General features: G+C 37.7%; 5 protein-coding genes and 1 long non-coding RNA gene across 9 annotated transcripts; 4 read left to right on the forward strand and 2 right to left on the reverse strand.

Annotated features, from left to right (window-relative positions):
• The first annotated feature begins 7,306 nt into the window (after positions 1-7,306).
• Positions 7,307-42,653, forward strand: LOC5567255 (probable multidrug resistance-associated protein lethal(2)03659). Of its 3 annotated transcripts, none has more exons than XM_021851090.1 (11): positions 7,307-7,547; positions 14,283-14,692; positions 36,501-36,632; positions 36,697-36,953; positions 37,084-37,460; positions 37,525-38,721; positions 40,060-40,284; positions 40,343-40,982; positions 41,048-41,278; positions 41,380-42,073; positions 42,140-42,653. In XM_021851090.1, exons 2-11 carry the CDS (start codon positions 14,508-14,510, stop codon positions 42,459-42,461), a joined length of 4,260 nt encoding a protein of 1,419 aa, XP_021706782.1. In that variant the 5' UTR covers positions 7,307-7,547; positions 14,283-14,507; the 3' UTR covers positions 42,462-42,653. The 3 variants fall into 3 exon arrangements, with proteins under 3 accessions (XP_021706782.1, XP_021706781.1, XP_021706784.1); XM_021851089.1 differs by having other exon boundaries at positions 14,301-14,692; XM_021851092.1 differs by having other exon boundaries at positions 14,301-14,692; positions 40,090-40,284.
• An 11,199-nt stretch (positions 42,654-53,852) lies between these two features.
• Positions 53,853-69,191, reverse strand: LOC5567256 (mediator of RNA polymerase II transcription subunit 22). Of its 2 annotated transcripts, XM_001651649.2 has the most exons (6): positions 68,915-69,172; positions 57,870-57,971; positions 57,270-57,793; positions 57,059-57,199; positions 54,797-54,849; positions 53,853-54,738 (listed from the first exon to the last, which is right to left on the reverse strand). In XM_001651649.2, the coding sequence occupies exons 3-6, from the start codon at positions 57,413-57,415 to the stop codon at positions 53,891-53,893; spliced, it is 1,188 nt and encodes a 395-aa protein (XP_001651699.2). In that variant the 5' UTR covers positions 57,416-57,793; positions 57,870-57,971; positions 68,915-69,172; the 3' UTR covers positions 53,853-53,890. The 2 variants fall into 2 exon arrangements, with proteins under 2 accessions (XP_001651699.2, XP_001651700.1); XM_001651650.2 differs by lacking the exons at positions 53,853-54,738; positions 54,797-54,849; positions 57,059-57,199 and having other exon boundaries at positions 57,559-57,793; positions 68,915-69,191.
• A 578-nt stretch (positions 69,192-69,769) lies between these two features.
• LOC5568750 (WD repeat-containing protein 46) lies at positions 69,770-71,813 on the forward strand. The gene is made up of 2 exons (XM_001658080.2): positions 69,770-69,896; positions 69,951-71,813. Exons 1-2 carry the CDS (start codon positions 69,894-69,896, stop codon positions 71,763-71,765), a joined length of 1,818 nt encoding a protein of 605 aa, XP_001658130.2. The 5' UTR covers positions 69,770-69,893; the 3' UTR covers positions 71,766-71,813.
• A 1,479-nt stretch (positions 71,814-73,292) lies between these two features.
• Positions 73,293-73,987, forward strand: LOC110678286. The gene is made up of 2 exons (XR_002501481.1): positions 73,293-73,632; positions 73,706-73,987. It is a non-coding gene; the product is annotated as an uncharacterized LOC110678286 (long non-coding RNA).
• Positions 73,988-81,182: 7,195 nt separating this feature from the next.
• Positions 81,183-92,386, forward strand: LOC110678287 (DNA-binding protein K10). The gene is made up of 2 exons (XM_021850936.1): positions 81,183-82,401; positions 90,295-92,386. Exons 1-2 carry the CDS (start codon positions 81,421-81,423, stop codon positions 90,490-90,492), a joined length of 1,179 nt encoding a protein of 392 aa, XP_021706628.1. The 5' UTR covers positions 81,183-81,420; the 3' UTR covers positions 90,493-92,386.
• A 6,615-nt stretch (positions 92,387-99,001) lies between these two features.
• On the reverse strand, positions 99,002-112,629 carry LOC5567259 (6-phosphogluconate dehydrogenase, decarboxylating). Its single transcript, XM_021850937.1, has 5 exons — positions 112,386-112,629; positions 104,081-104,189; positions 103,818-103,932; positions 100,226-100,470; positions 99,002-100,159 (listed from the first exon to the last, which is right to left on the reverse strand). Exons 1-5 carry the CDS (start codon positions 112,394-112,396, stop codon positions 99,191-99,193), a joined length of 1,449 nt encoding a protein of 482 aa, XP_021706629.1. The 5' UTR covers positions 112,397-112,629; the 3' UTR covers positions 99,002-99,190.
• Positions 112,630-117,195: the final 4,566 nt, after the last annotated feature.

Genomic DNA, 117,195 nt, shown 5'->3' on the forward strand with positions numbered 1-117,195 from the left:
CCTTTTTTCCCGCTTATTTACCATCGAGGTAGGTGTTTTACTTAACATGTTGATAAACAATCCCCGAACATCCTACAGCAATAGTGCCTCCAGATTAGGAGCTTGTTCAGATAGGTTTAATTTTGCACTGTTATTTTTCGATATAATCAGAGCTGTAACAGTAGACGATAAACAAACTATCATGCTGTACAGCGGACATGATTGTTATAGAGAGCAAATTACGTAACGCTATAGGGGAAGGGGGAGTAGGCTCAAGCGCTACGGCTCATACAAAAAATTGAAATTTTTCATACAAAAAGCATTACGAACGGAGGGATGGAGGTCGGAAATTTCCAATGATAGCGTTACGTAATAAATGGACGCTGTCTTAGTGAGAAATACTTTCAATTCTCAGAATCCAACCCCTGAGCTATCGAACTATCGAAGCACAAACAATAACATTTGCAAAATATGAAAAAATGATTTTTTTTTTTCGACATGTGGCATATTTCATGGATTTTATGTGCTTTTTGACAAGAGCTGTGTATTATTTTCAATTAGATTTTGAAGCTTTTTTGTGAGATTATCGTTGGTCATTTTTTCTTGTTATTAACTAGGAAGAATTCCGACTGTATCGTTAACAGGCGACTTTGTGGATTTCACAGAAAATCTAGGGTTTCCAAACCCGGGAAAAGCGACTTCCTGTGAAATAAATTTCCAGGTTTCTCGAGCAGTTCGGTTAGAGTAAGTGAAAAGTGTCGCGATCGGTTAGTTCTGTTTCATCTATCGACCTTGACGCTTGCTCCTACGGGGGCGAGCGACGCAGGCAGGATCAAACTTGTCGCGCGTCGGTCTAGTAAGTGAAAAAGTGGCGTGATCGGTTAGTTCTGTTTGATCCTTTGACCTTGACGCTTGCTGCTGGGCAGTGCGTCAAGAAAGCCAAGTTTTTTTTTTCCTTTTCGGGTTGCGCGCCTTTTTTTTCTGAGTGCTTTTATATAGCCAAGCAAACGAGTGAAGCTGAGAGTGGATTGTGGCTGCACAGTGAAGGATAAAGGATCAATTGGTGAGATCGTTTCATGCTACTATTTCTAATCTATAAAATATCCCGAGTAACACATGTGTTGTGATTGATGCGTGTTGACTCTTATATGACAAAATATAGTCTTATAGGGGTTAACAGGCGTCAATTATGGCATGTGTGTTCTTTGGGATGTATGACTGCACATTTAATCGTTACAATTGTGGGACGTAAATATGAATTTTCAACAAACTATGAATTGTTCGTCACTGTGAGTATCGACACAAACTCTGATTCATGAATTATTTATGTTTCACATTTTTTTATTTTCAGAACACCCCTTTTTACCTTTATTTTTGTAATTAAAAAAAAAACTTTGAATGGTTCGACACTACAAGTGTAGACTTGCGAAAAGTTCACTTTATTCAACAAACTTTGGATGGTTCGCCACTGTAAGTGTCGGCATAAGAATAAGAGTGTTCTATGATGTTCCAACCAATCAAGTTTTTTGTTTCTTTTCAAATAAGTAAAATATAATAACACATGCTTTCGTCCTGACAGCTGTAGGAATGTTACATTTAGGTATTTGTTCAACAATCTTTGAATGGTTCGTCACCTCAAGTGTCGGCATAATTTTCCACTACATTGAAATTGTTCATATCAAATGAAAATATTATATTTGCAAATAAGCATGTATATATCTCACAAATCATTATTTATCATGGTCTAATCGCTTATCAAAGCGAATCCTGTGACCCAACGAACCTTCCCATTAACAAACATCCCTCCCAGTAACCTTTGTGGAGATGCAGAGGCAAACACGGTCTCCAAATAGCAAAGGTTACACACTAACATTCCTTCCCCCAATCCCACCTGACTGCAAGGACGTGGCCGGCGCCGTTATTGACCCTGTATAAATAGAGGCACTGAATTATGCACACTGAAGAAGATTATGGCCAATCCCAGCCGAACTTCTAGTTGATTCTTTGTGCATTTTCACTGACTTCGGTCAATCACGGAATAGCAACCATTGATATGTGTAGTCAGTCTAAGCTAAGCTAGCTAAGCTAAGCTAAATTTCCAGGTTTCTCGAGCAGTTTTGTTGTCAAAAAAGATTTGAATGGGGGGATTTTTTTTTTCTTTGAAAAAAGATTTTAGGCCTTTTGTCTCTCGACCTTTTGTTATACACTGGGGCAAAAAATACTTAGGTTTTTCATAAATCATGGCTAATGCAAAATTATGATTTCATTGAGCGCTTAACAATTTCTCATATAGGATCATAAGTTTCATAAGAGCGATCTTTGAGTTCTTTATGAATCATATTTTTAAATAATTGTCATAGCCAGGGTTCTGAATTTTCGTATCAACGATGCGAAATCTACGATCTACGCACAAAAGGAGTATGCTTTTTCGATTTCTCAGGGGAACATATTTTTTTCGTTCACACTTATTTTCCCTGGAGTTGCGATGGAGGACAGCTAAAAATCATTCCACTCAGGGGATAATTTCTTTTTCACCCGATCATATTTTCACTCACCCACTTTTCCCGAAAATTATCACCATGTGGATAAACAAAAACTGGTGCCAGCGACGGGATTCGAACCCAGAACATTTATAAAAACAACCGCAATGCGTGCACGCTAACCATGCTACCACATCGACTTGACGAAAGAGGTTGATAATTTGGTGCATAAAAGCAACTGCTGCTTGTGGCGATGGACACAGGAAAAGTTCTCCATGGATAGGAGAAAGAGAAAATAAGCTTCTCACAGCTGTGGAAATGTGAGATTATCTAAGTTCGCTTTGTTTTGTTGCCGGATAATTTCACAAGGCAGGTTTTCGCTGAAAATTGTTTAGAAGGAGAAATCCATTATCGTGAGAGTGAGTGAGAATTAGGAACCTTGGTCATAGCAATCGCTAGAATGACTGCACAACTTTAGAAGTTGGGTACAAGACTGCCAGTATACCAGGGATCGAATCCCACCAAAACAATTCCATTGATTTTTACAAGTTTACTTCTCAATTTGTCCAAATTGACTCTTTTGTCTACGAACCCTAGTTGTTTCTAATTTTCAGGTAATAGCACTAAGGAAACACTAACAACTTCAAGAGTTCAATATATCACTTTTAAACAAACATAGCTGGATGAAAAGCGTAGAACGAAAACAGTTAAAGTCTCAATTACTACAGTATAGCTTCACAAAAAAAAACCCAAAAGTGTAAAATTAGACCAACAACTAATTAAGGGATGAAATATGTTTCATAACAACGATATTTCTCATGGCCGTATGTTCAAAAGGGGGTTTCCTATAAGTGTTAACAATCTGAAAAGCGCTGAAAAGGACGTTTTACCCTTGTTTTCAGGTCCAAGTCTGCTATTCTTTGCCATAAGATGTGAAGCTATGTTAACTTTCACAAAATCACTGCAATACAGATGCATTAGTTTGTTTTTTTTTTATTTGGCACACCGTTCCATAATATGTCCCAATTTGATCCATAATGTGAAAAATTATCCATGATAGTGTTTTCAGCAACCGATAGAATTTATAATTTATATGAAGTCCTGAGTAAATATTAAATACAAATATGTTTACTAACCAAAGCACTAATTAAAAAACGGTACGATTCCTGCTTTTATATTAAAATTATATGTCTTATGTGCTGTTTTATTGAATTGAATATGTTGAATTTGACACTAAATGATCCATATCTGTGGGGTGCTGGTATTTCAAACTGAATTGTTTTGTTTTAGACGCTCGGGCACCTCTGATTTGGGGCCCGGTTCAATCGTACCATTTGTCCCCCCTAAATCCGGACCTGTGGATTCCTAATGAGTCCGTTAGCAATAATCTATACTTTTGGAGGATTCCCAGTATTTTTGAAGAAGTTTCTAATGAAGCGATTATTTAATTAAAATAATGTGCTTGCTTTGTTTTGCATATTATAATCAGAGCTGTTAAATGTCGTTAATATCACGTGACTGATAATTGACTGACAGTGACCGTTTCCGAATTATTATCGGCTGACAGTGGCGTAGCTAGGGTTTTCGGAGCCCGATGCGGAGCCATATTAGGAGGCAAAAAATAAGGGTCTGCCGCTAAGCTAACGTGCATACCATTAATTGAAATCATAATATCCTTTCAATTAACATTAAAATTTGTGATGGAAAAAATGAACTTGAGTTCATATATGTATGTATTTAATAATTTTGTTTCATAAATTTCCTAAGCATGCAATTCAAGTGTTTACTTCAGTTATACATTCGTTCTGTTTTTTTTCAAGGATATTCTCCAGGGACTTGTACAAAGGTTCTTAAGGAAAAATTTTTTAACCTTCGGGCTGTCGCGCTGTTGTGCTTAGTTCAACAGTTGTGATTTATTTGCTATCATTTTGCAACAAAGATATCTATCGACATCAAACCAAAATGTATTCCTCAAGCATCTTCTTAAGAACAATACTCGACAGTTTTTATTTACAGTACGACCGTTTATAATACTGTAAAATCAACAAATGTACATGGAAGTCGCATAATAATGAACGCACTATACACGGTTCGGCGCTATCTGATGGTATCTCATTTAATTCGGAATTTAACCGCTAGGTGGCACTAGTGGGCATGGAAGTTTTCCTTTTGTTTTGCAGATATTTCAGGATCCTGATCATTTAGAAGGATGGCGTCTTCGCCAAAGTTGTTTAGTATGTTGAGGATTATCATTGTTCGAGCTAGTTGATTCAAAATTTTGCCACTAGGCTGCGCTAGTGAGCATGAAACTTTTGTTTGCAGATATCTCAGGGGCCTGACCACTTATAAAGATGGTGTCCTCGGCAAAGTAGTTCAAACTCGAACTTCATACACACTCAAACAGCCTCTTAGTATTCGGTATATAAAATTACCGTACTCAATTAGTAATTTACAGAACTACTGATGTTTCGGTAATCAGCTAGCTTTTGACAGAATATCACAGTTAAAACTACTGAACTTCGGTGAACTGGCGTGGGACTGTTAAAAAATAACCAAAACTTCTGTAAATTTTTAATCTTACCAACATTTGTGAAATATTTTACAGAAATTCCGGTAATCTTTATGTCACATCACCGAGATCGGTAATTTGGCTAGATAACAGAGCTTTGTTTTCACTTACTTTTCCTTTTCTCTGATATTGCTGTATAACTGTTGGCGGAGGCCTTCCTTAGCCGAGTGGTTAGAGTCCACGGCTACAAAGCAAAGCCATGCTGAAGGTGTCGATCCAGGATCTTTTCTTAATGGAAATTTCCTTGACTTCCCTGGGCATTGAGTATAATCGTATCTGCTCGTATGTGGCAGAAATGGCAACTTTGACAAAAAACTGTGGAAGTGCTCATAAGAACACTAACCTGAGAAGCAGACTCTGTCCCAGTGAGGACGTTCAGATCAGGTATCAGAAGGCCGGCTCTAAAGGCACGTTCCCCACCAGTTGGGAGATTTGTGACTGGCTTAAAAAAAGTGACCAAGTTACTAAAAAGTGACTCGCTACCAGCCTTGCTAATGGACCAGCGAAATTATGATTTCATTGAGCGCTTAACAATTTCTCATAAGTTTCATAAGAGCGATCTTTAAGTTCTTTATGAATAATATTTTTAAATAATTGTCATAGCCAGGGTTCTGAATTTTCGTATCAACGATGCGAAATCTACGTTCTACGCACAATAGGAGAATGCTTTTTCGATTTCTCACGGGAACATATTTTTTTCGTTCACACTTATTTTCCCTAAGAACACTAACCTGAGAAGCAGACTCTGTCCCAGTGAGGACGTTAATGCCAAGAAAAAAAAAGAAGAAAAAGAAGGAGAAGAAGAAAAACTATTGGCGCATAAATATTCATTCTTGGATTTTAAAGTGTTGCAAATGTGTTAATAATAACTGTTATGATGAGGGTAAGTAAATATGTATCTCGGATGTTTAACGTACTGACCGGCAAGCCTCGTAGGATAAATGTACGACTCGTGCTGTAAAAATCATCATTCTACTACTACTATTTTTATTCTCGGAGCCCAGTTCAATCGCACCCTGGATCGCACCGCCCCCATCTTCATCTCAAATCCGAACCTGTGCGAATTCCTAATTAAAATTAATGTTTTTTTATGAATTCGTTTGCAACAATTTATTCTTTTGGAAAATTTCCTGGATTTTTTAAGAAGTTTCAAATGGAGCATTTTTTTTTATTAAAACCAATGCACTACGTGCTTTTAATGTTGTACAACAATGTCGTTGAGAACGTGGTAGACAATTGAATATTGCTAATATCATCCTTCCTAATAGATTAAGCCATCGTAAAACGTTTTTCCCGGTGACCTTTTCAAAATAACAATCGGTTAGCAATATTTGCTGTATTATTTCGCGTGGAAGGATGATATAAGCATTTATTTTTTTTTATTTTTTCAAAAATTTGACATTTTACTGCACTGACTGTATACATTTATGCACAACAGAAATTATAAATAATAATTTCTCTTTATTTGAATTTGTACAGTATAACAGACCATAGACCAATAGGGACATAGTAGTCGGGTTCAGAATGGGTACCATGCATTCTAGTACTGCATTTGGTCCTGCTAAAGGTACCCAAGTCTGACAGATCGCAATACACTTCTCACAGCGTTCTACATTTTGCTTTATTACCTTATGTGCCATAAAACTGTGGGCAACTGCAAGGAACATGGAGGTCTTTATTTCGTCTTTGTTACAGTCATTCATACATTTCATTGTTAGTGATTCTGTAGGGGTATCAAACCTTATCTAAACCTAAGTAATTAATATTAAAAATTTGAGATGCATCCGTGAAGTTTTGAGAAAAAAAAATACCAAGTAAATTATTACCTTACATCTTTTGAAAAAAAGAATACTAGATTTTTGTCGACGTTATAAATTTTATTAAAAATTACAACAATATGCGAAAGTTTCAGATGTATATTAACATAATCACGCATGGAGCTTTGTGAAACACCCTCTAAAACCACGCAACAAATCGCGTTTTTGCGTGTAACATCCTCCTGTCACACAAGTTACAAAAACCATCTTAAAGATGACCAATATTTCTACAACTCTCGGTACCAAGTAAGCAAACCCACCACTATTTTAGCCGGCTTTCGCACACCAAACAAAACGTTTCTACTACCCACGGTTAGCGGTGCAGTGTGTATTGCGTGCCATACATCGACGCCGAGAAATACGATCCCAAGAGCAACACATCCCATGCCGCATGCTATTTTCAATTTTGCTATGGATGGGTGTGTAAAATACCGCAAGTAAAGACCAAGACTTCAGTCTCAGTCCGACCGCGAACAACTGCAAACGCGCCACTACTTCTGCCGCGATATTCTAGCTTGTAGTGTGATCGACCGACCGCCAGGCGCCGCGCCGGTTGACCTATTTATTGGAAATCTACGGATTGATTTTTAGCAGGGAATTTCGCGAACTCATCGTTATTATCTATTCTACCGAGTAGTGAAAGTGAAAAGGTGTAATTCGTGCATGGAAGATGAAACGATGAATCATTTGAATACGGATGAAGTAAGAATGGTTCAGAGAGACGACCCGTCAAGTGTTCACTGATAGTGATAGAGAAGAGGAATGCGTGGCATTGACGAATTCAATCTATTAATGCTGTTCGAACCGCTGCTACACAGAGGGCCATAGATTCAAGTCCAAAGACCATTCCAATTTCGTTCTAGTGAATGATTGGAGATTCAAACGTGCTCGTTTTCAAGGTTGAGGAAAAAAATGTTCCTCGCCTTTTTCTCGAGAAGGTAACGAATACCGAGGGGAAGCAGAATTCGTTGTCCTCACTCTTGGATTATTCGACTTCGTCTTCCTTATGCGGATCTGTGTACTATCTACGAGGCAACAAGTGGGTACTTCTCGGACGGCATGTTCCATTGACCGAGCTTTGGTGTGTCTTCTTCGGGGTGGTGACTTGGATGCATCTCGGTTCGTTAACGCCAAACATGCGGTACCGGCGTGTTATGTAATGGGAGAAGAAGCAAGACGGGAATGTTTAGAGTCTGAAGAATCTACGCACAACGCCGCCGCCGGTTGCATACGTAATTACTCTGTGTCGTTTGTTATTCGCATTTGTTGGAAAAATGCATTCGGGGGGATTCTCTACCGTGTTCTGCAATAGGCGGACAGAGTTTGATTTTAAATCCACAGAAATCGCACCACGAGAATAAAATCAAAGACATATGAATGAACCCAAAGACTACCTTACAACAAAGACAAAAAGACCAAACAGAAAATAAAAACAAAATCAAATTAAACAAGAACTAGAAGATGAAATTTTTAATAAGGATTTTTCAGATAATCTGATCAGACATTCCTTTAAGGATGTATCTATTTGTTTCTTTTTTAATTGATGGAATTACTACATTACTCGTAGTTGCTACTCCGTGATTGACCAGAATAATCGAAAATGCACAGGGAACCAACAGATGAAGATTGGGAGTAGCATACCATAATCAATGTACATTTTCGAGGACTCTGAAATTAGTAATGTCAATAACGGCGCCGGCCACATCCCCACGGTCATCGGGGAAGGGAAGGAATGTTAGTGTGACATCCATTGTTACTAAAGACCGAGTATACCTCTGCATCTTCATGATTGTCACGGAAAGGAGTTTTGTTAGTGGGAGGCAGTGTCGTAAAAATTCAGCCGAATGATACCCGATCAGTGCGAAAACGAACAAAAGCAAACTCCGCTGGCATGAAGCCAATCTGACTTCGAGTGCGAATGCGACGAGAAAGAGAGTGGGTGCAGCACACGCACACATTTAGTTTCACCCACTATTGGTGTCATTTCAAAATTCAATTTCACCTAGAGGCACTGAAATTGAAAATTAAATATAAAAAAAATACAAATGAATTTTATATTACTGGTGCAAGAAAACGGCAATGTGATGCCTCCAGTTGATGAATCATGATTGTCTTTTAATAAAAAAAACACAACTTTTGCAATTTGCGGATGTTTTTGTGGGGTATTCTGACGGAAATGATTTGTTTCACTAACGAAATTGAATTTGCTGCCACCGAATGTCAATAGGTGGATGAGAATCAGTGCAGAAATAGTAATTGGAAAACTGAATGCACGTTCCATCAGATTCGTGCATGTATTGTCAAAAAAAACATTCACACACAGAAGAATTCAACGATGTCGGATCCTACTGAGAATCGGCGTTGTTGACTGTATATTGAAATATGCAGACACTGGTGGGAGGGTTTAAAAACTACATGATCAGGATTCACCTTGGTAAGTGATGCGATTCATAATACCTCTGTTTAAAAAGTTATCTATCAATACGTCGACTTCTTAAACATAGAACCAGGTCCGTCCCACTCGGGCTCAGATTGGGTACCACTTCTAGTACTGCATTTGGTCCCTCAGTAGTGCAAAAGGTACCCAAGTTTGACAGATCGCAGTACACTTTTCACGGCATTCTAGATTACCTTATGAGCCATACAATTTTGGGCTACTGCAAGGGACATGGAGGTCTTTAATTTGTCTTTGGTAGTAGGCTTGAATTTCGCGAAAATCACTTGGCTCTCCCAGTACAGTAGTTCAAAAACGTGAATCTCATCAAGTAGCCTACGTTGGGTACATGAATTTCTCTAAATCATTAGTGTCATTGAAGGCTCTAAATGCGGGAAATGCAGCGGGAAATAGAACATTTTTCTACAGTAATTTTGGGTTGCCCTTAGCAACGGGTGTTTTGCTATTTTCAAGGCGATGGGCGTGAGTTTCACTGGCTCCGTTAACTGTCGCTGACTGTGATTGGCTTTGTTTGGCTACTGTAGAGTGAATTTCAGATTTTTCCCAACCCTGATTCAAAGGTTTGAATCTCGAAATTTTACAAAACATGAATAACCGCTTATGTCAACACTTTAAGTGTCGAACCATCCATTGTTAAAAAAATACATAAAAACATACATGTTATGGTACAAATGTGTTATTGCAAGCATGAAACGAGCTCACCAGTTGGTATTCCATCCTCGACTGAACAGTCACAATCTCAGCGACAACACGCTTAAGCAGGGATACAAAATCACTCCAATGGCACGCGAATCGGACAGCTTGGGCCTTTGCAAAGCACTACCCAAGCGAACGAAGCGAACCGAAAAAAAAACACTCCGAGCGTGCGAAAACTGAATCGGACAGTTTGGGCCTTCACAAAGCACTTTTTTTGTTTCAAAAAATGCTCATTTTCTGTCGAAGACACGATTAATATTTTTAGTCGGCTCAGTGGTTTCGAACGAAGATAGTTTCATCGCCGATTTTTCCCATTTGAAGGCGACAATTGTCTACCCTGCCTAGGATAGTGAGTCGATTTTTTTTAGAGTAATCCCTAAGGAAATTACTTCAAGAAGCAGCGCTGAATTCCCTAGTTTAGATAAATTCCTCTAAACATCCCCTAGAAAAAGTATCAACACATTCCTGGGAGAATTGGTGGGGAATCTGTATAGAAATTTCTGTATGCTTAAAGGAGTCTCTGAAAATATTCCAGAAGAGAGCTCTGGAGAAAAAAACGTTTCTCTAGAGCCTCTAGAACTTTACACCAGGATTTACTGCAACCAGTATAAGGAACAAGTAACTTCAGAGACTAGGCTTTAAGAAAAAGAGGCTTTAGAGACCTACAATTAAAAATAGAAACATCACACTTAAATTATTTTACGGATTCCTGTGAAATCTCAGCAGCTGAACAGTTCGGTGAAATAAATTAAAGGAGTACGGTAAATTTTTACAGTATTCGGTAAAAAATCACCGTAATCCGTTAAATTCCGACGAAATACGGTGTTTTATTTCACCGAACTGTTCAGCTGTTGAGATTACGGTGAAATTCACCGTAGTGTGTTTAGTGTGATTGAAATATTGACCAAATCTTCAAAAAGAGACCTAATACCAGCCTCTTAGGGAATTTCTGAAATATTTGGTAGAAAATTAATAATATTGGAGATACCTTAGGAGAAACGTCAGAATGTATCCCAAAAATGCAGGTGAAATTTGTGAAGCAATCATACAGTGGAGGATTTCCTTGTGGAATTGCTGGGAAATTCATAAAGCTCAAAAGTAACTACAGTACTGACCCGATTTTGTCAGCCCCCGATTTTGTCTGCCCCCGATTTTGTCTACCCCCGATTTTGTCAGCTTTTTGACCCGATTTTGTCAGCCTATTTTGAATTTGTCAAAAAATTGTTATGGTCATGTTTTACCACGTTTATATCCAGATAGCCCTAGCGGTAAACGCGCAGCTATTCAGCATGACCATGCTGAGGGTCGTGGGTTCGAATCCCGCTGGTCGAGGATCTTTTCGTAAAAGGAAATTTTCTCGATTCCCAGGGCATAGAGTATCTTCGTACCTGCCACACGATATACGCATGCAAAAAATGGTCAAATGGCAAAGAAAGCTCTCAGTTAATAACTGTGGAAGTGCTCATAAGAATACTAATCTGAGAAGCAGGCTTTGTCCCAGTTGGGACGTAACGCCAGAAAGAAGAAGAAGATATCCAAATTGATGATGATGTTTGATATCATGCACGCATGGGCATATCCAGAGGGGCAATGACAATGCGTTTTATTAAGTGTTAAAAATCGATATTACCAATATAAGGGAGGGGGAGCCCCTGATACAAAAAACTGGCTACGTCCATGTCCATCGCCCTCTTAACAGTCCATGTAACCATGTAACACGTCAAAATTTGAAAAACAGGAACAAAATAAACTGACCCGATTTTGTCAGGTTCCCCATTTTGTCAGCCTAAAACTCATCGGGGGGCTGACAAAATCGGGTCCTTACTGTACAAATTTCCAAAGGACTTTCGCAACGTACTCATTGTGAAGTCCTTGATTTTTGAGTGAATCACTGTTGAAACTTCAAGGATTCAAAGAGAAGCGCTATTAGAGAACTATGGAAACATCCAGAGTTCTTTTTAGCCTCGATGTAAAATCCGCGACTACGAAGCGGTGAAGGTACCTCTCTCCAACTCCCGGATGGTTTAGAATCTTTACGCAATAGAAATTTCCATGAATTCCTTTGACATAAATTACCAGGTAGGGGGATTAGCGGCATAATGAACACACGGGCGAAATGAACACCCCCTTTTTCTCTGAGAATATGCATATTTCATTAAAATGTTATACACTGTATGAATTATGTATTTTATATGACCTGTTTAACTGTATAAAAGTTTATGGTTTGCTTAAATTATCCTCTGAAATTTGAATTTATTTTTTCTCTCAGCTTCAAATTGGTTTATAAGCAAGGTGGAAGAAGAACTCAGTTTTTGAGCAACGTAACTAACCTAGAGAAGTATTTTCTTCCTAATGTAATAGAGGGAGATACATTTTAGTTATCAGAACGTTTAACACCCAGTAATAATAAAGATTTAACTAAATTCGACGGAAGTGTTCCTTTTTCCTCGATACCTATTTACCAGCCTTGTTTTCGACCAAATTTTCAATCTCGTTTTTCTGACATTTGATATGATGTTTCTCACCATGAGTGAATGCAGCACGTCGTACTGATTACGAACTTGGAAACCAGCCGAGGGTAACTGGAAAATATTGCCAATTCATGGTCTTTAAATGAGTATTTGCTTTGTGTGTCCATTATGCCCCTAATCCCCCTACGTCACACAATATTTGAATACCAAAATGACAACTTTGGCAAAGAAAGCTTGCCGTTGATGACTGTGACTGTGTTCAAAACACTAAGCTGAGAAGCAAGCTTTGTCCCATTGGAGACTGAATTTCGAGCATTTTTTTTCAGGATTATGATCCCTTTTCTAAATGAATTGTTTAGGAAATCGCTCTAGGATAGTTTCTTGGAGAGATTCGGAAAAAAAAACAAACAAATTCAATAGTTTCTACGAATTTTCTCGAGATTTGTCTAAATACTTTTAGGGATAATCTCTAGAGAAATCCTCTTGTAAATTCCAAGATGTAGCTCCAGAATAATGTAGAATGAAGTAGAGACCCTAAAAGCCGTAGCAAGACCATGCAGTGGTCAACGGGTTCGATTTCAGGTTCGGTGGATGATCTTTTCGCGTTGGAAATTTTTGCGACTTCCCAGGTCAAAGAGTAATTTTGTGCTTGTGAAACGATATAACAATGCAAAACTGTTCTATTGTTGAAAAAAATCTCTCAGCTAATAATTCTGAAAATTTTAGAAAGAACAGTAAGAGCTCCTTCTATAACGATAAATCAAACGGGTACTATATGCATAAAGGATTAGGTACTATTACTCACTTATGCTCTAAGTTGAACCTTCGTACAAATTTGGTGCAGATTTTCGGGGGTCGAAGTTTGTTACCTCTACCCTTTCTATTTGCATATCCCACTTTAGAACAGTGCATCCTTTATGTGTAATATATTATTGGCTCTCGTATCAGTGTCTCAATTTGTTTTACAGCCGCTCAACTGATAAGCAAAGACCTTCCCACCATCAGGCAAAGAACAAATATTCCGAAACAGGCTATCAGTCTTACGTCAGCCATTCTGTGATTTGGAACTTTTGAAGATCTAGTGACATTGTGTGTGAAGCAGTTGACCTGAGTGATGCAAACAACGAGTTCATGGCATCTAAAACAAGGAGCATTTCGTCATTCATATCAAAAATATTTAGCGGTACAACGTGTTATTTTCATCTCAATGCAAACCAATCTATATAGCAATTCTGAAGTACTAATATGGGTTTATGAATTTTAACTGAAATTAAACTTTAATTTGTTAGGTTCATATAAAGTATTTGAACCATAATAATGACTTAAGTCTACCATACTCAATATTAGATGAATTATAACATAAAAATATACATGGAGCTCATCACGCACGTATAAAAGTTTTTCTTTTAATAAATCATCAGTGTAGCCAGCAAGGTATAAGTAAAACAATTCTATCAGCTTCAAGGCCGTCGAGTTTATGATAACACTGTTTGCGTTGGCCTGTGGCGTTGCGAATTATTCTGGCGTGAAACAGATGCAGGAAACGTGTGGATCATCGTTATCACAAAACTGACCAGCGCACCCTATGAATGATGATTTTTACTGCCAAAATTCAGCAGTCGCTTGCTAATCATATATTTAATGGGTCGAACAGCTTATAGTTGTCTACAATGTTGTCTGAAACTTGACATTGAATACATTTGGCAAAAAATGGCATTTTATGATGTCGGCAGAGGTTATCAACGGCGGCTACCGATTGAATTTTTCAATGTCAAACTGAAGAACTGGAGCGACAAGGCTCGTGTACTAATAAAGTAAAACTCGTAATTGCAGCGGTATAAAATGTGTTTGTGACAAAAGAACAATCGTGAACTTCCGAATGATGATCAATGGAAAAAAGTTCAATCAAAAGCGGTGGTAAAATTTATCCGCTCAGTGACTATTTGTTAATTCGCGCCAACGGCCAAAAATAGTGATAAAATCCCACCGAAAAAAGAGGAATCCGCCGTTCCGGTTTGGTGTATGTTATCCGCGTTCTGAATGGATAGCTCGCGGAAGCCGGAAAAGAAGAATCCCCGCAAGGGGGCATTCTTCTTGTCGCAGCTGCTGTACGGCTGGCTTTTGCCGCTGTTCTTCAAAGGATGCCGCCGAGGACTCAGCAAAGACGATCTCACCAAGTGCCTTAAGGAAGACAAATCGGAGGATCTGGGCGACAGATTGGAAGAGTGAGTTGGTTTTATTTTTATTGTATTTTTTTCAACAAAAATGTTTGCCGTATCTCACGCGAAAAGTTGCAAAATTTTCAATTGATGCAATTCTTTATTTACCTTCAATTATTCAAAAAACGTTGTCTAAAATCTTAATAGTTAACGTTCTAATGTGCCTGAATTTCAAAGTGTGGTCTGCTAAGTTTCATGAGAATTTTGCATACATAAATTATTTAAACAAATAAAAATCATTCTTTATTTTTAAATACAACAAAAAAATTAAATTGGACATCAAAGTATATCGAAACTTTTGCACGACCGTGTATGCAGAAATATGGGGACATTGGAATATCACCAATTTTGCTCCGATACGGAACGTAATGCAATGCCATTTCGATAGATGATGCTTCTAACAGTTACCATAGAAGGTGTTGATTGCAATAGACATCGGCGCGATAGACTTGGATTGTCTACTAAGGAATGTGAAAATAAATCATCTGCTAAAACTGTTCACTCTTTAGTTAGTGGCGTAATATTACGATATGCATATGTTTGATTAGGAGCCTTTTTTGCCTAGTGATATCGTTCACAACGCGACTATAAAGTAAAGCCATGCTGAAGGTGTCGAAGTTGTCTGTATTAAATTCCTCGGTCGGACGGTCCGAGATCTTTTCTTAATGGACATTATTTTAACTTCAATTGTTTAGCGCCTATCAATAAAGCCAGTTTGATAGCTTCATATGAACTGATTTTTCTGAGTGTTAAAAAACTAAAAAACTAATTTGGCGTCCCAGACTTTGACTATCGACCGGTGCAGACAAATAGGCAGGTTTCCCGGTCCTATGCGATTAGCTCACGTAATGCTTAACTTTCCTTAGTCGGTTGATTCGGTGTTCTATGGTCCATGCGGAACCGAACCTGGGGCCCAGTAAGGTGGCCAATCGGAATAATTCAATCTGCCGTAACCCGTATAGGCCTGAGTCAAAGAAAAAATTCTAAAACTCTCAGTTCACGAATTTCAACTATTTTTTGTCAGTATACTCGTACACACCTATCTTGTGTCTAAAAGTGACCAAAGGATCTCGGGAATGCTCCTTTAGTCGAAGTTATTCCGATGAGTCACTGGGTCAGATCTGATACATTCTAAATGGTGCAAGCCTCTTCATTTATTATGTTGAATATCAGATCTTTATGATTTATGTATATTAAATTAATTGTCATTGCATGTCACAAAAAATAGCCCTTTTTATCCGACTTGACCCAGTGACAGTTTTAGGATTATTTCAGTGGCCAAAAAAAACCTATGTCATACAACAATGAATCATTTACTTATTGTTGTGTGAGAAAGGTCATATTTGCGAAACACCCATTTTTAATACAACTCAACTGTTTCGCCATACAGATTTCTCCAGTGACCATTCCTGGGTTATTTCTGAGGAAAAAAAGACCAAAGTACATCTACACTCATTATTGTATGACTAGGATTACATGCACCAGGCAGATTGAGCCGTACTATTGAGGAAAAAACCTAAAAAACCCTGGAGGAATTTACATAGGATGGATTAATTGGAGGAATTGATCAAGTAACATTGGTAGTTGAATAACAGCTTATTTAGCTCATTTTAGCTGAATAAAGTGTTATTCATCTACCAATGTTACTGGAATAATTGCTGCTGTATTTAATAAACATTAAATGGACGGTTTATAAGTATGGAATAAATATTTAATGAATCTGTGTAAAAGTTTGTTGGAGTAATCCTTGATTGAAATTCAGGGAAATCTTGGAGAAATTGCCAGATAGATTCTCCTACGATTTCCAACAGAAGTCCTTTTTTGATTACCAAAAGGAACTTACCAATAATTTGCATGGAAATCTTTTAGAAGTTTACCAAGCTTGCAATAATTTCTTTAGTGATACCTAAAAATCTACATGGTTAAATTTATTCCTTTCCTATAAATTAGGAAAGTAATTCCTTCAGGCAGTATTTTTTTATTTTATTTCTCCAAAGGCGTGAGCATTTCGTCTTAAATAGCAACAGTAAGTTTCCCAGTACTTTTTTTTGGAATACGTACATTTGATGATACCTTTACCAGTGATTTCTTTAACAACCACTGCTAACAGTTCTGGTCAAAGTTATTCGTCTAAGTCAGTGTTTTCTAATGTGTTTGGACTATCGTCTCATGTAAGTTCCACTATTGTTGAAAGCACAGATGATCTTTCAAGAATCAAATGGTTTCTTCTGGAGTCTACCATGGCATTAAAGTAAGCCATCAATACCCATTTAAATTATTTCACCGACCTCAGCAAAACGAATCGCCGAGAGCCCAACAGCTGAGAATTCGGTACCGTAATTCGGGGTGTAGTTGATCAGTGGGGAGAAGTTGATCATTCATGTACCCACATGTATAAACTGTCAATAGAGCTATGATTTCTCGCATAACTTCTGATCTCGCCCTAAAAGCCATTGGTAACTATGTGTGTAGCTCGTTGTTTCTGAGCATTTGAATGGATTTTCATGTTATTTAACAACGCTATGGGGAAGAAAGGATCATTATCTACCAGCCCGTGATGTTGGTTTGGATGCTTATTCTTTCATTTGCTCAGAAACAACGAGCTACACACGTGGCTACCAATGGCTATTAGGGCGTTATCTCAGAGTATGCGAGATTTGATTTCAATGAGCACAATTTTTGTGACGTCGTATTACCTGATGGCTGCTGTTGATGTTCCTAAGTTCGGTTTGACATTCAAGAACAGAAAAACAGATTGGAAAAACAGATTTTTTATGAAATGTTTGATGAACTGTTGAAGGGTTCTTCTCAAAACAATCGGCTATTGACAAGGCTATATAAAGACACCATTTAAATAAACTATTTCTTACATTGCAGATATGTTCTGTTAATACAATTTTAAATTTGCATTGTAAATAAACAATCATTTTCTGAGTGAAAATGTATTTTTTGTGCGCGAGTTGCTAATTTCAAGGAAAATTGCATACCTTTAGGCGTTTAATGTGGTGTGTTCTGAAATTTCCAACATTAAAATTCAAAATTAATCGATATATCATTAAGTTGTAATATTTTTGGGACTTGTTCCAGATTTAGTGACCCCAAATTTAGTGAATAGCATATCTCTTTATTTCAGGAAACTTATCGCAATAATTGATCAACTTCACCCCGGAATCAAAAACTTCACTTTTTGATTTAAAATAAATGATTTGGTAATTAAGTGAACATTTCGTCAAAATTTCGTTTGTATAATTCGATAGATATCCAACCAGTACATGTTTTAAAAATATTTGGATAATAATACATGAATTCTACTAGGAGTTATAGAACAGAATCGCTCGAAAGTGATCAACTTCATCCCATTTTACGGTACTTATTTTATCGAGATTTCGGTAATCTAAATTTTTTATCGAGATTCGGCAAATAATTACCGAGAACTCAGCTGTTGGGTTCTCGGCGAATCCGTTTACCAGGGTAGATGACCGAAATTGAGTGTGTGCAAAAGAAATTTATCGAGATTTCTTTTAAAATCTGAGTGGAATACAGAAAACACTTAGAAAAGAACCTATTCCAAAAGAAATATACAGTCGAGTCTCCACATCTCGATGTCACGTACGATTTCGCTTCTAAATTTCGACAATTTTGCTCATCTCTACTCTGTATGTCGATATGCCCATTATCAAAGGTTACTGAACTAGATTTTAGAGATTCAAATCAATTTGCGAAGACGAAATTACGTCTATTTGTTTTCGATTTTCGTGGTAACGGATGATTTTCAATTTAGTATTCATTGAATATTTCTCGCATACTCTGAGATAACGCCCTAAAAGCCATTGGTAGCCACGTGTGTAGCTTGTTGTTTCTGAACAAAAGAAATAATAAGCATCCAAACCAACATCACGGGCAGGTAGATAATAATCCTTTCTTACCCATAGCGTTGTTAAATAGCATGAAAATCCATTCAAATGCTCAGAAACAACGAGCTACACACATGGTTACCAATGGGTTTTAGGGCGAGATCAGAAGTTATGCGAGATTTGTTCTTTGTCTCGATCTCTCCCTATCTCGATGGTACCTTAGATATCAAGATATGTAGAATCAACTGTATTCAGGGGTAACGAATGTACCTAAAATTCTATAAAACTCTTGAAATGAGTTCATCATGAATCTAAGCAAGAATCGTATGAAAATGTGTATGTGAAAACATCAGGAATCTCATCTTAAATCTGCCACGGAATGCATCTAGAATCCATCTAGATTTGACAAGCTACACTCAAAGGCAGAAATTATCGTATGATCTCACAGATAATATCGCCAATGATCTCACAAATAATTCATCAAAATCTCGCCAGGAATCCGTCAAAAATATATTACTTATATTACACCACGAGTATCGATTATAGGCTTTTATACAGAATTCGATAATCCCTAGAAGAATGGACAAATGAATTCACCATGAAACTGCCAACAATCATACCAACAATTAATGAAAGATATTATCTGATATCACTCTAGTAATTCTTCGAACGAGATCTTCGAAAGTTCAAAGATTTTACAATGATTCCGTTACGATATCATCGGGTCGGAATACTGTCATCATCAAGGATTTTTCAAGTAATCCGCTAAAGATTGAGATGAATAAGAACAACATTTTCTAGAAATCCATCGAAAATTTACCCACGGTTCAAAAATGACAACCCAAGTATGGTACATGAACAATAGGGTGCCAATGAAAATCGATTTTTCGAATTTCAAAAAAAGGTAGTGCTCAAAAGTTTTGTCTCCTCGAAAAAAGTCCCCATGCAAAATTTGAGCTCAATCGGACTTCATTAAGTGGACCCCCAAAGCGGTCAAAGTTTGGCTTTTTTGACCCATGAAAAATCTCCAAAGGGGGGGGTACATGAAATTTCCGAAATCGAAATTTTTTTTTCGATGCCAGATGTCTTAGAAATGCATGAAACGTCGAGATCTGGTGTTATTTGGAAATTTTTTTTTTTTTTTTTGAAAAAATCGACCTTTTGGGACTTTTTTGAGTTGGGGGAGTGAATTGAATTTGAAATGAACGATTTGAATTCAATTGCTTAGGAATTCAAGGCAATAGTATTGAAACATATCCTATATCATTGTTGGCCACTGAAAGCATATTATATGTGATATTTCATTAGGGTGGTTCATTTACTTTCCATTAGGGTGATCCTTTTTGTTAAAAAAAAAATAAAAGTTAGAATTTTAATTGAATATTGAAGACAATAGTATTGGAACATCTCTCACATTATCGTAAGCCATTTTCTACATTCTAATTGTGGTATTTTATTAGGGTGGTTCACTTATTTTCCATTAGGGTGGGCCTTTCTGTCGAAAAATCATAATTTGAATGGGATATTAAAAACAATAGTATTTTATCACCTCTCTCATCATTGTAGGGCATTTCCTTCATTACTTTCGTGATATTTTATTAGGGTGGCTCACTTTTTTCCATTGGTGTTTGCCGAAAATTAAAAAAAAATCAAGAAATTTTGAATTTGATCCGTTTTTTAGCACAATAGTATTATAACACCTCTTTTATAATCGTAGGCCATTGTCTTCATTTTTGTTTTGAGAGGCTTTAAATTCCTCTGAATTCATGCGCCTCTAGTTCCATTTGGACACTGTTAACATATTTCATTAGGGAGTTTCTCTCATTTTCCAATAGGGTGCCTCATTTTTCGAATAGTTTGAAACTATGATTTCTCGCAAAAGTCTCGTTCACTTTCCTTAATTATGGTGTCATTGTAAAAATTTCAACCTTAATATCTACAGACCGAAAGATTATGGTGTGGACTACTATATAATATTTGCGTAATGTTCGACGAAAAATGTAAAGGTAACTTAGTTAACAACAAAAGAGTTTTCTAGAAAGCCTCTCATTGTTAGAAAGGTCCTTTTGAAAAGTTTTGAGTGACTTTCATTCGGAATGCAACACAGAGGAAATTTCGCAGGAAATTCTAAAGGAAATTCCGAAGGAAATTCCAGAGGAAATTCTAGAGAAAATTCTGAAGGAAATTCCAGAGAAAATTCGGAAGGAAATTCCCGAGAAAATCCCGAAAGAAATTCCAGAGGAAATTCCAAAGGAAATTTCAGAGATAATTTCGAAGAAAATTCTAGGGGAAATACGGAAGGAAATTCCAAAGGAAATTCCGAATGAAATTCCAGAGGAAGTTCCGAAGGAAATTCCAGAGGAAATTCAGAAGGAAATTCCAGAGGATATTCCGAAGGAAATTCCAGAGAAAATTCCGAAGGAAATTCCAGAGAAAATTCCAGAGAAAATTCCGAAGGAAATACCGAAGGGAATTCCAGAGGAAACGAAAATTGTAGAGGTACTTCCGAAGAAAATTCCGAAATAATTTCAAAGCTTCAAAAGAAATTCCAAATGAAATTCCGAATCAAATTTAGCATGAAGCTCCAAAAGGAATTCCGAAAGAAACTCCAGAAGAAATTCCGAAGCAAATGGCATAGTAAATTTCGATGAAAATAACTAAGGAATTTTCTATGGAATATCCAAAGCAAATTTGTAAGGAAATTCTCAAGAAAACTCTGTAGAAATTCCAAAGAAAATTGTAAAGGAAATTTCTAAGAATATTCCGCACTAAATTTCGAAGGTCCAAAAGAAATCCCAAATGAAATTCCGAAGAAAGCTCCAAAGAAAATTTCAAAGTAAATTCCTTCGCAAAGAAATTTCAAATAATATTTCGAATACAATTCTGAAGGAAGCTCCAAAGATAATTACACAGGAAATTCCGAAACAAACTCTAGTAGAAATTCGGAAGGAAACTCCAAAGAAAATTCCAAGGCAAATTTCAAAGGAAACTCAAAAAGAAACTCCGAAGAAAATTCCAATGAAAAGTTCAGAATGAAATTCCGAAGGACACTTCATAGGAAATTTCGAAGGAAATACCACAGAAAATTGAACAGGGCACTTCTAATGATACCGACGAAAATTCCACAGGATATTCCGAAGCAAATTCAGGATAAATTTCCAATTTTGATGAAAATTCCGTAGAAAATTTCAAAGGAAATTTCGTAGAAAAGTCCAATAAAAAACTTTAAAAGGAATTTCGAAGGAAATTCCGATTAAAATTCCAAAGGAAACTCCAAAGAAAATTCCGTTGAAAACTCCAACGAAAAAATCCATATGAAATTCCGACGAAATTTCTATAAGGAACTTTGTTACATCTTTGAAGAATAAACGAGAACTGATTGTTAAAACTGGAATTGCCTACGTTGCACTATGGTCGGGCTCCATATAAAGGAGCGGCCAAAACTACCAAAACACTTTTTTGAGATTTTTATAGTTTTAATCATTTTAAAACATACCTCATGTATTGTATTATTATGATTCCTAATTGAAATTGTACTAAAATTTAAATTTCTTTGATTTTTATGACGTCAAACTGACTGCAGTCAAAAAATTGAAAAATGGAAGAATAAAATAAAATACAAAATTCAAATTTAAGGAATGCAATATTTTCCCAAAGTTACGCACTATCTGAAAGCTTATGGTTCAACACTTTTATCGAGTATAAAGATGGAAAAAAATATTTGGTTGAAGCTTCAATACTGTTCCATATTACACTTTAGTAGTTTTGATGATATTGAACATGAAAAACAACTCTTGTCGCGTCATGTCGCCGCAATTTCTAATATTGCATTTTAAAATGCATCCTTAGATCGTACAAAAAACGTTTAATTTTTTTGCAGAAATTTGCTGATTTGCAAGTTAGAGCTATTTGAATAACTCAATATTTTCATACATTTTTACGATATTTTTCATACAAAGTTGATATAATATATATAATACCACTCTTCATACATATTTTGATCAAACACGTTAAAATACAAACAAAATTTGTGCTTTCAGCTAAATTTAATTGCATTTCTAATAAAAAAAACCTTTAAAAAAAAATTACGTGATATGTGAATAATCCCTTCTGAAACAATAAAAACGCCGAATATCATATTCAGATTAGGGTATCTCGGTATAATATGCCCCCCCTTAAGCAAAACTGGATATATCTCTGTCAAAAGCACTATTTCTAATGGAAAAACCACTTCAATAGGACTATTACCTTACCAGTTGTTTAAAAAATGTGAGCTTTTCCGCAACATCTACTTAAGTAAATGAAAATAAAATCTTTTTTACAATCATCTGAATCTCGCATTTCAAAAAGAGCCTGGGCAATATGCCCCAGTATCAGTATAATATGCCCCACAACAAACGGATAGTACGCCCCATGACAAATGGACAGTATGCCCCACAACACAGGGGTTATATGCCCCAGGACTGTCAGTTGCTTATGCACGCTGAAAATCTGCTAACGAGCTTGCTTGGGAATAGATGGCATCAAGAATGGGGCATATCATCAGGCCCGTGATGGGGCATATTGCCCAGAGATGAGAAGTTGTTGGAAAATAAATATTTCAGTGAATTTCCACTATTTTTATTCATTCCAACTAATGATATTCGATCATTAGTTAAACCGTCAACGTTTTACAATTGGTTGCTTTGATGTTGTGCTATTTGACTCAAACAATGCTTAAAACCACTGCGTGAAAATTTACATCGAAATTCGACTTTTGATACTTTTTGCATTATCTCTGTTTTGCTGCGCGTTAGAACTGTCAACTTTTCATAGTGAGACAGTCTCTTGAACTGTAAGGATCCCCAGTCATTTTCAATTTCATATTGAATCTGGTTCGTTAAATATTGAGGAGGGGCGTATTGCCCGGGTGGGGCGTATAATACCGAGTTACCCTACATATTTCATCGATTAAGGCAATAAAACTAGTTTTGGCCAAACTTCGTTTTTTTCCGACCATTGTGCGTTGTCACAACCGAATCGCGTGTACTATAGCAAGCAGAAGGCAACGTACTTTTGGTTCGGGAATGAAGGAGCCCAAGGCTGAGAATCTCTTTTGAAAATATAAACTAAACACTTTTGTTGCCCTTCATCGTCGCCCATCAAGCTATTGTCATAATTTGAATACGTCAAAAATTATTTCATTCCTTTTTTATCTGTATTTTGAATATGGCAGTTAGAGTTGTGCTTCACTGAATTCACTGATTATTGTTATTGGAACGTTTTATTTTAACTATTCAAAAGAAAACCTTAATGAAAATATCTTAACGAAGAGTTGCATGCCAATGAAGAATCATGATTCAAAACTATACAAACAAAGTTGATTTTTTAGATCTGTTGAGAATATTTTTTTTTAATTTACAAATTAAATGATCACCCTTATGCAAAACTGAGGACAATAGCCCCAATGAAATATCACATATTATATGTTTACAGTGGCCTACGATGACATAGGAGTTGTTTAATTACTATTATATTTTCTATTCCATTCAAATTCTCAATTTTTTTTAAAGGACCTCCGTAATGGAATATAAGTGAGCCACCCTAATAAAATATCACGAATGTAATGAAGGAAATGCCCTACGATGATGAGAGAGGTGATAAAATACTATTGTTTTTAATATCCCATTCAAATTATGATTTTTCGACAGAAAGGCCCACCCTAATGGAAAATAAGTGAACCACCCTAATAAAATACCACATATTAAATGTAGAAAATGGCTTACGATAATGTGAGAGATGTTCCAATACTATTGTCTTCAATATTCAATTAAAATTCTAACTTTTATTTTTTTTTAACAAAAAGGACCACCCTAATGAAATATCACATATAATATGCTTTCAGTGGCCAACAATGATATAGGATATGTTTCAATACTATTGCCTTGAATTTCTAAGCAATTGAATTCAAATCGTTCATTTCAAATTCAATTCACTCCCCCAACTCAAAAAATTACTAAGTCCCAAAAGGTCGATTTTTTCAAAAAAAAAAAATTTTTCCAAATAACACCAGATCTCGACGTTTCATGCATTTCTAAGACATCTGGCATCGAAAAAAAAATTTCGATTTCGGAAATTTCATGTACCCCCTTTGGAGATTTTTTTTTTTTTTTTTTTTTTTTTTTTTTTTTTTTTTTTTTTTTTTTTTTATTAATTTCTTTATTAGTATCATTCCAAACATTACATTCATTATTTCTTATATCTAGGTGTTCTGTGTTATTAGACAACACTATCATCCTAATTTGGTAAAACAAATCTAAGATTTTATTAACATTTTGTTAACAACATATTACATTTCATTTGCCGTAGCAGTTCAGATTTTTTACAGGTGAGTTGATTTCACCTGCTTATAAGAGAAAAAAAAAGTTTTTAATATACTTAACCTAACTTAACCTAAACATATAACGCATTAATCGTGGCAATAGAAGATTGTAACGATTTTTGCCTGAAATTATTGATTATTTTATTTGACATTTGTTCCAATGTTTCAACATTGGATATCCTATGTAACTCATTGGTACTATACCAGGGAGGAAGCCTCAGAATCATTTTCAAAATTTTATTTTGAATTCTCTGCAGAGCTTTCTTCCTGGTATTACAACAGCTAGTCCATATTGGTACAGCATACAACATGGCTGGCCTGAAAATTTGTTTGAATATCAAAAGCTTGTTCTTAAGACAAAGTTTTGATTTTCTATTAATAAGGGGATAGAGACATTTTACATATTTGTTACATTTGGCTTGAATGCCCTCAATGTGATTTTTGAAAGTTAAATTCTTATCTAGCATGAGTCCTAGATACTTAACTTCATCTGACCAATTTATTGGAACCCCTCTCATCGTGACAACATGTCTACTTGAAGGTTTCAAATAAAGAGCTTTTGGTTTATGTGGGAACATTATTAGTTGAGTTTTGGAAGCATTAGGAGAAATCTTCCATTTTTGCAAGTATGAAGAAAAAATATCCAAACTTTTTTGCAATCGACTACAGATGACACGCAGGCTTCGTCCTTTGGCGGAGAGGCCTGTGTCATCCGCAAACAAAGATTTTTGACATCCCTGAGGTAACTCAGGTAAGTCAGATGTGAAAATATTGTATAATATTGGTCCCAAAATGCTGCCTTAGGGAACACCAGCTCTTACAGGAAGTCTTTCAGATCTGGAGTTCTGATAATTAACCTGAAGTGTACGATTTGACAGATAACTTTGAATTATTCTAATAATGTATGTTGGAAAATTAAAATTTTTCAATTTTACAATCAAACCTTCATGCCAAACACTGTCGAATGCTTTTTCTATGTCTAGAAGAGCAAGACCAGTAGAGTAGCCTTCAGATTTGTTGGAACGGATCAAATTTGTTACACGTAAAAGTTGATGAGTGGTCGAATGTCCATGGCGGAATCCGAACTGTTCATTGGCAAAAATTGAATTCTCGTTGATGTGGGCCATCATTCTGTTCAAAATAACCTTTTCAAAAAGTTTACTGATGGAGGAAAGCAAACTGATTGGACGATAGCTAGAAGCTTCTGCAGGATTTTTGTCTGGTTTTAAAATTGGAACAACCTTAGCATTTTTCCATTTGTCAGGAAAATATGTTAATTGAAAACATTTGTTAAATATATCAACTAAAAATGATAAGCTACTTTCTGGAAGTTTCTTGATGAGGATGTAGAAAATTCCATCATCGCCAGGAGCTTTCATATTTTTGAATTTTTTAATAATAGTTCTCACTTCTTCCAAATCAGTCACCCAGGCATTTTCGAAAACGTTCTCTTGATTGAGAATATTTTCGAACTCCTGAGTAACTTCATTTTCAATTGGACTAGTAAGTCCTAAATTAAAATTGTGCGCACTTTCAAACTGCATAGCAAGTTTTTGAGCTTTTTCGCAATTAGTTAGTAATAATTTGTTTTCCTCTTTCAATGCCGGTATAGGCTTCTGAGGTTTTTTCAAGATTTTAGATAATTTCCAAAAGGGCTTAGAGCCGGGGTCCAATTGAGAAATTTTATTTTCAAAATTTTTGTTTCTTAAATCTGCAAAACGTTTCTTGATTTCTTTCTGCAAATCCTGCCATATAATTTTCATAGCAGGATCACGAGTGCGTTGAAATTGCCTTCTCCTCACGTTTTTAAGACGGATCAAGAGTTTAAGATCATCGTCTATAATCACGGATTCGAATTTTACTTCACATTTTGGAATTGCAATGTTTCTGGCTTCAACAATGGAATTTGTTAAAGTTTCAAGAGCATTGTCAATATCAATTTTAGTTTCTAAAGAAATGTTAACATCAAGATTAGAGTCAACATACGTTTCATATATATTCCAGTCGGCTCGTAAATAATTGAAAGTGGAGCTGATAGGATTGAGAATCGCTTCATGCGATATTTGAAATGTAACAGGGACATGATCAGAATCAAAATCAGCATGAGTAACTAATTGGCTACAAAGATGACTAGAGTCGGTTAAGACCAAGTCAATCGTAGATGGATTTCTAGAAGAGGAAAAACATGTAGGGCTATCAGGGTATTGAATTGAGAAATATCCTGAAGAGCACTCATCAAATAAAATTCTGCCGTTGGAATTACTTTGAGAATTATTCCATGACCGATGTTTGGCATTAAAGTCTCCAATGACAAAAAATTTTGACTTATTGCGAGTTAATTTTCGCAAGTCAGTTTGAAGCCAATTAACTTGCTGTCCAGAGCATTGAAAAGGCAAATAGGCAGCTATGAAAGTATATTTACCAAACTGTGTTTCAACAGAAACACCTAAAGTTTCAAAAACTTTAGTTTCAAATGACGAAAACAGTTGATGTTTTATACGCCTATGAATGATGATTGCAACTCCCCCACATGCCCCATCAAGTCGATCATTACGATAAACAAAAAAGTTAGGATCTTTTTTAAATTTGGATCCAGGTTTTAAATAAGTTTCGGTAATAACTGCTATATGCACGTTATTAGCTGTAAGAAAATTAAACAGCTCGTCCTCTTTACCATTCAGAGAACGAGCATTCCAATTTAAAATATTTAAATTATTATTTGGATCCATTAGAAAAACGTAATCCAATAACAATTTTATTTGTAAATTTTACACCTACTTGGACTGCTTCAGTCATAGTGATGGCTTTGAACATTGCATCAATCATTAGATTCAATTGTTCAGTTAGAAAATTAAAATCAGAGGCAGACATATCATCTGATGATTTCCCATTGGAATTTTCGGTAGACGAAGAAGCGGGGTAGGAGTTACCTGTGGCGGTAGGGTTTTTTCCATTTGATTTGAAACAAGTAGAATGGGTACTCATGGAACGAACAGGGGAAGAGTTCAAATTACCTGCTACGATATCGGCAAAGGATTTACCGTGGGTAGATACATTCGAAATTGAAAGATTCGAACGGCTACCCGACGGATTAAAATTTGTTTGTGAATGAGCATGATTATGATCTTCCTGGTGGGTATGATTCCTAATCAAGCGATCGTTAACTGAAAAATGAGCATTGTTCGATACTCTACCAGGCAAATTCCGGAAACGACCGTTATCGTAACGGATATTATCCTTCATCTGCTTGGCACGAGCCTCAACGACTCTTTTGCGTGAAATGCATTCCCAAAAGTTAGCTTTGTGAGGGCCCTTGCAATTGGCGCATTGAAATTTTCTGGTATCTTCTTTCACAGGGCAGTCGTCCTTAGCGTGAGAAGAACCTCCGCAAATCATGCATTTAGCATCCATGCGACAATTTTTTGTACCATGACCCCACTTTTGGCACCGACGGCACTGAGTGGGGTTCTGGTAATTTCCTCCAGGTTTCTGGAAATGTTCCCACGTCACACGGACATCGAACATAAGTTTAGCTTTTTCTAAAGCTTTAATATTATTTAGTTCTTTTTTGTTAAAGTGAACTAAATAATATTCTTGAGAAAGCCCTTTCCGAACAATGCCAGATTGGGTTCTCTTTTTCATAATGATTACTTGGACTGGGGAAAATCCAAGTAAATCATTTATTCCATTTTTGATCTCTTCAGGTGACTTATAGTCACTTGAGAGACCTTTCAAGACGACTTTGAACAAACGTTCAGTTTTGTCGTCATAAGTAAAAAATTTGTGCTTTTTCTCTTCAAGATATCTGAGAAGAAGTTCGCGATCTTTAAGAGTTTCCGGCAAAACGCGACAGTCTCCTTTCTTTGCGATTTGGAAGGAAACCTTGATTCCCCTAATGGAGTTCAAGATCTCCTGCCTAAATCCCCCAAATTCGGAACAACTGACCACGATAGGCGGCACTCTTTGCTTCCTCACTTGAATCAAAGAGCCTGGGCTAGAGGCTGCTTCGATTTGGTGTTCGGAAAATTTGTCTAGAGCATCGAACTGATTGCTCATTTCAATACAATTATTCATTTCACCCTTGGAAGAAACTTCGCATTCCGGAGAAGCGTCCTTTCTTCCATTCTTGCCACGTGTAGTGACAGTTTTAAAACCCACTTTTTTGGAAGGAAGTAGTGAATTCAGAGATTCACCCTTCCTTTTGTTAGTTGTTGATACCATGTTTATTTAATAAACGAGAAAGACGTGACCTTCGAGAGGTTTTTTCCCTAGACGGTGTCCAAGATGGATTACCACCGCTAGCTTTCGCCAACGGGTCCAACGAAAAATCGAAGGCACGGGTCCAAACAAGGATCGTAAAGGGATCAATAGTAGAAAAAATAGTACTGAAAAGTACTGTTTAAGTAGCACTGAAAAGTACCGTTTTTAATTTTAGCACTGAAAAGTACTGTTTGTGTAGCACTGAAAAGTACTGTTTTATTGCTTTAGGTAGTTTTTAAGAAAACTTCCAAGAGCAGAGAGAATTCGTGTACGCACAGCACGAAGGTACGATGCGCACTGACCCCCTTTGGAGATTTTTCATGGGTCAAAAAAGCCAAACTTTGACCGCTTTGGGGGTCCACTTAATGAAGTCCGATTGAGCTCAAATTTTGCATGGGGACTTTTTTCGAGGAGACAAAACTTTTGAGCACAACCTTTTTTTGAAATTCGATGGCAAAATGTTTCCCATACATTCCATTGGCACCCTAATGAACAACAATAACAATAAAAAAGCAATCTTAAATGATTCCTCAAAAATGTTTATTATGAGAAATCCTTCATTGTTTTCAATAAGATCTTCCATTACTACGAATACATCCAAATTTATGCACAAGAAGAAACATCTATGTGATAGTGAAATCCCATCATCATGGAAAATTTTTAGCTTTTACAGGAATAACAAAAAATTAGTGTACCGTAATCCGGAGTAAAATTGATCCGCGGGGTAACATTGATGGGAATGACTCATCTCGCAAGAAGTTCCAATCAACATTTATTGATGGAACATTTTCAATGCATGAATAGTGCTTATGTTCCTTATATTCATGAATCATGAGTAAATAAAGATTTTAGCGAAAATTTAGTTTTGTTTATGCGTAATTTTTTCAACTATTCGAAACAACGATTTCTATCACAGAACCGAAGATTCATGTCTCATATGAGATCTGAAAACTATATGAGCGAGGAAAATGCGATTGTTACTAGAAATTATATCGCAGAAAACGATTTCGTTGTCTAGACTTCCATAAGTATGTTTAATTCAGCTGAATTAATGAATTACTATAAACAGCATCAGTTCATCAGGAACCATTTCAAGCGTTTGGTCTTCATATTCGGCTTCAGGGGTCATGATCTAAGTACGTAACGTTATTTACAATAGTATCGAACGTTGTTTACATGGGTGCTTGAATTTTTCAAAATACGGTGTGTAGTCCCAAGCGAAGGCAAGTTAAATTACGTAAATTTAAGTTACAAATAACATAATTTTCCATCCCATTGAACTGAATTCAGAATACAACAAATTCAGTCACGTCGGGCGTAATTTTACAGGAATGACATATTTTTAAAGCTAAGTAGCCAGTTACACGTAAAATATCCGTTCTGATATTCGTAAACAAAATATCATAGGAAACAGAACGGACAGCTTATGCCGATTCGCGATTTAGATCATGTCATCGTGATTCAACACATCTGATTTTCATGAACTGTTTTCACTAGTTCGGGAACAAACTTCTTGTCTGCATTCTGGTATCTTCGTTTCGTAACGCTTCCAACACCATGATTTTAAATCACGATATCGTAAACCCATAAATTCATATTTGTAATCAAATCACAAATTTTGGTTCCTGGCAGCGCGAACTCTGTTTACGCGCGCTGTCAATAATAATAACCTGAGAGAGAGGAGACAGTTTACTGACAGTTGGCATGTTTTCTTGCCTTCTTTGACTTTTTTCCTCAATTCATGGATTGTGCACAATGGTCAGATGACCTTATTATGGTTTTCCAGTGACAATTGGTGACATATATCCCTTGACTTTTGGGAGCTCACAAACTAAGCTAGCTGTCTCGTCTCTCTCAGATAATAACGCCTGCGCAAAACCTACACGGAGAAAACAAAAAACCCATACTTGAGTATTTTTTAACTTATTTTTGAGTTATATTTCTCTCACAATTACATTTGCTCCTTCCATTGTTGTCAGAGAGCGAAGAGCAAAACAACCCAAAAACCGAACCTTTGTGCGTTTCCTCAAATTTGAGTAATTGGCATAGTACTGGGAGTTGAGTTATTTAATCTGCCGGTTGAGTGAAAAGAAGTTAAGGAGTGTATCGAAAAGTAGTCGCAAACATTCAAAACAGTCTCAAAAATATTGAGTTGAACCCACAAACATTTTTTTAACAGATATACTTTACAATGTATTTAAAAATTATGATGCAATAAAATGTCATGTCACCAGAATGCGATCCAGAACAGTGTTTTTGTGTTCGTGAATAAAGTTCTTATTTGTCAGAACAAATATCACGATTTTATGATTTCTTCAAGCTGTCAGTGATCAGTTCAGCAGGCTGTGGTATGTGGCATTTGTAGAACATGACATTAACGAGGTAGCTTTTGCTTTTGACGTATTTCATATCAGGCTTTCTCAAATGTTACTCTAGAAGTCAGTTCTTAGGCTGTGAACCGTTTCATCGATTCGTTTAGTTAAAATTTGACATTTCAATAGTTATTTTCCCCTCAAATGGTTAAATTGGACGACCCATTTGAGTAGTAGTTCTGAACAAAGTTGACAGATGGTTAGTAATTCTTAAATTACCGGGAGTAGAAAATAACTTTTGAGCCGTCAAGTCTAACCATGCTCCGGAGCAGGGTTATTTTCAATCGGAAGGGAAATAACTATCGAACTGTCAAATTTTAACTAAAAGTTAAACGAATCGGTGAAACGGTTCACAGCCTTATTCGTCAGAGCGTGCTCACATGGCTGAAATATTTCGTTTCACCAAGATATTGGAAAGGTGAATGCTTAGAGAACGTGGTGCTGGGGTCAGTTGAAAATGGTAGCGAGTCAGTCTTACGAAGATAGCGAACAAGGACAATCCTAAAAAATGGAACAATTTCCCGAAAATTTGGCCGACGATAATTCGGCTGGCACGTACGTCCTTTCGGCTCACGGACGCGCAGCAGAAGAAGAAAGTTTGGCTGGTGCATCTATTCCACCCAATTACGACACAGGCGTTACGTACGATTAGTGGAACTTTGTTCTCAAATCTGAGATTTTTATTCATGGTACATTTTCGTAAACTGAAAATATGCTTGTTCCAGGATTCATGACTGATAGTGCCTAATTTAGGGAACGGTTTTATTTGTGTGTATTCATTTTTGCAGCCATGTTGACATTGCAATAGGGTAACGACTGTTTATTTTGATCTTAATCGCTAACAGTTGGCGCCAGTGGCAAAAAGTACAGACAACAACCCTTCGAACACTCAGTTTATCTGTGCTGGCCGCCGAGCGACGACACTGTTGTTTGTATTCCTCCCACTGATCGCGCTACGCTGGATTCTCAAATTTCTCAAACTTTCAACACAAGCGCATGGAAGAATGGTAGTCGGAGAACTGTCAAAACGTATGGAAAATAATGAAAAACGTAAATTACTTGCAATTTGGAAACTGCATCAAAAAAGTAGTGATTAGAAGTCAAGTGTAAAGTGAATACATAACTTTTTGTGTTTAGTTCATCTTCCGTAGAGCTTTCTTTGCTTCAGGATTTCGTTTTTACTACCACTGAAAAAGAGCCATCTATTGCCTTTTCAGTTTTGAATATCGCCCTATTGCAGCTCGTAATTTCAAAGTAATGAAACTCAGTCCTCGTAGCTAATATTGATCCGGAAGAGTATCACCACAGACAAACAGACGTCACACTCTCATCATTGTCCATCGACCACCTTTTTAACGGTCAATTCAAAAATATGTTAGGTGGCCAATCCGCCACCCGCAGCGCTCGCATCATTTTTGTTCGTGTTTGACATTTACACACTACCGCCATCTGTTGGCGTGTCGGCCAAACACACCGATTTTAGCATTGGGCGTACATGTCCTCGTGGCTATGATTTTGATCCAGATTTGTTCTAAGTGTTACGTCTGTTTGTCTGTGGTATCACTATAGTGTGGTATATATATGCGATTACCTGCAGAAAGTATGCTGATACTTTTTCAGTAACGACTTTGTAATTCATTTCACAATAAAATGTGCTACAAAAATGCACAATGACAAGACCGTTTGATTTTGTAAAAAATTTTAACGTGTTGATTTTGGAAATTTTTGAACGTGTTGTCAAAATGAACGGACTCCGTACACGCTCGTTCAAATCTACTCAAAAGAGAGTAACTTTGACTCACTTTTGAAGTTTCAAGTTAGCTGTCAAAAGTGAGTAACTTTATTTTATCAAAGTGAGTAACTTTTTACTCAACCATGAAAGAAAACGACCTTACTCACTTTTGAGTAAACACAAACATATTTGACTCACTTTGTAAACGTCAAAGACTTGTGAAAATTTCGCGCGCTCGAACTGACAAATCCTCCGTTGTGGTGAAATTTCTTCCGTCGCCGTGATGTCGGACTGTTTTCAAAAACAGTCGAGATAAAAGGCTCGGCGCGGAAGTCCAACCGGCGAACTCCAGATTAGTGCTGCGAAGCCAATAATCCTGATATCAAGTAAAGTGAGGTCGGATGGAAAATGACCAAGATTTTGATCAAATAACCGCAAAAAAATATAAACTGTAAGTTTTACCGTCGTTCTTTTTATTGGACTAATTATCAATTCTTTACAGTCTAACCGGGAAGGCTACTGGATCGGTCAAACTACATCCTCCATGACTTTCATCAATGCCCCAGATATTTATAACATCCGGGAATCTATTCCAGAGCAGCGGAAATTTCAACACAAATATCACAATTTTTTTACTTGTTATCATGTATTATTATTATGTATATGATAATGATAATGAAAAAATGTTATGCTCTTTGTATATTTCTTCTGATTATACATTTATTTCTAAAATTATTATTTCCTGAAGTGAGTGACATCTACTCACTTTCGCAAATTTCAGATTAAACGAAGTGAGTAAGTGTTACTCCCATATTGACATTTGACTATGTTACTCTAAAGTGAGTAACGATGGTGTTACTCACTTTTGAGCAGTTCCACTTTGTTCCGAAGTGAGTCGAAATCTACTCACTTTTGAGTAGATCTGAACGAGCGTGTACCATCAAATTTACGTCATTTCATTCTCGATTACTTTTTCAAACCGACGTAAGTAACTTTCATACGGTTTTGAGAAAACTAATTGAGAAGAATCACAACCTGTCTTCTAAAACTGTTTTAAAATGAATCACCTTTTTAACATTTTTTCGCTGTGTACATCGCTCAAATTTTGCATGCAATCAGATCGCGTTCAAAAACTAGGTAGTTTCTATTATTTTCAACAAAAATAATTATAACAAAATGATAAGCCGTTCCATACAGTTACTTTCGACGTTTTTCTACCAGTGTAAAATCGGCTCAAGTAGTGTTTTGTTTTGATTCGTGGTTAAGTCACTTTGTCTCTCTATACAGCGGGGCGGCGAAAGTAGTGGTTAGGTTGCGAAAGTTGAAAATCTTACTTTCGTCGTTTTGTAAATCCGAAATTAAACGTTCTAAAAGTGAAAAATCTAGTTGAGTAGGAGCGGAACATGTAAAATTTCGTCTGCGAAACACGTAGGATCAATAAAGTAAGTTTATTCACTTTTTTGACTTGAGACTATTTGAATAAGTTTTCGAGCATTTTTTACAGCGAGTATTTTCAGGGTGGGTGTACGGCTGTCAACTACAAACAAAGCTCGCCTAACAATCATCTAACACGCGGGCCGATCCAAACAGCATCATCTCTCACGCGGGACGGCCCAAACAGCACAGGTCGAAAACGCGGGCCATGCCAGACAGCAAATGCTGATGCATTTCAACACTCAAACATCGGGATGCCTAGCAGCGTTGTGAGCCAAACAAACACACCCACAAAACATGAACGGTAGGCGCACCTCGTTGCGTATACCCCCCCTGAGTATTTTGCTTACCATGAAATTTACGTCATGTGTAATATTTGTTTTTTTCTTAGTTTGTGTGGAACAGTGGGGATTCGCTCTTTGGGGCTCGGCTCATTCCATGTAGCTCTAAGGTTGGATTTTCGCTGGTTTGGGAAAATCCCAACTAAAAAGCACTCGAATGTCAAAAGTAGATGTCAAATTGTCGTCTGTCGCATTCAAGTCTCCATTTATGGAACAAATGTGCAAGTATATGTGCGTTTCGTAACAATATCCTTTCCAGATACGTGAGCCTGGAACAATTATCACCAGCTTTCAGTAGTCCCAACTATCGGGTAAAAATAGTAAGTGCTATAAATATAGTTTTACCATATTTTACCATATCAACGCTCACAGTAATACTTTGAAACGACATAAACTTTAAAATTTTGAGGAAGGAACAAAGCTTTTTAACAAATGGATGTTTCCCTTTATGATTCAGGATAACCTTAAGATTCGAGTTAACTCTACAGTTGTTCTTTATCTGAGGAAATCTGTCGATTCTCATATAATACTTTGACGTAATTTCATCATCATCAGGTAGTAGCCAAAGTCCATAATAAAAATATGGTTGTACTGAACAAGCAAACAATTTTGTTCCTTAATCATTTATGTTGAAGCTCAGGTGCCATCAGACATTACGGAGCCGAATCCATTTGATTTATTTTACATAGTCATGTGTTTGTTTCAAACTCCTATGTTAGCTTTTGGGATTCATAAAACTCGCGGTTTGGCGTTAAACTCGGCCAACATTCAAAAAAATAGGCAAAAAATATTAAGAAGTAGTAAAAATATATACAGTGCTGTTCTGAATAATAGCAGCGCATGTCGATTTTCATACAAAATGCTCAACTTTGACATGCTGTAGTTTTGTTCCCTTTCAAGCAATCGAGCTGAAATTTTCTCCACAGAACTACAAATATGATCAATTTTGTAACTACAAAATTTCAGTTTTTTCTGAGTCCCTGCCGAAAAGTGAGACACTAGGTGAAATTTTTCGAAAAAATAGCAGTTTTTCATTTTAAAATTTTTCTTCTACAATAATTTTAAACATTTTCGGTTTAGGTGTAGGTTTGATAAGTAGGAGGAGATTGTTCCAATGGTAAGTGATATATAATTTAAAACTATAATGTCAAGCCGAAATTCAAATTTTTAAAACTGCTATTTTTTCGAACAATTTCACCTAGTATCTCACTTTCCGGCAGGGGCTTAGAAAATTTTGAAATTTTGTGTTTACAAAATTGGGCACATTTGTAGTTCTGTGGAGAAAATTTCAGCTCGATTGCTTGAAAGGGAACAAAACTACAGCATGTCAAAGTTGAGCATTTTGTATGAAAATCGACATGCGCTGCTATTATTCAGAACAGCACTGTACAATGCAGCATATATTATTTCAATTTAATTTATCTGAATGTATTATTAATATAAAATGTTCTATTTTACAGACAATGGGAAAAGGAAATCGTTCGAGCCCGGAGGAAAAACCGCCCACCTAGACTTCGTGACGCTCTCTTCCGAACATTTTACAAGCAGTGCTTATTCGACGGTTTCCTGGTGTTTTCATTCGTATTAATCAAGTAGGATTCTCACCGACCAAAATATAAGGAATTCCGAATAATATGTCCCACTTATGAATTATAGATCGATTTTACCATTGGTTTTAGCGCAACTGCTAATCCAGTTCCAAGCGCCGTTAAACACAACGCATCTGACCACACCAAGTACCGATACGGTTTCCACGCCGCCAGTTCCTGATGTCTTCCTTACAACCACGTTGCATTTTCTACAGGACCACGACTCGAATGACACCAACGTCGATCGCATACGCCGTAGCATAGCTGACGGAAAACATTCAATCGGCCAGAATCATCTTAAGCCGCAAGACTACGGCGATGATGGTAAGAACTTTCGTAATAATATACTTTATTGAAGTTGATAACCGGACATTCACATAAAAGATGATTAAGCCTTACATGTTTACATTTAGAACATGACGGAAGACATTTATAACCCGGCACTACTTTGTAGATTACAGTGTCGGCCGAGACGAGGGATACGATGACCTCGAAGAGGAAGAAGGCCCAACCAAGGAGCGCAAGTTGACAAGCGTAGCTGACTTTATCGATTACGCGTGGAACGATGCCCACTGGTTGGCGGGATTATTGGTACTACTGACATTGCTGGGATGTTTCTGTAATCATCACTCCGATCTGAGGCAACGATTGGTCGGAGCGCGGATGAGAATTGCTTGCTGCTCGGCAATCTATCGGAAAACCTTGCGTATGTCGAAGAAAGCCGCCGGACAAACACCGGCCGGCTATCTGATCAATCTGCTATCGAACGACGTCAGCCGGTTGGACTATGGATTTATATTTTTACATTACGTCTGGGTGTTGCCGTTTCAGGTGAGATTTGGAAATATTTGATTGTACAAATGAGTTACTATAAGTATAACTATTGCAATTTCAGGCAGTTTTCACGTGCTACCTTATCTGGAGGCAAGTACAATGGGCAGCAGTGGTTGGAGTCGTTGGTCTTCTGCTGAAGACCATTCCAGTTCAAACGGGACTTGGGCGACTGCAGTCGGTTCTACGGATGCGTGTAGCCAAGCGAACTGATCAACGAGTGGGTATAATGAACGAACTGATCCAAGGTATTCAGGTGATCAAGATGTACGCTTGGGAGAAACCTTTCCACACGGTTGTTTCGTTGGCTCGTAAAAAGGAAGTCCGCCAGATTCGGTGGGCATCGTACATTCGCGGGATCTATCTCAGTACGATGATGTTTACTGAAAGATCTACGCTTTTCATAGCGATCGCAACTTGCTATTTTGAGGGTCGCCCAATCACGGCAGATATTGTGTTTCCTATGGCACAGTTTTTCAATATTCTCCAGTTAACGGCGGCCATTTTCTATCCATTGGCTATTTCACTTGGTGCGGAAGCTTTGGTGTCGATTGATAGAATTCAAGAGTTTCTTGGTATGGAGGAACAAGACAAAAAGATGATTGGTTTGAAGAAGAACGAGAATGAACTGGTGAAAGTGTGCCCTACTGTAGCCGTAGAATTCAACAATGTTTCCGCCAGTTGGGAGAATAATAAGGACAGAACATTGAAGGATTTAAATCTCACAGCAAAAACTGGGCAATTGTTGGCAGTTATCGGGCCCGTTGGGGCTGGCAAAAGCTCCTTACTTCAGTTAATTTTGGGCGAGTTGCCCATACTCAACGGGACGGCGAACATCAACGGAGAAGTCTCGTACGGCTGCCAAGAACCGTGGCTGTTTACGGGAACAGTTCGGAGCAATATCCTATTCGGTCTAACCTATGACCGCAAACGTTACCAAGAGGTTGTGAAACACTGTGCCTTATTGACAGACTTTGAACAGCTTCCGGATGGAGATAAAACAGTTGTGGGAGAACGCGGAACCTCACTCTCAGGTGGACAGCGCGCTAGGGTGAACTTGGCTCGTGCTGTGTACAAGAATGCTAACATCTATCTGCTGGATGATCCACTTAGTGCCGTTGATACCCACGTTGGGCGCCATCTGTTTGATGAAGTTATGGGTCCTAGAGGTTATTTGGCAAAACAACAAGCAACCAGGATTTTAGTAACCCATCAGGTTCATTTCCTAAAGGAAGCTGATTGGATTATCATAATTGATAGTGTAAGTTTGTTCATTCGTAAATAGAGTTATTGGCTATAATGAATCGCATTTAGAGTGTCCATTTCCCGGCCATTTTGGTCGTCCCGGGTTTCGGGACAAAAATCTATGTTTATCCCGGGAAATCCCGGGATCCCGGGATTTATAAAATTTTCAATAAAACTAGCATTTCGGTTGAAATGGAAGTACAAATTTAACAATCAAATTTTTATTTTGATAAAATAATCAGATAATGTAACTTTTCAAAATAATATGTTTATTATAGCAAATTACATTTCAGATAAGACTTTCTTATTCTAATGAAGTAATCACATCAAATAACCATGACTAATTCCGGGTTTGCCATGGATTTTTTCAAATTCTCTATAACACTTATGAATGGAAGTATGATAAAAACTTAAGTCATAATTTTAAAGCAATTTGCTTCAAACTTTTGAAAAGTCATGACAACTTCAGAACAAAAGAAACGATCAAAGATCATTGAAGGTATTGTAGATCATGTTAACTGTTAATTATTGAAAATTATTGACTGAAATTTACTGCCGTGGATCGCAATTCAGTACCATCTGCATTTTGGTCAAAATTGAGTTGATATAAGTTTTTATTATATCTTCTAATGATCTTTCAGCTGCTCTTACGTGATTTCTCGTTTAGTAAAATGAAGGAAAAACACCAAGTCGAATTGACCCATAATGAAAAGTAAACGCATCCCACTGCAGATTTTTGCTAACTTTAACACAAAATTGAATCACTATTTGGTCATCTTTATATTTTTCTTGGAAAGGTAACGAAGCGAATAGCAATTTATGAATCTTTCATTGAGGCCGAAACATGTTCCCATCTCCTGGATTTTTTTGAATATTTTTATGGAAAACAAGATAGAAAATTTCTCAGTCAATTCTCTCAATGCCTACTTTTTACAGATGGTACTGACTAGCGATTTACGGCAGTTTAGATGTACTTTCGTTTTTTTTTTATCTCAGCATAGTCTCATGAAAACGGCTAATGGTGAAAAGAAAAGCATTAAAACATTGCAACTAGACAAATAAAAATATATACTGGGTAAATTGATCTCTTCATGAAAATAAATACTCGTTTGTACTATTTTTCATTATGCTTTTCTACTTTATCAAATGAGGTTGATGGTGAGGAAAAATGTCATTGTTTTTCATTGAAATTTAGTGGTTTTCATCTAATTCTACGTACATTTCGGGAATCCCGGGATTCCCGGGATCTCAGAAATAAAATCCCGGGAAATGGGAAATCCCGAAATTTGTCAAATCCCGGGATTTTTTGTCCCGGGATGTCCCGGGATGGACACTCTAATCGCATTTATTGGAGGGAAAAATACTAATGCAAGGAACATATCAGGAGTTGTCCAACAGTGATTTGGACTTCACGAAATTGATGGGCTCTTCCGAAGAGAATACCGACAGCATTGAGGACGAAGAGGTAGAAGAAGTAGCAGATGAAGAAATTCCTTTCATTGATGGTGTAAAGGGCGAGAGTCATAAATTGCTTAAGAGCTCAACGTCCGTAGGGGCGCGAGGTTCGATGTCATGTGCTGTAAGTATATAGAACTCCAGTAGAATAGATCGATAGGTAATTACTTTATCTGTTTCAGTCTAGCGTTGCCGAAGACCTAGGTCGAACTGTCAATGAAGATCAAGCAGAAGGTACCCTAGCACTACGAGTGTGGACTACGTATTTCCTAGCAGGCGGAAACGTCTGTCTTCTTCTGTTCACCGCTTTTATGCTGGTTTTCTCGCAAGTAGTGGTCAGTGGATCGGACTACTTTGTAACATACTGGACACGTCAAGAGGAGCGTCGCATTCGTGACCTACCGGTAGATTATTCTACCGAAGATTTGCTCATATCCTATGGTATTATCATTATTGGAGTTGTAACCTTCACTATCTACCGAGGATACCTGTTCTTCAACATATGCATGAAGGCTTCGCGCACTTTGCACGATCGTATGTTTGCGAAGATCCTCGCGGCTCCGATGAGATTTTTCGACACCAATCCTTCGGGACGTATCCTGAATCGTTTCTCGAAAGATATGGGCGCTATTGATGAATTACTACCGAAAGCGATCATGGATGCTGTTCAGGTGCTGTTGGTAATGGTCGGTATTCTGGTAGTGATCGCCATGATGAATCCTATTCTGCTGGTGGCTCTTTTGGGCGCGATTGTTCTGTTCGCGATAGTGCTCAAACTGTATCTAAGGCCTACACAGGATCTCAAACGGCTGGAAGGAATCAGTAAGTTCAAAGGCGTTGCATTGATATGTAGAGAATACATTTTAAAATACCTTTTTGCATTACAGCGCGAAGTCCTGTCTTTTCGCATCTGTCGGCAACTTTGACCGGCCTTTCAACGATTCGAGCAAATGAAGCCCAACAGAAGATCACTCAGGAGTTCGATGCACTGCAGAACGTACACTCTGCTGTCTGGCAGCTGACCATGTCCAGCAATGCCGCTTTGGGATTGTGGCTGGATTGCATCAGCACTGCGTTTGTCGCCTGTGTAACATTTAGTTTCATAGTGATGCATGGAGGTACGATATTACTCGTTATTTTGCTAGATATGTTAATTTCAGTTGAACAAATTTAAAATCTGATTAAGGCGACTAATGAAGTTATTTTCTTACATTTCCAGAAACTTTCAGCGCCAATGTTGGTTTGGCCATTTCCCAGGCAATGATTCTTACCGGTATGGTTCAGTACGGTATACGTCAAACAGCGGAATCTATCCAGCAAATGACTTCGGTCGAACGCGTGATTCAGTACACAGAGATCCCATCGGAAAATGATCCTCCGAAGATTCCGCCAAGCGATTGGCCTTGGCGTGGTCACATAGAGTTCCGTGACATGTCATTGCGGTACGATGCCAACAGTCCCCCGGTATTGAAGCACTTGGATCTGACGATTGCACCAACCTGGAAGGTTGGAATTGTCGGACGAACCGGAGCAGGGAAGTCATCTTTGATAGGAGCACTGTTCCGTTTGGCACCGATAGAGGGAAAAATACTGATTGATGGTATTGATACCGGCATTGTGTCGTTGGAGTCTCTGCGATCAAAGATCTCTATTATACCTCAGGATCCAGTGCTGTTCAGCGCTACAATTCGGTACAATCTAGATCCTTTCAATCTGTACGACGACGACAGTCTTTGGACAGCGATCACCGAAGTGGAGCTCAGAACGGCTATTAGTGGTTTAGACTACATGGTTACAGAAAGTGGTTCAAATTTCAGCGTTGGACAAAGGCAATTGATCTGTCTAGCTAGAGCAATCCTAAGAAATAACAAAATCTTGGTGCTTGATGAAGCCACAGCGAATGTTGATCCTCAGTGAGTACTGAAAATGAATTATTTTGTCTGATAAATAGATACCTAACCCAATCTCATTATTTGCAGAACCGATGCCCTCATTCAGAAGACAATCCGAGAAAAGTTCAAAAAGTGCACGGTTTTGACCGTGGCCCATCGATTACACACCGTTATGGATTCGGATCGAATCCTAGTGATGGATGGGGGTGAGGCACGCGAATTCGACGTACCGCACATACTTCTTCAGCAGGAGGGAGGTGTACTGAGGGACATGGTGGAAGCAACCGGTCCATCCGAATCTGAATCTCTAAAACGCATTGCAGCGGAAACGTACGCTGCGATGGACCCCAACCGGCATCTACTGAACGGCCTGCCAAATCCTTGGCGTTTTAGCAAGGAAGGCCAATAAGCAAGAGATTTAATTATTTTTCATCTATTTTATTACCTCTTAAGAGTAAAATCAAACCAAATTTTGATAAGAAAGGCGGAAACAAGTTTACATAGTCGTTAAGTTTTTCGATAAATATTTACATTGTTTAAATGTAATGAAAGCTATGAATTAAGCACGATGAACAATAAATTGTCTGCTCCGCAAAATAAACAAGCCTTTTGTTAGTTCTTCTTCGACTGTCTTGTTTTTAAGGGACATTAACCCGGAGGTCATTCAGCCCTGATTGTTAATTGGGATCTACTGTTGATTCCACTTTTAATATTAGTGAACCCCGAATCCGCAACTATCGTTGTCCTCTTAGGAGTGTTTAACTGTAAGTTTTACAGAGTACTATATTGTCCTTCTACGCATATTTGTCCAAAATTTGATGTTTCAAGAAAGATGTGATAAAGAATTGAGTGTAACGTTCAGGTTTTTTTTTTTTCAAAAATGTCTCCAGACAGTAGCGTAGCTAGGGGGGTGTGGTGGGTGCGGTCCGCACCGGGCCCCGAATTCATAGGGGGCCCCAAATCGTGGAGTTTCATTTAATATTATGAAATTGATTTCTAGGAAACTAACACGTTTAGAAGCAGATAAAAACTCACACTCAAGATAATGTCTCCATTTGATTCATGTGCAAACCTACATGGATTTTTGCAATGGGGGTTTGCATATGCAAAGTATGTGCGAAATCAATAAGTTATCGCCAATCTTTATCCTCATTGAAATAATGATGTCTGCACATATAATCCATAGACCAGGCACATACTTTCCAGGGGATGCATCAATGGAATATATTGATCTACCTTATTAAGATGTTTACAATGTTACTCCATACCTGAGAGAGACTCGCGAAGAGGAAAAATATCAACGTCATATGCAGCCCAGATTCCCCTCTCACGAAACGTCAAATGCAGCCCACCGTTTTTATGGCTGAAAAAGTGAAAAGTATTGTGTTCAAAGTAAACTGTTATTAAAAACCTCAGTCGGCGGAGCAGTTTTTTCCAAAGTTGCTGATAAATCTAAGCAGAAGATTAATTATTTCTAATGTCTTCTACGTTTGCTGGCATGAAATTTCACTCAAATGGCTATTTATGATTCGATGTGATGCAAACTTAATCATTTTTTGCTGAGAGGTTCATGTGAGGATTTGAACAGCATGCGCATAATAGGTATGCGCATGCGCATAATTTGTATGCGCATGCGCATAATTGATATGCACAAAGTGGAATAAGAAAAAAACTCAGCAATCACAGAAAAAGAAGACCGTCTTCGCGAGTCTCGTCTCAGCTCCATACATAAGACACATGGTACTCAATTTTGCTTTGTGAATCAGGTATATTTCGAATACTGCTACACAGAAACTATAAGCACAGATTGATGCACAGTAGACCTATTCATATTTTCAAAAATGTCTGGAAACTCCCCAGTCAACCAATATTTTGATTTTTCATGTCGAAATGAACTCTGCACTAACATACCCAAGTAACCAGTATGCACGATAATGCGGCACGGTAACAGCATTATATGCGCATATAGGGTAATCATTTGATGCTTGTCAGTTTTATATACGCATATAATGCTATTATAATGCCAGAAAAGGCGAAATAGTGTGCCATTATAATGCGAAGATATAACCGTGCTTCTCGGCATCACTAGTGCTGATATAAGACCACGTGAGAAACGTCAGTTGTTTTCGCCAGGTTTGTCGGGCGAATATTTTGTGCTCTCGCGTACGCAGCCAGAGAGCTTTCGCGTATGCGGCCAAGCAGCTGGTACACGAGGTAAATAAATAAATGAATGAAAATGGAAACCTCGAATAGTATGCAAAATGTAATAAAATGATTGAGATTTTTTTTTTTTTTTTTTTCCTCATCTGTAGAGCCTTTTAAATGATTGAGATAGTACTTCTCCGTATCAGACTTATTCATTTTGGTGGTTTTAATACTTTTGAGGACTTGAAATTGCCACAAATTGATCCTTGTTTTATGATGATGAAATTCCTCATTTTGCGTCTCGAACCTGCGACACCTGTATTGTTGAGTTGTTGAAGTTCTGCTCCTTTGCTCCTTCGCCCACATAAGATGAATAGTATTGGAAAGAAAAGTGACCAATTTAAACCACCACTTTTCCCCGTCATAAAAGACTCCCTCTCACCACTATATGTAAACACAAAGCACGTGGTATATATGTCAAAACACTGGATGGCATTTAAACAGGCCCTGTATGCGAATATAGAGCCAATATAGTGCTTATTTAATGCCCGTATGCATCAGGCTTAGAAGCATTAATGATGCTGTAATAGGGTTTCTATGCAGCGGAAGTGCTGTTATAGGGTATGTAAGCATTTGTGGTGCTATTATAATGCATGTACGCATTTATGATGCTGATTAAGGGCTTATTATTAGTGCTTATGGTTACTTGGGTACTTTCTACATGTAAGTGCAAGTAGTGATACTTTTCTGAGTCAATATTTCTTAGGATGACTGAGTTTTATCACTTTGAAATTGAAAGCTGCAAAATCAACATAGCTGCCAAAACGAATGAAGGGCTACTTAGCCTTAACACGAATTAAGAAAACAAGAACTGTATTCTAATTAACAACACTATCAACTTATCAACATAAATTCTATCACTTTAGTCATAATTCTACAAAATCTATTTGGTCATCATGTATTTCAACCAGGGCCGGATTTACAAATGTGGGGGCCCTGGGGCCAGAGTTTTGTGGGGGCTTTTTCCCAGAATACAATGTTGATGCTCCAGGGTGGCCAGTGAAAAGTCAATTTCAAATTCCCGGTTTTCTCCCGGTTTTTTCCCGATGTTTCAAAAATATTCCCGGTTTAATGATATGCTAAGAAACATTATTGCGATTTTTTTTACTATTTCGAACGACTTTTAAGTACAAGTTTTTTGTTTAAACCAAAGCATTTCTATTAGGGGTAGACGGAAATCAGATATTTTGCTGCGCATTCAAATTTTCTGGGCTTATACTGATTCTGCTAAATTTCAGTTTGATCTATGAAACGATATTTTACGACGGTCATTTTAGGTAATCGTAAAATTTATAATGAAAAAGTTCAGTGCTAAAAAAAAGATTGACCCTTGTTTATATTATGGGATCGAGTTAATCTTTGAATGAACCATAGTTTAAATTTTAAACGGTCACAGGTTTGGAAGACATAAAAATGAATATATCAATTGTTCAACATTTCGTTCCATGGTCATCAGCATTGTAGGAGAGAAAACCAGTGTTGATTGCTTGGTGGTTCGAATACTAATGAATATTTATTCTCTGTCATCTATCTCTACAGTTGGTCAAGGCTACTAAGATTGACCTAGCTTACTACGATCCTACATTCTCTCCCTTTTATCAATATAGAAAACTTATGCTTAATTTGATTTTAAAGTGTACAATTCATAATCATCTAGGTATTCGGGTTTCCGTTTGATTCTGTTGGTTGATTTTCTAGCTGATGGGACCACCGTGTCAATTGGTCGCTTACGGCGCGTCTCTTGCACGTTTTCTTCATATTGACTTGATTTGGGTATTTCATCTAATGCACCTGGAATAGAATTCCGTATAAGTAAATATCCATCAATTAATACACAACATAATGATGTATGATACCGGATTGTTGAAACTCTGCATTTTGTTGTAGAAGCGGATTAAAACAAAATAGTTTCTTTGCGTGATTTACGTGTCTGTTACAAATAACACCAGAATCCATATTTCGCAAATGTAATCTTGTTCCTTCTCGTTGAACAACTTCATATTTTTTGTGGACTGAATGTAGGTGTCAGCTTATTCTTTTTAATCATGTTTTTAATTACAACTATATCTCCCACATCGATGTTCGACATTTTCGCTCGTCGTTTCTTATTGGTATAATCTCTTCCTTTTTCTTTAGACGTTTTGTCATTATCCATGGCTTGGCTGATGTTTACTTTCCTTCGATTTCCTGGAAGTCTGTCGCGAATATTCCAGCCGAACATAAGCTCGGATGGAGAATAATTTGTAACTGCATGTGGAGTAGCACGATAAGCATGTAGGAAGTCTTGTAAATCAGTTTTCCAGTCTCGACCCATAGTCACGCTGATTTTTATTGTTTTGAGTAACGTACGATTTTGTCTCTCAACTAAACCATTTTGAAATGGAGCATAAGGTACAGTATGGCATACCGTAATTCCATTTGTGCGACAAAATTCCGAAAATTCTTCCGAAGAAAATGGTTGACCATTGTCACACACAAGATGTTCTGGATAACCAAATCGAGCAAATACTTCACGTAGCTTAGTTATCGTGTTCTTTGCTGTCATTGATGACACAATGACAGTTTCGAGATATCTGAAGAATATTCATTAAGTAAATAAATATTTATAAGCTTTCTTAAATAATTTACCTGGAATAATAGTCTGTGATAACCAAAAGATGTATTCCATTTACAACTTCGGTAAAATCAATAGCAACCTTCTTCCATGGCCCGTTTGGAATTTCTATTCTAAAAATCGGTTCTGTATCTGGAGCTGAGACAAGTATACATTCCGTGCAATTATGAACGAAATCATCTACCATTTGATCCATCCGGGTCCACCATACTTTGGTTCTCAATCTTCTTTTCATGGATGATATTCCTAGGTGGGGTTTGTGTGCCAGTTGCAATATTTGAGTCTGGAGACATCTTGGTATCACAATTCTTTGATCCTTCATTAATAAGTCACCATCGCTAGTTAGGCTATCAGCTATCTTCTTATACCGGTGTAAGCTCTTAGGCCATCGTCTTGGATGGAAAGGTAACCATTTGATTATCTCTTGCAGTTCTATGTCTGTTTTTGTGGCAGCAACAATTTGATCAACAGAAATTGATACAGGACAAGAACTATCAGCAACCGCCCTGATGATTCTTTCCGATTCTTCGTCGAAAGAGTTCCCTTGTTCTGGTGCAGATTGACATAATCTAGATAGTGGATCGGCTATATTGCTTTTACCTGGTCGATACATGACTTTGTAATCATAAGCCATTAACCGTAGTTTCCATCTTTCTATTCGTGGAGAAGGCTTAACTCTTTCTCCAAAAATGGCAACTAGTGGCTTATGATCAGTCACTAGCCAGAAGAATTTTCCGTAAAGATAGTAGTGAAACTTTTCACATGCCCAAACGAGTGCTAATGCTTCTCGTTCTGTTTGTGCATATCTTTGTTCCGTGGCTGTTAAAGTTTTGGAAGCAAAGCAAATAATACGATCTTCTCCTGATGTTCCACGTTGCACTAATACAGCACCAAGTCCTACAGGACTACCATCCGCGATGACAAAAGTTTCATCATTTGGATTGTAGTATCCAAGTATTTCGTCTCTGAGTAAGATCTGTTTTAGCTGATTAAACTTTTCTTGGTGTTCAGATTCCCAAATAAACGGAGTTCCTTTCCTTGTCAGCAGATTAAGAGAATATGTTATAGTTGATAGATGAGGTATATATCGATGAACAAAATTGATCAGTCCCAAAAAACTTCGTAGTTCTTCAGCTGATTTAGGTCTTTCCATTTTAGCAATTGCTTCCAGCTTTGTTCGTGATACAGAAATACCATGTTCAGAAATGTGGTATCCAAGGAAATCGGTTTCTTTAACGCCAGATTCGACTTTGTCTAAATTCAGCAAAACGTTATATTGACGCAGGCGTTCATAAACTAATTTTGTTCGAGACATTAGTTCTCCATCATCTTTTGCAGGTATCAACACATCATCGATGAACACGATAAGCCATGGAAAATCGGCGAATATCATATCCATAACTTTTTGAAACAATTCTGGAGCAGCTGATAGCCCAAACATTAGCCGCTTATACCTCATCAACCCGATTGGAGATATAAATGTTGTGATGTAGCGACATTCTTCTTTCAGCATAACTTGATGAAAAGCTTGCTTAATATCAAGCTTTGTAAAAATTTTGTTTCCACCAATTTTCCTCGACATTTGTTCGAGTGTTGGCAAAGGATGCATCTCACGAATTACAGCTTTATTGGCTTCTCGGAGATCAACAATTATTCGTACTTCACCCGACGATTTGCGTTTTATGAGCATGGGTGAAACCCATTCGGAAGCTTCGTTCACCCGTTCTATAATATCATGTTTTTCAAGTTCGCTCAATTTCTTTAGTGTTTGCTCTTCGAGTGGATATGGAATCCTGCGTAAGCTTTGACGTACTGGTGGAACAGTTTCATCAATTTTTATGCATACTTCAATTCCTAAGTAATTTAATTTTGAATATTTTATTTATTTCATGTTTGATAATAATTTACAAGAATTAATTACATACCTTTCATACAAGGAAACGCTTCGTTGTTAATCTCGTACAGAAACTTCACTAGTCCCAACTTGACGGCTGTGTTCCCGGATAGGAGTGAACACTTGCCATCGCGGATCACGTAAAACTTCGTCTTGAGAATAGTTTCATTGAATTGAACGTCAGTTTGAACTTCTCCAAGCACCGTTAAGGGTTTGGTGGATCCGTAACTGTTGAAAATCTTGTTGCTGCCTTTCTTCACCTCATACGCTTCGAATCCAACACGCTTAAGTATTTGCCAGTCTGCATAGCTCAAGATATCTTCATCAGCACCAGTGTCGATAACGAAAGTCAATGGTACACCGCCAACACTGATTTTAACGGTTCGTTTCCCTCCGAGATGAAACAGGTCAAAAGCTTCACTTTCTTTTGGATCTGCAACTTGTTCATGTACTTCCCTGACGAATCGCTTCTTCTTAATCATTTGGGGAGCTTGTATTGGTCCAGTGTTCTTCTTTTTCAGGAAACAGCATCGTGCAAAATGTCCAACCACTCCACAGCTCCGGCACTTTTCGGATTTCGCCGGACAAGCAGGATCGTTTGATTGATGACGACTATCGCAACGGGTACATCTTGGGCGGTGTTGATTTTTAATACGGGGTTGATATTTCTGGGTGTTGATTTTCAGGATGGATTCGTCACATGTATCAGTTCGGAGTTTTGTTGGGTCTGGTTTGGGGGTAGCTTCAATTTCCCAGGTAGCGAGTTGGTGATCCACAGATTCAAGTGTTCGGCCAACTGCCAACAATTGATCCAAAGTGTGGTCTTTCTCTAAGCATTTCCGTCGGAGCTGTTGATTTTTCGTTGTTGCAATTATCTGATCTACTATTACGCTATCTGTCTGGTCACCAAAATCGCAGTAGCTTGCTTGTTTCTTCAGACGAATGACAAACGTGTCAAGTTTCTCGCTTGGGCTAGGCAGCATCTGTCGGAACTTCTGTCGTTCGTACGTTTTCGAAACCCTTGGAACAAAATATTCGTCCAGCAATTGCACCGCAGCTCGATAACGATTGCCCAGAATGTGCTCTTCGTCGGTCTGAATCTTAGAGATAATTTTCCGCACATCTGGTCCACCAAACAGCATAAGGGATTTGAACTTCTCTTCATGGTCCTCTATGTCCTTCCATGCTAAATAAGCATCAAAATGCTCTCGCCATTTTTCCCACCGCAACGAAGTTGGACCGTCGGCATCTTCAACAAACGGCGAAACTAGCGGGCTTACCTATATAGAGGAACATGACTTTGTGTTTGTAAAATACACCCACGACTGGGTATCACAAATTTCAACAATAATTATGGTGTAACGGAATATTTCACACAGGCTCTTCCTATAATTTGCTCAACCTTATACAATCAAGATCCTTAAGGTGTCTTGCTCAAAATTATAATCATTGCACTATTCTCTGCTCAACCTTCCATTATGAATCACCCTGCATACTTGCCAGATTCCATAACTCTTGGTTTCTTGCTATGAGAATTACCATCAGTCCAGAAAGGGCTTATTGAAATAAGAGTATCAAGGAATGACCTCTTCAATTCCAATAATCACAACCACTCTTCTTTTGACCATGGTTTATACGTTTATATTTACGGAGACATTCAATGAAGTGGTCTCGCCACCTGTATTCCGGGTTCTAACAAAATTCACAGTGCATGGTCTCAGAATTGATCTTTTGCTCCGGGTTCCGCAAAATAAAATTTAGCGTACTTCATCCCTAAAAGCAGCATCACAAAATCTCCATCACAGTGACATTTATATTAGAAATCATCCCTAAGAATACCAGGTATCTTTCCCCTTGGGGACAGCCTTGTGATCCGTTATACCAACATCGAGCTTTATACTTACCATTGGCCAAGCCATCGGTGTCGATTTTCCAAATTTTCCTGTCGTCGCCAAATGTAGGAGAGAAAACCAGTGTTGATTGCTTGGTGGTTCGAATACTAATGAATATTTATTTTCTGTCATCTATCTCTACAGTTGGTCAAGGCTACTAAGATTGACCTAGCTTACTACGATCCTACAAGCATATATATTTTTGTTATGTTCTATCCTCACAAATCTAGAACATTTTCTCAGGGCAATTATTTCTGATAAAAAATAAAGATTTTTTTCTTGGCTTTATTGACTAACTTGGGATTCGAATTCAAAAACTTTAGTAAAAATCCACTAAAGTATAGATCAGTGATTCCCAAAGTGGGCGAATTCACCCCCTGGGGCGATTTTCAGGCTCAAGTGGGCGAAAATTTGTAAAACAGAATTTGGGGGGCGAAAAATCTAGAAAGGGGGCTAAAAAGCTAACACGGCAGCATTTGAAAATAATTACTCATAACCTTTGGAGGACACATATCTGATGGTTAATCAATTCCAAACTTAACTATTTCCAGGACTATTTTACCTAAAAACGTTATATCTCTAATCATGATCATTTTCAAATTATGATAGACAACACTTGATGATTGTGTGATGCATTCAGGTTTTTTAATATCATGAGTTTTTAGAACGGACAAAAATATCTAATGTGCCCATTTTGATGTTCCGGTTGCACTCTTTTTCATTAGTTATTATGGTAGAAATCATTTTAGAAACAAATTTTGAAAAATTTAGCAAACAAAAATCGGGTTCCAACGATTTTAAAGACGTAATTTCTTCAAATGTATTTTTAAAGTGTTTTAAAAATACATTTGAAGAATTTTCAGAGATGCGTCAGATTTGAACTTTCAGAACTTTCGAAAAAAATCGAGTTTTCTTGGTGTTAGAAAAATTGCATTGAACAATGAGTTGAAAAACATTCTGGATTTTCATATATGTTTCAGGGTATTTGGATTGGATAAAAATGCGTTCCCAGAAACATCAAACATTTATTATTCACAATTTCTGAAAATTATTGCAGTAATTTTAGAAACGGCAGATGATGGAATGACTGATTCAGTAGTCTGTAATGCACGCAAGATATTGTTAAAATCGATATTATAAATTACAGTCCAATAAATCATTCATAGTAACTGTGGGTTATCGATATTTAAGAAAATATGTTTAAATGTACCTCAAAGTTATTGTATTATGATTCTATGGATATGCGAGTCAAGGAAATTTTCTGGTGTACAGCGCCTAATTAGAATATGTGAATCACATATTGGGGGCCTCAAGGGGGCGAAAGTTGAAAAAGTTTTGGAAGCACTGGTATAGATCGTGCTGGTTAAAACATTACTTGGTATGCAAAATTTTCCCGGTACTAATTGAAATTCCCGTATATTTCCCGGTTTTCTCACGGTGATTCGAAATTCCCGGCTTTTTCCCGGTTTTCCCGATTTCCCGGTGCGCTGGTCACCCTGCTGCTATAGTATGTTCTCATAGGCAATTTCCCTTATAAGTTTCATGCTTACTGTTCTGGATAAGGTTTGAATTACCAGAAGTTTGGTTTGAACTGCTTTAAAACCCTCAGAAGTGCATATTGCAATCCTGCTTTTGAGAAAAACGGCTTTGAATATTTTTTAGCAATGTTGTACGTTGTAAAAATTGTATGCAAGGTGAAAATACAAACCATTCTTCTACGCATTTTTACATTTTTAAGATGGAATTACCACTTAAAAAGACTGTTAGAAGGTTTGAAAATAGTATAATATTTCAAAACATCAAACTCAAAATCAAGCACAATGTTATTTTCGCTTACTTTGGGCCCCTCAATTGTAATTCGATATAACTTATTTGAAATATATCAAATTATTGTTGGATATTCTTATCTTTCGACGTATTTGTACTTTAAAATTCAAGTAATATGTTCAACGCAGGGAGACTACATAAGTTTTTGATTTGATTTATTTTTAGATCTATGTGTAAGAGTATCAAACAAAACTCGTAGAAACAAACAAAAACTAAAATTCTTAGATCGTAACAAAAGGACAATCTACAGACAAGCCTAAAAGTCATTTAGATCTCAAGCCAAACGATTGAAAAATAGAAACCTGAAACTTTCAAACCCTTCGACGTGATTAAAAAAGTTGCACCATTCCATCGAGTTTTATAATAATTCTTAAATGTTCAATAATGATTATTTAAGTCGAATTTTGTGGGGGCCCCCAAACTGTGGGGGCCCGGGGGCCATGGCCCCCTTGGACCCCCCGTAAATACGGCCCTGATTTCAACAATCGATTTCACATTAGCGCCTTACATTTAGACGACGTTCGCCTTTATTTTGAGGGCCCCTGAATGGAACTCCGCATTGGGCCCCAAAAACCTTAGCTACGCCACTGTCTCCAGAAATGGAAAAGCTTAAAATCATGGCGTAATGTCCTCACCGGCACAATGATCTTTAGTACCTGACCATATCGCTAGGGGTGTAAGGGCCTTCCTTAGCCGAGTGGTATTCCATTGCCTCGAATTTACCATTACCCCGAATTCCATCACCCCGAATGCTATTTCTACGAATGTACAATTATCTTGACATGATGATATTGATGGCATTTCCCCATGATACCGTGCACCCCCGCTAATCTGAACGGTACCTCATGCAAACCATCGGGGTTCATTTTTAATTTGAACATCTAGCCACCCTAGAATCGTGTTTCTGGTACCTCTTTCGCTGTTTTGTTTTGATTTTGCGTTCCGTTTCACAGCGTTCCATTCCACTTTACTCCGTTCCATGAGCTAAATGACGTTTGAACCATTTTTAATTTGAACGACGTGCAAATTAGTGGGGTACAAATTAAAAAGTGTTCAGATTAAATGTGGTCAAACCAACGGGGGTACCCGGTATTGGAATTCGGAGTAATGTTATTCGGGGAGATGGGACGTTCGGGGTTTTGCAATTCGGGGTAATGGCGTTAGGGTTAATGGGGTAGAATCGCCACACGATATACAAATGCAAACATGACAACTTTGGCAAAGAAAGCTCTCAGTTAATAACTGTGGAAGTGCTCATTGAACACTAAGCTGAGAAGGTGGCTCTGCCCTAGTGATGACGTAATGCCATGAAGTTGAAAAAGATCAAATCACTCTCAAACAAAATTATGTCAATGACAATTAGGATGTACAGTTTATTTTCCTAGATGATATTCAAATTCAGTTCGTTACGCTAGTTCTTCGGTTCCCTCGTCACCCTTCTGCTTCTTCTCGCCGCCGAAACAGCTGCATCCTTTACCGGATGCTTTTCGTGCAGCTTTCAGATCTTCCTTAGTGGTCTGCGTTCCACGAATCTTCTTCTTGAATCGCGGTGGGAACGTGATACTTTCCCACGAGGTTTGCTCCGGAATTTGCAACGCTCTGCGCCGCCGTATAGCGTGATCCCTGGCCTGTTTCAAATGTTCTATGCAGTTGTGTGGCGTCGGTTGCCTCCATATTGGTTCAGGTTTCTTCACACAACACGGGCAACAGCATGCCAGAAACCTTCGTCTCGCCCTTCGCCGCCTGATACGCGCAAGTAGAGCCTTCTGTTGTTGTATTCTCTGCTTCTCTTCCTGCATGATGCGTTTCTCTCGTTGCTTGATCATCTTTTCACGTTGCTTCCTGTATTGTTCTTCGCGGGTAGGTTTCTTGCCACAGCAAGTTGTTTCCTGTTTGCTTTTCAGTTTTCGTTCTTTTTTCGCCTTTGCTTGCTCCATCGCCTCGATATCCCGTTTTCTCATGCGTACCATCGGAACCTCGCGTTTTTCCTCTTTTTTGCTGCAACAACTCCACAAACCTCTACTCTTTCTCTTTCGTTTGGGTCGAAGTATCGGTCGCACTGGCATGGGGACACACTCTCCATGTGGATCGCTTCTGTTACAAGCACACGTGTCCTGTTTTCCACGGGTTCCTTTTACGCCGAAATCCTTGCAACGCGTGTCAACTGCCACGTGGCGACATCCGGGACAGAAACGAACTTCCTTGGCAAGTCTTGGAGCGGGTGCTTTGCAGCCGTAACTGCTGCCCAAAGGTTCTATGTGGAAAGCTCATTAACAATTGATGACTTTGGTAAAAAAGAAATGAATGCATACTTGTGATAGGCTTCTTCTTTTTGTCAGATTTTTTCCCAGTTGATAAAGCTGGACTAGAAATAATAAACGTATTTTAGGTCATACTACTAGAAATATTTTGTCTATATTCCCAGACAACCAAAATGTAGGGGAAAGTCCTCTATGCCCGGACACTTTTTGTGTTTTGGTAATATGTCAAAATCTACATTAGTTTTACCGTTGATTTTTGTACAGTATAAAAATTTAACATTATTTTAAGTAAAAACTCACATGAGAACAAAAATAAACCTTTACAATTGATTTCTAGGGTGGATTTCATTATGTACCAAAAATGATGTGCACTGAAATGTCTCCATAACTCGATATCTATTTTGAAATCTTTCTTTTTTGAGGAAACGTGGTCTAACTCTTGTTTGGAGATGCAAGTTGTAATAAAAGTTGAAAAACATGAAAATAAAAAAAAAAGTTAGTCAAAATTCTCGCATACTCTGAGATAACGCCCTAAAAGCCATTGGTAGCCACCTGTGTAGCTCGTTGTTTCTGAGCAAAAGAAGGAATAAGCATCCAAACCAACATCACGGGCAGATAGATAATGATCCTTTCTTCCCCATAGCGTTGTTAAATAGCATGAAAATCCATTCAAATGCTCAGAAACAACGAGCTACACACATGGTTACCAATGGCTTTTAGGGAAAGATTAGAAGTTATGCGAGAATTATGTGATTTTTCGAGCATTTTGAAAAAAGTTTTCAAATAATACTTTGTAAAGTACAATCAACAAAATAGTATTACTTTCTTACAGAGATGATCATTTGCATATTAGAAATACACAAATTTGTTCGATTTTGTGTTTTTTTGTTTCGGTACATTCTGTAACTCGATAATTCTATAAGTCGATGGTCCCTTGAATATCGAGTTATGGAGAGTCGACTGTATTATATGATGAATAATAGCATACAATGCGAGAGTGTAAATGTTCTACCGAACTAACTTGTGATCTTATGCGACTTAACTTATGATAACAAAATATGTTGATTTGACAGCTGGTAGAATTGATTCGATTTACTTTGTACGAGTGTATGGGACGAAACAAAATGTACAAATGAATTCAGAAAAACGGCGTTTTATGCGAGAAAACTCATCAATCTGACGATTTTATCCACCGTGTTTTGCCGTTTTGATGTAGTTTGTATGGATAAACGAGTTATTACGTAAACATTCATTCGACTTCTGATTGTCTGGGTTGTTATGAAAGTCTCCTTAAAATGGATTTTGAAATATTCATCTTCAAATTTTGGTTTGGTCAATAGTAAAATGGGAAATATGTATAAACATTCAGTAAAATAAACAAATTATTCTTGGAAAACTCAAACAATCGACGCTTTCTTTTATACGACTTGTTAATTGTATAGTTGAGATTCCTCAAATTTTATTGACTTCAAATTGAAATAAAAGTGGTCGTGTATATTTTTCAACTTGACTTCCACCAAATATAAGCGGTACCATGCTGAAATTGATTGTTATGTAAAATTGAAGAAAAAAATACAGAAAAAGTTTTTGGAAAATGTATGTCTAGCCGAGGACCTGGGATCGAATCCCATTCCCAAGATAGTTAGTTATGACTGTAAAAAAAGTAATAATGACAACTTCCTTCGGAAGTAACGGCTTAATCCCGAGATGAACTAAACAAGTGTTAAGGTGATTATAAACCCAAGCCAAACTTTGAATTTTCAAGAGCACAAGACTGGAGAATCTGACAACAGTTCGCGTTGAAAATCAATCAAATTACTTGTTTGCTGGTGGTGACCAATGGGATACATTTTCAACGCGGAGTGCTGTTTGGTTCTTAAGTCTTGTGCTCTTGAAAATTTGAGGTGTGGCTTCGTTCTATAATCACCTTAAAAAATTAACGTGAGAAATAAAAAAAAGTTAACACTCCTATCAGTTAAGGCGAAGTAGGCCGTCATTGAAATTTGTACGTGTCGTTGATGATTATTGCTTATTCATCTCACGATTTTGAATCAAAGAAAATCAGTTGGGTTTGCACTGGCACAACTGAAAAAGTATCAGCATACTTTATGCATGTTAGTGCGTACAGTGTTACTTTTTCAAGTCAATATAAACTATCAAGACTGAGTGTTATCACTTTTAAATGCAAGCTGAAAAGTCATCAATGCTGCCAAAACGAATGACGGGCTACTTAGCCTTAAGTGATGCCAGTGGTTGATCCAAGATATTCAAAATTAAACATAGACTTTTAAAGACTCCACCCCCGATACCTACAGTTTCTCGTTTATGTACTGCCGGAACACTTTGACATACGGTCCCGGTTGAAAGCACTGATCGCGAGGCACTGCCACAAAGGCCGAGTCATCATGGATCTCTTGAATGGATCGTAGCACTTCACCAAACAGGGTATAGACACTGAAAGTAGACCGATACGAGTTCACAACAAGATGCCGCTAATCCACAACAGATCAACAGAAAATCTTACACGTAACCATTGTAGTAATGCAGGCGATTTATCCGCTCGACCACTTGATTCTCTTCCAGTTTCTGGCGATCGACCATAACCTTGTGCGGCGGTTTAAACGGTTGGCCATTGGTGAAGAAATAGACGGCAATTTTGGATTTAGACATATTTTTTTGGGAATTTAGACGAGCAATGCTCTAGGAATCCAAATTTTTTTCCGACAATTTTGACATTCAATAATCAAAGATTCCTTGGATTACATGACTGCCCGGGATTTCTTTTTGGTCCTATTGAAGTCGAACCCACGTGCTCCCAAACTACGCACATCTATTTGTACATACTAGTATAGTATTCCTCCTCCAGATCATACAGATCCGCTGCCATATCGTCCCGCACGGCCATCAGTTTGTTATCGCGATCCATCTGCGTGCTCCGGTACAGTTGGGAGCTACTGCAGATGGCTTCGTTGACCGAGTGGAAGTCATTGAGAATCAAATACTGTTTGATGTCGGACACGAGCTTCATGAGGGATTCCCCCGCGCGCACTGTGTTGAATGATTTCAAGGAACGAATCATTTGCTGTCCTTTCGAGGGCAATGACATTTAATGTGGGTTACTTACCGATGTTCGACGCTCGCACCTGCATCTCGTAGGTATCCTGTTCGCATTGAGTCATCTTGGAAAACTGGGTTTCGTTCTCGCCTTTTGCCAGGCGGACGATTTCTGGAATAGAACATAAAAAAAAACAATTTGTTTAAGAAACACTACACTTGATATAATCGGACTATTTTTTTATCAAAAGAGCACGAAATAACGAGGTATTTTGTTTTCTATCTTTATTAACGAGATTTTTAGCCCTGGCCCTGGGCTAGTTGATCTCGGAACAAAGAGTTCCGCAGAATTGGCGCGGCCCATGGTTGTCGATTGAGCAATTTTCTCATATGGTCAACAGGATATAATAGCCAATCGACAACCATTAGTAATAGATGGAGACTGTGAAGTGAAGTAGTCGCTACATTAACCAAAGAGGAAAACTATTGTTGAAATCCTTCACCACGTTAAAGCTTGTAATCGAGCCAATGACCCCTGGCACCGTATGCTGCAGATGCTAAAGAAGAAGTGGCAAATGTGACGAACGAAGGCCTGGTAGAAGTCGCGTAATCATTAGTATCGAATAAGGCACCGGGACCCGATGGTATCCCGGATGTTGTTTTAAGATGAAGATGCATATTATCCACACCTTAATCTTCAAGAGCACAAATCTTAAGACGTAGACTTCCGTTTAAGCTGAAAATTTGATCAATTGCGTCCAGCGAGTGGAATATGGACACTTTTGAAAATTTTAGGTGTTGCCTCGATATATTTTCACCTTAATAGTTGCAATCCATATGTTGCCTTGAGCGTGGCAACCATCGTGGATCCGAGTGTGTTCTGAACCGTGATGCAATGTAGCATAGATCAGGGAATCCTCTTTTTTTGTAGGTAGCAATAAGGACTAATCTTCTTCCCAACATTTACTTTTATGAGCCTCTATTGCGTTCATCACACAGACGTTCCAAAGCAATGTCGCTCGAAAGGTCACTGTGTAGTACACAGTGTGTACCCTAGCAACAATCAACCCTTAGCGTAGTTTTGCAGTCTAGTAATCAAGACGTCTATCAAGCTATGATTAGACCTTAAAGGCTACTAGAGTGGTTAAAGTGAAGAACGAAATAGTTTTATTAAACGGTCCCCAGTCCTCGATTCATGTTATCATTCTCGTTCACATAATTACCACACATTTCTTGTCGACACTCGGGGATTTTTTTTTATTTCCGTACAAAGTGGGCCGAAGGGTCTCAGATTTTCATGAAACTTTTTCCACAGGCAGGGCTCATCAATATATGAATAAAAAAAATTAAGTAAAATTCAGGGTCGCCTATTTTCCCGGAAAACTCAGTTGGATTTTATTTGTTTTCCCCTGACACTACTTACTTTGAAAAATCATAACTCAAGAACGAAGCATCATAGAAACAAAGTTTTTTTTTATGAAAATGAAAGCAAATTTTCCCAAGAATAAAAAAAAATATTAACTGGAAAAAGTTTTCCACAAAAATTTCCACCGTTGAGAAAAATAGTAAAGAAAAGCCGGAAAAACTATGCTCCAACTCGTGGAAAATTTTCAAAAATATATTTTTGAGAAGATAATTTCATAAGCTTTAATCGCTGAAATTTATGAAATGTACTTTTTTTCGTTTTTGAGTTACGGCCAATTTTGTAAAAAATGTGCAAATGTGCCATTTTGAGCCTTTTCTTTGAAAAATCATAACTCATCAAAGAAGCATCGTAGAAACAAGTTTTTTTTTATGAAAATGAAAGCAAATTTTCTCAGGAATAAAAAAAATATTAACTGCAAACAGTTTTCCACAAAATTTTCCACCGTTGAGAAAATCCGGAAAAACTATGTTCCAATTAGTGGAAAACTTTCAAAATAGTTATTTATGCAACAAGTTGCAAAACGATGATTTTTTCAGCACGAGTTGTACATTTATCCAACGAGGCTCGCCGAGTTGGATAAATACAACGAGTGCTGAAAAAATCGAGTTTTGCAACGAGTTGCATACAACATTTTTTGCTATTTCGAAAAATGCCTTTTCAACTGGATGAACTCTAAAAGCACAAACCAACATTTCAAGAGAACCCACATGGGCGTACAGCCATGCGTAGTTTCAATTCAGTATTTTTCAATCACGTAGGCTGTGACACAGAAGTACCCATGAATGTCACAAATTTTATCGCTCCCATTGGTATCATGCAGATCTATGTTCCCTTTTAGAGGAATGAACTGGTAAGAAAGCACAGGCATAAGCTGACTACAAATACCTGACGATCCGATCCCAAATTAGAATCGCCAACCTGTGTCGGAGCCAACGGAGTGTCAGATGCAATTGTGCTTATTCTGTGCGGTATGTAAGGAAGGACGAGTCGGTAACATGTCGACTCGCTACCATTTGATTAAGATTATTCGCTCCACGTCACCCGATGTGAGAACGACTCGTCCCGATTCACACGCCGCGCAGAATTAGCATGATATGAAGAGAATGGGACACTGGGTTATTTGGTTGACGCCTACCAAAACAGTATCGAAAAGTGCTACTTTTCAGCACCGAAAACAGTGCTGAAAAGTAGCACTTTTCCGCACTGTTCCTTTTGGTAGGAAAAGTAGGCCGTTATGTTGACAAACTTCTCAATGAAAAGTTGATTGATTTGCAACGGAATTGCAAAAATATATTTTTGAGAATCGCTGAAATTTTTGAAATGTACTTTTTTTTCGTTTTTGAGTTATGGCCAATTTTGTGGAAAATGACCATATAAGCCTTTTCTTTGAAAACCCATATTTCAATCGAAGCACTGAAAAGAGATTATTTCTTTTCTATGGAACAAATGAGATTATTATTATTTTTTTAAAATGTTATTAATTCAATTATTCAGTATATAACTTACATTTTCATCTTAATATTATCTATTTTTTCAACCGGAAAAATTGTCTTTGGTTGCTAACACCAGAAGATTTTCGTTTCTTTGTATTATTAAGAACAAATCATGCTGTATTTTCTTGGTTTTCATGTGCATCTGAGAATTCACTACCAAAAATGCTTCGTTCGTCTTTTGGTATAAATCTGGGAGGGAGAAACCGATACGAAATTTATGTACGTCAAGGTGAGCCGAGATTCTGCTGTCTTGAACTGTCACTGTGAGCCCAGATCTGAAACAATGGACAAACATGATAAAAGCGCGTAATAGATTAAAACACACATTTGCATTTTATCAAATGTGACAAAAAATTGATTGAAAAGCTATTCATGCTTATTCGAAAGTAATGTCCCAATAGCACCTTCTATTCTGATTGAATATATCATTTTACTTTTTTCAATAAAAATGAAATGCATAGAAAAATTTGGCCCTTTTTCCATGTTTTTCCAGAACGATCGAAGGAACACAGCAAAAGAAAACTACCGATTTTCACCAAGTCAGCCTTGATTGTCGTTGGCAAGCTGGAGTTTTCTTGCAGTTCGAAATAACTTTGTGTCATATTTCGTGTGTAGTATCGGTGGCTCCCTCCCAGGTATAAATGAATGATATTTTTTTGTTCCACACTGAGGCAAAATAACTTAATAATTTCTTAAGGAATAATTATGATTTGGCACCACAAAGAATATTGTTAAAAATTTTAAGTTCAACTTATGATTTTGGTGAAGAAATTCAGTATTAAATTTCATAAGTCAATCAATGAAATTCGATAATAAGCGCGTATAAAATATCTAAATTCGAATTTCGCCTTTTATTTCAGGCGAGCTCAAAAATTGACATGATTTGATAACATGTGATCTGCTTTCGATTAAGTATTACCCAACATCGAAAGCGGAGTAGTTCTTCTAGCGATTGCTATGATAATTATTTCAAGTAATTGTTGTTTAAGAATTCAAAGCTCTCACTTATGAAACTTATGATCCCATTTTCGAAATGTTTAACCGTGCAATGAAACCATAATTTGGCTGGTTCGTAAGTCATGATTTATGGAAAACCTAAGTATTTTTGCCTCAGTGCAGGAATTGGAACAAGGTTAGAAAATCTTTCCTGAAGAAATTTTTCAGCCTCTGAATACCTAGTAATTTTCAGTTGCATAGATAATTTCCCAATCTTTTTTAAATTGGTCTTTCACCTTTTGCGACACAGCCCAGTCGCAACTCTACGGTGAACCCAGTATCCAGAAAGTCGCCAAAGCTGGAGGGGTACGATGGACGGGACACGTTTTGAGAATGCCGGACAACAATCCCGCAAAAATGGTGTTCACCTCAAATCCGGCCGGTACAAGACGAAGGGGAGCGCAACGAGGTAGGTGGTTTGACCAAGTGGAGCAGGATCTTTAAAGTGTGGGGCGATCGAGAAAATGGAGGATAGCAGCCATGGACCGAGTTAGTTGGTGTAACATTTTGGCGCAGGTCATGTCTTGAAGGACGTAGAGCCAGCAAAAGTAAAGTAAGCCTCTGGTGCTAATTTTTATCACTAAAGCTGTCAACGAAGACGCTTCACATTGGCGACGAGTGAACGTTTACAATGGCCATCAGATTTTGGATTATATCTTGGTTTATACAGCGAGGAAGGGAGTAAGCACAGACAAACAGACGTAATACTTAGAACTAATCTTAATCAAAATCATAGTCACGAAAACATGTACGCCCAATGTTATAATCGGTGTGTTTGGCCGACGGGCCAACAGATGGCGGTAGTGTGTAAACGTCAAACACGATCAAAAACGATACGAGCGCTGCGCGTGGCGTATCGGCCACCTACCATATTTTTGAATCGACCGTTAAAAAGGTGGTCGATGGACAACGATGAGAGTGTGACGTCTGTTTGTCTGTGGAGTAAGTGAAGAAAACAGCAGCAGTTTGGACCATTACGATGTATATTGAAAACGAGAATTCCTTCATTTGACGACACCAAATTCTTCTAATATGATGTTTGCTTCAAAGGAAAAAGACGTTATATGTAAGTAAAAATTGAAAACTTCACCTTAGGGAAGTTGCCTAAGCGGCGGATTCGATCCGTCGGGTCAGGCTGTCTTAAAATAAGTTCACCTTAAAAGGGAACTTATAGCAATAAATGGCTCGCCTTAGAAGGGAGCAGCCGTAGCGACAGTTACGAACTGTCGGGTCCGGCAGAAAAGGAAACAGGGTGCTCACCTTAGAAGAGGGCAACCGAAGCAACAGTTTCGAACTGTTGGATCCGGTGGAAAGTCTAATGCTCGCCTACAAAGGCGACGGGTACGATCCATAGTATTCGGCAAAAATGTGAACGCTCGCCTCACGTAGAGATGTAGATAAATAGAATCAGAACGATTGGGTCTTGGGAAAACCTTCCGTAGCAGCGGATGCAATCGGTAGGGCCCAGAAACAAAAGGATGACAATATAAGTGAATGGGTTGACTCAAAAGTTTAGTAACTTCCTGAAATACATTGTGATGCAATCCAGTGGCGCAACCAAGGGGGGGTTTTGGGGGTCAAACCCCCCCCGACCCGGAAAAATATATGGCTCACCAAGAATATTTTTGAAATTGAACGATACAAATCATACAACTTCTAAGCAGTAACACAGTTTGATTCGTATTAACACTTTTGATTTCAGTAGTTTTCATTTTATTCAAAGTTGTGTTTTTTTTAGATCCCTGAAGGGTTTAATAAAATCAAAATTACTTCCAGAGCATACATATTTCCGAAGAAGTAGTTCATTGATTCTTAAAGATTATGTACTAAAAATTTTCTAATGCTACTGAAATATTTAGCTGCCGATGATCATGAATTTCAACAAATTTGAGATTTTGTAGGTGTGGATCATGAAAAACATTTTATTTTCAGGTAAATCATGAAATAGGGACTTTGTTCAAAAAATATTGGAAAAATGTGACTCGGATTTGTCCATAAGAAAAATGGACGCATTAGCGTCCCACTACAAAAGTAAATCAATTGGATTACAAAGCCATCCAAGAACAAAGTTAAATGGTCGTATTGAACAATTTAATGAGTCATCACTTATGATCAAAGTCATAAAATTGAATTCAAATCACAATGAAGGCAGAATTTTTAGAAGAGAACTGATTCTCACTGGAAGTTTCGTATTGAATATTTTGTTTAAAAGATGAGTGCTTATGCCTTTGGAAGAAGGTTTCGAAAGAAACACCATTTCCATTTGATTTTATCTATAGCAGCATAGCATAGCATAGACTGACTGTACATACCACTTTCATTTGATTTTATCTATTCCGATAAAGAAAGAAATAGTACAAAATAAAAATAAACACTTAAGCAGAAAAAAACCGAACTTATTTTTGACCTTTGGGCTCGATTTTATAGATTAATAATTCTGTTGTACAATTAGTCTTCCTTCAGCAATTCTGATACTTTCGACCTATTGCAACAATAGTGACAATGATTTCTATTGCAAATTGCAGCGCTTAAAGAGTATTCTAGAATTAATTTTCATTGTTACAAAACACGAAAACATATTTGAGAATCAACACAGAAGAACAGCGGTTGAATGGCTTCAAAGTAATGTTGTAATCTATATAAATAAAAATGGAGTGGTGTTTGTATATCACGAAATAACTTGAGAACGTATGAACGGATTGGTGTCAGTTTTTCACAGTTGCACACGACAAGGGATGCGACGTGTTCGTGTGAGAAAAAAGTTTGGGAAAGTCTCCGGAATAATCGAGAAAACCGTGGAAGACTAATTAGTCATTTTGTATGGGGGATTACATGACGTTTTACAAAAGCCTACTTTATGGCAAGACGAAGTTTGCCGGGACCACTAGTGTTGTAATGTTTTTCAATTTATTTAACTTTGTAAAAGATAAAAAATTGGAAAAGTGTAGCAGTTATAGCCATATCGGTTCCCTATTTGGCCATATGTAAAAGATTAATAACTTTCACATGTTAAACCTTCTCGAATGTTTTAACATCAATATATAACCACTATATTATTGCGAAACACACAAAACCTATCGAAATGTGAAAACATTCGGATAACCATGTATGGAGAAAAAGGGAACTACTATGGCCACATTTGGCACACCCACCTTACATAAATTCTTCAACTCGATTTTTTTTTATCAAAAATGTGTTTTCAAAAAGCTTATATAATTTGCAAAACCCCCTCCAGAACCAAATCCTGATTGCGCTACTGATGCAATCTATTTGGGCCAAGCAGTGCAAAAGATATTGAACACTTCTTCTTCTTTCTGGCGTTACGTACCCACTGGGACAGAGCCTGCTTCTCAGCTTAGTGTTCTTATGAGCACTTCCACAGTTATTAACTGAGAGCTTACTATGCCAATGACCATTTTTGCATGTGTATATCGTGTGGCAGGTACGAAGATACTCTATGCCCTGGGAAGTCGAGAAAATTTCCAGCCCGAAAAGATCCTCGACCGGTGGGATTCGAACACAGTTGAAGCAGAGATGCATTTGAACGCGTTCTGTTCGTGTTCTGTTCAAAGCTTGTGCTCACGAGAGCCGTGTTCAAGTTCAAACAATTTGGATGTTTGATCACAGTGCGCTGTTCATCTCGTGGCAACCGTTACCGTCATTATTTGTTTTTTATTATGTGGTGCACCGCAAACACAAAAACCATTTCGATTCATCGTTGGATTATTCCTAGCAAGTAAAAATTCATTGTATGAAATATATTAAGACATATTTTAGACCATCATCTCTGTTTCAGGACCATTCTTTTTTTAAATTGAATAACGCTTGAACGCTGGAATTACTGGTTACACAACGGCGCTGTTTGAGACGGTATTTCTAGGCTTGAGCGTCTCGGGATGTCATTCGCAGTTGCATATTCTCGAATATTCCTTGACTCGCTGTAATCGGTTGCAGGTCAGTACATCTTGTTTAGGCGCAAAATATAATCTATATCGTATAACAATCTGGATTTTTTGAATAAACTTATGCTATACAAATTTGAAATTTGCGTTTTTTACCGCCCGTCATACCTCGTCATTCATAACAATACAAATAATGAACACTATCCGAATGTTGATTTGTCCTGTGATAGAAATTGATGTACATCTCATCATTGAATTGAACTGCGTTCCATCCACACCGGTGTTGACCCCATGGCTGCTATCCGATTTTTAACAGCGTTCTGTGAAAGGGCACAAGCGCAGTCTATGTGTAAATTGGTACTTAAGTGTTCTGAATTTTTTTAACCTTCATGTGTGCGATTCCGGTGCATTTATCCCAGTTTTAAGTTGCCCCTGATCGTACTAGCTTGTACCAAAATCGTAGTATATGGTTTCGTCGATCGTTGAAGGTCGAGGTCGAGCGTAAGAGGTCGAAAAACGTAATTGCAGGAACGTTGACAATTTTGGAGATCACAACTCCATGATCAATCTAGTTATCGTGTGTGTGTTCAATAAACTGAACATGAACACGAGAGCAATTAAAGGATCATTTGAGAACGCTCACAGAACATGAGCGTTCAAAATGCGTCTCTGAGTTGAAGCGAATAAGACGGGAATTCGAATCCATTAGGAAAAGGACGGGAAAAATCTGGAATTTGAGATGGTCACGGGAAAGTTGTTCTGAACGTACGAGTTTAGCTCTAAAAACCATAAATTGAAGAAAATCGTTTGAATATACAGTGTACCCCCGTTAATTTGAACGATACCCAGTCTTCCCATGAACCGAACCAATGTGCAACTTTGGTTTGAACATTGCAACTTGTGTTCAACCACAAACGCGCTTTGTCTCTGTACCAGTGTATCAAACCGAACCCAGTACATGTGTACTTCGGTTCAAACTTTGGTTGAAACTTGGGTTCAAATAATGGCACAAAGCAGGCAGACAGAGAACGGTTGAAATCCACGCGGATAAATTTCTACGATCATATATGGAACTTATTGGTTCAAATCGCAAATGTTTCATTTAAGCAGATCAATTGAGATCAATACTTTGAGTAACATTCAGTGGTAACTTAATGAGAAAACCAAGGATTTTACTATATCAAACAACAAGACACGATAAGTAGAAATTGATAAGCGTGGATATCAACATTTTTTTGTCTCTCCGTTTGTGTCATCGTTCTGAAGCTCGAATGCAACCGAAGATTTGCACCAAAATTTGAACCACGATTGCAATCGAGGTACAAATGGACCGGTTTTCGAACCGTCGTTTGCACCGATGTTCACTTTACACATGTTTGGGTTTAGGTTCAGTTTCGAGCGTTTCGGTTTGCATACGAAAACAGAGTACAATGAGAGTACCGAAACCGCCTGAACCAACGTGTTCGGTGTTCGTTTGGGAAGACTGACGATACCTCATGCAAACCATCGGGGTTCATTTTTAATTTGAACATCTAGTCACCCTAGAACCGTGTTTCTGGTTACCTTTTTCACTGTTTTGTTTTGATTCTGCGCTCCGTTCCACAGCGTTCCATTTCACTTCACTACGTTCCATGAGCTAAATGACGTTTGAACCATTTTTTATCTGAACGATGAGCAAATTGGGGGCCTTCCTTAGCCGAGCGGTTAGAATCCACGGCTACAAAGCAAAGCCATGCTGAATCGTACCATGCCACACGATATACGAATGCGAAAATGGCAACTTTGGCAAAGAAAGGTCTCAGTTAATAACTGTGGAAGTGCTCATAAGAACACTGCGCTGAGAAGCAGGCTCTGTCCCAGTGAGGACGTAAATGCCAAGAATAAGAAGAAGATGTGTAAATTAGCGGGGTACAAATTAAAAAGTGTTCAGATTAAATGTGGTCAAACCAATGGGGGTACCCGGTATTGTAATTTGGCATTTGTGATTTTGAGCAAGTCACTTTCATTGGAATGTTTTCAAAATGTTAATGATTTAATTTCTACTTTGTTACATTATGCTTTTCAAAAATGTTTCCTTTTTCTCACAACATCGCTAATCATGTTTCGAAATATTATTTGATGTTATCATTACTATCAGGTATAAACTTTTCCTTTTTTCTTAAACTTAGTTTTGAATCTAAATTTAAAAAAAAAATCAGAAGACTTTGGCACTCAAACGTATTATATTGAACATTTTCTCAAGTTACTGTACATTTATGCCACGATCAATCCGGATATGTTTTCTTCAAAACAAATCTTTATTTATAAAAATATCTAGTTTTCCCTAAAATTGAAAGATTGACCAAGAATTGAATAAATAAGGTAAATATATATGCTTTTAAATTTGCAGTTTTGTTTCATTTTCACTTTAAACTAAATTTCCTTAGAAAATCTTTCATTTTAAAGAAACAAAATCGAAATATTAGAATTTGAGTTGAAATACCTTCAACTAGCAAAATTAGAAACCAGGAAAATTGTTGAGACTATACCATAAAAAAGCGGCAATTTCAAAATGGAAATTTGGTCGCCATCCTGCCTTCAGGAGTTGTTCCTAAAATTCTTTCTAAGACTCATTCAGGATTTATTTAGAAATTTTTTTGAGAAATTTCCTACGCATGTCTTTGAAAAAAACAGTCTAGCCATTTTTCCCGGGATGTCTTCAGTATGTCAAGAGTTTCCATGAGAAATTATCGGATACTTTTTTTTAATCTGGGAGTTGTATTAGAAGGAAATCCTTAAGAAACATCTGATGAAACTTGATTAAGTTTTAAAGCAAGCCTTAATTAACTCTTTCTCTAAAAGAACTCAAAGATTTTTGAGAAAATCGTGGGGTATAAATAAATATATAGGTGAGATAATTAAAAATAATGAATCACATTTTAGGATAATATCCTGTAGGAATTCCTTGAAAATTAGATAGATAGATATATTTATTTAAGAGATCTGAAGAATTTTCTCTAAGTATGCCTCGAAACACTACTGGTAGAATTTGTGGGAGGAGGGTTGACTAATCAAGGAATTTTTGAAGGGATCTCAGGAGAAGACCTAGAAAGTATGTCAGAAGAAATATTTAACTAGAAATCTGATAAGAAATTCCTAAAGAACATGTGCTATAGTCGTGTAACAGTATATGAAGGTTCCTCAGGAATCACTAAAATTCGTCAGAATAAGGAAAAAGTTACTCTAGAGACCATTTTGGTCAAAAAAGAGACCTGAAACCATTTTAGATCTTTAGAGAGTTCATAACTAGAGCACTTACCCTCGAAATTATCCAGCATACTTCGGACATCCTCCTTCAGGCGGGTGTTGTACGACTTCAACAGTGCTTCCTTCGACTGCGTCAGGTTTCGCTGCATGTTGATTCACTTGAATCCCTGATACTTTCACCGATTAAATCTCACAAATCTTATCTATAATTGCCAAAAGAATAAAAACTCGCGTTCCACCGGCAGCGCAGGGCAGAAATGGACGGGCTTTGTTTACCTACAAGCCAAATCGTCTGTCATTCGATTCGATTTCAGTTGCTGTTGTTGCTATTGTTCTTGGTGTTGGCGAAACAGAGAAAGACATATAATTACATATTTTTATGACAACACTCTAATTAGATTCTTCATTGGTGCGAATAGATGGCTCCATCTGTTTTCTTTTTCGCAGTTTTTAGTACATTTTGGCTTTGCTTGCATTTACGCAGAGTCGAACTCAGATTTACACGTTCTGTGCACGGAGACGGAATTCAACTCAATTTTGGGTTGTTTCAACGCAATTCCGTAGTTGAGCCCAATAACTCAATTTTGGCTAAATTTTCAAGGTCCCCACTAGGTAGTTTGGCTTTAATTCCATTAGAAAAATATACTCAATTTTGGGTTGATTTAACGCAAAATTGAGTTCTTTCGACCCAAACATAAGAAAAGTTGCATTTACCCAAATTTGGCTTATTGGGCCAAAGTACCCCCATTGGGTAGATGCAGCTCTCTCTATTTTTGACAACATTCGTGTGGGAGAAAGAGAAAACCGAGAGATTTTGGGTTGAAACTATAATCGATATACTTAATTTTGGGTAAAGTAAACTCAAAAATTAGGTTAAAATATTTCTCCGTGTGGCGAAAATGACAAAACGTCAAATTCAGATCAAAACAAACCAGCATGGTGAAGCAGAAGGTCGCACAATCATAAAAGCGGTGCATTTTTTTTAGTAAAATTAAAGTAAAAGGAGGAATAAATCATACAAAACTACAAAAATGGTAAGTACTGTGTGCGTTTAGATCAAGGACAGTTTAACATCAGTTTATTTCTAGGGTAAAACGCCAAAACCACCAAAACGGTATTTCGATACGGCCACAGAAGAAAAGGCAACCGATAAGCCGAAGAAAATTAAGAGCAAATCCACCGATTTCTCCGAGGGGTCCACTAATGCAACAAGTGGAAAAGTTAAAAAGGAATTCAAACCCAAACTTGAAACGGACGCCATGGAAGTAATCACGGTGAACGATCGTCATGCGCGGCCATCTGGTAAGAAGAAACATGGCCTACGGAAGGCGCAAAACAAGCTGGAAGAAGTTCCCGTTGATCCAGCGGCGTTGGCGAGATATTCCCGAGGACAGGGTGTAGCTGTTGAGGGGGTGAAATCGAAGTTCCAAAAAATTCACCAGAAGCGCAAAGACATCAATATCGAGTTCGCTACAGAGCAGGCAGCTCGAGCCGAAATTCTTCTCAATGAGGAAGAAGGATACCTGGAGGTTGATGACGATGAACTGACCACCGAAGTTAGTCAAGCGGAAATAGTTAACAACGTCGATATCACAACTGCAGCGAAGCACTTCAATCTACAGTTGGAGTTTGGACCTTACCGGATGAGGTACACGAAGAACGGCGCGTATTTGTTGCTGGGTGGCAAGAAGGGCCATGTTGCAGCATTCAATTGGGTGAAAAAATCGTTGCTGTGCGAAATGAATGTTATGGAATCGGTGCACGATGTGGCGTGGCTGATGAACCAAACTATGTTTGCCGTTGCGCAAAAAAACTGGGTCCACGTGTACGATAGCAAAGGTACCGAACTGCATTGCATTAAAACCATGCATCGAGTCTCCAGATTGGAATACTTACCCTACCACTTCTTGTTGAATTCCATCAACGATGAAGGGTATCTCTCCTGGATGGATGTTTCGATTGGCAAAACCGTCGCATCATATAATACCCGACTCGGAAACACCAATATGATGTGCCAAAATCCTTGGAATGCAGTCACCTGCTTAGGAAACTCCAAAGGAGTTGTTTCCATGTGGTCGCCTTCGGTAAGAGATCCACTTGCCAAAATGCTCTGCCATTCGATGCCAATGACTGCGCTCACCGTGGATCCTACCGGTATTCAACTAGCTACCGCTGGCCTCGACAGGACCATTAAAATTTGGGACATTCGTCAGTTGGAAGGCCCCCTTGTTACTTACAAGTTACAAACTGCTGCTTCTGGAATCGATATATCGCAAAAAGGACTTATGGCAATTTCGTTGGGAAATATCTGTGAGATTTACAAGAAACCTAGTGTTGTGCAACGTGATCTAAAGCCCTACTTACGGCAGCGAACATCATCCACAATTGCCAACTTCCGCTTCTGTCCGTATGAAGATATTTTGGGAATAGCCACGGCCAGCGGATTCACATCGATCATCGTACCGGGCTCAGGCGAACCAAACTTTGACTCACTGGAGGCCAATCCATTCCAATCGTTGTCACAACGCCGCGAAGACGAAGTGCACAGTTTGCTGGAGAAGATACCGTCGGAGTTCATTTCGCTCAATCCGTCCCAAATCGGAGAAGTGGATGTTCCGTCCCTGAAGGACCGGCTAGAATCGAAGGCCAAGCTCATGACGATGAAGGTGCCCAAGATTGACTTCGAACCCCGCATGAAGAATCGAATGTCGAAAGCAAAACGCTTCAAGAACAAGCAGAAAGTGAAGGAAGTGCTGCGCAACGAGGCGATTCAGAACATTAAGGAGGCGAAGCAATCGCTAACAGCGGAAGCGCGAGAGCCACAGGAATCGGCGGACTTTATTCCACTGGAATCGAAGAGCGTTCTGGATCGTTTTCGCGATAAAAAGGCGAAGAAGAAGTAAACTTGTAATTTTAGTGTTTTCTTAAATAAAGATATAATTCATATTTAACGGCTGGTTTGCTACTGACAAGATTTGATTGGCGATCAAAAGTGAGGTTAGGTTGCGACAATTTTTCAAACTGAAATGAATATTTACGGATTCCTGTGCCTTAAATTGCAAAAAATCTTGTCAGTTAAATGATTGTGGTGATTTTTCTTCCAAAGTTATCACTAGAAATTTTGATTAAGATGCACTAATCACTTTTCTAGAAGAGCGCCATATAAGAATTTTAGCTTTGCGTTAGATCACCAATCACGATGCGTGAAAATTTGTTTTCAGGAATGGTCCAGAAAATCACATTTTTCTGGTCGCAACGAATTGAGGCGCGTAGCGAGTGAGTGATGGCATCGCGGCAAAGCTTAGATTTTAATTGAGTGCAAGTTGCGACTGTTTGTCTGTGATGACTCTTTTAGAGTACATTTACTACAATTGAACTCTCCACATCTCGATATCTCCTCCTATGTCGATGATTTTTCCGGTCCCTTCATTCAATACATTTTCACTCTCCATATCTCGATATCGATTTTCTCTCCGTATGTCGATATGTCTATTATCAAAGGCTACTAGACCAGATTTTAGTGGTTTAAAACAATTTACAGATATGAAATGACGTCTGTTTGTTTTTAGTTTACCTGGTAACGGACTTAGGGGTCATGCACAAATTACGTCACGCTCCAAGGGGGGGGAGGCGGTCGAGCCAAGCGTGACAAGCCTTACAAAATTTTCGGAGGACTCATACAAAAAGTGTGACAAAGGGGGGGGAGGGGGTCGAAAAAGTTGAAATTTAGCGTGACATAATTTGTGTACCATCCCTTATTTTCAATCTAGTAGTCATAACAAATTTATTCTTTGTCTTGATCTTTCCCATATCGATGATCCCTTTGATATCGAGATGCCTTAAAAATGTGTGTACTATTCATTTTTGCTAAACGGGCTAAGTGTATTCTTCTCCAGATATTAGGCTAAGGGTGGCCGAATTGGTAAATAGTAGCATTGAAACATGATGGTTTATTCACAAATTTCATAACTCAAAAAATGAACATTTTCGAGCCACCCACCCCCTCGTAACGCATTTTGTATGAATATTTTTCAAAATTTGCATGAATTGTAACATCTCAAGGACACCCACCCACCCCCTTCAGCGTTATGATATTTGGTTAGTTTCTAAGCCAACGCTAGAAACTATCGAGATTGTAAAATTCGTTCAAATAAACAAAATAACAATATAATAGCTAACACCAAACAAAGCGATTTTTACCTTTGACGTCTGAGTACCGTCGCATTGAAGTCTCCATATATGGATTAAATGTGTATGTATATGTGCGTTTCGTGACGATTTGCTCTCCAGCCCAACAAACATATAAGTGGAATTAGAGTTTAAGAAACCATTTTTAAGCTGATTTCAGCTGAATAAACTGTTATTCAGCTACTTATGTTACTTGGGAGATGCGTTAGGCTAGAGCATTTTCATCAGCAAGCCTCGTTCACTCAGGATCAGAACAAATCAGAAAAAGTTTAAATCCTATCATTTTTTGTCTTTTCCGTAATTTAAACATAGCTCAGTTTAGAAAGTAATCAAACGAAACTTTTTATATTAAACTAACCTTGAGTTATGCGGGACAACTTTGACCAGTGTTTTCATAGTAAACAAGAATCATCCGTGTCCCGTCCGCCATGACAGATGTTCCTTTTCTTTTTAAACGTTCGGTAAACGTGCCACCTTTTTCGTGAATTCTGGAGTGTTAAGTAAAATTAAATATGTATGAAATAGTCGAATATCATTTCCAACCATTTTCTCCCACAAAAACCGTTGCAGCTTGTGGTGCAGGTAACGTAATAAGCCATCAATTTGACAAATTAATTTTGTTCCGATCTGATAATCCTTCGTTTATCTATTTCAGGCAACAAACCATTCCTTAGATCCTTCGGAACCAAGGCCATAAAGGCGTGAGACCAACAAGTGTTTACGTGTAGTTTTCGTGAGAATAATCTGACCAGGCAACATTTACAACGGTGGCCACTGGATTATTTCCGAGGGGCGCTAACCCATTTCCATTCCAGAGACGATGGACCAACATCTAAGAGACGTTTCTGTAAAGTGATATTATGAATCTGTACGAAAAACTACTTAATTTAAAGTTGCAGGCCTTGGAATCAATAAATTCGATTTGAATGCGTTTCAATTATTTTTTCTCTCATTAGAAAATGTAAACAAGAAAGAACTCGAACAATTCTGGGGAGCCAAGGTGCAACGGATCCAGAGTAATCTTTGCCAATATATTCAAAAGCTAGACCAGCCTACCTATTAGTTTGACTTATACTAGGTTTGTCTAGTCGGCACCTAAGCTTAGTCTGGGGTCAACCAGGCGAATAGCATTTTAGTGAGTGATTTAAACTATCTAGTTTAGATTTTTTTCAGAGTGTTGGATAATGTAGAACTCTTGCTGTAAAAATCGTCATTCTGCAACTTGTTGTGTAAACTACTACCCGGATAAAAAATACAATACAAAAATAATATAACATATTGCAACAGTACTATTCAATATATTGGAAATACAATACAGTATATTGTAAAATGACAATACAATTACAGTACAATATATTGTTTTGAACAGTTCACTGTATGGTTTATGATATTTTTGTTGGAGGCACCACACAGCGGACAACAACAGCGAACGAGAAAACAAACCACGGAGGAAACGGACCGGAGAAAGAACAAAAACACCGGTGTACTTCTCAACAGTACTCGAACGAATGATACCGGGTACCCCCGTTGGTTTGACCACATTTAATCTGAACACTTTTTAATCTGTACCCCGCTAATTTGCACATCGTTTAGATTAAAAATGGTTTAAACGTCATTTAGCTCATGGAACGGAGTAAAGTGAAATGGAACGGAACGTAGAATCAAAACAAAACAGTGAAAGAGGTAACCAGAAACACGTTTCTAGGGTGACTAGATGTTCAAATTAAAAATGAACCCCGGTGGTTTGCATGAGGTACCGTTCAAATTAGCGGGGGTGCACGGTATTCATTTACATTCAACTTAGCATAAACAATAACAACACTGACAACACGTTCATAGTGTACTCATACAATTAAGTTGTCTCGATACGAGGAGGGATGATTGGAACATACACTCAACACTCCCCCTCAAGTCATCATTCCGAGTATCACAGATAATCTATATCACAGTTCTGTTCATAATCATTAAAAACTCTCGAAAACTTCATCTCTAAAGTTAAAATCCATTTATGCCATTTGACCACCGATTTTCACCTATATTCGGCTTTATCCTACAGATCTCCTAATCAGGACACTAACACAAGTTCGTCACACATTACAGCAGGATCACACTTGAAAACAAACAGCTCCCCCTATCCGAGCCAATCGGTCACTTCTGTTCGAAAACCTCGTTGTTTGCTCGGATTCGGAATCCAAACAGTCCGCAAAACACACCTTCTTGCTAGGGGTTTTCTTTCGAGCTGTTGCCCCTGCCTGCTGTTCTTGAACTGGAACCCAACGAACATCTCTATTCCGCTTCATCAGTTCTGGAACTTTGATCTGCACTGTCGATGTCTTCTTCTCTCTTTCTGTTGATCCCATCAAAACATTTGCTTCAAATATCACTTCACGATTTTCGCCTTTCTTTTCCACAGAATAACCGGAGCGTCGTTTCTCCATCGTAGTATTCGCTATTACCGTGTCGGCCATCATCGCAGTTGTCACATCACGTCGTTTACACAAAACATTCAACTGATATTGTTTTCCTTTATAATGTCCGACGGCCATCACTGCTCCCTCTTTCTTAATTTCCGCTCTATCACCGGCAAAACTGTCTTGCGAACCTGATCTTGCCACTCTACTCACTGAGAAAAGGTTGCAGCTGAGTTCGGGGAGGTACAACACATTCTTCGCCTCACACTTTTTCTTACTGCCGCTAACGATAGCATAAAACACCATATCACCACAGTATTCCGCCAGCAATCTCTGGCCGTTCGCCACCATCACCTCGACCGGTCGTTCCAAACGCCGCATCTCAGTGAAGAAACTCGAATCATTCACCATGTGGTCCGTGGCACCTGAATCCAGGAACCACTCTATCTTCACCAATTCATCCTTCGACGCCAGGAACACAACCTCCGCACGATCCGAGGAACTATCGTCTTCAACAACTTTGTCAGCTTTACGATTTTTCGAATTCACTTTTCCGTTGAAATTTGGTTTGGGAACCACTGACACACGACAATCGCTTTTTCGGTGTCCGATTTTCCCGCATCGAAAACACTTCACCTTATGCCAAACTTGCCTGCTCGTCATGGCAACACCCTCATTGTCACCATCAGGGGCCAACTGACTCTTCTTCAATTCCACATCAAGCAAGCGCTTCTTCACAAAATCCATTGTCACGCCGCCGGGAAGCGTCTCGATCGCGGTAACCACCGAATCGATCGAAGAAGGCAATGTCAATAGCAAATGACAAATTGCATCCGACTCTTCTACCGCCGCACCACTTTCCTTCAACTCGCGAATCAAACAGTCGAACTTCAACAAGTGTTCCGACAAACTCATTCCAGCTCCCTCCACATATTTCAACGTGAGGAGCTGCTTCCGAATATACAGCTGTCCGGCAACACCACGTCGTTCAAACACCGCTCTCAGCGTGTCCCAGATTCGCTTCGGAGTAGCACAATCTTTCACTAATTCAAGCTGATTATCAGCAATGGCTGAAATAATCAAAGCTTTGCACTTCTTCTCCGCGGCTCTTCGTTCCACCATTTGTCTTTTCTTTTCCGTTTTCACTTCCGCGGAGTCGGCAGCCATCTCGCCCAACTCGTCGATCTCAGCAATCTCCCGGTGGAGGCAATCAAGTAGATCGAACGTATCCAGAATGGTTTCCATCCGGAACTTCCAGTTGTGGAAGCCGGAACCACAGACAAACAGACGTAACACTGACGAAATTTCCATCGACCACTCATTTAACAATCATTTCAAATTCGCTATATTACAAATCTCACACCCAGAGGCGCGCGCATCGTTTTTCTTCGCGTTTGACGTTTCACACTACCGCCATCTGCCGGTCTTGTTGCACGAAACACCTTTTCGTGTAACATGCTCACCAGATGATGATGGTGTAAACTGGGCGATGGAATTTGAAGAAATTTGTTCTAACTGTTACGTCTGTTTGTCTGCGCCGGAACCATCAAACGCGGCGACTTTAAATTTCTCGTCCATACCTGGGCCGATAACCTGTTGGAGGCACCACACAGCGGACAACAACAGCGAACGAGAAAACAAACCACGGAGGAAACGGACCGGAGAAAGAACAAAAACACCGGTGTACTTCTCAACAGTACTCGAACGAATGATATTTATTTACATTCAACTTAGCATAAACAATAACAACACTGACAACACGTTCATAGTGTACTCATACAATTAAGTTGTCTCGATACGAGGAGGGATGATTGGAACATACACTCAACAATTTTTTGCAATATAATGTATGGGTGGTTACCCAACAAACATTTTTGCTGAATAAGAGCTGAACAAATCACTCTTATGCTTATTTCGGTTTAAAAAACCATTGTTCAGCTACAAGTGTTACTTGGGTAAGTATCGTAACAATACAAATATAGATATTTTCTCAAACATACATTTTGAAAATACAATACGATATATTGTTCATGTATTGCCTTGATTAGCAATTCGTGTATTGTTGTACAATACAAAAACGATTCAATAAACTGTATTTATTAGTGGTGAAAAGTATAGAATTTGTATTTTGTATGAATAGGGCGATATTCAAAACTGAAAAGGCAATAGATGGCACTTTTTCAATGGTAGTAAAAACGAAATCCTGAAGCAAAGAAAGCACCACGAAAGATGAACTAAACACAAAAAGTTATGTATTCACTTTACACTTGATTTCTAATCACTACTTTTTTGATTCTCTTTCCTAATTGCAAGCAATTTACAATTTTCATTATTTTCCATACGTTTTGACAGTTCTCCGACTACCATTCTTCCATGCGCTTGTGTTGAAAGTTTGAGAAATTTGAGAATCCAGCGTAGCGTGATCAGTGAGCGGAATACAAACATCAGTGTCGCCGCTCGGCGGTCGGTTAAAGAAACTAAATGTTCGAAAGGTTGTTGTCTGTAATTTTTGCCGCTGGTGCCAACTGTTAGCGTTTGAGAACAAAATAAACAGTCGTTACCCTATTGTTTCCCAACTTACCGGATATTCGTGCCAACGGTAGCGAAATAATTTTAACTTCTATATATAGAAGTAAAGCTATTTACCTGAAAGAGAGGAGACAGCTCACTGACAACTGGCTTGTTTTCTTGGCTTCTTTGATTTCATCTTCTCATGTTTGGGTTATGCACAATGGTTCGGAGAGTACAAACTGGGTCAAAACTATTTTCACATTCCCTTTGATATCAAAAAGGTCATAAAATTTAAAATTTTCAATAGCAATTGGAGTCCAATCGATAATATATAAATATTCAACTATTTTATATGCGATAGCACAGGAAAACAACCTAAATTTTCAATTACATCCAGTTTAAGTTCGGTTAAATTTTGACGGTTTTTCACGTTCTGCCCTTCGAATGTGCGGTTTTCCAGTGACAGTTGATGACAGGTTACCATGACTTTTGGGAGCTCGCAATCTAAGCCAGCTGTCTCCTCTCTCTCAGATATTTACCATGGTCGCATTCGTCGTTACAGCTAATGTCAAGTGACTTCTACAAAACTACTTATTTTTACTTTTTGAATATTTTTCACCAACATTTTTCTTTCTTTCTGAACTTGTTTTGTTCACGGAGAAAAAAATATGGTAAAGACAAACAAACTTTAGTTTATTTCAACCAAAACTTCACTTTGAATTTTGCACAAACAAAAAGTTAGTTTGCTTTTACTCAGCGCGTTGGTTGAAATTAGTGATCCTTTATAGAGAGATAAGCGGAAGTAAAATGGAATGATTTGGCAACAGACCAGCAGTGCTGATTTCGCTCGGCGTCGAGAATAATATTGTAACACGGACATGACTTCCTCATTGCTAAAAAGTGTATTTTGTTTCGTTATAGATCTTTGAGCTACATATCAAAACTAATAAATAGCCGAAAAAATCAAAAACTAAAAATCGCATTGACAAAAATTCAAAAAAGTAAAACATTTCATTTTTTTGCTTCATGCAAAATTACTTTTACCGAAATAATTTCAAGCGAATTACATTACTCTTCAAGAAAAGTTCAAAACAAACATAACGCATGTTAGTTTGGCTCACACTTTGACAGCTCTCGCTGCTCGATTGGCTCACACTTTGACAGAAATGTCAGCTTCCGCGAATCTCTCTTATAAAGGATTTCTAGTTGAAATAAACTAAAATTTAAAGTAAATGCTGTAGAGACCTTCCAGTTAAATTTAATCAAAATTTGTTTGCAATAACCATTCAATTTGTTGTTTCATTTTGACAGTTCCTAAAACAAACCAAAATTATGGTTGTTTCAAACAAATCGAATAGTTTGGATTGACCAATATTTGGATTGAATCAATTAACTTTGTTGTTTGAATCAAACAATGATCATGTTTATTGAAAAGCGCTCCCTCCATCTTTTGTTTGTTTTTTTTTCTGTAAATGAGTATGCAAAATCGATACTTCTTCATCATTTTATTTTTAAATCGGCATAAAAACACTTAATGTCAGCGTAAAAACATTAATTTTGATTTCAACATGAGTTTACATGAGAATTTCGATGTGTGATGCCTCGGCGGCCTTTATGGGAAATGTTGTTCTCATCTGAAATGCAATCGAAAAACATAAACATTATTTTCATATCAAAATATAACAAAATATGCAACCAACCTTGTTCAGGGTTCAGGGTAAAATTAATTGGCCGGCACTTTCACGTTTTTTACCTCGAATTGGTGTCACAAGCCTGCTGCATCTTCATTCTGTTCCCGAACTTGTAACCTACGATAAATCATTTAAATTTACTATTATCGAATACAATTTTGGCTAGCGAGCTAAAAACTACTTACATGAAAGCAATTTGTTTTTGGTTTTTCCTCAAACTTCAATTATTATTCTCATTCTGGATCAGAGCACGCTATTCTTCAACACGAATTAAACATAACAAGTCGAATAAACCATGATGAGACAATGGAAATTAAAGCCTGCTCTGACAAACTACAAATTGGCTTGTTGAGGGGTATCCCGTTTTTAACATATTCTGGTTCTACGTTAAAAACTGAGCCAGAATCCAAAGTTTCATAATTTTCCGTGCACTGGAACTATTATTAAAACATGTTTGAACTTAGTATGGAAATCGCGTTTGAATCACCCCTTGGAAAATTTTCCTTCGGGACGAGCTGTCATTATGTAAATTGAAATGTCATTGAGTCGAATGAATGAATTCTTTTTTAATCATTTACTATATCAAAATTAGGATATTAAAGCGCAATAAAATCGTGTTACAATTAAAAAAACGTGCTCTTTCGATCAAGCTACAAAAAACTGTGAATTTTTCATCACTAAACAACCCAATTGGGGTTGATTTAACCTTTGTTCTGGTTTGTATTTTCTTCAAACAGATTATCGATTTATATTAACACAGTGTTTTTGTTGAGATAAACTAGAATTGTACCTAGTGTTTGAATCTCACAGCTCTGAACAAATTGAAATATGGTAAAAAGAAACTAGATTTTGTATTGAAACAACTAAATAATTACTTTGAAGCAAGCTTATTTTTTTGTTGACATGACAAAAATTTTGAGTAAAAATCACCCAAACATTTAGGTTGTTTCAAACTAATGGCATAGTTGGCATAGTTTTGAAACAACAAAACAATAGTTAGAAACAACCAAAATACGAGTTTGAAAATCAACCAAAATTTTGGTTGTTTCAAACTATGCTCATTTTTCTCCGTGTTTACTTCTTTTAGCCAAGCTACACAGAAAAAAGCAACAGTTGTTTTACACGAAAATAGGAATTTGACCAAAATTGTAAGGTATAAAACCAATAAAAAACAATACAGTGTTCTGTTACAACATATTATATTGTTTTTGACTTGTATATTCAAACAAGAATGATGTTGCTTCGACATTCAATTACAATACGCTGTATTGTATCCAATACGTTATATTGTTCATTAATGGTTTATTCCATTCACTGAATGATACGTTTTTATCCGGGTATTATATCTGAGTGCAGTTGGAAACCTGCTTTCAACTGGGAGTTGCGATAGCTGTTTCACCTTAACCAACCTTATTTTAAAATTTTAGAAAAAATGACAAAATTTCAAACATCGATGCACCCCCAGCTTCAAATGATGGGCACCAATTCCGCACCTATCGTTATTTTTTTTCTTCTAGAACAAAACGTCAATTTTTAGTACATTCATCAAAGCAGGCAGACAGGAAAAAGTGAAATCACGCACTCGGCTTCATTTTTCACAATTTTCAGCGTTAATTTCTGCAGTTTTTTGTGCTTCAAATTAGTTCCATCTTTCCAAAAGTAGTGAAAAGGGTACCCGTGATCGGTATAGCATAAAATCGCTACGAATCAGTTTCATTAAACAGTGAAATAAGCGGTGAAAATCTTGGGTGCACAAAATGGTTGCCACTAAAATGGTACCAACAAACAAGCGTCGAGGTGGATTCAACAACGGCATGCCCGGCCGGCCACGGTTCAAACCCGGTGGACCGAAGGCCATGAATGCCCGCAACATGGGAGCAATGTTCAACGCGAATCAGCTTGGGGACAATCCCGGTTTCGTGGATTTCAACGATGACGTTCAAATTCCTTCGACGAGCGCAACTCCGGCCAATACGACGACACCCGCGGCGAATAATGGCACTGGAAAAGGTCCCGCCCGGAAAGCAGCAAATCCCAACCATAAGCGCGTGAATGTGAAAAACGGAGCAGGTATGCGTCGGATGCCACCGGGGGGCATGGGAGGTCATTGGGGTCCACCGATGCCGCCGATGCCTCCCATGTTCCCTATGGGAGGTGGCCGTCGAAATGGTCCGCCTCCACCACCGCCACCCCACTTTCGGATGCCCCCCATGGGAATGCGAGGTATGCGGGGCGGTCCGATGATGCCTCCGCCACCTCCGAATGGCCGCTTTGGAGGACCTCCGATGGGTCCCATGGGAATGATTCCACGACCAATGCCTCCGATGCCACCCATGAGAGGTCCAATGATGAATCCGATGGGACGCATGATGCCTCCGCCGATGCGAGGTCCACAAATGCGGCGCAATCCGAACGGGAAGCTATCTCCGGGCCGGTTGGGAAAGGGTCCTAAGGGGACCGTTCCAAGGGGACCACCCGTCAACGGGAAGGTGGTCAAAACGATAGGTAAGAAGATCAAACCCAAAGTACCCGCCAAGCCTAAAGAGGAATACCCGTTGGACAAACCGTGGGTCACGGAGGAAATCAAAGCCGAACACGACAAAAAGGTGGAACTGGCGGAACGGTTGAAGGGCAACAAGGATGATGCGTTGTTTGCACAGTTCAAGGAACAGCGGGATAAATTCGTCAAAATGTACGATGCGGCCCGATTGGAGTTTATTGGAAAGCACCCGGAACAGGTAATTTGAGGGGGTTTGAGTTGGGTTGATCAGGATTGTTCATTCAGAGGATAGTTCGATGCAAACGAAGCTTGTGTAGTTGGGACACAAATGAGAATACATTCAAGGACCTTTCTTGACCTAGTGGTAAAGTTCCTGGCTACAAAGCATAGCGATGCTGAGGGTGTCTGGGTTCAATTCCCTGTAGGTATGCTTATCAGATGGTATCTTTTGGGAATACATGTCCTCCTTTTTGATCATGTGCCCCCCTTTTTTAAAATTAATCGAATCAATACAGAGTCAGAATTAGGGCGAATGTGAAGACTAATACATTCTCAGTAAAATCGGTTTGAAGTTTAGCGAATGGAATTTCAATTCTATATTATGGTTCCGATCGATCTAGGGGTCTATTTTGTAATTCGAGCGAATTCACGTGACTCGTCTGTAGTCATTGTCGATCAAAGTAAGCATGCATATTTCAGATGTCACCCGTCGACTCCCATAGTTATTATTATTACCGTAAAATGGGGCGAATAGAAACACTTTACGACATGTTTGAATGTGTAGGGGAAAGTGGGGCAGTTTGGCCACCTTAAGAAAAAGTTGGTAAAAGTGATGAAAATAGTATGGAAACTTTGGATTTTTGCGTGATTTCCAGCAATTCTTAGATCAATACACTAGATCTGTATGATTTCTGTTGTCTTATACAATTCCCGAATGAATGAGAGATTTTTCCAAATTTGTCATTTTTTGAGTCGATTTTTTACCGATGGGGTGAAATGAGCACCCTATTTTTGGTTGTAAAATATCTCATATAATCTAAAAATTAAATTATTTTTTTCACTATTAAAAGTTATTAGTATTTTCAAACCCTTGGTGCAAAAAGATCAAATTTTAAAAAACATTTTAACAGTCAAATTTTGTCATTCTAAAATTATGAAATTTGAAAGAGCCATTCGGGGCAATATGGCCAGTTTTTTCAAACTTCATTTATTTATTTTTCTTTGAGTATGGCACACTGACTTGTAGCATGTCTATTGCTTCATTTCCTTGTCAGCTTTGGGGTTGCATGTAATTTGAGATGAAATTTCAAGAATTTATGCAGTTTTCAAGGGGTGCTCATTCCACCCCATTGGCCAAACCGCCCCGACTACCCCTACAACTTAAACCGTGTGGATAACAACCAATTTTTTTTAGACTTAAATATGGGTCGCGTCTTCCTTTGTTAAGTCCCCAATTGCTGTTAAAAAATAAAAAATATATTGCACAAAGATTTATGAAAATGTTGTATGTTTCTATTCACCCCGCAATGGGGCGAATAGAAACACTGTTCAGTAAATATCAATACTTTTTACATTGTAATGGAAAAATAAACATATTTTTAAGTGCATCTTGAAGAAATATCATCATGTATTTATTTAGTGAAGAAAAAAAATTAAAATTTTTAAAACTCAATTTTTGATCCTTTTTGAAATCAGCCAAAATGGCGGATGTTTCAAGCTATCAAAAATGATTGAGATTTCAATATTTTCTGCCCAATTTTTTAATGAGAAATGTAGCAACATTTTTAATTTGAAAATAGTCCAGCGATATTCTGTTGTTAGTGAACTAATGAAAAAAATAATATTTCAGTAGGTTTTAAAGTTTATCATTACATAATAGTCGCATTTTTAATTGTAGGTCGCTTTGTTTCTATTCGCCCCACTTTTTCTATTCACCCCGTTTTACGGTATCTTTATTATCGAGACTTTCAGCCGGAGGCTGGTTCGTCTCCATTTTCTCCCATAGTAATCCAGTCACATAGTGACAGAGCCAAGTCGAGCGAAATTTTAGGTCGACAATGACTTCAGTCGAGTCGTTTTTGATCGACTCGACTTATAAAATAGGGCCCCTAATCGCATGATGCATTTTTGTAGGATCCATTACAATATTATTTTTGTAGCAACATACATATTTACATATTTACATATTATGAATAACATGTCAAAATAAATAAAAATCCATCATGCGCCATTCATCCAAATTTAGAGCAATTGCGTCTCTCGGTTTTCGTCTTCTTCAGTTTGACAACAGCGATTGCGCCTTTTGAATTCGTCCTTCTGGTTTGAATACCATCAGCTTCGCCGTTTCGCTACGCTCTCTCACCCGAACCATTATCACTATCGCCCTTCTGCCCACTCAGTTTGAAATGCGCCCTGCTGCCAAGTCTTTTAAAAGTTCCTAATTTTGATGAAAGGTCTCTTAAATCTCTATTTTAATCAAAATGGTCTCTAAAGTATATTTTTTCTTTATCTTGCTTGCTGATAATTATGATGCAAAATTTCTTCCCATATTTCTCAAGAACAGCTTCAGGAATTACCCTAGTGATTTCTACAATGATTTCATCTAAAATACTATCAGGAACTAACAGGGTTCTCTCTAGAAATTCTTCAAGAAATCTACCAATTCTTTCAGTAACTTTTCACATGATGATTTAAAGAATTCCTCCAGAATTTGCTTCAGGAGATCCTTGAGCACTTCATCTTTACTACCTCCAGTAATTTTCTCAGGGATTACTTTGAACAATTTTCCAAAGGCCTTCCTCCAAATATTTTTTTACTAACTTTCCAACCGAATTATCCAGTTGTTGCTCTAAAAGATCTTCCAAAGATTTCCAAGGATTTTTTTTCCAAGAAAACCCGCAAAGGTCAATTCCAAAGTTTTTGGTAAAATTCGTTCAAGATTTTTTTTCTGAACACCCGACAGAATTTCTACGCCATTTCATCTACGGTTATTTCAAAAAATTCCTCGAGGGGTTATTCTAGTGAATCGTATACCGTGTGGCAGATACGATGATACTCTATGCCAGTGGTGATTCCCTAACCTCAAATCTACCTGTTCCACCAATAGAAATTCTTGACTTTATGCAACCAATTTGCATCTATCAAGTAAAGATTGGCTAGAAAGGAAGATTCTAGTCATTTGCTATTTGCTTTATGATCTCAATTTGTCGAAAAAGGTATTTTTAAATTCGTAGAACAGGTAAAAAGTGAGGTTACGAGTCGCCTCTGCTCTATGCCTTGGGAAATCAAGCAAATTTCATTACAAAAAGATCCTTGACCAATCGGGAATTGAACCTAGACACCTTCACCTTCTGCTAGTACATAAGTCCAAAATAAAAATAGAACTAATATCTGTATGCTGCTTTTTTCGTAAGATTTGTGCCTTTAAAGTTTCGGTACTAATAGTGGATTTTAAGATAGATATAAAAGTATTACTGGAAAAATTGGCGTAGGAAGTCCTGCAGAAACTTATTTTTATGGAAACGCCAAAACAATTTTGTTTAAAATTTCTGGAACTCACGCAAGAATCTTGAGATGGGTTTTCTAAGATAATTTGGTCGCCGTTAAGTCAGAGGGGACCAAGTACAAAACTTGAGAAAATTGGATTATTCTCTCATTAGATGCAAAATTACTTTACCTCCGTTACACTTTGATCAGATTTGAAGAATGCTGTAAACTGCGAGAGATATGTAATAAATTTACTTTGGATGATCAACAAAAATCGATAAAAGTGTGCAGTCAGAATGGACCAAGTGCTTATTACCATAACAGCGAAAATGATCAGCGCGCTTAGGAATGCGAGGAAAGGAGAGACATTTCAGGAGATTTGTCAGATTTTTCGACATTGATTAATTCTTCTACTTATCCATCAATAGAAATTTATAAATATAACATGATACGATGCATTTGATTTTGACTTTTGACCATTTACCATATTCGGGTGGGTGGTCAGAAATTGCAACAAATTCTGTGCAGACAGAGCGGACCAAGTGTTGAAAAGCAATAAAATGATTGATTACTGCATGTTTTGAGTAAATTTCAGAGTCCGATAGAAGTTTACGGTAGTTCTATGGTGTATGTATGGCATGTCCTACGATCCGCTTATTGGACCAGCATATTTTGGTCGGTACTCAAGATTTTCACTTGGTCCACTCTGACTGAACGCGTATTTGAATATATCTGGTCTTCAACGCCCTGACCCTGCGAAACCTTAATTTTCAAGCTATCGTAATGCCACTGATTTTGGTATTTACTATATGGGTTATTTAAGAATTTACGATACTGGTGTCGATGGGTCGTGATAATCTGTTTATCTTAGAGATATGCACCCAATTTGACCATGCAAGCATTAAATGATTGTTATTTTCCAAGAAATTGTTCAGTCAGAGTGGACCAAGTACACATAGTCCATCAAAAAATCGTTCTATTAGAGGTTTGGATTATGATTTTTCATGATTATCACTTATTATATTGTTTGAAAGTAACATAAAGACGTGTAAGAATATTGAACCAAAATTTAAACGAGTTCAAAAATTACAGAGCGTTAGACTTTAAACCCACTTTTCTCAAAATATCAAAAATGTCACTTGGTCCACTCTGACTTAACGCCGACCATTTCTGCAGGGAAGCCTGAGTGAACAATGGAATATACTCGCTATGCTCTCTGAAGGACTTACTCAGCGAATCCCTGAGAGAATATGATGAGATGAGTTTCTGATTGGGATCATTAGAGAATTCACAGAATGCATTCCTGAAGGAATCTCTGGAATCATTGCAGCGAAAATCCTATTTAATAAAGGTAACTAATAATAATTCACTAAATAGTTCCTTAAAAAAGTGTGAGAATCGCGTAATAATCCCTGCAGGATTCACACCAGGATAAACTATCTGTACAGATTCTTTTCAAATTCTTCCAACTTTATTACTCAAAAGGTGTTGTAATATTTTAGGATTTTTTGTGGGAACTTTAGAACACTCCAACTAATAATATTAGCAGAAATGAAACCAAGTAGAGACCATATAGTAATCAGAAGATGTTTTTATAAAATTATTTCAGAAATCTGGCTAGAAATTTATTTTATTGAATCGCGAGAAGTATTACCGTAAGAACGCCATTCACCGCTCATTTAACAGCATTTCAACACATTAATTTCTGTCAAAAATCGTTTTTTTAATATGTTTCGCGACTTTTTGCGCTAGACGCAAGATTAAACATTTGTTTTTGTAGAAAAGAAGTTGAAATGTGTACAACGTATAATGGTACCGAATAACATGTATGCCAATGATACATGTGCAGGCCGCCATTCACCGCTCATCCTAAGTATGAGGCTCTATATATACAATTAGTTGGAATTAATTTACTTTCATTAGCTGGTTGTTATCTTTGTACTATAGTACAACAACATATTAAAGCGTGGCAGCTAAGAAGCATTTTTCGATCTGCCATAATAAAATCACTCATGTTTTCCGCCTTAAACAGCCTAATTTTTTTTATAAATAGTATATAAAATTAAATCATATGAATTTCATTCTGATACAGTCTATTCTGGTATATTAAACCCTCTACCGGCAGCTTCATTTTTTACCGCAAAATTCAAATTCAAATCGTTATAACTTTTTTGTTTTTCAATATTTTTGCACCATTTTTCACAAGCTCTCAAAAAACTCTTCTAGTTTTGAAATCCGTGTCGATATTAATTATTGGTCATCTGGTTTTGAAGATATTCCGATGTTCCTTGGGAGACCGACATTTTCCATACAAAATGTCTCTGGCGGCCATTTTGTTTTTGATCAATTTATCAAAAAAATAAAATGTGGGCTATATAATGCCAGGTAATAAGGAGCTTCTCTGAAAAAATCATATAAATCGGTTTAGTATTCTTGGAGATATCTGAAAATTGATGTTTTTTGAAGTTTTTAAGATCTTTATTTGGCCAGCGTGGTTCCAGAAATCTAAATGGCCATTACTTAAAGACGGCTGCACCAAATTGCTTCATTTTTTCACAACATACTCTCATTAATGTATTGTTCCGAAGAGTGAGTATCCGAATAAGATTAAAATTCTGTAGCCTGAGAAATTAACGGGGGGTTCTAGTTACGGGTCGGTCTCCCAAGGAATTTTGGAATATCTACAAAACCAGATGACCAATGATCAATATCGACACCGATCCTAAAACTTGAAGAGTTTTTTGAGAGCTTGTGAAAAAATGGTGCAAAAATATTGAAAAACAAAAAGGTTATAACGATTTGAATTTGAATTTTGCGGTAAAAAATGAAGCTGCCGGTAGAGGGGTTAATACATGTTGATGACTTTTTTTGCGAAAATTTGTACAGATTTTTCAAAATAATTCAGCGTCCTTACGGTACTTGTGCCATTTCACATTTTTTATGTAGTGCGCCGGTACCAATGGTTGTAATGTGCCAGTAGATTGGACTATGGAATAAAACGTACATTTTGCGATAAAAACGACCTGCGCTATTTTTGGTGGATAGATCGCTTCTAGTTTAGTCGATTTGCCTAATTTCAGCTTTTTATTTTATCAAAAAGTCATATAAATAATTAAGTTTACGCAAAAAATTTGCTCCCTTGCACCAGTAGTTGCCGTTGTGTTCCAATAGTGGATCAATGGCGGAAGCAGTTTTTTAAATAAATATATAACAATTAAGAAATGTCTCAGAGATGATCTTTATGCTTCATTCGAAAGATTTTAGTTGCTGCTCCGAGGGAAAAATATTAAATCTATGTAAAAATCAACGATTTTGTTTAAAACTCCTTGTTTCATTCCCGAACGTCCACTACTGGAGCACTAGCGCAACTATTGGAACACGTGTACCAATAGTGGCTCAAGCGATTTTATGCTCAAAACATGATTTTATCACTCTTTTTATATTTTTCTCATATAGTACCTAGAGGTTGAAATCTTTCTGTTGACGCCAGAGATCTCCGTTATGACTTTTCGTTATTATGTTATGATTTTTATAGCTTAGGTAGTCCACTAATGGCACCGGCACCCTACATAAGGGATCAACTATAAAATACGTAACATTTTAGGAAGATAGCGTTTATTTAATAGTACGTTACATTGCACTTAATATTAACTGAAAATTCCTTAATAACAGCGTAAAGATCAATAAATATGTTCAAAATATATCATTTAAAAGTTATTAATTAAGGAGTAGTACAAAAACTTTCATAAATTGTAATTATAAATATGTTTTGTAATTATTGTCGAATTTAAGGAATTATTTGTTCTTAGCTTGACTTCCCAGGGCATAGAGTATCATCGTATCTGCCACAGGTATACGAATGTAAAATCGGCTGCTAGGGCTAAGAAAGTTCTCATTCCATAACTGTGGAATTGGACTTAGAACACTAAGCTCCGTCTCAGTGCGGTCGTAATTCCAAAAAGGCGGCATCCACAAATTACGTAACGCTCGAAGGGGGGGGGGGGAGGGGGTAGGCTCGAGCGTTACGACTCATACAAAATTTTAAAAATTCCCATACAAAAAGCGTTACGGAGGGGGAGGGAGGGGGTCGAAAATTTCGAATTTTAGCGTTACGTAATAAATGGATGCCGCCAAAGAAGAAGATCTGAAGAACGTTTCCGATCCGGTCGATGATATTGTGGAAGAAAAATTACTATTTGTAACACACAAGCTTCGTTTGCAATTCCTATCTGTAATTATTATTCCGTTATTTTGTTTTCCATCTCAAATATATTGCTCTTGTTTTCTGCCTTGGATTTATATATTTGGCTCTTATATTCGATATTGTAATATCCATTGCTCGATACATACATTTCTATTTTTGTCGCCCTTCCCAATCCGTATTGCTTCCTACATATTACGGGTACAATCTAATCAAAAATTTTATGTTGATATGTTTCACACTGGGCAGTTATTACTTGTTTAATTCAGACATGTGTTCATTCTCTACTCCTAAATATCTTTCAAAATATGTACGGACAGCCCAATGATTATTATGGTTGCTCACTCTAACCACTACTCCATTTCTCATTAGCATAACGCGTAGTCTTATGAAACTGTGACCGTTTACTGTATTGCCAACCCTTGGTTCTACCTATTTTTGCAGGACGTTGAAAAAATCCTTACCGAATCAGTGGCGGCGAACAAAGCCAAAGCCAATAACGAAAGTCAAAAATCCAATGATGCAGTTTCTACTGATACCCCTGCCGCTACCAAATCTTCTACAACTACTTCTGCTACTGCTACTGCTAGCTCTACCGATTCCGCTGCCGGTGCTGCAAAGTCTGCGGCTTCCTCTGCCTAATGCTAAATCAGATTTATCGATAGTGGCGCTCTCTTTCTTCTCAAGAATCCTAAGAAAATCAGTCCGACCGAACAATGCATGTTATTCACGGACCACGGGCAGAGGAAGTACGTTCCCAGACATACATTAGAATTAGAGTTTTCTTGATGGGGAGTCTAAAGAATGAAGCAGCCTAATGATGACTAAGATTACGATATACGCAGTTTAGTATTCTTGTTCTCTGTTATCGTAAATGAAGAATCCGTTTTCGATGATTTTAACATAGATTAGCTAACAGTTGCTGAACGACGTTTGATCGGTTTTAAATCGATTTGTTCAAAAATACGAAAACGGATAATAATCAGATTATAGTTTGACGAGAGCCTGATTCTCTTTCCATTTAAGAGCGCAAATTTTAACATCCCTAAAATAAATATAACTTGTTCGAAATGCATTACTGTAGAGACTAGGACAGATATTTTATCTGATTGTAATGAAGGAGTGAAGCAGTTAAAATCTAAATTAAATATATCATTTGTTATTTATTAAAACTTATGCCTATAGAAACCCCATCAATAGCTTCCTAATGTTTGAGTTTCCTCTAAAAAGTTGTTTGCACATTTCCACGTTTGAGATTCTTATTTTTCACTATCCGGAGCGCTTCACTCCACTTAGCACAGTGTTGTAAACTGCAAACATAAAAATATAATGTGTATTTTAACGAAAGAAAACAAAGAATTAGTAATGCATATGTAGTAATCAATAAACTTTTAAATGTATTTCACATTCTGAGGAATCATCATATAACGAAGGCCACGTCAGTGGTTTTATACCGTATAGCGAAGCAAGTAACGAAAATGGTAGCATCTTTAACTGATTCACTGAAAGTAAGCAAGTAATAGAAGTAGTCCTTTCTGTGAAATGAATTCTCTGCTGAAATTATGGTCGTTTGAGATAATAAACGTAAAACACAAAGTCCAAAGCCTGTACCGGTTTTTTAATGCCTATACCTGCGAGAAGATCGTTCAGTTCGCCCAAAATAATTAAATCATCATCTATGTGGATCAAAGATCGATAAAAGTGCAAGTATTTTCCATAGAATTTATTTATCAGATGAAAAACAGTTCACTTGGGAATCTTTAGTTCCGTAACGTATCAACAGTATCGGAGCATTTTAGTTGAAAATGATTGTTGGCATCGACATCTGTAATAAATCAAACAAGATAACACAGTTATAATACAGATTTAAATTTGCACATGTATCAGATAGATTGTAACCAAACGCATTATTTAGTGTAGGTTCCTTTTTGTAATTTGTCTTAATTACTAAAGATTCCCTGCTCTAATAAACAATTTAACCCAAACATCGCAAACATAGTAAAAGAAGTTTTTGATAATATTGTCGAAATGCCACGAAATAATTGCTCCTTCAATCATCTATAAATCAATAACTATGTGTACCTTCAAAAACCCGTTTAAAGGCATCCTCTGTTTTTAATCCTCGTTACACCGCGACCACGATCATCGCCATCGGATATGGAATCGCAGGCAGCGGTAGTTATCAGTAAAAACTTTCCACGCATCAAAAGGGCGAATTTTTGTGTCTCGAATTCTCACGAAAAAAAAACTGAAAGCAGAAACACCCCTTTAATGTGTATAGAATTAGTATGTTAATATAAAATATAACAAGAGCATTATATGAGGTAAATGAGAACACTTTTTGATTGGAACTGATATTCATACAACCGTACCCCTAACTATGGTCCACACACTAACCCACTGCAGCCGTTTTCCAGTTGAAAACGGTGAAGATGTCATTATAGTCATATAATAACAAAATGAAACTTGCAGAGTTCTGACGCTGGACAAATGACGGCATACTCTAATCGTATGAATAAACAATTGAGTAAAATTATGTTCACAGTTCCAATAGTTGAGAAATCCTTTCCCTCTTGTGAGGCAACGACCATGTCTTGGGTGTAATATGGTAAGTTCCAAATTGATATCTGATCTATTTAGGAAAGCCTGTCGTAACCGTCTATGTAGGTAGTGAAAATAGTGAGGTGGTTCGAAAAATCGTTATTGCTCCACACCGCTCAGTCGATTATAGATCAAATTCTGATTGTCCTCCCAGAATTTAAGCTCATTTGGATGCAAACTGAGACTACATAAGCCCTTCAAAGTTTGTATAGGAATTACTATACGAAAAGCAAGCAATTTATTCAATCGGTCATAGTGTTTTTTTTAGAACACACGCCTCTCACGCCGAGGACCTGGGATCGAATCCCATCCTACAAAAAATGTCAGTGACGTCTTCCTTCGGAAGGGAAGTAAAGCCGTTGGTCCCGAGATGAACTAGCCCAGGGCTAAAACTCTCGTAAATAAAGATATATAAAAAAAAAAAAAATAGTGTTTTTCCACGTGCTCTCGAGGGTTAGAGCAACAATGATACTGTTAGATACATTCGTCACCTACAACTTTGCCGAAGACTGTATTCAAATCGGACGCCTCAGTAGTTAGTAGTATAAAAGACTACATAGTAGAGAACTAGCTTCGACCATTTGAGAAGTTCTGAATCACAGTGAGAGCAGCCACCAACGATGCAGCTGAGAGCAATCGGGGAAGGCACGATTGCTTCAACGAGGAGAAGGATGCAGCGCGGGCGGTTATGCTATAGCGAAGAACTCGACAGAACGTTATAGCCGGAAAAGGAAACAAAAAACATCGCCTAGAAAAGATGGTGTGCGAGGAGATGAAGTAATTGTACACGCAAAAAAATTGTGCGGTAAGAACTACTATTTTAGGGGGTTAACTTAAGCGCTCGCACCGGCAATTTTCAGCAGACCAGAAACGCGCTTGATTTTACCATGTTTGTAGTCGAAATCAGATTGTTGTAAATTATTTCTGTCGAATGTACCAGTTATATGGTGGGATGTACCGTAAACATAGTAAATTGGTCTAAAATTCCATGGTAGTTTCAAGAATGGGCGTAGTCAGCTACAATAGTAATTATTACCACAGATTTTTTTCCCGTGTATGTAGGGCAACTCGGTGTAATACGCCCCAACGGGGCAAAAACTTTTACCGGAAGACGAATTCTAATGGACCCTTTTAAGCTTAGCAGGTGGTGGAATTCTCCTTGAAAACGTTTCTACAACGCTGTTGACCTCTTTTCTAAGGGAGGGGCATATTGCCCTGGTTGTTTTGAAACATAAACATTGAGACCGTTTACCAAAAAACAATTTGAGTCGAAAGAACGGAGGAAATGTCTATTTCAGTTCAGTCGACGATGGAAATCAACCAGGTGGCAATTTGAATATGAACTTTCGAGCAATTGCCATTCTAAATAAGCCGAAGGCAAAGTGTGATCCTAAACGAGTTCATAGAAAGTAATCACGGCCAATCGCAGACGGATCAGATCTTTACTGAACTCCAATTCGTTTAAACCCCGCCGGGGACTACGCGTTGGAATTGTGTGCCTATTGTTCACCATAGCGCTATGAGAACTCATGCGAGAAAACAAATAGCAGATCCACTCTTTTTGTTTGCTTCACGAATAATATAAATATTGTCGGCTGAACATTTGCAAAGATAGTACGCAATGTGAGGCATCAAAAGTCGAACTGGTGGTAAATGCGTCAAAGTCAAAGACAATGTAGAAGGTGGAGCCGAGCACGACAAAATTCTCATTGGAAGCAGAGTTTCGATAGACTGGGATACGTTTGAATTGGTAACTATTCCTCATGCTCTTCCTCAATTTCTTTTCTGATTCTTCGATGGAAAGCTTCAGGAACTCTTCGAGTGATTTCTTCTAGAATATTTTTAATCACTCAAAAAAAAAAAAAGGAAAACATTTATAAATATTTCTTCTCTCAGGGTTTCAGAAATTCCACATCGGTTTTTCAAAATAACTTCAAAGAATTTCTACATAATTTTCTGCATCACTTCAACACAGGAATAAATCTGGAAATTTTGTCAGAGTCTGTCCCTGAATTTGCTTCATTTATTCGATTGTTACTCAATAAGATCTTTCAAAGGCAGCTACAGGAAGTCTTTCAAGAAAATCCATAAAGGTTCATTTCAGAATTGTTGAAGAAATTAGTTTAGAGATTATAGGAGAGTTTAGCGCTCACTAATTTACGAACGAAAACGTCCTGAACGGACTGATTGATTTCTCCGCCTCCAAGAACCTGGTTATACGTAGTACCTACACTACCCATTATAAACACGGACTCACTAAAATAAGTATTGCAACGCTCAGCTGAGTATTGAATCACCTATAAAAAAGTTTAGCATCACCTAAAAACACGTCAATTGACCTGGCTATATCTCGAGATCTTTATGATTTTCAGCGCATCAAGGATATCCGGAGAGCAAACAGTTTGTTTCGCAATTTTGCCGCTAGGTGGCGCTAGTGAGCATATAAAAATGAGCATTTCAAGAAATTTCTATCTTCTGATCCAGATGAGATAGAAAGTTCGAGTATTCGACAAAGTTGTTCATAAAGTGAAGGACATCAAACATTTTAGTTTTGCTGCTAGATGCTGCTGGTTGGTTAGCATGTAAAATTGAGCTCATGAGATAGAAAGTTCGAGTCTTCGGCAAAGTTGTTTAGGAAGTCTGGAAGGCAATCCTTCTATTTTAAAAACAAAAACAAAAAACGCTTGAGGCTGCTAGTGAGTAGGTAAAATTAAGGATTATAAGCGATCCAGATAAGATAGAAAATACGAGTCTTGAATATCCAAGATTTTAGATCTGGAATATTAAGAGAATCAGACCTGAACCACTTGAATATGATGTGAGTCAGACCTGAATCACTTAATTATGAGGTGAATCAATAATGATTTACTAAAAATTAAGTAGACCAATCCTGAATGGAATCTCTTCAAAATCATCATCAGTCCTATATTATTTGAAGATGAAGTAAATCAGACCTGAATCATTGGGAAAAGAAGTGAATCTGTCCTGAACTGCTTGATCATGAAGTGAATCAGACCTGAATCACTGGAAAATGCAGTGAAACAACAGTGAATGGCCTAAATTTGAGGTGAATCGAACCTGAACCACTTGAATATCAAATAATTCATGCCAGAACCAGGTGAATATGAAGTAATTCAGACCTGCATCACTTTAATATAACGTGAATCAGACATGAATCACTTGAATATGAAGTGAATACAACCTGAAAACATCTGAATATGAAGCGAATGTGAATCACTTGGATATGGAGCGAATCAAGCATGAATCATCTGAAAATGAAGTGAGTCTGACGTGTACCACTTGAATATGGAGTGAACCAAACCTGAATCACTTGAATATGAAGGAAATCAAACATGAATCACTTGGGTATAAGGTGAATCAAATATCAATCACTTGAATATAAAGTCAATCAACCCTGAACCACTTTGATAGAAAATGATTGTGACTTGAATAATTTGAATGTGATGTTAGTCAGGCCTGCCTCACTCGCACATCAAGTAAATCATACCTGAATCTTTAAAATTTGAATCAGATTTGAAACACTTGAATATACAATGGATCAGACCTTATTCACTTGAATATGATATGATTCTGATCTCAATCACTTCCACTTCCAAACGCCACATACTTTCTGAACAACATTCTGAACATTCTTTCTCAACAAAATCATGAGATAAACCTCCATAACTGCATGTTCCATATCTCGATATCGAGTTGAAAAACCAGAGTATAAGTTGGGTTTCGTGGCTACCTTGGACCACATTAACACTGGATATATGTTTTATAAAGGGATGATCCCTTCAATGAAAAAATTTCAATTTCACAAGCTCAATAGCGCTAACCAGCTTGAGAATAACGAAATCAACTGTTTGCTTTCCAGATTTCTTTGATTGTCTGAACAAACTCGTCGAATACTCGAACTTGCTATTTCATCTGAATAACAACTACTTGTGATCTGGATAAGAACTAGCTTAAAATTTTCAATTTCACTATGTGTAAATAGTGCCACCTGATGGCAAAATTATACTGTCTGCCTTCCGGATGTCTTTGATCTTCTGAACAACTTTGCCGAAGACTAACATTCTATCTTATGTGGTTCACAAGATAGATTTTTTTTTCATATTTTTATTAAATATGCTCACAAGTGCCACCTAGCGACAAAATCATGAACCAAACGGTTTGCTTTTCCGATGTGCTTGACTTTCTGAACAACTTTGCCGAAGACTAGATTATTATTATTATTTTTCTTTATTACAGAGACTTCGTCTCTACCGAAGACTAGATCTTTCTATCTCATATGTGGATCACAAGATACTTTAGAATACTCAATTTTACATGCTCACAGATGCTCACTAGAGCCAGCTAGCCTAAACATTTCAAACCAAGCTCCAATGCTCAATTTTACACACCTAGCGGTAACATTACGATCCAAACGATTACTTTTTCGTTTCTGCTGCATCAAATCGTTTCATTTTTCAAAACAGACTCTTATCAAAGTATTGTTTTGAAAAGCGAATAACCAAACATGAGAAAAAATCTGTAGCCTGATATATTATCGTAGGTTATGGCTACGCGTAGGTCCCCAAAGAAATTTGGGAATCTACGGATCCAGATGACCAATGATCAAAATCGATGCAGATTCATAAAGAAGAAAAGTTTTTTGAGAACTTGTGAAAAAATATTGAAAACCAAAATGGTTATCAAGATTCAAATATTTTCTTGTTGTTAAAACAATGATGCTGCTAGTAGAAGGGTTAACAACGCAGCGGAATGTGCCATTGGGTTTGTGGAAGGAAATTGACGGAACGGTTGGTTCGAAGAGGAGTGTCGGACGGTTTTGGACGAGAAGAACTCAGCGCGGGCGATGTTGCTGCAGCAAGGTACTCGTCAAAATGTGGAACGATTATAACAGAAGCGAAGATAGTAAACCCATTTATTCCGGGATAAAAAGCGCCGCCTGGAAGAGTTGGAGTGCGAAGAGATGGAGCAGCTGTATCGTTCTCAAGAAACGCGTAAGTTCTACAAGAAACTAAAAGGCTTTGTGGCGCGAGTCGAAATGAGCCGTGATAAGGATAGAGGTATCTTGACGGGCGAACGTGAGGTGGTTGAAAGGGGGAGGCGGCACTACGTTGAACACCTCAATGGCGCAGAGACGGAAGATCAAGGTAGCAAGAGACATGGCTTCATCAGTACGGTGGATGAGGGAGACATGCCAACTCCCACAATAGGTGAAGTTGAGGATGCTATCAAACAGCTCAACAAAAATAAAGCGGCTGGGAAGGATGGTATTGAAGCGGAACTTCTTAAAACGGGCTCGGACAGGTTGGCTGCTTGTCTGCACCGATTGATTGCCAGGATCTGGGATCAGTGTTGATAGACTCGCACTCAAATGTCAATCAATACGCTCTCCCGAGAGAGCAAACTCATTAGAGATCTCTTTCGCAAATCTCACGCTTGAGATTTTGATGCAAAATCAACTCAATCAACTCAAACCGTAAAAAATGATTCAGTCGCAAAACCCGGCCAAAACTCGTGAAACCCGAATATTGTTGTTTACGTTAGAAAGGATTACTACAATATTACAAGACTAACAAGAAATTATTGCCGTGTGTGAGTTAACTGTGGAAATATGAGACAATGAGTCAAAAAGGGGAGCTAACTCATCCATGATTTTTTGACTGCTGAGTTGCGCGATTGACAACTCACGCATGAAAAATCTCAAGCGTGAGTTGTGAGAAATTGAGTTTTTCACAACACTGTCTGGGATACAGAACTGCTACCGTGGAAGGAGAAGTGTATAGAGAGTATTATAATAAATATACAAAAAGGATGATAAAATAGAATGTGAGAGCTATCGAGCGATCACCATTCTTAACGCAGCCTATGAAGTGCTGTCCCAGATCATCTTCGGCTGATCGAAAACGAACCAAATCTTTCTGCTGCGGCAGATTCTCCAAAAGTTTCGTGAATATCAAGATCCTACGCACCACTTATTCATCGATTTCAAAGCGGCCTTTGATATCATCGATCGCGAAGAGCTATGGAAAATTATGGACGAGAATAGTTTTCCCGGGAAACTGACTAGACTGATCAAGGCAGCGATGGATAGCGTACAGTGCTGCGTAAAGATATCGGGTGCGTTATCGGACCCGTTTGAAACACGCAAAGAACTTCGACAAGTCGATGGTCTTTCCTGTCGCCTGTTCATAATTGCGCTAGAAGGTGTTATGAAACGTGCGGGCTTAAACATGCGGGGCATGATCTCCAATAAATCCAGCAAATCCATCTGTTTCGCTGACGACGTGGACATTGTCGGAAGAACATTCCAGAGGGGTTGCTTAACAGTATACCAGGCTGCAACAAAAGGGATTGGATTGAAGGTTGATACGTCGAAGACGAAATATCTGCTGGCTGGATGAACCGAGCATGATAGAGCTAAAAACAGGTGTTCACCTTAAATCCGGCCTTGTACCTAGTACCTAGTTTTAGGAAGCTTAGTCGCTACCAACCCTAGAAATGTGATATTCGTGAAATCAAAACTCATTTTAAGTTTGACATTAAACAATCATTTTATACAAAAACAAACACTTTTTTCCGAAATCTTATCGAATGAGCAACAATAAATAATGTTTTTTTTACGTGGACAAGGTGTACCTTTACATGGAATCTAAAAAGGTCCAAAGGTAGGGAGTGTTAGGATATTCACTGGTAGTTGCAGCTAAACGTTGCTGTTGAGCATTTATGCCAGATAGGTACTAGCCGAGACGTTTCCTCCCTTTCCGGTCCAGTTGGTGTGCACGAATTTGCCCTCCTTGCCCAGCAGTTCGTAGGTGTGCGCACCAAAGTAATCACGTTGGGCCTGGAGCAAGTTGGCTGGCAAACGCTCCGAACGGTATCCGTCGTAGAAAGCCAAAGCGGCTGACATAGCCGGTACTGGAACTCCCCACAGAACGGCATGGCTGACAACCTCGCGCCACGACTGCTGATTCGATACGATGGCATCTTTGAAGAAATCGTTCAACAGTAGATTGGACAGCTGTGGATTGCGCACGAACGCATCTCGGATGTTGCCGAGGAAAACGCTACGAATGATGCAACCTCCTCGCCACATCAGAGCGATTCCTCCGTAGTTCAGATTCCACTTGTACTCGTTGGCGGCCTCACGGAGCAGCATGAATCCTTGGGCGTAGGAAACAATCTTGGCACAGTACAGAGCATTGCGGATGTGAATCAGGAACGCTTTGCGATCTGCAACGGAAGCCTTGACCTTCGGACCGGAAAGCTGCTTGCTAGCCTTGGAACGTTCTTCCTTCAGAGCGGATAAGCAACGGGCAAATACGGCTTCACCGATCAAAGTCACCGGAACACCATGATGTAGAGCGGCGATCGCTGTCCATTTTCCGGTTCCCTTTTGTCCAGCGGTGTCCCGAATGCGCTCCAGCAGATACCCTTCCTCGTCCTTGTAGTTCAAAATATCACGCGTGATCTCAATAAGGAACGAATCCAGCACTCCCTTATTCCACTCGTCAAACTCCTGGGCCATTTCCTTTTGGGTCATGCCAAGAGCCAACATCAAGTGGTAGGCTTCACAAATCAGCTGCATATCACCGTACTCGATACCGTTGTGGACCATCTTAACAAAGTGACCAGCACCGCCTTCACCGACCCATTCGCAACATGGATCGCCGTTGGACTTGGCGCAAATAGCCTGAAATCGGTAACAAAACATGTGATTTAACAACCTTAGATTAAGTCACGCGCCGTCTATACATACCTGGAAGATGTCCTTAATCAGAGGCCACGCGTCCGGATGGCCACCGGGCATCAGCGAGGGACCATACCGAGCTCCTTCTTCTCCACCGCTGACTCCGGAACCGACGTACAAAATACCCTTAGCCTTCAATTCCTCGTACCGACGAGCCGAGTCCTGATGTTCGGAGTTGCCTCCATCGATGATGACGTCGCCCTTCTCGATCAACGGAAGCAACTGGTTGATAAAATCATCGACCGCACTGCCAGCTGTAGACGGTAATAGGAAACGATCAATTAAATTATAACAGCAGCGCTGCTTGCGCACAAGCATAGAATAATAGTCACGTGTCGATTGCCTCCTTCAGTGAACTTTTGCGAGGTCTCTGCTCAACCTTCAAGTCATGTTTCTCCGCTAGGCGACCGGCAAAAAATGAAAGTAATTGTCTATGACGTTCTGCGCACTCCGGCGAACGACTTGAGGGGCTTATTTTAGCGGTAGTGGAAGCCCCCTAAAGTGTCAATTCGGTTGCACCTTCAGTTTAGGCTCTGCGGTCATTAGGAGCGAATAAATGACTCACAGCGTGATTGAAATCTCACGATCACGAGTAAAGGGTCGCTCTAGACTTGAAGGTGCAGTGACCGTCAATTGAAGCGACTTTGACGTATCACGGTTTCTATGATAGAAGAACATTAGCTAAATAAAATACCTAAGCATCTACGAAATGCCCACGAAAACTGGCCTCTCCTCTTTCATTTGATGCTAAAACAAAACTGACCTATTGAGGGTCTTTTTTTCCTAGTATGTGTTCTAGAAATCGCGTAAAAAAATCATTTCAGAAACCTCGATAAAACAATTCCGTTTCAGCGCTAAACAAAAGGGGATGGTCGATGCTTTTATCTTGGAGAAACTTATTGAGGATATTTTTTTCTCAGACACCGAGATACCGTAAACCGGGAGCAATTTGATCACTATTTTGCAACTTTTTATTTCACTATCCTTGGATATTCAGATATTGTCAATAACAAAAAATAATCCGATTTGAATTCGGTCTTCAGCAAAGTTGTAGCTGATGAATGTTTCTAACAGTACCAGCGTAGATCTAACCCACAAGAGTACTTTGGCAAAAAACAATGACCGATTGAATGAATTGCTTGCTTTTCCCATAGTACAGGGTTTCCCAACCGGTGGTCCGCGGACCCCTAGGGGGCCGTGACGACTTCTCAGGGGGTCCTCGGAGCCATTGGAAATAAGGGTAATTTTTCATTATTGATAGGTAGTTTATAAAAAGTGTTGGGCTATTCTATATATTTAGTCGATCTAAATGGCTCGACTAGTCACTGTCGACCAAAAATTACTCTTACTTCACTTGTTTTGCAAGAGAACACTCTTAGCGGATTTCAAATTCTTGGCGACCTAAGTATTTTGAAAATTTGAACTTTGATTTTTAAGTTCTATAACCATTGATAAGTTGTTTCGTCCGATGAACCCATTGTCTTGATTTTAAGTAGTTTTCTGGCACAAAACACCCAAGCAATTAAAAGTTCGGATTTTACTTGAGCAGTGAACTCAGAAGATCACTTCCAGTAGATTTTGAGTTCCAGTGAAACGATATCGCTAATAAGAGAAAGTAACGGATACTAACAACTTGATTTTCGTGAAGTAAAACATGCACTTATCAACAACTAGAAAGTTCAGAACAAATTCAAACAGATCTCCTTACTTTATGGTACACATCATTCTATATACTGCAACTTAAATTAATTTTATGTGAACTGAATTTTGATGAATTACTCAACAAGTGAGCTACTCAAGCCAAAATATGCCCTTTATCAGAACTTTTGAATGCTTAGGTAGTGAAAGGATTCACTACACATTAGCAGGTAGAAAAAAGCAATAAACTTATCTTACCTAAAAAACAATAATAGTTTTTGACAAGTTTCAGGACAGAATATTAAAGAATCATTTTTGCCTGTATTAGCTTGATTGAGTGATTTTTAATAAAAATCTAAAGCGCGAGATTCATGAGGCGAAACTCAAATGTTTTTTTTCGGGAGAGCAAACTTTTGACAGAATTGCATACATTTGACATTCTTTACTGTCATCACTAAAACTTCAGTAAAAAACTTTGTGTCTAGAAAAATTTCTGCAAAGATTTGTTACGAATAATTTTATTTGAGATCTGCTTCGAAAATATCATGCTTGAGTTTTTCATGCAAAATCACTCAATCATACTCAAACTGTCAAAAATGATTCCGCCATAAAGCCTGTCAAAAACTCGTGAAAACTGAATGTTGCTATTTACTTGAGAAAGAATTATTGTAATTCTACCAGACTAACAAGAAATCTTTGCTTTATGTGAGTAAACTGTGGAAACGTGACTTAACTAGTCAAACAGATGAGGCAACTTATCTAAGGTTATTTAACTGCTGAGTTGCATGATTGAAAGTTACCACAAAAAACATTTCAATCGTGAGTTATGAGAATTTGAGTTTCTCACAACACTGGTTAGCCATCATCCATTTGAAAGTTTTAAAAGTTCCCTTTGGAAAGATGTTTAGTATACTCCTGGAAATTTTTAGATCTGCATAATTATGGCATTATTCTTGCATGTTGTGGATTTCAGACGGGATTTTTCAGTGGCAGGTATATCAAAAATTTATTTTGATTTATTATGAAGACTTCCATAAGCTTTCATGTCTAGAACATTTATTTTAGGGGTCCGCGAGATGTTTGAAGAATTTAAAAAGGGGTCGCAGCTTTAAAAATGTTGGGAACCACTGCCATAGTAATTCCCATACAAACTTTGAAGGGCTTGTGCAATCCCAGTTTTCAGACAAATGACCTCAAATTTCGGGAGGACACTCAGAATCGAATGAGCGATGTGGAGCAAAACCCATTTTTTGAACCTTAATGTGACACTGATAAACATCTTCGAAAAAAAAAAAAGTTATTTGTCTCCGAAATGATCAAGATTCAATTTGACCTCGAATTACGGCACATTTAAAAATTATTGTTCCGGTGGAATCCCCCATTTGGATTCTAAAAATAGAATCCTTGGAGCCGCGCACGCCATGCAACGGTACAATCTTTGAGTACTGGTGAAGGTCATTGCTCGTATATAACCTGTTATGCAATAGCCTATAGCCGAGACACAAGGCACTGCATGTAACTTTCGCTTGCCCCAGTTTTCAGTGGCTACACTGATGCAGCAGTGTCGGTCTCATTGAACTGAACGTTTGCCATTGTAGACCTTACAAAGTTTGGAGCGTGGTTGAATTTATGGGTTTCGTCAGACAACCCACCGTCACTATTGGATGCTGTGGCGAAGTCATCGATGTACATGAAGTCTTCGATATAGATTAGGTCAATTCACTATCGAAATAGCGTCTAGCATCGTCCTCTTCGATTATGCTGACGTCCCTTTTTTTCCTATCTTCTCGCGGCTTATATTCCTACTCCTATTGCACTCTGTCTGACTTACATTGCTTGTCGCAATGAAACGAAACACACCGCATAACCTCTATATGACATTAAAACCCAGCGTGGTTGAGAGCGCTCGCCACAAAGCTGCACACGACCTCCATCTTTCCAGATCAATTCGAGTTTGACTCACCTTTAACCAGCAGCATAATCTTTCGGGGCGTCTTCAGTTTGTTGACCATATCTTGCAGGGACGTGGCTCCGATAATTTTTGTGCCTTTAGCTTCATTGTCGAGGAAATGTTTGACCTACCGCGGAAGTAAATCAAATCGTTATTGCAATCTTCATTATGACGTCGCGATGCGCAATAATCACGCTAGACTATACTATACCAGACGAACAGCTTTATGATGTCACGTTTGGCTGATCATCTGTTGCATATGACGATAAACGTACCTTGTCTACGGTTCGGTTGTAAGCGCACACTACGAAGCCCTTCGAGTCCATGTTGAGGATCAGATTTTGACCCATGACGGCCAGACCGATGAGGGCGATATCGGCTTTTCTGGAATGAAGTAAAAAAGGTCACATTTTATAGGTCAGTTAAGCTAGTTAAGAACTTGTTTTGTGTGCTAAATTTCACTTTAATGAATATATGTTCAGAATAGTAATAGTGAAAGCACAGAGTGAAAGCCAATTTTCAAACAGAATGCTCAATTTAAGCATGCTGTAACTTTATCACCCTATGAATAACACTGCGGAACACGTTTTTGTTTCAGGAACTAAAATACCGCTGTTTACTAAATTGAGGGCTGCCGAATCTATTGCCGTTTTCCAAAATATCATAGCACGTCTTGTTTTTGAGATGTTGACTGTTGAAAATGCAAATTTTGTCTATTTCATCTAACTTGCATGCAAGTTTACCAGCTTGTATGTTAATTTATTTGCTTAATTTGCCACAGAATCCAAACTTCATGTGTATAAACATTATTATCAACAATGTTATTATTAACTTTTTTTGATGCTCTAAAGTAATTTTTTGATGGTTTCGAAAAGTATTGTATTTTGCCATATAAGAGGAACGAAGAATTTTGTATGGAGACTACAAGCATGTCGAAAATATCGAGTTAATCTAAATTTAATCGTGCAATTTCAACCAAAATATATCTGAAATGAAAGATTAAGTAATATATTGCATGCTTCGTGGGTTAGACCACAAAAAAAAAGATAATTATACTTTAAATTTAATGTGAAAAGCAATGGAAACAGTGCTTTATACAACTTTGGCGACCTGTCGCTAACAATTGTGACGTGCTGGGACATTTCTGAGAACGGCATCAGATACAGCAACCCCAAATCTACTAGAAACACATAATTTGATCCTTGAGACACGAAAAAATGTCATTTTTGTTACGCTGTCTAATCCAGGGGGGTGAAGTGAGCCAATAATTAGCTACCCAACATTGATTCAACATGGCGTCTAATGTGTTTGTTTTGATGCATTTGGGACTGACAAAACACATGACTTTTTCGATAGGAGACATCAATGATGCGTAAAACATTCAACAAAATATCCAAAAGAGGAAAAGCGCCATCAAATACGACGATTTAACGCAATATATTTAATTGCTAGAGACTAGCACTAGCAACACATGAGCCGTATACTCGAAAATCAGGAACAAGTTAGGGCAAACCGACCACAAAATGGGTACAAAATCGCGAAGTACCAATAACGATGTGAGGAAGAGCCGAATGTATGCAGGATGACAGCCGTGTCAGTCCTCTGGTGTAATCGGCATAATATTGTGAGATAACTACAAATATGCTCATTTTTATCATCACAAAATTTGAAATTTGTCGAAGAACCTGTTAAAAAGTTAGGCATCAAGTGAATTTTTTCAAAATAATAGTAGGTACCGTCAAAATTTATGTAACTTTTCCAAATAATTTGAAGCGTACTCGAATCCCACTACGTAGCGTGAAATGATATCATAATTCAGGGAAAAATCTAAAACTAGTGATGCATAACAAAAAATTACTCAAAAATCATGTTTGAAAATGTCATGTTAAGGTCGTCTCGTACCGTTCTATGTCACCATTTATCGTGCACACTGCTGCACCATTCACCGTGCGTATAGTTTTCGTCATGATTTAATTTTGTATCTTGAAGAAACGTTGTTGATGGAGCAACTACGTTGCCAGTAGTGTGCGTACTCATTTTTAAGATCTTCATTTAAAATAAAAACCATAAAAAGGTTAAAAAATGGCTAAATATTTATTTTTTCATTAAAGTCGTTAAAGGAGGTTTGACTGTATTATCAAAACCATTCCATATTCACTTTAAAACTAAATATGAAGTAGTTTAATGCGACATAACAATAAACCTAATATTACCGAATAATTTTATGCATTTTACACTAATGCACGGCAATAGGAACCATATATATTGAAAAGGATCCATTCACCGTGCATTTGGGTTTTGACTGAAACACAAAAAAAAATCTAATTTGCATAAAATCTCGTTGCTCACACGATGAAATACATCTTACTTATAGTATCCTCAGTGATAACTTGTTGGAATTTTGAAAAATTTCATACTCTATCGATAAAAAGAAAAATGTGATTTTTTGGCGTTTCTACTAAGAGTGTTGAAAAATCTCATTATCAAAAAGAATTCACATGATTTTTACTACATAAGCTAGGTATTTCAGAATGCTTTGTGACAAAAACTACTTCATTTCATCAGTTTAATCTTATTTTGCTGGTAAAAGAATAATTTGTGAAAATTGTATGAATATTCTGTAGGAATTTGAATATGTGCACGGTGAATGGAGGCCGCACGGTGACTGGTGACTTAACGGTAGTTATAGTTTGAATTTCTGCTGTCATTTGAGTTTAAAAAATTTTCTTCATCCATCGTTTTAGGAATTGCCACCCTAACTACAGGTGTATACACAAGCTGCTTTTAAACAAAATTATTGCTAAACAAAAAATTTCAGGCCAAAAACTAGTATTAGTTTGAGCCATTTTACCTAGTTCCTATCTTTTTAACAGGTGCTTCAAAAACTTACATTTTTTGTAATCTTGAGCATATTTGTAGTTCTCTTTCTTGATTTTGTTATTAAACAAAGCTACAGCATGCCAAAGTTGAGTATTTTGTATGAAAATCGGGTCACACTGTTATTATTCTGAACACAGCTGTATATTAAAAGAAGACAGTTAGAATTTTTCTGGTGATACATCCCCAGTCTCGACGTATTTGGTGCACTTGTTCCTTGATCTACAACGAATAAGTGCCCCGAAAACACCATCAGTTTTCGGCGTAATACTGAGCTGCTATCACACTATGAAGAAGCGTGCACAATTTTGTGCCGGTCCAATTTGGGATGAAACCATCAATAAGGGCACTACGAACTTAAAAAGTTTGGGACCTCTGCAAAGGAGTAATGTTTGGTCCATCAATTGTGTGAAAACATAATGCGTTATCGGACGCGACATTTTGCACCAAAAACCTAATTTTCGATATTTTGGAATTTCTGTTGGTTGTTTATACGGTGCCAGGTCATTTGGCCGAATGCCGTTTGGCCGAAATTGGAAATCAATAGTTAACTACAGTTAGCATGCATTAGTAACGAATTTCAAAGCTGAATATCAAAGAACTTATTTAGCTTATTCTGAAAGAAGGATAAATCATCATCGATATACAAACAATTAGCATTTTTTGTGTTAGTTCAAGAAACAGTCAGAGCTGAAAAAAGAACATCCTAAATGTAAGCACTTATTCACTTCTCTGCTAGCGGTAATAGCTAGCGTTTTTAGTCAGCTTTTGACAGTAACTAAGGGTCCAGTCACAAATATGCTTGATGAATTCTTCAGAATACAATATTTATGGTAATAAAGAATAATAAAATTTCAAGAACTATGCGGAAACGCCTAAATGTAGCCAATTTCTGAAGAAATATTTTAATGTCTAACAAAAATTCAATTATTTCCATCAAATAAGCAAATTTGTACGACTTTAGATGACAAAATCTGATTTAGGAATAATTTTTAGGCATCCTTACAAACTTTTCAATACCTACCTTTCCCCATATTTTTTCACTAGTTTTTAAAAAGAATAACTTTTGATGAAGCTCTTTAGATGTTGACGATGATTGTATTTTAAGAAAAAAATATCCGGAAGAAACTCTATTAAAATCATTGAAAGGCTTCCTGTTGGTCTATGAAAAATTCCTTGGGGAATGCCTGGGTAAATCTCTAGAATTAATTTTGGAAGAACCAACAGAGGAATCTCTGGTCATTTGAACAACCACAAATATATTCAGAAGATTTTTTCTATGGAACATCTTCAGACTATAGCCATGTGTCAATTAATCACGTTCATATAGACCAGGGCTGCCCAACGTACGGCCCGCGGGCTGCATCCGGCCCGCGACCTCATTTTGTGCGGCCCGCGATATGTTTGAAGATTCTTCTTATGTTTGGCCCGTTGACTATTGTACCAATCCGAAGTTAGGGGTCATGCACAAATTACATCACGCTCCAAGGGGGGGAGGGGGTCAAGCCAAGTGTGACAAGCCTTACAAAAATATCGGTGGGCTCATACAAAAAACGTGACAAAGGGGGGGGGGGTCAAAGAAGTTGAACTTTAGCGTGACATAATTTGTGTATCATCCCTTAGCACATACCAAGACTATTTAATTTCTATTTAGTTTCAACCTAATATTTTAGCTTGGTAATTATTTAAACAGCTTTGTTTATTTTTTAAATCTTTTAAAGTGAAAATGGATCGCAGCCAATATTCAAATTTTCAAGAGCACAAATCTGGAGAACCAAACATCCGTTAAAGCCGAAGTTCGATTGTTCAATAACTTGTGGTGACCAATCGATTAAGTTTTTAGCTCAAACGGGTGTTCGGATCAACAGATTGAAAATTTGTGTTTTGGCTTCGATTCATCTTCATCATAAGATTCCTAATTTTCTGCCATGACTTCTGTCAACAGTCAAGAAATGTAGCCTGAACAAAACTTATGGACAAAAGGCTGAATTTTCATACATAATTTCATTGAATCATAGGTTAATATTCGCACAGAATATTGGAAATAAGTTTTACCAACACCTGGGCGTAAGTTACGCAGAATCCTTGACATGGTTATAAAAAAGACAGGCTTTTAACAAAATGTTGAACAGGATTTGTTTAAAATTCTACAAACGACTTTCACGGATAATATTGACAAGATTCTCACTGAATTTTGTTCAGGAGTCCATAGACTTCTTTAAAAGACGCGGGCACCGTCTTCAGCCACAGATTTTAACTAAACACTAGACAACGGACAAGCATGCTCTAGTGGCATAGTCGAAAAACATTCTTGACAAAAAGTTTCAATGGCTGAAGCGGGAATCGAACCCACACCCCATGACACGATGCGATTAAATGACTGACGAAACTAAACGCACGGCAACGAGGCCCACTTGCCAGAATTTTCATTGCATTCAACACATAATTTGCAAAAATTCTGGAAAAGATTACAATATTACGCTATGTAACATTTTGCAAGAACCCTAAACGAATTAAGAATAAACTTTTGAATATGTTTCTTTTGAAATACTTTTTAGCATTCTCAGACATTCTGACCGGGATTTTCGTAAAAGCTTAATCATGATTTTAGCCCATTCTGTGTCATGCTAATAATACTAGGTCGGATTCTAGTAGAATTCTGATTATGATTTTTATGAAATCCTGAATATTCTCTCAGCAATCGAAATTTCTGGGGTGAATTCATCAAAATATTCTGGACTAGATTGTTTTACAACTTGAAAGGGACTTTTAGAAAATCTAGCAGTATGCTTAGCAGCAATTGTTTTTTTTTTAGATTTCTTCAAATTAAATTTACTGATTTTTGTCAGATTTTATGAACTTCATTTACTAACTTTTGTTAGAATTCATGCAAATATTTATGCGTTTAAAAATGTGGCCCGCGACACAAAGTTGTTTCTGCGATTGGGTCTGCGGTTCAAAAAGGTTGGGCAGGCCTGATGTAGACTGTTGTTCTCAGATGAATTAAAACAATAATAATAATAGCAATAATAATATATAGATGATGCGAATGATGATAAAACGGTCGCTTTTTTGCGACAACGTGATGTTAGCAGAAACTTCAAAGTTAAGGACTTATCTAGGGTGTCGACTACCTGGAAAAACCTGAAAAGTCAGGGAATGTCAGGGAATTTATTTTTGACCTGGAAAGTCTGGGAAAATCAGGGAATTTTGCTTGAGATCAGAGAAAAAATATCAATGCTACAATATCAAACGAGTTTATTGTCTGCAAAGTAATTGATTATGCTAAATCAATACACCTTCAGCATGGCTTTGATTTGCAGCCGTGGACTTTACCCACACGACTTAGGAACCAGGACCCAGAAAATTCTCCAGAAATTCTGAGGATGATTCTCAAAGTTCCTCGATTATTTTTAGTAATCCAGAAAATCATAGAAAAACAGAAATTTCAGTAATATTATTTGAAGTAATCTTGATAATCTATTGACCAGTGCTGGGAATGGTAATAGTAGTAGGCTTGAATTTCACGAAAATTACGTGGCTCTTCCCAGTACAGTAGTTTAAAAACGTGAATCTCATCAAGTAGCCTATGTTGGGTGCATGAATTTTCTAAAACGTTAGTGTCATTGAAGGCTCTAAATGCGGGAAATGCAGCGGGAAAATAGAACATTTTTCTACAGTAATTTTGGGTTGCCCTTAGCAATGGGTGTTTTGCAATTTTCAAGGCTTTTTACCTACAGCAGTGATAGGCGTGAGTTTCACTGGCTCCGCTGACTGTGATTGGCTTTGCTTGGCTACTGTAGAGTGAATTTCAGATATTTTCCCAGCCCTGCTATTGACAATTTGTGATATTACTTAGAGATACTCGTAGATGAGTTCTTAGAAGAGTTCCTCGGAGCATTGCTGAAGGTACGACAAGTACAAAAGAAACATTAGAAACCTTCTAATCAGCGCATTGTTCAAGCCCTGAATGCATTCGGTTAAGAATATTTAGATCTTTTTTTCGTGGAGAAAAGCTAGGGGTAATTCATATCGAAATCCTAAAATATTAACTGTAACTAATCATCGTGAAGAATTATCAAAGATATTCTAAGGAAAAAATAAATAAAAACAATTTTGAAAAAAAAAATATGTTATCCTGAAAAATATTTTTACAAGCATTCCTGGAATAGTTCTAGGAAATCAAAATGCTATTTTTAGAAATATTTAAGACTGAAAGACATTCTCTAACAATTTTAAGAGAATCTTGGAGATGAGGAGCTTCAGGAGAAATTTTTTCAAGAATTCAATGAGAAGTATTGAAGGAATATCTGGAAAAAAATCTTAAGAATTTCAAGAAGAATTTCTGCGCAATCTATGTGGAATTCCTTGAAGCAATTCTCCAAGAAAGTTTTATGGCAATGGCTAGAATTTTGCCTGGAAGAAGCCAAGTTTTTGGATAGCATTCTTCCACTAAAAAAGTATGATGGATGTTCGTAATAGTGTTGCCTCTTGTATAAAAAAGGAAGGAGGACCAAAATTTTCGTTCATGCCTAAAATTTTAAATTAGGTCTGAAGTAGTTCACTAGCCGAGAACATCTTTGTTCATACGCATCTTCAAGTTTGAAATGTAAATAGATTCTCAATTGTTAAGTTTTATCATATCAACTTGAATAAACGTTCAAGAATGTCATCTGGCAGGTACATATATCTCAATAAAGCAAAAGCCTTTGATCAGTTTATTCATACGACCTACAACATAAAGAATATGTATTTTCTTGTAAAAATCTTACTTATTTCGGTTCAAATTAACGAACTCAGTGGTCTGGATCTTTTCTGGAAAATGACTGGAAGGTCAGGGAAAGTCAGGGAATTTTATTTTCAAAATTGAGTCGACACCCTGTTAACAAAATTGATAATTCATCCAAAGAGCCATCTAGAAACATTGTAGTTTTGACCCATGGTGCGACGAGTTAAAACTAAAATCCAATCGAACACAGACACGAAGGTCGCAGGCGAACTCTAGCTGGCGTACAGAAACTGGTTCAATAGCATGATCACGTGCTCTGCTGGGGTTTCCGTTTATGTTTTATTATAGTAGGTATTGAAAAAAATCATAATTTATTTTTGCTGATAATACTGCATTTCAAAAATTAAGTTATTAATGAAAAAAAAAAATAATTATTTCCTAACAGGATATATAAATAAAAATCGCACCATTACTGATTAGAACAAACCCCCTCGATCGTAACATCTCCGAATGCAACTCATATCAGCTTACTAAACATTCACAGAGTAAACTTTCGATTCACTGCTGTGACGCGCTGTGCTTACACTGCTGATTGGAGAATGTTTAACCTTCACCGAGTCAAGTTTGTGCTGATTATGTACATTTTACCTATACTCGTCGCCGTCTCATCATCGTCGTAAACCAACCCTCTCTATGACGACAAACGATCGGCGGCGTCCAATATACGATAGAGTCGCTACACCGATTGACGAAAGTAAACTTCAACAATACGGAAAAAATGCATAACACGGCACTACTTTTATAGTGAAGAAAGCAAAAAAAACTATACATTCAACAACCTCATAGTGCTGTACAGGGGCCAGTTCAAGTACACACTCGAGGTGACTGGCAGAAATTTGACCCAATCTTCGTCTTCTACTGTATTATCATAAGGCTCTCTCTCAATAAATAGCCCTGATAAACTAGATACTTACGGTTCAGCCATTCTGCAATAGTTGCGGGTGATAAATTGCACAAATTTGGAGAAAATGGTGTAGGCTCAAAAGTAACGTAGCGGAAATCGACTATGGATCACTTGTTACGGTGTAAAACGCGAAGGCAAAGCCCGGCACACTACTGAAATGGGTTGGTTTCCTGTTTTTGTTTGATGGCGATAATCGCGGCGCGAAAGACTTGCGAAACGGAGCACACTCGAACGAAGACTGCGAGGGGACGTCGAACGATACGGTCTTGGAACCGACCGAGCTCGATGTTGATGATGGTGTAGTCCGGTTTGATAGTGTGCTCGCGCACGATTTGTTTTACTTGCTGCCTTCCAGTCCAAGTGGTTATGGCTCCAGCAGACAGTCGCAAAAGGTTCAGCGTGGTCGAATTTGTGCGATAGATCAACGTAGATTCACGACATGTAGATTATACTGTCTTAAAAAAAGGAGTATTTGTGTAGATGCCCCCCATATGTTGAATGTGTGGTCCAGCCGGCGAAGACCTGTCCTGGAAAAATAGGTAACATCGGCCAAAATTCATACAATGAAAAAATCTTTATCCTGTTCCACCCAAGTTTTTTTCAATGCTTTAGACAGGAAAAAATAATCTAAACAAAAGTTGGCTTGAATAAAAGTTGTTGGAAATTATATCTAACTTTATCAAAATCAAAAAGTGTTTAAGGTAAATCAATAGTTATTTGATTTTTTTCAATATTGACACTATTGAATCAAGAAGTAGGTTGTCTGAGTGTTCTAATATGCTTATAATATTATTTCAATACCTACGTTACAATATAGAACTGAAAAAACATATGTTGAATTCGTCGAAAAACGCTCTACATGTAGAGCTGCAGACACCATGAGCGTTAAAGGGTGGTTAATAATTTGAGAAAACATTAGAATATTCAAATATGGACTGTTCATTTTATAAATTGGTCACTTTGTTTGATATTTCTTTTTTATTTATTGATGAAATCGAAATCGGTTTTCTGACCAGGGATGGTTCAAATATGACGTACATTGTTTTTCGGGATCTCTAGACTTTTTCCAACACCTAATACATGTACTGTCACACTTTCATAGACTACTACTGCAAATACGCCAAATGAAATCCTTCCAGTCAAATCCAACGCCACATAATCCATTATGTGTGAAAAATATTGGAGCGGAGCATAAACCTTATTTTTGCTTAATTTTGCGTTCGTGTATAGAAGTTAAAACTATAAACACAGGCAGACAGACGGTGCCCATCGACCACCTTTTAAACGGTGAATTCAAAAATATGGTTGGTGGCCAATCCGCCACCCGCAGCCAAACACACCGATTTTAGCATTGAGCGTACATATCCTCGTGACTATAATTCTGATCGAGATTTGTTCTAAGTGTTACGTCTGTTTGTCTATGCTATAAAGAACATTATTTTTCGGTAAGTTTTACTTTCGGTGCCTTACGTAGCGTGCATAGATAGTGGCCATTGAATTAGTATTTGGAACTCATTACCGGAAACTTCTTCTTCTTTCTGGCGTTACGTCCCAACTGGGACAAAGCCTGCTTCTCAGCTTAGTGTTCTTATGAGCACTTCCACAATTATTAACTGAGAGCTTTCTTTGTCAATTGACCATTTTTTTCCATTTAACTTGCAGAAACTTAATGAGGATTATTATGGTGGGAATCCAAAGAGCGTTTAACATCGCGCTGATATGTTTTTACCTTGATTGAATCGCACCATCTAATCAACGTAAGTTTGTAGTGCACTGCCCATAAAAGCATAACTGTTCCATATTAGGAATTGAGAAAATAGCGTTCAATATTCGAAGTTTGTCTTATCATACAAATTTTATAGTACATTTCTGCAATCTATAATCATTCAGCACCGCCGTACATACATATAACTCATTTTGCTTCAATTGATCAGCAAGAATATAAATTTCATCATTCATGTGTCGCAGTTGTTATGGGGATAAAAAGCTCACGTAGAGATTGTTATGCCTTTATTTTTCAATAAAGGACTGCATCAGCTTTGTATGTAATCAGAGACGAACCAGCCAAGATCTGAACTGAAAGTCTCTTTAATAAAGATAATAATAATAATAATAAGCTTTGTATATTTGCACTATGTTGTGTGAATTTTAATATACATTGTAAAACATGAAACGCCGTAGCGCGTTTGGCTAGGTTAGCACCCGCCCAAAACGCTTGACTCACTTGGTAAAATTATGAAAGATACATCAGAATTAGGGCGAAGGATACTTCAAACAATTTGTAAAAGGCTTCCAACGAAATATGATACAACCATCTTAAAATCAGACATCATGTATGGGCTCATTCACAAATTTCATAACGCTGAAGGGGGTGGGTAGGTATCCGCAGGTTGTTACAGGTCATACAAAAGTAGTATAACATTCATACAAAAATTGTTACGAGGGGGTGGGTGGGTGTCTAAAATGTCAGTTTTTTGCGTTATGAAATTTATGAACAACGCTTCACATCAAGAGCTTGAGATCAGTTTGCCATGAGCGCACAAAAATAACCGCGCGCTTGAGCACTAGCCTGGGACACGGTTATATGAAAAATTTAGATTCTCGCTCCAGTCCACTTTTTGGATTGCATTTAGGTCTCATAACAACTGTGCAAAATTTCAGCTCGATCGGTGAAACTATGTTTTAGCGCCAGCCGTTCAAAGTTTTTATGGTATTTACTATGGGAAACTTACTTTTGCAAAGAAAAATCGCCACAGGTCGTCCATTGTGCTCTATAAAAATTCTGAACATAAATCTCGATGGGTTTTTCTACGACGAATAACATTGCCTAAGACTGCAAAGCAATCCGATGCTTGTGATAATAGTTATTAAGCATAGACTATTCGAAAATTTCCATGGAGAACTTTTCCTGTATGCATCGCCACAAGCAGCATGCACCAAATTAACCACTTTAAGTTGGTGTGGTAGCATGGTTAGCGTGCACGCAACGCGGTTGTTTTTAGCAATGTTCTAGGTTCGAATCCCGTCGCCGGCACTAGTTTTTGTTTATCCACATAGTGATAATTCTCGGGAGTAGTTAGTGAGCAATAATATTATGGAGTGAAAAATATATTATCCCCGGAGTGGAGTGATTTTCGGTTATCCACCATCGTAGCTCCATGGAAAATTGGTGTGAGCGATAAAAGATGTTCAAGTGAGGAAGCGAAACAAGCATTCTCCTTACGTGTGAAAAATCGTAGATTTCGCATCATTGATACGAAAATTCTGAACCCTGACTCCTATTAAGCGCATGTGACGAGCCTCACGAGATGTCTCATGAGACTCGCTCACTAAGATATATTTTGTACGTATCTGCATCTCGTGTCTCACAAAATTTGTGAGCTGCGATGTTGGATATCGCATGGCACACTAGCTCATTTAGGTATACATGAGAAATACGACACTCTGCTTAAAATATATATCAAACTTTGTACACTTAATAATTACACAAAAATTAGGTTGATAAACGACAAGAAACAAAGATTGTTATTATTCAAATTTGTTTTATCAAAATTACAAGTAAAACTTTGAATCTTACGACTACAGGGAATACTGAAATTCTATTAAGCTCGAATAAAAATTGCTGCGAACAGACTAAATCCGTCACACCTCACTAAATCACAGGCTGAATCCTGAAAGAAATTTTCAAACAGAATACTGTCATGAATAAAAAAATCCAGAGTGGGAAACTTGTAACTTTGGGCAGGATTCCAATAGAAAATAGGGCAATAACATTCAAAAACATGAGCAGTCAAATTATGGAAATATATCATTTGATCTCTTTGTGAATTTCCTTCGATTTATCTGGAAATTTCTTTAAAGATTCAATGATTTTTCTAAGAATCCCAACCATCCTATCCTAACTCGGATAGTTTTACATTGTTTCTACAATTTTTAAAATACGTATTTCAAAATGGGTCGGTGTTCAAACAGACTGGAACATGTGTTTTTAATGGCTCCAGGAAAACATACCCAGGCATTCCAAATATCAAGATACTTGCTTCATTTGCTGTAACATCTGTAACAGAATAGCACTGTAAAAACTAGAATTGATGCACTCCTTAACGTATCTTTAGAACGCCAACATATCACATAGTCCAGTCTGTCTGAACACCGACCAATTGTAGAAAAAAAAACTATTCGAAAGTTCTTGATGTTTACGAGGAAAAAAATGAAAAACAAAAGTTCTGAAGCCAAAAATGCAGGCTCTTGAAACACATACAAATCAGAGTCTATGAATGGAGAGTTGCGCGAAGAGTGAAACCAAATCTACCTATCGAACTGTGAAACCGTCTACCTATCGAGCAGACCAGCAAAATAGATAGGGGCTATTTTCGAAGACGAAGAAGAACAACCATTCAAAAAAGCCTCTTCGCGCAACTCTCCATTCATAGACTCTGATACATATGTGGTCTATGAATTTCAGTGATGCATTTGTAATTTCTTTGGAAATATTGTTTATTCAGTTTTAAACATTTACGGTGAAAATAAATGATTTAGAAATGTCAATTAATGAGATAAATTCAACAAATTCTGTAGATTTGTTTTTAGACATATGAAGGGTAATTTTCTTAGTAATTTCTTTAAGGTGATTATAAAACGAAGCCAAACTTTGAATTTTCAAGTACACAAGACGATAGTATCTGACAACGCGAAGCGCTGTTTGGTTCTCAAGTCTTGTGCTTCTGAAAATTTGAGGTGTGGCTTCGTTCTATAATCACCTTAAATTAAAATAATTCTCAGAAGTTAAAAAAACGATTTACATATTTTCTTGCATTAGT

This window comes from Aedes aegypti, chromosome 3 (genome assembly GCF_002204515.2).
Source record: "Aedes aegypti strain LVP_AGWG chromosome 3, AaegL5.0 Primary Assembly, whole genome shotgun sequence".
NCBI lineage: Eukaryota > Metazoa > Arthropoda > Insecta > Diptera > Culicidae > Aedes > Aedes aegypti.

Coding starts and splice junctions, on each gene's coding strand:
- LOC5567255 (XM_021851090.1), top strand. CDS start 14,508: ATGGATAGCTCGCGGAAGCCGGAAAAGAAGAATCCCCGCAAGGGGGCA. Junction 14,693..36,500: donor CTGGGCGACAGATTGGAAGA/GTGAGTTGGTTT, acceptor TCTATTTTACAG/ACAATGGGAAAAGGAAATCG. Junction 40,983..41,047: donor CAAACGGCTGGAAGGAATCA/GTAAGTTCAAAG, acceptor TTTGCATTACAG/CGCGAAGTCCTGTCTTTTCG.
- LOC5567256 (XM_001651649.2), bottom strand. CDS start 57,415: ATGTCTAAATCCAAAATTGCCGTCTATTTCTTCACCAATGGCCAACCG. Junction 54,850..57,058: donor CAGTACATAAACGAGAAACT/GTAGGTATCGGG, acceptor TATTATTTCTAG/TCCAGCTTTATCAACTGGGA. Junction 54,739..54,796: donor AAAGAAGAAGCCTATCACAA/GTATGCATTCAT, acceptor CTTTCCACATAG/AACCTTTGGGCAGCAGTTAC.
- LOC110678287 (XM_021850936.1), top strand. CDS start 81,421: ATGGTTGCCACTAAAATGGTACCAACAAACAAGCGTCGAGGTGGATTC. Junction 82,402..90,294: donor TTGGAAAGCACCCGGAACAG/GTAATTTGAGGG, acceptor CTATTTTTGCAG/GACGTTGAAAAAATCCTTAC.
- LOC5567259 (XM_021850937.1), bottom strand. Junction 100,471..103,817: donor GATTATGCTGCTGGTTAAAG/GTGAGTCAAACT, acceptor TACCGTCTACAG/CTGGCAGTGCGGTCGATGAT. Junction 100,160..100,225: donor TGATTAAGGACATCTTCCAG/GTATGTATAGAC, acceptor TACCGATTTCAG/GCTATTTGCGCCAAGTCCAA.